The following is a 144,179-nucleotide window of genomic DNA, read 5'->3' as shown; positions in this document are numbered from 1 at the left end:
CCACCACAGGAGGCATCTTCTCTCGTAATGCTCTGAAAGAAAGAAATACCATGCATTGGAATAGTTTTTCCCAGCTAAGCAATCTCAAATCACAGTGTTGGATTATCAGATCACACATTATTGTTTCCATATCTCAGGCATGTGCTGGACAGGTAAGGCTTCATGGAGTCAGGCTTTCAGTAGGTGAGGAGCAACAGTTATAGTTTACACTGCCAGTACAAAGAAATATCATCAAACTGACTTTCTTACACATTTAAAGAAAACAGACATTTCTTCATATGATGAGCGACCAATTACTTCTGGACTCAAATTTCAGAGAATATATTTATGGCACCCTACAGTCCCAAATGAATTCTACCATTCTCCTCCACAAAACCCTGTGAACTATTGTCAATAGGATGAAATGTTGAGTTTAAGGTCCAAGAAATAAAATGAGATTTATCAGACATCATCACTTTAAATCTGTCAATCACACCACCTATTCTGCAGGTCCATGGAAGCTCAACTTGCCTTTCTCTGTTGGACTCTAAATCAGGGACAAAGTGGGTGTTTAGTTAGGAAGCAATTAAAGGAGAGGGTCTGAAATACTCCACCAACATGCTTTTTATTCTGTAGTTATGGGTTGTGAGCAAACTTGGGAAGGGGCTAAGGGATGGAGATACAGAAATAAAGAGAAGGAACTACATTGCTACATTGCTCTTATTTCTCCTGCTCACTAGGCTTCTGCAGGTAATGCCTATTTTGGTTGATGGTGGAGGAACTGTTTGCATCTGCTGGTCTTTTTTTTTCCACTTTAATTTCACTTGTCAAGGTAAAAAATTGAAAACAACAATTGCATGTGTTAAGGAGGAAAAATCTGCAGCTCCTGGAATATGTCCTTACTGCTTGATATTACAGTGCTTGGTCCAAAGCTGCTCAGTCACAAATATTAGCACAAAGCTCCAACGGAGTCAGCCCAGCAATGACACAGTGGAACATGCAGCCTGGCACAACCTTTGAGCCTTTGGATGGCAGAAAATTTCAAAGCTCAAATTCAAAAGTGTGTGGTTCCCACCACAGAAACTGAGTTCTACAGATTTTTTGCTATTTTGATTTTTTTTTAAATAAGCTGCAGATTTACTGAAATATGGAACAAAAAACCCTGAATCAAAACACAGTTTTAAAACCCATCAGAGCAGGTAGGTGGATGATTCACAAGTTAGACATTGAAAGAATAGAGATTTTCAAGGGATTTAAATGTATTTTCTCCAAAGGTTCAAATTATTATACCTCCTGGAGAAATCCAAGGCTCTGCAGATGTCTGATTAAAGCTAGTAAACAAGCATATTTTTTTTCTAGCACCATAACCACACAAGTATTACAGGAAAGACACTAACATTTTTTCCCCTTATGAAATGAGGATGGAAAAAAGTGCCTCAGCAGCTGGTGTCGTTTTTGAGCCTAGGAACCAGTTCAAAAACCCCATGGACCCACAACAGCTCAGCAGGTTTGGTGAACTGGGGGTTATGATCTCACCAGTGATGTGAGGCAGCTGCAAAAATCAACCCTGATGCCAATATCTGCAAAGTAACTGTAAACCCAGGCCACTTGTGCTGCCAAATAACTACTCTATCCCATCTGTATCAAGTGCTCCTAGGGATGAGGATCATGTATTATATTAATTTTTAAAAAGTTTCAAGAATACTATGTTGGAATTAACTTTCAGTTGGCTTAACCTAGCACAGGGATTGAAGAGCCAGAAGGGATGGAAAACTTTAGACTTCTTTACAGCACACTGTTATTTGGCTCTGACAAACCAGCCTACTAGGACAATTCTGTACAACACAGATTCTGTGGCATAACAGTGTTTCAAATTGTCCAAAATGTATTTTTTCTGGATGCTGGAATTAACCTTCCCATCTCCTTCAACAATTCCTTGCTGAACAACACATGAATTGCAACTAAGTGCTGTTTATTGGTGACATGGATATTGAAATAGGTATTTTTGGAATAGTAGTAGCAGCCATAGGAGAGGTAGTTCTGCATGTCTCCTTTAACAGCAGTACACTACTGTTTTTGATATTTTCATACGAAATGGAAGAGCAAAAAAAAAAAAACACAAATAAGCATAGTAAAAACACATTCAGATGAAATCAAGTCTGAATAGCAGGCTTTAGTCATCCACAGATCCTCAAAATTACTTCAGTGACATTATTTCTCTCCATTTAATTAGAATTTAAAGAGAAATTTTAAAAATCTATAAATGGTTAAAGAAAAATTTAAAACCCCTATTGAGTGCTGACTCTAGTCATGAGCAATCTGCACAAAATCTCATGGATGTTTTGTAGGCAGCATACCATACATACAATGAGATGGACTTGAATATGGACCTCAGAAATAATCCAATCTTTTTACTTAAAGGCTATTAAGAGTTATCCAGACAAGTGAAAAAACTCACCTCAATTTATCACAGAAAATGTTGTCTACATTCCAGAGAAAAAATCCCATTAAAAATACAGTTAAAGATGTGTATCCTAAACCTCTAAGCCATGGGTATACCCTAAAGAGAGAAATAAAGCAAAGTTTAGTTCAGAATGGTTAAAGATACAGAAATATACTAATATATACTACAATAAATACATGTAAATACAGAAATGCTGTTATATATAAATAAAATTCTTTGTCAATTTGGTTTTTCCCTCAAAAGAAAAAAAAAAAAACCTTCAAATTTCATCAGTTTAAATATTGTATTTTACTTCTTCTCTCTCCTGATCTCATATTCTCTGAGACTTTTCTTTTACTTCTACAGTTGTAAATGTTTTCCAAAATACTGCACTGAGTGAAACCAAAAAGTTGGAAAACTAAAGTTGGCTAAAAGGTACTAATTCTTCAGTCCCATGTATATTCTTTCATTACATAAAAAAAAGAAAAAAAGTACCAAGTAAGACTCTCTTTCCCAAAAGAAGAGGGTCTCTGCCAAGAAATCATATCTCTATACTAGGAAATTTGTATAAATATAGTCTTTCAAAATTACTATTTTGTCAATGTAGACCACCATGACCAACAACTAACCAAATGAATGGTATTAAACCCCAGTACTTTTTATGTTCATCTTTGAGTTGAACGCTACTGGGAATAGAAAAACATCAATTTAATTTTGGCAGAAAAAAAAAAATTCTTCAAGATATGGAAAACACACTGAAGAATCAGATGCAAGAAACTGCATCATTAATAAATTTACTTTCCCTGTGTACATTCAAGTTGGACCATGAAATTGTAAACTTCCTACATGGAAGGCTCCTTTCCCACTAATAAAACAAGTCCAAAAGCAAAACCAAATCCAACCTTGAAAGGCTGCCATTAAAGACTGTTCAAGTTATTTTTAAGCAATATGAATGCACAGTTGACATTCTGGATTAAAACACATTCTTGAGCTGCCTTTTCCTCCACTGTGTGTGTTACAGCACATTTCAGAGCTGTCAGCACTGGGAACCAAAATGTGCAAAACACAACAGGTAGCTCCAGATTCAAGCTGTACATATTTACAAATTGACTGCCAATATAAACTAGCAAAATTATTATTTGTTTGGTCTAATAAATATGTGGAGCACCAAGCAGTACATGGCAAAGACTACACTGTGATGTTACCCCCTTAGTGCTCCAGAGACATAAGCAAGACCACGACATGACAGAGCACTAAAAGGTATATTAGACATGCTGGTAATTAGGTAATTAGAGCTGGAATTATTGAGGAATAAGCAGGGGTGTTTTGTGAAGGAATCAACTGGCATCACTTATTAACAGGGAACATGCTTTGTGAATAGAGAATAACATTTGCCCAGTTGTAAACTTGGGAGGAAACAGATCTAAGAAAGAGATGAAAAGTGTAGGGGGAAGAGGCGGGAAGAGGAACAACTGCTGAGGATAGGATGAGGTAGTAGTCTGGAAGGAATAACATGCTGTTCTTTGGGATTTTCCCTCTAATCTCAGAGTGACTTCAAGGCCCACACTAAGAAATATGAGTGATAGGAAGTGAAGCAACAAAAAACAAGCAGAAATCAGGGTGAGTATGTAAGCTGGAAAAGGCTTGGCCAAGTGCTAGCACTACTGATATAAGGTAGTGGTAGAAATACAGGTATAAGTTCTAGCCATGCAGACAAAGTAAACCCAAAAGTGTGCTTGGGAATGAATTTTAGAGAAAAGAAAGGGTACCTTCAGGTTGGAAGAGCTTCTCTAGCAGAACTAATTTAAAATTAGTAGTAGTTTAGTTAAAATTTAGAAGTAGACTAAACATACTTCTCTTCCCATCCCAACTTTCTATCCAGCTTGAAGAGTAACACCAACAAGGGAAATAGTCTTTGTAGGGCACTGATTCAATGAAGTGATCTAGCTAATTAAGAATGTACATTCCAAGCCCCTAGAACTGAAGTGAAAAGTAGGCAGGACTTCAGAGACAGACATTGCCGGAGCAAAACAATCAATGATACTTTGGGAGGGAAGGTGGTGCTGTTATTGATAAAGAGAGAAGACTATGAAATGCTTCAGAAATAATAAGAATGCATAATTGTGTGGAATTTGCAGAAGTAGAAAAATAGCAGGCCCAAGAGTTTGTCTACACAGACAGAAAGAAATTTAATCTAAAAGACTAAAACTGTGTTAAATCCTTGAATAAGAACAAAATTAAAATTACTTCAATTTGATTCAATTTAGTTCCCCTTGGAGATGAATTAACGTAGTATCACTTAAGATCTCTAGGCAAGGATTAAAATTTCCAGTCCATTGGTTTAAAAAGTGCCTTTTAATTGATGATTGCTTCTGAAGCTGCAACACATTATCAGTTTTAAGTTCTTCTTGCTTAGTAAGAAAGTCTCTGCTCATTTGCACTTGGTCTGTGGGAATTTCTCAGGGAAAGCCAAACCACATGAACTGAAATGGCAACTGGAAGGTGATTCAATGAATGCACTTGATCCTTGTGGGTCTCTTCCAACTCAAAATATTTGAGGATTCTATAATACTTCAAATTCACATTTTGTTGAATTCTTCCTTGTGTTCCTGAACAGACACATGTGGAACTTGAAACAAAGTTTAACAAAAAGCACATTTAAAATGACAACAGAAATAAGTAATTTTCAGAAAAAATCCCCAAATGCATGAGAACACTAAACATTCACAGGTGATAGACAGAAATGAGCAACCAACTGAGCCCCTGAGAGCTAAAGATATGTGTTTACCTCAATACTGATTAAATTCCATTTTCTTCTCTTTTCCTTCCATTCACCTCCCTTTTACAGACCTTTTTTAGAGTTTGTGCTCCAATGCCTCTCAGTGTCTCCTAGCGCTTTTAATACCTTGTGCTACAGTTTTAATTTCAATTTCCATAGCATTATGCCTGACTTTATCCAATCAAAACTATAAGAAAAACTACCATGTGTCATTATTTTTTAAACAGTTGAGCAGAGAAGAGGAAAGGAAATTACTAAGTGATGGTTTCACTCTGCAGTCCTACTCATAGCACTCTCCCAGTATTATCATTAGAGTTTGGACACTAGCAACAGATTTCACACTACCCAGCAATAAGAAGACCAACTCCATTTCTGTTGAAATCCCAGTCTAACAGCTGAAGCCAACAGCAGAACACCTGGCAGTAAACACTGATCATAAGTGTAGAAAATCTCAGTTTAGTTTAATGTTATCCCAGTGGTTTCAAAAAAGTGCAAGGTGATGAGCCAAACCCTTTCAACCCAGGGGAGCCGAGTAGCTAACATTATGTACCTAGTTCAAGAAATTCTCCCACTGCCAATTTCACATGTTAAGCTGACAAAATAAAAAAAAACAACCTGCAAATACTATGCTGTAACTTACAATGTTGAATTAAATGGTTACTTACCATAACACTATATAAACAGATCTTAGAACTATGATGGAAACTAGTGTTCCATACATGATCTGAAAATACAAAAAGAGATAAAATTCAGCAGTTAGGTTCAAGAGACCTTATAAAATAGTCCAGGAGTAAAAATCTTTTGAAGCCTCTGTTCGTTTTTTTTTTTTTTTTTTTTTAAATTTTACATCTCAGGAAAATAGCATTCCTTCTAAATTCAGCTCCAGAAAGGCTTCTGTTAAAGTTTCAACTAAAAGTATGATTATAAAGCATGTCCTTTATACAATTACAGGAAAAGTCAGTTGTGTAAAACCAATGTTCCATTGCTCTGAATTGGAAAGCAAACACTAGATGGCACTCAGAAAGCATCCTGAAATCAAAAATGGTAACTAACCCCTATTATCTCTTCTCTCTCTGTGCATTTTAGTCCAGGATTGTGCAAGCATCAGCTAAAACTGTTTTTGAAAGCCATACCTCTTTCTGATACTTGATTAATATGTTTTCCTGAAAGCAAACACCTGAATAGACTATGTGCTATTCCCACACTGAGCATCACTATGGGAAAAACTTTCCAGGAAGCATTTCAAACAACTATTGCAGATTGTTTGGATTCAATCTAATTATATAGCAGGAAGGCTGCACAGTTTGAAAAGATCCATGAGCAAAATCTGACTCACTGTAGGCTTGATGAATTTGAATGCAATCACCTGACCTATAAAAAGTCAAAATAATAATTTATCTTTTGCCTTGTGATCTTTAAATTACTCTCTTTTATTCACAAACTTAAAATCCATGTAACACCACCCCCCAAGACATACACATTAAAGAAGAGAAAAAATGTGGCCAGTCATGCCTGAGAGTGATGCAGAAGTCACTGCAGCAGGGAGAATTTCTAGACACTGGTGACATTCAATTACTTTATCTTTTATTCTGAACACTGGTTTCCTCCTGCCAAAAGGCAGTTTGTTCCAAGCAGCTGTGCTTTGCTCTTTTTGCCTCTGTCCAGTGGCCCACAAGCCTCCCAGTATTTTTTTCTTCCTTGTTCACTGACTTAACTTTCTCATCTTGCTTCTAGCTAGCTGCTATCTAATTCTGCCTTCGTTTAACATGAAACAGAAAAATTCTAAACCTTTGCTGTCTTTTTTTAAAGGCCACTAAACCTCACAGAAAGAAGTGTGCATATAAACTGGTGTCCTTACCATGTTCTAGTGACTTCCTCATACCCCTCCTTCTTTTCCACTGTCTTTGAGACAGGGACTGCCTCTCACTCTGCTGTAACTGGGGCATTCAGATCCTACTATCCTGCAAGCACGTCCAGTGATCTCACATAAAACAGGTTACTGTAATAATGCAAAGTTAAACCTTCCTTCCAAAAGTCCATAAAGGCAAATTTGCAAACTCCTTTTAGATTTAAGGATAAGGTTAGTAGTGCACTGTATTATCAGTGCATGTATACAGAACAAGACAGACAACAGAGCCCTTATGTTTGACAACAGGTAAAAGTAAGCCCCAATACTGACTATTCAAAGTCAGTCAGCACAGCAGTTCTTCATTTGCATTCAGAACAAGATTAAAGAACTTCAGTAAATAAACTACTACTACTGTGTGTTCTGCTCTGTAGAGCTAAACAAAGCAAAACTATTTGAAAGGCTAATTGGTTCTGGCTTTTAATTTATATGAAGGTGTTAATTCCAGTCTCCTTGTTGGGGTACAGCACCTAAACCAGGAAAAAAAGAAAACCAACACAACCTGCTAGACACAGCCTGAGTATCAAGTGCTTATCAGTCCCAAGCCAAGGGAAGGAAGGGGAGTGATGTAGGAAGGGAAGCTCAGGTGTGCCAGGTGCTGGCTGCTATTACTGACATTTTGCCTAAAAAGATCCCACCACATAAATACATTACCAGCCTCATTTAAAACAGCACTTTTCATTTTTCTAATCGAATCCAGCAATTTATTCTAAGAGAGGGATGGTACAGAGGAAGATACTCATAGGAAGGCTCCTCCAGAATCCAAATTACAGTTTGATTTGCTGATCTTCTCCTTCTTAAAATTTCCATCACTAAAATGCTCCTTTGCAGTAGAGATATGGGAAAAACCTATCCATTAAGAGCAATTTCTGTCATACACATTACGGGTTGTGACCACCCTTATGCTTGTACCCAAATTGCTTTTGGATTCTTTATACAGAGAGTTCAATAGTGTCAGACTATGCCTAGAGAAACAGATCTTACAGGCAGCTCAAAGCCCAGGTAAAATGTTATCTTTTTCAGCAGCTGCTAAAAGCAGGAAAGAGCAAAAGCTAAGAAAAGCTTTCCTTGCAAAGTTTCCGGCTTGTTATTTCCTAGAGAGCTAATGGCTTGCAGAAGAGGACAGTATTAATGGAGGAAGGAAGGGGGAAAAAAAAAAGAAAGAGAACCTTGCAGTGACTGAAGAAAAATATGCCCATCGTTGACACTTCAATTTCTTTCCTTTTCTGCTTCCCCACCTAAACAAGTTGTTAGCAGTAAAACACATTTGTGTTTAAAAGCCTGTGAAAGCCTGGAACAACAACCTGTTCTGCTCTGCTCTGCATGCTCCAATCCTCCTTGCTGAAGGTGAGCACCCAGGAGGTGCTGCTGTGATATACAGAAACTGTAGCTGCTCTCCTCCCCCAGCTGTTTCTAACTAGAGGGCAACACACCAAACTGTACAACTCAGTTCAGATGTCAGGCAGCAGTGCTTACTTCATCTCTTTTACCATCCACGGCTTTACTATTTTTATCATGGTAAAACTTTGTTAGGTATTACCCATCCACCCAGAGAAGGACAAAGTAAAATATTATATAAAAAAAAGAAAAATCTGCCTTAGTCAAGTTAGCTCAAATATTTCCATTCCTTTAACTTCTTTTGTCCTTTTCTTTAACTAAGACATCATTTAAATGACAGATGACAATCCAAGCAAGTTTTCTGCTATTTTGTCTTACACTGCCATTATACTGTAAGCCAAAGAACAGCATTTTACTGCAATTGAAACAAAAGGAAAGATCAGAATCTCAATCTTCTGTTACCACTAGACAGCTCCCTCTTTGCTGTTTCAGAAGCAAATAAAGCTCTGCATATTTCAGCTTTGAAGGTATCTTTACAATTGAGGGAAAAAAACAAAGTCTGATGAAGACACAGTGGATTACTTCATAAGAAGGTGAAATATGAATAACTTCCTAATTTACAAGTGGGAAGTAAGCACTTCAGGGTTCAATGTCTGGCAGCACTTTTAATGTAGAGGCAATTAAGCATATCATACATAAAATCATTTATTTAAGTTAGAAGAAAGGTTGGTACTGCACGCTGAGGGGGCGAGCATACAAAACTGTTTCTTCATCTACCCTTCCAGTACAGAAAGCAGCAATAGCCCGGTATTTCCACTTCTCTGTTTCCTCTGCTCCTGGCTTTCTACCCCTCTTTGGTTAAAAAAGTCAATTTATCAGCTCAAATATTAGTATACACAGTGGGCACTGTACTGAGAGATTTTGCGTTCTTGGCAACCAGCTTATCTAATAGTCCAGCTATCAAAATATAGTTACATAAATACTTGAATGTGGAAGCTGTATTTGCAATTTGCAACAAAGAAAACTGAGCTCTACATGGGTTTAGATTTCTGGAGAAGAAATCTGAGCTGAGAGAAAAGGGAAGGACAACTCCAACATGACACTGAAACACCAAGTAACTGGACACAGTTACAGCTGTGTAGTACCACAGGCTGCCTTGACAGCTGTGAACTGTCATAGCTGATATGAACTAACTCAGATTCACTGGGTCTGGTCCTGTTTAGATGCACCTATGTGATAGCAAAATGACACACGAGTCACTGCTGATGTAGAGCTTCTGGGACACTGCCACAAAAAGTCAAGCTTCCCCTCCAATGACTTGTAGAGCTGAACCTTTGGAGAGTCAGAATATCCTTCCTCATTCCCTAAGCTACTGTGCAAGTAGAAGCACCAGCCAGAATGAAAGCTGTACTTGCTTGGGAAGACATCCCCAAATGAACTGTGTAAGAGTGAAATGTTACTCAAGTTAGTTTTATACATGCTCATCAGCAGGACAATGACAGAACAGAAAAACTCTGTGGTGAAGACACGCCTGAAAAGGTCATTTTGAAGAGAATACTGGGGAACCTGAATGTACAGAAAGTAAGAACACATTCCACCAAAAGGCACAATATATTAGCCACAAGCCTACAATTAACTATTGCTTCAGCAGCAGGAGGGACTCTGGAAAGCTGTAAGACATCCAGTGGGTCCACAGCGATTCCTTAAAATGGTGAATCCTGCAAGTCTGAACAGGTTGTGCCTGGACATAATATATTCTTCATGCAGTTTCAGGCTCCCTTACATACTTCCATACTTCTACACGTTTCATCTTGATTTCACCCTCTTCTTTGCACTTGTATATTTAAAACACCCCTAGATAAAAAAAAACCTATTAATTTTTTTATTAAGGCAAATGAAATGCATTTTCCTGCCATGCTTACTTTCTTCCTCTTACTCAGTCACCTGAAGAAGTAAATCCAATACTTGGATTTTACATCTATCTAAAGTAAAAAAAAAAAAAAATCCCTGGTCATGTTCTTATGCTGTAAACAGTGAACACATTCAGGCACTCCCTCCCCTCCTTTGGTGATCTGTGAACAGTTTAGAACAAGAATAGTTTGTATTTGTCCATCAGTGGATCTCTTCCATTTTGAATCAGTCCTCATCCTCAAGTTATCCCAGTTATCTCTTCATTTCCCCCCAGTACTCAGTACTAACTCTGAACTTTCTATCATCACAAATACCAGCAGTACACTCTTCTTTTTCCTGCTAGCGGTTGTTAAAAAAGAAACCAACCAAACAAGTCAATCCCACTACTGATTCCAAGAAAATTCAGGCTTTTTCAAAATCTCCTTTAGTAATTTTTCACTAGTCACTACTTTACCCTATTTGCAACTCTCCTACTGATCTGTTCCTCCAGCTGGCTTGGTTTCTCATGGGACGTCACAAGAACATTCTAGAATGCCTATTGTTTTACATCACATTTCCTAATGTAGGAGAAACAGCTATTTAATCTAATTTTCCATTAACCTTTTAATTATTTGTTTGCCTCAAACTGTCACATCAGATGATTACACAAATAAAACAGGTTTTTAGAACTATCTCCCTGTTCACATAACTTGGCCCACTATCTGAATGAGGTTTTTGATCACTCCAAGTATTCAGATATGGCATGAAGCAAATCAGGATGGAACATGTTGCTTTGCATGTGACAGCTTCCCAGGCCTCATTATATTAGGAGGAGGCTACTTGTAAGAGCTGAGTTGAAAGTTTAACTTCCAGAGTAACTACTACTACTTCCAGGGCTGTTTCTGTATGTGGATCACTTTACACTAGCAGCCATTCTTTCCCCACCCCTTTCCTTGTATACATGTGGTGAACAGGGATGAAGAACTAATCTGATTTAAAATTAATTCCGAGGAGAGTTTCAATCTGTTGAGTTCCCCAATCAAATTCAGATCAGAAAATAAATTTGTGTGCCAGATGGAAAAGAGGGGAGAGACACAGCTGTTTTCTGTGACAATGATACTGGCTTTAAAACAAGCAGGCAGCTGGACTGTTTACACCTTGAAAACTAGTGTAAAAGTGCTCTAGCCTGAGAGATTTGAACATAAGCAAGACAATATATGCCTGTATAGGCCATTAATATATTTCATTTAATTGATAAGGTGGCAAAAAATACTAGATCAGTTGTCAAACAGGAATTAGTTTTTTCCTTCTAATGATGTGCTGCCTCCACCTGCCCAAAACATGCATCTCATTCCTCCTACAGCTGAAGCACTAAAACCCTTAAAGACCTCCCTTAATATGTGGATGCAGAAAAAAGTTGGACTCTATTGCTACTGTGCTGTGGATAACAAACTGAAATCACCTTTGAGCCCTGCTGGCAGCTGGCAATTTATAAGCCTAAATTGGAAAGACAAGTAGAAAGTAATTTGGGGAAAAATGAGGCTTGGATCCTGGTTGCTAAATATAATAGGATCCTTTTTTCCATTCTTACTGGCCTCCTTCCAGAAGAAAAAAAAAAACCAAACCAAAACCACAATCCATACTGAAACAATGAACAATAAAAAGTTATCCTTGTAGTTCTTCCTCTTTTTGCAAGGCTGACAACTCGAAATGATCACAGAAAAACACGAAGAGGAACCAAATGCTGCTTTATCTCCTGATGAGACTTTCTAACCCAGTTAGAAAGATTGTGATTTAAACTATGATTGCATGAACATATTTAATTTTACTTCAAGTCAAAGTGACTTGAAAAGCAGTTTGAAAATGCTTATAAATTTTTTTTAACTTTTTCTTTTTAATGTATTCTAAAATAAAGTACAAGTATTAAGAAAATAACCCAGTTAGGCTGTGCAGTCAAGGAAATATTTCCTCAGGATTTACTACATATTTGGCAAAGACTGTGAAAAAATAAGTACAGTACTTGAACATTTGGAATTTGGCCATAACTTTATGTTCTCCATAAAAATAAATTTGCAAAGAATTGTTGTAAAAAGTCCAACGCTTTTATGGGATCTAAATACATTCTACACTGATTCCTCATGTATAAATTATAACAGGGAATTCATATTCTGAACCTAAGAGAAAGCATATGCAGAAAATTCAAGGTCTGGGACAACAGTTTAAACTTTCTCTATTTCCCTCTTTCTCAAAAAGTTGTAATATCCATTGTTTTAGTTTTTGTGACATGCAGCAACACCTATGTCAATGCATCAAACTGGACTATAGTAAATCTGTGATGTATTTATTCCAATAAATGCAGCTTGGGCAAATAATTGATTAAAGAGATCGAAGTTCATTAGAAATAGTAAATTTTGCCACTGTTGTTAACAAAACTAAGTCACTTCATTCAAAACCAGTTATGACCAGCTCAGTAAAAGCACAAGTAATTGTTACTTTCATCCCAGCCAGTATCTTTCTGCTGGAAACGTAAATAGGGGAAAAAAAGAAATTATTTAATTAATACCATGCAAGAAAACCCACACTGCAATTTTCCATTTTATCTACAGGTAGGGTAACAATTCATGTTTCTAAGGGAGATTATTTGGAGCAGCTGAAAATTTATTCTCTTGATCAGCACTTGACTAATCCACCAACAGGAGCCAGTTATCATTTTTACAAGTGCTGATGCAGCAGGCACATTTCAACAAGCAGTGGCACTACCAATTTAAAAAATTAAGGCTTTAAAGCTCTGTCCTGCAAAGAGTTCTGTGCTTTTTGCTTGGCAATTTTTCAACTGTTATCCCTAATCAAAAAATCATAAATGAGGGAAAACTACCCATGGCATACAGAAATGAGCATAATTTCTAACCTCCTGTGAAGAAGTAAGCGATGCAAGTCCTATCCCCACAGGCAGGGGATGCATATTAATACTCCTGGGCTGCTACAAAAAGAGCCTGTACCAGATATTCCATTAAGGCTGTCCAAAGCAGTCTGCTACCTAACCCTAGAAGGCATTCTGTGCTTAAACTCACCTTGAATTTCCACAAAGTAAAACTGAGTAATTAAAAAATCCAGTAAATTAATGTGTTAAAGCAGAGAGAACATGGTGCTAAGTCAATCAAGACATCTTATGATGTAAGGTCATAGTTTCAAAGCAGCTGCTAATGGAAAGCAGCAGAAAGACTCATTTAGCTGTTCTTCTCTCACACACCTTAGGGTCACCTCATTACACTTGCCACTGATGAAAACCATGGGAAATATTAGGTCACAAGCTAAAACACAACACACACTGAAGCATTCAAGTTTTTCAGGTCACTAAGTAAGAGGATGCTGACATGACAGGCAGCAACAGTGCTTAAAGAAAAAGCAAACGGCAAAGTGTGCTTCCCTTCCATCTTTCAGCAGTAAAATACTGCTACATATTCCACTAAAATAGCATAGTTGAAAACCAAAATTAGCTGCTCCAACAGAACAAGATTTACCTGATGGAATACAGGCTCTTTCAAATCTAGGTAAACCTGGAAAGATTAAAAAAGAGAAATAATTTGCAACAGAACCATCATAATATTATTCATCTAAATATTGCCAAGGCATCTTCTGTTAAAATCAAGCCATGAGTGCCTATCCATGCACCATTAAAGTTGATCAAATATTTGAAATTTCCTCTGGCAGAACCTGAGGTTTTAACTGTGGAATTATTTTAACTAAGAAGCACAAATATCAATATTAACTACTAACATAAAGCTTCTAATTTACTAGAATTGACTACATACAAAACCAATTAAGATGCTGAAGCTACCAGATGTTCTCGATATGCACTGCAAGAAGAAAACATATGCAACTCTAATTTGCTTTTCTTGTTTTTGACAATAATTTAATGTTTCAATTAATTTTACAAAAAGCTTGTAGTTCTTCCTATTTGTAATACAGTTAATTTAATTTATGTTCTTGAATAGGGAATGGCACTAGACCTCAGGCATAATGTGCCACAAGTGTAAAAAATATTAGGAGAAATAGAAGAGAAGAGGCAAGTATTTCAGCAGCTGAAGATGACTTATACTAATACTTGAATTTTAAAAGAACTATTTATCAATACAAATTTCATAGGAAATTCCATCTGTGGTTGACAGTCAGCATGAAACTGAATTTATTCATAGAAGAACACTCCACTGACAAAGGGAGTCAAGTTAGCTGTGACACAACAAAAAATTAGAAGCATTTTAACTAACAGCTAAGTTCTTCTCCTATTCTGCCTGTTTCAGAACACCAGTCTGCATCCTGGACTGGATACAAAAAATTCACTTTTTTTTGCGGGCAAACAGAATGATTCTTATTTCTACAGATGAATTAAAGTGAGAGAAGCAGGAACATAGCTTATCCAAGGTCTCATATCAAGTCAATGGCAACTGTTTTTCTCACATTCCTGTTCTAGCAACTGGATTATTGCTTTTCTTCCTTATTTATTCTATACAGTGGTTTAGATAGAAAGGTTTTAGGTTTCTCTGGCCAGCAACATAATTTTCTCAACAAAAGAATAATTTGTCTTTCTTGACTGGAAGTGACAGAGATTTAGTATTGCCTCTATAACATTTCTCCACTGCCAGAAAAACTGCCAACCTAAGGGTGAAAAAGCCATATTAGAAAAAGTTACTTACTATGCTGACTACGACGCTGTATGTTATTAACAAGAAAAGCAGTGCATAATTGACTGTATTCTTGTACTTGAAACATTCATACCTGGAAGAGAGGATAAAGGAGAGAGACAACAGTCATCACTTACCATATAATGGATGCAATTTCCAAGGTATAATATTAAAAACATTGTGAGAAAATTGATCCAAATTAGTCTTAGGCCTCTCAATAAATTCTAACTCCTTAAATAAAGACACATTATTTTAAGAAAAAAATTCATGCTCTTACCAGCAAATGTTTTTAAAAAAATCTAAGGCAAAAAATCTCTAACACAAATAAGCTCAAGCATATGCCAAAAAGTAACCCAATCGAAGAAAAGAGTTTGTGAAGCAGAAGTGTTTTCAGAAGGTGCTTACAGGGTGATAATGGATGGTGAATTAGAAATTAGTTTAAAATACAACACAGCTGTCAAAAGCATTACTGAGCAAGCAGCAGTGTAGGGAAAGGACTGCCTTACAAAACACTGAACTCAGATTTGTTAAAATGTAGATTGTTTATGGCTTCACTACAGTTGCAGGGCAGTACATTTGCGAGATTGGGTACTGGTAAAAGGGGAAGGTAAAAGCACCTGACTGCTCCCAGTATGTAAAACAAACAATTAAAATTAACAATTACCTTCACAATCTCTACACTACTCCTCAATCTCAGCTGTGATGGAAATAAACACACATGCCAGACTGTATCAACATCAGAAAAAAGGTTGAAAAAACCCCAACAAAAATGAATTTTGAGAAGCCCATTATCATCAGGGCTGGAGGAAGCTGTCTATATAATTCTAAATTATATCTGTCTAGCTCCTTTGTTTATAAACTTGGAGAAATAGACACCATCATGAATCGATAAAAGGAAATAAAATAAAAACACATCTGGGAAACAAAAAGTCTAAAGGCAGCACAATGTGCTACATTGCAAAATGGCTTGCTGAAGTAATTACACAGTTTGAGAATCAGCAAAACTGAATGATGTATAAGGGAATGTCCTGTGCACAACCACCTGCAACCTACCTTCAAGCTAACCAAAACTATTATTAAAGGCCTCCTAAACTACACATTAGCTCATTTTTTTGAGCATTTTAATTGCTACCATACATAAAAACACTAAATCTTATTGGAGTTATAAATGCAGTAACAGACTTCCATGCTTTTGAAGATAATAAACACTGCACTAAAAAAAAACGCCCTCAGATATATTTTTATAGCCACTGCTCATCCTTTTTTCCAATCACATTCAAATCAGACAAATGCAAAGGCAATTTCAAGGAGACAGGGAGCTACAGTGGAAATATTTCCACTAAAAGAGGCATTATGATTCTGGTCCTGAGTTTGTACAAATCACACTAATGTATGAGTCACAAACTGAGGGCAATTTCCATAGATAGGGGTTTAGTCCTAAGCATCCCATCTCCATTGCAAGCTACCAGTAATCTTCACCAAGACTTCACAATTTTCAACAGCTGAATATTTGATATGTTCAAAAGAAAAAAGATGAGGTTTTTTTCTCTTTTAGTCTGCAACAACACGATCTATCATTTGGATTTGCCAAGTGACAGAACAAATCATATTAAATCCAGACCTTGCAGCAACAGGCAAGAAAAAGCCAACTTAGGGTATCTTTACAGTTGTCAAATGCTACATTGCTCCCAAAATTAAATGGGAGAACATATCCTGGCATCACATCAAGCTGTCATGAATGTTCCAAGACACTCTCCCCAAAATATGCATTCAACTCCTCATAAAATCTTGTCCTTTTAATTTTCCAGATGAGTGAAAAGCAGGTTTAGCCAGAAACCTGAAATTTGCACTTCAAGCCAGACTACATCATAGAATTCCAGCTCAAATAAACTATCATGTTGCTAATTTTGTAGGCATTACAGAAGTTGATTTTATTATGTCTGCTGTTTTTATACAAGTAGCACTGAGCTCTGATTGTATACTATACTAAGTCTTTAATGAGTGTGTTTTTTCCCCTATTAAAAAAAAAAACCAAAACCAAAACACTGGTAAAATATATCTAAATTAGCAAAAACTAGGACTAAAGCCAGCCTGGTTCTCTAATATCACAATGCTGTACAACACCAAATCTCACTGAAAGCAGTAGAAGCTTTCTCTCTATATATGCTAAATTTGGCTTCGGAGACTCTACATTTCAAAAGTTAACATTTCATAAATATTCAAGGAAAAAAATTAACAAGTACTTACAGGCAGTAGACAAACACACAGCAACTGTATATCATTGGCAGTTCATCCAACAGCTACAAAAAGAAAAGACATCAAAACATGAAAGCTACTCTTAACTCACAAGCTTGTCTAAGTTAATTAAGAAGAGGGTAAGTCTTAAGTAAACAGGAGTTTTTAAGTCATTTGGATATCCATCTTCTTAACTGTACTCTAACACGTAGCACTGTCAAACCCTGTTCAGCTACTGAAGCTGCTGCATTAAAAGCTTATTACTCTGAATCTTTTGAATATTACACTTCATAAACACCCATGCCTTCAAAGAATCTTGACATTTTTGCTGCTCATATGTCTTAAAATATTTTGTAAGAATTAATTCTGTAAAGCCAGGCTGAAGAAGACCATCCCATCTATGGCCTTACTGTCAGTAGCATCTTACTTGACAGAGAAATTGAAATGTAATATTTCCATAGCATAAAATAGAATTTTAGCCTATTAGGATGGGCAATATGCTCACATGTTTATTTCCTAATTTTAAAAATTTCTTACATTGTTTTAATTCAAAACCAGGGCTTTTTGTTTGTTTGATATGGGGTTCATGTAGGCTGTTTCGTTGGGTTTCCCCAGAAATTATGGTGGCATATAATGTTTTATTATCTTAAATAGTTTTTATACTGAGGGAGAAGACTGGTGTGTTACAGCAAAAACAGTTATTTCTCCAGGAACTTGACACCTTAAGAAATGGAATTAAAATGGTTATCACAAGAGAGTTGATTTCTCAATAACAGGAAAACTCAGAATTGCCATTTATCATTAGAAAGAAAAGGAATCATAGCATCATTTTCTTGTAAAATTTCTCAGCAAAGAACTTTCATGAATTTCTGCTTATAAATATACAGTTAAACTTACCTTCTCTTAAGAAAGACTGAAAATCATGGAAATGAAAAAGTATACAAATGGATCAATGAAGATCCACAGCCTCTGATTTCTAATATGTTAAACAAACATTAATAGTTAGGGCTTTAAGAACTTTTAAAGATTGACTTCTAAGAAAAACAAGAACTTGATGCAAAAAAGATTTTGACCTTTTTTCATCATCACTCAGAGTTCTTGGGGGGTGTGCCTGTAAATAAATTGCTTTCCTACCACTGCTACAGGGTACTTATCAAGTTCATAACCGTGTTATTCTGAACAATGAAACTTGTTAAGAGCGGTAAGCAACTTACTCAAACTCTTTTATAAAGCCAGCCTGATTCTGCTTGGTTTGGGATAATTTTCTACCTGCACAGTCAAAAACTTCATTTTAGCTTTGGAATTTCCTATTGTGAGGGGAAAAAAAATCTAATTCTTTAAAGAAGGAGAGAGATGTATTATCTTGAGTGTGAAGTATTAGCTTGTTGTGATTTTGGTCATATAAAGCTCAGGAACTGTTTCACAAGAGGGCTAAACAGCTCTGCTGCCCAGCTACCACTGATAGGGCAGATGTTGCTTCTTCCCCCACACTTCCACTGCTTCTCTCCAGTGGGGACATCAGACTGGTCTGACTCACAGGGAGCCAGGTCCAGGTGCTGAGCCAGCACACAACCAACCTTGCAGAGCAAGGTTAAAATCCCAGGAGCTGTGCATTACAGGGTCAGGAACCACAGGAGACAGCACAAAGACAGTATCAGGAACACTGGTAGCAGCTGAAGCTAGCAGGCATGTTTGGTGGCACCTTGCCATCACAGTAGTTTATCTTTGCTGTGATGATTAGAAGGGACAAAATAGAGGCAATAGCTGAATTCAGCTTTATAGTAATATGTTTTACAAATTCAGAGATGTGCTTTCCCAAGTCTGATAGGAATTAGCTACAGGATTAATTCATGTGGCTGTTAAAGAGTGTGAGTCATTTAACACCTCATTAAAGAAAAAGGTGGGGGAAGAACAAGAAATACAATACAGGAAAATCTTTCAAATTTGGACAGGTGCTTACACTCTTAAGTTCATATGCTGGCAGCATCTCAGGGATATTACAGTAGCAACAAAGAGCCTCTCAAAAGATCATAACTAGGATTTGCATGCAGAAGACAATGACTTCTGTATCCTAAGAAATTAATGCTTCCAGGAATACTGTCAAAGGCATGCCTGAACAATGAAGAACCATGGAAAGAAGGGAACTCAGGGAGCTGATTTCATTGGCTAAATAAGCATTTTGTGCTTTCTTCAAGAATCCAATCAAGCAAATTCCTATAAAAATAACAGAAAAGGGGTGAACTCCTCAGAAGTATTCTAAACAACTGCTTTCAAGAACAGAAGTGTTCACATTTTTCTTAATTAAGCAAATTGAATCAATCATTTACAGTATTAAGACTGCAAAACAAATCTAAAAAAAAGTCTCCTTGAATAGCTATGCTGATTTTTAACCATTACAAGAGATAAAGTGAATGAGGAAAGTTTATTTACTGGTTGAACTGTTTCTTCCATGGTGATCAGTAAGCAAACAATTGGAATAATTATGGACCACTTGTGGATTTCATTTGGCAGCCAAAATAAATGTACTTTCCCTGCCTCACACAAAGCCTTTTACATCAGTTGACAAGATGATGCAAGACATTCCTGCTTCCTCCTCATCTGCTTCTGCCCCACTTTATTTACCACAGTTCATAGGTCCCTTAGTTGTTCTGATGCAACACCAGAAGTATTGAGCAAGTAGCAGCAAAGTGACTTGGATTAAAATAAAGCCTCTACACACACACAAAACCTCCAACAACAACTGAAAAATAACCCCAACCAAAACCAAAAAAGCACCCCAAAAAACCCCCACCTGAAACAAAACAAACAAAAACCTACAATCTCCCCCTTCATAAAAGGTTTTAAGTCTGGATCATTTTAATGACTGTGATTTCAGGGTGCCCTTGCTCACCTCTGCATCAGTGTGAGAAAGAGGATTTGAAATACTGGCCATGATAGGGACAAGCAGCTGAGGGAAGCTGCTAATATGAAAAAGGCAGAAATTCAAGGCAGCTTCACCAACAAATACAGGTAAATGGCACCCTAATTTGGGAGAGAGTGGTGAAATGGCTCTACAAACCATTTCTTTCATGCCAAAAAAAGCACCAAATATTCTTGCATGGTGACAACAGTATGCTCTGTGGAAGCTGACAGTCTCCACCATATGCCAGGGATACAAACCAGAACATTATGGAGGCAAACATCAAACAATCAGCAATATGCAGGTCCCACTGTGATCAGCAGAAATGCAGGACTCAATTCAGCTACCACAGCATAGTTGCCTAATGCCACCTGAGATGCTCTGTCACTCCCAATACACCCATCCAAGACTGGCAGATGTGACAGGAGTCTAAGTAACCTGCACCTCTGTGGGATGGAAGCCGGAGGCTTGAGAGAACACTCACAGGGTCTAAAATAATAACAAGCATCTCTGTTTAGACAAATGAATCCTGTTTGAGCAAAGACTGCCAGTGGAGTCAGGAGAATGATTCAGCCAAGCCAACTGCCTCTCTCCACTCCACTGATTAAACTGTATTTCCATTGACTGTGGGGGGAACACAGACTTCCAGCACAGACGTGTAAATGTAGGTTTCTTAATCTTGAACAACATCCCACTTCACCCTGACTTTAACTCAAAGATGCATTTCCTTATTCTTTGCAGACCTAAAAGAGGACAACAGGACAAGACTTTCTGTGTCTCTTTAGAAAACAGGAAATACCAGGACAATCCCTATGTCCTGTGACTTGTTATAGAATGCTGTCTACTTGAAAATAGAGAGAAAATTACTCAATTACCACTACTCAGAAGATACTGATTTCAGTATTAATGCTACAGGTCCATCTAGATAAACAGAAACAAAAATATGAGAAAAGTTACAATAAATAACAGTAACTCCAGTTTATAGTGCTTGCTATCATGGCAAAGCTGTGAGAATTTTAAAATAACATCTTGTGTAAAAAGATAACATGATTTCCCAAAGGATAAAGTGTCCTCTACCACCATAAGCAATTGATGATAGCTCTTATTTTAGATGCAAGTATATATTTCTGTATATAATCAGTGGAAAATACCTATTGAAAAAAGACCTGCATTACTGCCTTGTTGAGAGCAGGAGTGATGTAAAATGATACCTAAAGTAGATTAACTCATTTTATACAAGTTTCATCTAGACAAGAAATGGCAAAATGACTGTACAGCAAGATACACACAGAAAATGATTCACAGCTAGTTATCAGTACTTACCTGCATTTCATACTTCAGGGTCATGTGGAAGCACCAAGATCCCAATCCCACAGCTGAAAACAAATCAAAACTATAATCAGCATAATAGTATCCATGTAAAATTTTCAGGTACATTAACTTAAATGCATGAAATGCATGTTTAACAGTGAGAAAGAAATTAGAACATCAGCATTCTACTCCAGGGACAAACCCCCATTTCTCCACAGCCTTCTACTTTATATATTAGTCACCAATGAAATCCCTGAATTTATGGGGCTTTGGATGTGAGTGTGCTCTTTAACTTCTCTCCATTCTGTGTCCTACAAAATGGGCATAATCTCAAAGAGGAGAGGAGCAGAGGGAACCCGGAATGAATGGAATACTATATATCAATTTATGTTTTCCTTTTTTTAAAAAAAAATTAAGTGAATTAAGATTTCTCTGTTCCAACCCTTCTATAAGGCAAAGCATTATTCAATAACTAGTACTCCTGAAAACCTCTCAATATTTCTGCTCACTGTCCATTTTTAAAATATGTATTTTACCAAAAACTTTTTGTTGTCTTCACAAAACATTACTAACAACACCAAGGTCTGGGGTTTAAAACCCTCAGGGGCTGTTCATTAAAGAGCTAGACTTGATTATTGTGGCTCCCTTCCAACTCAAGACTATTCTGTGATTCAAAAGCAGAAGTGAATTGCTACTAGAACTCAGAATTAGAAATTCAAGGTAAACAAACCAACCCCACATAGGGTGGATTCATTTTGTGATATGAGATCACCATTTCCAAGCCTTCTCTATAGAAAGATGAGCTTCTAAAAAATTATTTCTATTTATTTTAAATACTTTACACATTTTGAATTTACTTCTGAAATTACTTTATGAGACATATACTTTGCCTATCCAGTTTTTTCAGTCAGGCATGAATAATGCTTGTTGGAAGTTAGATTTCTCTATTTAGAGGAAAGCTGGTACAAAATTTAATGTATCATTCATTACTTTGAAGTATTATCAGTAAAACACTTGCATCAAACACTAGCTCAGTTTTACATTGCAAGAACAAGTACAGTAATGTGATATCTTGTCTTCCTTCAAGAAATTATGCTTTACCTCAGACTGTAGTTTCAGAGAAAGCCAAGTAATTTGCACTCAAGCCTTAATCACTGAGTAGTGCTGCCATATTTTGTGGCTAGAGTATCACCTTGTCTACACACAGAGTCAAGTTTCACTGATGCATAAACAAGAATTCTATCTCTCTGCACTCTGTAAAGGATTGCCAAGACAGTCAAGAGACATGTCTGGAGATGCTTCCTTAGATGTTATTAACTAGAACTGTGATTATTACACTTACTCAAGGAAATTAAATACCTAAGCATGTAGCTTTACTGAAATACAAAACTGTAATACAGCAACATTTCAAAATGTATTACCAAACACTTCAATGTCATTATTTTTCTGTGAAAATTAAGCAGAGTTCCTACCAGAAAATAAACAACCACACGCACTTCTGTAAATTTGATTACATTGGCTTGCTTCTGAAAAATCTTTCCAAACAGCAAGCTATAACTGCTTTCACCTTCATTGAGATTCTGATGAGAAATTCTCACAGCCATTTTTCTATGTATACAGAATATATGACAACAACTGTTCATTCTGGAGGAAAAAATCCATTAAGATCATCATTAAAATAGTGCCATCCATTATCCTGGCTGTCACAGAATATAAACTCTTACAATTTGTTACAAATGTCATTTTCAAGTATGGGCAAAATCATTGCATAAGAAATTTCAACAGTTTTTTAAATTTTTTCAACAGTTTTTAAATATGTGGTTGGGGTTTTCTTGTTTGCTTTTAATATTAGTTGGGTTAATAAATCTCAACAATCAAGGAATTCCTTTCCTTCCTCCTATGCAGTAAGAAGCAATTATTTCCAGACTAATTCTTATTCAGTCTTAGAAAAAAAATCTAGAATGCTGCAGATATTAATATTTCAAGTCATGAATCCCATGACTATAGTTAGTTTTTTCAGTTAAAATTGATAGAACCCCTTTTTCTTCTGTGCAATAATCACACTCAAGTCAGAGTTTTTCTCTGATTATGAAATTTTACTATTCACTGTAGAACAATGTTTTATTTATAGGATCTATATAAAACAGATATCTGGAAGAAGAAAAGCTTACAGGGTCAGATCTTATGGTTCCAGGCTCGAGATATTTTTAAGAAATATCTACTTCACAAAAATCATCTGCAATGAGACATTCTGCCAGCTTCGTACTTTGCAAAATACGAGTGATCACGATCACTGCAATGACACAAGTTTTCAAGAGAAGCAACTCTCCCATACAGCCACTGACACACTGAACAATAAATATGCTCCTTTTAAGCAGTTTTCATATTTTAGGTGTTTCCTTTGGCAAAGGAGCCTAACTCACTAAAAGCTGCATATTGGTTGGGAAGCTTTAACACCACCTGAAGCAGTAAGTACCATTTCCTCTCTAACTACTGTAACTCATTTTTCATAAATACTACAAGTCACTTGGCATTTTTACATCAATGAACCTCCCAAGTTAGGGGGGATATATATAAATGATGTACTAGGCACAGAATATGCATGAAATCACAATATTATGAGATCAAAATTGCACTTCAGAAGATTAGAAATGCAAAATCAGGGCTGCTGCTCTATGCAGACTGACAGGGTCTTTTTCTGTCCTGCAGCAAACACCCTGTGTGCTAAATGCCAGTGGATAAAATAGTGGTGCTAGGATGATGTAAAATCAATGCACCTACAAACTTTACTTCATACACATGCTGTCAAAAAACTTATGGGCAATACCTATGGCTAGAAATAATTGAATATTACACAAAAAAATCCAGCTCTATATATGAACCCTATAAACCTCTGGGATTTGAATCCTAGAGGGATTTTTTTCAATAGCTTTAGGAAGCATCAGAAACATCATATAATCAGTGATAATTCAGTTTGATGTAACTATTCCATCAGCACTCAAAATTCTCATTATGAGCCTAAATCCTTTACAGAAAAAGCAGTTTATTAGGATTTCACAGAAATGGCTACTATACAGGCACTGTATGAAAATATTCTGAAGGAAGGATGCTGCAGATGCAAACACTATTATTTTTTAAGTATCTACACATGAACTATGTGTCAAAGCTTCCACTAGAAGAATGTCATTATTAAGAGTAATGCAGTTGGCCAAATGGGTGTTTTAGAACAAGTCAAATGATTCTCCTGGCCTTACCGATTGCACTGGCAGACAGAACCCTCTGCACAGGTAGACACATACGTTTAGGTGTTTAAATTTGGAGCTGAATTCCTTCTTTTTTTTTAACAGCAATAGCACATAATGAAAGATAACTTTTAATGATGCAGTGTGTTGTTGTTTAAAGAATGAAACAAGATGAATAAGCAGAATTAAATTAACTGCTTTTGATGGATTGTTTTGTGTTGTAATGGTTTCCCTCCACAGCATAAGAGACAGGAGAGACACTGGTTACTCCACAGGTTCAACTCTACAATTAACCTCCAGCTTGGCTGGTACTATTCCCAGACATTGCAGTACAAGTGTCTGCACTAGTGAGTTGTTGGAACAGCCTGTGGTATGACTCCAGCCTGTTCCAATGAACACTTTTCCCAGGCAGTTTCCAGGCACAACCCAGCAGCCGGCAGAGGCCGAGGGCCACGCTCAGCAGGCAATCTGTATGCGGTCACCTTGTTTTGGAGGCTAAGATGAACAGACATGGGCTGTTCCACGCTGCCTGGCTTCACCACTCAGGAATGTTCCCAGCCACAGCTGATTTAACAACACTGACATGGCCCTGGGAGCTCCTCTAGAGGTGTTAGGTAAGAGGAAGAGAATCAGCTCTGACTGAAGAGGTTCTAACAACTGTTTTCACAGACAGAGTTTCACTGGAAATTAGATTTTAGTGAGTTGCTTAAGAGTTCCTATGGCAATTCCTAATACAGAAAAATTTTTACACCTTTTTTCTTTCCTTCACTTTGGCACTGCTTGAATGACTGAGCCCTTATTAAACAGGCCAAAGAAATATGAATGAGAACAATCCTTCAAAATTTCAAGTGAAGTATCTAACAAATATTACTTCATCGAGTGCTTTCTTATTTCATTAGGTCCAGAAGTTACACTTCTTTATATATGTATTTATATACACACACACACAGTTTTTTAAAAATCAAGACCCTTCCAGAATATGAATCATTTCAGAATCACAGTTCCTCAGGATGTATAAGGAACTGGCATGTGTAGAACCTGATACAACACTCCAGAATCATAAGGAACTACTCAAAACCAACTGCTTATTCCCTGAGGTAGGAATGGTCTGATGATTTGTTCCACCTACTTCAGGTGATGCAACATACTGAAATAATGGCTTAAGATTATTCTTCATAATTTATATGCTGATTAAATGGTTCTCTACAGCTTAAAAGTCATACCCCATTCCTACTGAGTTAATTGAGAACATGCACTTTATGCTGAAAGGCAGCAGAAAAAAGGGCTGAGAACAGTGTGCTGTATCTCAAAGGCCTTGCTGAAAAGTGTAACTCAGTATTGGCACCAGTATGAACAAGAAATTTATTTGAACAATTATTTAGAAATACCCCTTGTTGTGCTGCCAAGATTTTACCATGTTTGTGAAACAAAAAGAACTTCCATACTGCAAAATGCATTTACTTCAAAAGGAAATAAATGTCAACCAAAGAGATTGTGGGTATGAAAGGCAAGAACAGAACATGGCGTGGTAAAACACAAAGAAACTGACAATCAGCTAAATGTCTGGAAGCATGCAAAAGAAGCAGCTGATTGGGATCAAAATAATGTCTAGAAACAACACCTCATGCTCTCAAATGCTAACAGATTTAATTTTAAAGCTGGCTTTGACAGCTGTCTTTTAGTATCTTCTAAAATCTCAGTAACTATTCAAAATTGCTAAAACCGAACTAAAGTACCCTCCCTTCCACCCCCATCTTCACAGCAGAGCTGTTAAAGAATTTCTCCTTTAACAAAAGAACCCTCACTTAGAAGCTCTGCTGCATGATCTTTAATGAAGCATGCTGCCTCAAGTGAAATCACAAGTTTGTGTTAAATTCACTATCTTTTCACAGATTAAGTCTACATTTATTTGTTACAAATTAAATAAATAGAGTGAAACCTGTTAGTAAATAAAATTCATACGATGGAAAGCATTCTGTCTGGTACTTCTTACAAAAAGAATTTTCTGTACACTTTATCTCCACTTCAGTATGCCTCTTGTTCAGTCACATGCACAGAGAGAATGGAAATGTTCCTGACATATTTCAACCATATTTAAAATTCTTTTTATGTTTTCATTCACTGCTTTTATTCTGTAGTAGAGCAAATGTTAAGTGGTTTGTGATTCCAAATCATCTTGTTCCTGTTTTTCACTGCAAACTATAAAGTCTTCTACATTTCTTTACATCTTTCAACTGCTGTAAAACAGGGTCACAAATATTGAAGCAGACACAAAGCAGACGGGAAACACTTTTGCTAGAGACCTTTAATGTTAGGTTCCAACATATGAGATAAAAATCAAGCCATTTATCACTTCAGACAGGAATCAAAGCCAACTCAGTCACAGATGAGCCTAGATGGATCTCAGGACTGCCTTCCAGCACTGCTGTCTAAATACAGGCTGAGCAACCCCTTCAGCAACACCAGAGAGAGGAAAAATTGAAATTCAAGCTATTTACTGTGAGCAAAGACAGTTGGGTTTGGTGGGTTTTTGTTTTTTTTTGGTTTTTTTGTTTTTGTTTTTTTTTGTTGTTTTGTTTTTGGGTTTTTTTTTTTGTTTTTTTTTTTTTCTGTTGTTGTTTGGGGGTTTTTTGTGTTTTGTTTTGGGTTTTTTTTTTAATATTTTAAACATTAAATGGGATATGAGAAATGCCCATCTGGTGTGACAGCCTGACATTCTGGTCAGATAGTGACCACACACTCTGTCCGTCATAAACTATCACTGACAGAGGTAGCCACAAATCATGGTGAGAACAGTTTTAAACTGAGTTTTAATTTAAGGGGTTCCTTTTCATAGTTTAAAAAGAATGGCAGTATGGGACACTTAGATTCAAGAAAATCCAAAGGCAACTTCAGCAAACATTTAGACACCATTTCTTACCACCTCTTTTAAAAAGTAAGCCCTGACCTTTAAGAATTCTCTCTGTTTCATACTGAGACAAAAATTAGTAATTATGTGAAACCATAGAAAGCCTACAAATGGCTTATTATAAAGTGCTCAGACAATATTAAAAGCAGTGCATTGTTGCTGCCTATCTTTCACATAGATCAGGAAAGCTAATATAACTGAAAACTGGTGAATTTGCATCTTGTGTACGCTACAGTTTAACTGGTATCGAGAATACATTTAGCACACGGATATGCTTTTTTCAACAAGGTCCATCTAAATACATAAACATGCCAATCTTAAAAGTAACATTTATCAATCCCTTACCACTCCAAAGACTGGGAAAATCTCCATAAAGACAGGAGCTATAGCAAATACAGAAATCCTGTGAAACACAGAAATTCTATGAAATCTAGTTTTGAGACCCAACTACCAAATCTGAACCATCTTCAAACGTCTTTTCTCATAAGGAACAACACTTCTAGTCACACAATTAACATTTAAAAGAAAGTTGGTTATTTTCTGAATTTTGTCATTTTAGAATGGACAGACTTCCCTTGAGTTGATCTAAACATGAATATCACGTTGTTCTTCCATTCTTGCAAAACTTCCCAGACATGATGGCTGGGTGATATATGCCAAAGAGGAACTGGAAACAAATTTGAAGTCATGAAAGAATGCTTTTCCAGTTCCCTCTACATCTTGGCCACTTCTTGTATTACTCTCCCATACAAATGTCACAAAAATACTAATATCGTGTGAAACGGCTTATAAGTAGAATACACAAAACACCTTGTGTAAATCATCAGAAAAGTACAGAAAGTGAGCTAAGATGAACTGAGCAGGACCCAAAACCAGAAAAGGATCACTTTAAAATCTGATCATATTATGTAGTGAATTTTAATTTCATGTTCCTCCAACAGATACAAATTTCTGTAAACATTAACAAGCGTAGCAAATTGAGGTCTAATTTTCACACACATAGTATTTGTATTTAACTACTGGGTTTATTAATATCTAGATATATTTTCCATTGCATATCTGAACTCTCTTTATAATGAAAGAGCAAATTAAGTTTTACACATACCTGTAAGACACAAATATGCAGCTAAATATCGTTTTTCAAGGCCATCTTTATAGGTCTGAATCGCACCATAGATTGGAGGTAGAATGAAAATCAGGTTACTCACTGTGTTCCCTGTAGGACAGAAACACAAAGCAGAGATTTAGAACTGGGTACTATGCACTTTAACTAAATCTAACAAAATTACATTCACTCATTAGAGACAGATTCAACAGTTTTCACCCAGCAGGACACCACTGCTCTCCATCCCTGGCCTAGTGGAGTCATCTAGCTGGAATCATCTAGTTCCAAGCCCCTTGCTGTTCCCTGCCCACAGCAAGGGGCTTGGAACTAGATGATCTTGAAGATCCCTTCCAACCCAAACCTTTCTAGGACTCTATCCTACATTCTACCCAGTGCAAAAAAATGACACGTGCTGCAGAGACCAGAGAAAGCAATAAAAGCCAAGAGCCCAGCTCTTGTACACTGATTTAGATTTGGCTTGTTTTTATTTTCCCAACTGAGCTGACCTAAGCAAAAGAGCAATGAAATCCTGCAAAGTTTAAGTGAAACAAAAGGAAATGGTGCATCTCTCAACAGAAGGGATGCAGATTCAGCTTTTTCACTTAAACACAAATCATAATTTTGAGAACAGAGGTTATGTTATGGGAGTTAAATGCCATACAATTTGTGAAAATGAGCAAATCTGTTAAAAAAAAGACTTATACTAAATAAACTGCACATTTTCACACACCATCAGTTAAATATATATAAAACTGAAATCTAATTTGCAAATATCCCAATGAAATATACAATTTATGAGGCTATGAAGACACCAGCCTCCCCCCAATTTCTGTATTTTTTTATTCAGCAGAAAATCCCAAAAGCATTTCACATTCTAGAACAAGGAACAAGAGTGAGCACGTTCTTTCTGAATCACACTCCTAATTCAAGCATCTATTTTTCAGGAGTCCTACTTGCCAAGATCTATCCAAAAGAAAAGCAAAACATACCAAAATATGTTCATATAACCCTAAGGTATTGCAGCACCTCTAAAACTAAAAATCCATACTTCGCAATTTTAAAGACAATTCTTACTCAGATGGAAAAAAGGTTATTTCAGAACACATGTAGCAGAAGTGTACCTAGCTCCCTTGAACAAAGTAGCTCTTCTATATTCTCACAAAGTACATACAAATCACACTTTGAGACAGCCTTCTCAACCAGCTAAAAATCTCACCTGATTTTTATCAGAACTTTTTTAAATCACTTCCATACTGATTTAACATCATATCCTGCCCAACAAATTTCACCAAGTTATAACAAGTCAAATCAGATGTGCCAGAGATCTCACTCTTTTAGTCAGCTCTGAAGTAAGTTCCTCCATGTAAAAGAGGCCCAGCTGAAAACAAAAACCTTCTGTAAGGATATAGAAGTGTATACCAATATAAAAAGCCCTTTTTGTGCTTAAATTCTTCATGGAATCATTACTCTTCTACCACATTCCCACAGTGTTGCAATGGGTAGTGATTCACTTTCAACAGAGACCACATTTGGAAGAAATTCACCCAAAAATGCTGTTGTGTGACACAATGACCATTGCCATGTCCTCCTGTAAATTATGCAAACATGTCATTGAGGCTTGAAAAGTAGAATAAAGGTTACACAGTCTGGACAGCGAAACTTCTGCTTTCTAAAGCAGTGCTCAACTACACCCATTTTGAAGAGAAGTCAGTAGACATTACATAAATGTCACTGTTCAAGGTCACTTAGTTATGAAACTGTCAAAAGCCTGGCAAAAGTTCAAAAATGAAAATGCCGAATAAAAGAAATACCATGATGTTTATCCACAATTGGGAAGGCACATGACTGTGGAAGAGAGCTGCAGTAGGATAACAAACTTCAGATGGGTGTAAGAATGCAGAAAACAGATTCTCCTCTAGGAAAGGGAAGGTTTCAACACTTCCTGTAAAGCTATAATTACATTAAATTATTGAAAATTTATGAGCATTTAATCTGGGAACATCTTGCTGAGAGAGGAAATACCATAGACCTAATCTAGCTGTACATTCCTGCCACTCCTCTGCACTTTTTGGCCCATATTATTCAGAACATTTGCAGCATGGATTAGGCAAGCCTATCTGCAAACACACTTATTGAAAGTTGCGTACATTTTTTTAAAAGGGGAAATGGGGGCAGGGGAACAATAAAGTCCTCTGGCATGCTGCTAGCAAAATTACTTTTTTCAAGAACAAAAACTCCAAGGCCTCTTTCAGACCCAGGTCCCCAGGAATGCATATTTCATAAAAGTCTAGCTAGTCTTTACAGGATTATCCTCACACAGAATAGCTTATAAATTCATTAAAAGTGATTTTTACTAATTCCACCAAAAAATGGCAGTGCGATATGCACAGAGATTAGCAAAGAATACCAAGAAAGAAGAAAAAGGTGACACAATGCAGACCCATAACTCTACAGTTATTTAACAAACAAGGAGGTTGAAAATGGGAAAACAGTTCAAACTGTCAAAAAGAAATTGATCTTTTTCACTAAATTTCCTTTTCTTAAAATAGGGGAAACATAATGCGGCAGAGCTCCAAGGGAAAACCAGTGAATGGAGAAACTGCAACTAAGGCACGAGGCAAAAGATATGTAAAATAACTAAAGAAGAAATTATTGGTTGTGCCTATAAGAAATTTGACAAATGCACATGGATAGACCTGAGTTTAACTCTGTACAGCATTCTTATATTTCACTACTGGATTCCTTGAATACTGGTGCAGGGAGTGACCTAACTTTTCTTTAGTGACCAAAGACTGCTTCTCAACATTTTATCTTCAACATGTTCATCAAAAGAAAGGCAAACCACATCATCTGGGGGAGAAATGAATGGAGTTGCAGACTGAAATGGCAAGAACGAGATTAAATATGATGGATATGATCACACCTTTCAATGTGAACATGAATCCTTATTCCATATGTAGAATTAATCAATTTGAAGAGGCAGAAAAGTGAATTTAGACTGTATAGTAACTGACCATACACCATCAGTGTACTCACCAAACCCCTTACGTTTATTTCCAATAGAGGCAATGAAAATAGTTATGTCTTCATGCAAGTCAACAGTGAAACACACTGTTCTCTAGTTATTGATAAAAGAAAAGGGAAAGCTCATCAGGTGCAAAGAAGTTCCACTCAGATGGGAGGGATGAATGGGAGCCTATAATTTCATAAGGGACAAGAATTGCTCAGGTCACTGAACAAAACAAGACTGGATGGAACAAGACTGTGCTCTGTAAAGACATCGCTTGTCAATGCCATTGACAAAAGGGAGCTGTTTGAACTGAAAGATAATACTGACAATGACTAAATAGATATAAACTAACTGTAAATAAATGCAGGCTAGAATAAAGAGGAAAGCTTTCCATTAGAGAGGAAATATTTACAACTGCTTCCCAACAGAAATGAGCAGCGCTTTCAGAGTGGAGCTCAGGAAGCTGCACAATCAGATGACATGATGCAGTAGCCTACCAGAGTACTAAACCAGACCATGTCCAAAAAATTTATACATGGTACTAGGCACAGGGCTAAATGAAGGTCTAATCATGATAATGTGACTGACTGCACAAATTTCCATAGAAGTCATTCAAGACTGTTTTAATGCAAATCATTGTTTCAAAGTAATGTTTTATTCATTGAGAGAATGCCATAAGGTACCAGAACAAAATCAAATTTATGCAAAACATCTTTGCAACAAGCTTCTGTCTGTAGGAAGAAGAACAGTGAGTGTTAAACAACATCTGCTTCCCATTCTACAAATACAGCAGCTAAACCTGATAAGTCTTTTTCTAATACATGTACATTCACAGTCATCTTCAGGCCCTAAGAAATATGTGTGCTATCACTAACACACAAAGATCCATACAAAGACTGACCACAAATACAAACAAAAATAACTTAAAAAGGGAAATAGTTTCTACCGGCAGACCCAGGTACAATATACAGCTTACTGTTGCACAGACATTGCAAATACAGTTAGGAAGGACACAACTTTGAAGTACCTTTCATAACATTTCCATTTTTCCAAATATGTAGTTAATTCCACACTAGAAAGTAAGTGCTACAATAAATTTGGATGAAGAGTCAAAAGAGGAAAAAAAAGTGAAGTTGTAAATAAGTTGTAAAAGAATATGGTCATAAAGGAATAATAAACAGGATGCAAAAAGATAAGGAAAAATGCTGGGAGTTAGAATAAAGATGCTGGTTTTGGTGAGGGAGGAAAAGTGCTATCATAAAAAAGAAGCAAAAATTATCATATTCAGCTTTTGACAAGGTGATCAGTGTGACTTATCCTGTGTTAAGAGATCCTTTCTCCTATGTTTGTATACAGAATGACAGCAAGATTCACCAAGCACAAGGATCTTTTAAAATTTTAAAATGTTCTTGCTCTCTCTGTCAAACAAATTAAGACTTTTCACTCTCTTATGGTTTTTAAAAGACTCAAACCAATGAAAATAAATCTTACCCTCAGTAAGAAAAGAAGAAAACATTTGCTGTTTAAAAAGTTGAATATACATAAAGCATAAAGAGCTCATTTAATATGAGGACTATCAAAAAAAACATTCACCACAGTAAGACTTTTCATTATAGTAGGATTTTTGCATCCCACTGTGAAACAGGAGAAAGATATATTTTAGAAAATAGCAGCCACTTTCCTAAGTTGTAATGGAGTCAAAGTATCCCTTTAAGTAAACACACAAGCAAACAAACAAAGTTTTGGGGCTAAAAACATCAATTTCATTGTCTGGATATCATGGCACTCTGCACAGTCAATTCCTGGATCATGTAGCTTTAACTTTTTACATCACTGCAAGAAGAAATTAGAAATAATTCTAAAAAACAAAGCCTCTCAGATGGCATCATGTAGAACTTGATTCATCCTTCTATCTGCTTTCAGATATAAGGAATTCTATTTCATGGTTTTGTTTCTGGAATCACCTCACGCAGTTCTGGTGCAAACTACAGCTCATTATTAGAGAGTTTACCAAGTTTCAAGAAATTGTAAAACAATGCAATTCAGGTACATTTGAGAGCATAACCATCTACCATTAGGTATGCTCTCTGCTCAGAAGAACCAACTACCCAGAATCACCTGGTTTGGCCACTCACTTCAACCTTGCGCTGTTTTCGCTTACGGCTTATCACCAGGAGGGCAGAGCAGCAATTAGATTTTCACTTCCACAAGCCAGTTTTAATATATTCCACTTCAAAGTCCACAATAACTGCACTTCAGAGTGTTAGGAAATGAAAACTCCTGTTTCCATTTGATATTTCAGAAGGACCTCAAGGGGAGAAAACCAAGTCATCCCAACAGGAATTCTGCCAATTTGTAATTACTGGACTCCCTATTTGCTAATGTGCATGATGGATCAATATAAACTTCCTGTCACTTACTGAAATACAACACAGTGTTGCTGCAGGCTGGAACAGAGGACCAATGCTGACTTAAAAAAAAAATTATAAAATAAATTTAAAAATGGGAGCATGGGGTATTTGTTTTTAAGCTACAAGATCAATTTCTTACATTGTATAATCTTCTTTCCCCAATACTAAACTAACCTTGATTTTGTTTACTGGGACATTAATTGAAGTTACAACTTCAGCAATTCAGCGGCCACTTGTACTGGCCACCACATTTCTAAAAACAAAACGGGAAGAATACTGAAGGAAACAAATACTGAAGGAACTAGTGAACTGTATAAGCTGTGCATGAAAGCTTCCTGAGGAACTTTAAAAATGAGTACACATAAATAGCAACACAAATCAATGGATCTTTACTGAGACTACTAGATCTTCCTCGGTGTTTAAAATAATATCAGAACTCTATGGAGCAAGTTCACATAGATCATAAGAATCATAAAATTAAAAGACATATAAAACAGCACAGAAAAATGTAATGAAGTACATTACAAAGGAATGCTGCATTAATCTAGCTCTGTATAGAAATTGTCATACTATTATGAGAAAAACTATAAGGCACAAATGAGAGGGAGGGAGTAGATACAACAATTAGGAGTACCACACAGGAAAAGGAAGACCTGAAAAGGGAAAGAACAGCTACCAAAATCTCAGCCAGACAGAAGCTATAAGAAAGCGACGTGGAATCCAAAGGGTTTACATGGGGAAGGAGTGAAAAGAAATATTATTTGCATTACTAAAGAAGAGCATTCTCATGAGTATTAACAGGATGAACCAAGGGAAAGGGAAGTTTCAGTAGGACATCTAGAAATCTAGCATCTGGCAGTGGCAACATCTCCCAAAAGAAACCATAAATCCTGGAAGAGTTTCAAACAGAATGGATAACACAGTGCAAGACACATGAAGGAAACAATGCACCATGGGTGAAGAGTGGTGGCAGACAAGGTAGGAACACAGGCTCCTTCCAAGGCCAGCACCAACTCAGATGCATACCACTGGTGTGAGCACACCACGTTCCAGCTGCACGTGTCTCAGCCCCAGCAGAGCTGCTTCCAGTAAGTCCAAGAGCTGGGACAAGGCCAAAAACACTGAAGGCAACATTGCTGCTGAAGAGCTGGTGGCCAGCTGGAAGGTTTAAGTGTTTGAAGTCGGAATGCAGGGCAGCGCTTCTAGACTTTCTAGGCTGCTTCTCCCTCGCTGGGCCCCCATTTCTCCAGGACAGCACAGCACAGATATGCAAGTTTATATCCTTCTGAAGAGGTAAACCATTCCAGTGATAGATTGGATTGGGGAGGGGTAAAGAGGAAATTTTAGGAAAATAATTAATTATTAACAAGGCAATTTGATTTTTCTTTCCAGTGCACATTTATAAGTGGTTCCAACATGCTGTGTCAAGTGATACATTTCGATTTATGGTTTTACACGCTTTATATCCCAGCTGCAGAATTCATTCCCTTGGCATTCATCATACTAGTCCAGTTAATATTTTCAGATGGTTTTAGTCTGATTACACTATTTCATGTTCTTCAAAACAAACAAAAAGTATTTAGAAGAGAAAGCTCTTGACACTGCTGACTAACAAAACACACACAAGTAAGCTCAGCTCAAACCTTTAAAGTGTGGGTGTATTTTCTGATGCACAAGCCTCTTTGGAATGCACATCCTACAGAAGTCCTTATTATAAACTGCTTCTGAATGGCCCTAGGTTACAATTAAGCTATCTTTTTCCTTACCCTCATCTCTGCAAACTGCTTTGCTACTGTATAGTAAAGGCATTCGAAAACTACAACCTAACAGAAGACTATATAACACTGACTTTGCTTCTTATGTAAATTATGCTAAAAATAAATGAGAGAAAGCTAATACTTAAATTCATATTTTAAAGCTCCACTTATTTCATCATAAGAAACCAATATCCTTGAAGATACCCTTGCAATCCCAGAAATACAACAGTTGTGTTTATAGTGCAAATTTAAATTTAGCCAGCGAAACATTTATTGCAGGGGTAAATAAATTTTTGCTCTTTCCTCTCAAATCTAAAACACACTGGTCATCTATTTAGTCTCCTTTACTGCAGGGTCTAAGCAACCCCAGTCTTCTGTCTCAATATCCCTGCAGGACAGGCTGGAGAAAGCTGCCTGAATCACAAAGAAACCTGCATAAAACTGAAGTCAGGACCTTCAAACACCAAAGTGTTCCTCTAGCCACTTGACCAACCTTAGCTGTCACAATAAAAATGAATGAGTTCACAACACCACTTCTCGTAAGTAAAGCTTCCAAGTAGAAAATGCAGTCACAGTAAGAGCTGGGTACTTTCCAGAAACAATGTTTTTGTTACCAATTCTCATGTTTAGCATAATGAACTTCTCCTCCTGGAATTCTTAAAGGCTATCACAAGTGAAGAAAAAGTGCCTAAAGCCCCAAAACTTGTACTGATTTTTTTTTTTTTTTGAGGAAGGGTGGCTTCTGATTTTTTCCAAGGGATCTGTCTCAAAACTTTTTATGAATGAAGTCTGAGATCAGCATGAACTGCTCTTCCCCAGAAGAACATTAAAAGGGCAGCTTAAAATGTGGAGGACCAGCTGTGAAGTTTAACAGATAATTATGAAAGCAATTGCAATGAAAATATTCTGAGGTGATAGGCCAGAATAAGGATAGCTACAACACCTAAATTAAAAAGCCAGGTACTGTCTTGTCTTTTGAAGTCTATTATCTTACTGTAGTTGTATGTTTATCACACCAATGCCTGTCATAAGTGCAGGGCATCGTAGAACATTAATAATTGGTTTTTGCATTTTAAATGTACCATTACCTGAAAAATAACAGTATTTAGAAATGCAATAATAGAGATGCAAGAATCTATTCATGACCATTTTTTTGAGATTTCAGGAAGCAGCTTGGACAAATATGATAGTAGACACCTTCTTTACAGGACATTTTATTCTTAATCCAAGAAATTCACAATTACCCAGATTGCAAGGAATAAACTTACATTACAGCCAGCTGCTATTCCATCCTGTCGTATTTTAAAACTGCTTTCCTAGGGTATGAGAAACCACATGGAAAAGAAAGCATAATTTTTCCAATAAACATGAATCTAAGATGATAGCAAGCACACCAATTACTTTGAAGTACACCTGGAAGGATTTTGAAAGCAAATTTAAAGTAAAAACAGTTGACATAGGCAGATAATTTGAAATACCAATCTAGAAAGCTCGCTAAAAGCAAGTGCTTACATCTGGAAAATGCAATCAAAGTCTAAAGAGATTAGGCTGAGATGATGTAAAGTTAGAATATTACATGCAATAAGCTTGTTGCTGAAGGGCAGATTTGCTTCTTTTATATCCTTTACTGGAAAACAAAATAAAACCTGTTTTAAATGTTATTTTAAGGCAGGTTGATGATGTCAGACTGGAAGGAAATAACAGACATGGAGATTACTGTTCAGCCCCTGCTTAAACTAAGCAGTGACCAACATATTACACTGATCATCCATGTAATTTTCATCATTCTTAACTCCTTCCAGCCATTCTTCTCCTACGGTGGCGTCAGCATCCTGCCTTCCTGTTCAGTGTCTGCACCAACTCCTTTAAGTCTAAGGGTCTGTCCAGAGGAGAAAGCACAGATTTTAGCAGCTGACAGCTTTGAGCTACCAAGTACATCCAACCCAGCATCTGCCAGTCCGCACTACACTGGAAAAACCAACTTGAGGCATGGAAGCTGTGGGTATCAGCCCAGAGGCTCTGGTAGGACTGTGCCAGGCACTATGCAGTGACAGAGGAGAGCTGAGCCTTAGGGGAGCCCAACATGGACATTATTCTCTGCTGCTCACTGGACGGTGAGCAGTAGAGAATAATGTGCACCAGTGCTTCTGTTCGGGTATTTGTGGCTTTAGCTTGGGCAGTCCATCCTCAAAATCCAAATCCTCTTGCTTTCTATTTCTGCCCTTTCTTACTATCAATATGGATTTCTCCTGGGTGTCCAGAACAATTAAAGCCTCTTCTACTAATGACTCATGTCATTCTTTTGCCCTATTTGGATGGCAGAAAATTAAAAGGTGAAATACTACATAACAACTGTAGGAGAACCCATGAGGATACGGAAACTGGTCAGCAACCACAGCCTGATTCAGACACACCGCGTCCACTCAAATACTGATAGTGACATTCACCCTCTTATCATCAGTGGTAATAAAAATTCCTTCTGCAAATAAGCTTTTTTTTTCCTCCCAGGGCTGCCTTAAATGAAAAACCCTAAGGCTACCTGAAACCTGTGATGACAGGCAACTGATCACAGAAATGACCCGGAATCATAATCATCATTCCTAAATATCTTACTTTATCTGTTTTACATAGGTGCTTCATTTCTCAAAAGTCTTCATAACCTTTTCCAGTTAATATAACAACCTCCAGCAAAAACTTTCAACAGTACCCAATTAATTCAATAATGCAAGAACCAAAGGTCGTCACTCCTAGTCTACAACTAACTCCAACTGTATTCTTTAGTCACTGTCCAATTGTCATTTCAAGACAACCTTCTTGTTCATGCTTGAAAAATGAAAAGAAAAAGATTAGCAATCATCTATCATCCACAAATTTTGGCAAAAGCTATTCATCTGGAGGGAAAATTAAGCTTCTCCACAGAGACAGTAAGATCAAAGTCCGTATCTTAAGTATCTCAGTCTGAACCAAATAAAGAGATATAAAATACATTGAAGGTTCAAACTTTAAACATTATCTTTTTGTTATAAATATAAATTAATATAGTACCTACACAATAATAGTTCATAAGATGGGCGGCAGGAATTTGGGCAGAAATCTGTTTTACTGAGTAAGATACAAAGTAGTTGAAAACCATATACAAATTAACTGTGTTCCCAACACAAGTGTGGCCCAAAGGCTGGCAGAGGAAATCTTCCAGAGGACATGCCTGAGACAATTGTGGGGAAAAAAAAATAATACAAGAGTCAAGTGGAAATCAGCATGGAAGAGCTTGGAAGGAAATGCATTTAAGAAATGGAAATTGCTTTACAGTATTTCTCTGAATCCCAGAATAGAGGGGGATAAAGGACATGTAACATTAAATTGGGACTCAACAGTTTCAGCATTTCAGTACTGCACTGATGTTATGCATTGTGCAGAAGAATGTATCTGAGGAGCCTTGCAGGATTATAAAACTTGGGCCTTGAAAGATTTAACAGTCATCAATACTTTGAGTGAAAAGCAACTGTGGTATCACAGATCACAAAGGCATAGCAGTTTGTTCAAGTGAATGAAAACAACATCTGCTGTATGATTTCACTACCACAGTGTATTTCTCTGCTGCTTTCCAAGGCCTTGACACAATTCAATTGAACTGATTCTTAGAGAGACACTGTGCTCACCAGTAGCACAAACCAGCAATGATTCTCTGGTTTTTGCTCTGCTACATCAAAAGAAAGCTCTGAACTTCCACACTGCTACTGCTAGCAGCAGCTTATGGAGATAGCATTAAACTGGTATGAACAGAAGTGCATTGCCAACATTTTTTCTACATTTTTGCTACTAAATTGAAAAAAAAAAAGCAAAAAGTTTTGTTTCTCTGATTTTCCAGGCAGTTTACTTATACACTGGGTATATATTGTATACACATTGTGTATAGTTTATTCTTTCTGCTTGTACAGCTCATTTTCACAACTGTGAAAAAGACTTGGAAAAAAAGAAAAGAAAAAAAAGACAAAAACATCCATTTTCAATCATGAACAAAATATTACCTGGAGCAACTCTGAGTTTATATATTTGTGGGTTTTTTTCTTAAGTCTATAAGACTCAGACTCTAAAAAAAATAAATAATGTCTGTATCCCATGGAAGGAATACAGGCATTGCACCTGCATGCAATAACCCCCAGGGCAGCTTGGCTGCTGCAGTCTGGGGTCAGCACCAGACTTGGAAGTCTCTGGCAGGAGAGCAGCACTACAAACTCCCTCCAAGAACAATCAAATCTGTAATGAGACTCACACAAACATGATAAGGTTTGCTGTGCAAGAATGGTAAGTACTTGTAGAAGAAAAATACACCCATTTTACCTAGAAAGTAATGTAAACTCCTCTCTGTGACAACAAAATGAGTTCATCAGTTCTGTTGGTCATTTCAGCTTCCTGTTGCAGATAACCCATTTGATTTCAGTGCAAGCTAGATCTGCAAAGCCTCTTTCTCAAAGATATACAAATAATTTTTCAGTTATCCCGGGGTTTCCCCAATGAAGCTTAAAATACCCATTTGAAGGGATCACAATAGCATGTTTTTCAGTCAGGAAGCGGGTCTCTGCTTGAACAAACAAATGGTGTTGATCAGGCAGGATGAAGAAAGAGATGTCATTTGCTCATCAGGTTAACACAGAAATACCTCTGTCCCAAGACTGAAAGGATCCAGACTAATTTTAATGCTCAGTCCTCTCTAAAGGACTTTTTTGGGTTGATACAGTATCTGTTTCCCAGGTGCTGATTCTTGTTCAAATGAAAATCCTTATCCAACAGGAATTAGCAATAGTTTTTAGTTTTTTTTAGTTATTTAGCATTAACTAAAAATCCAGCCTACAGAGCAGTGGCATCATGAGCTTATTGGAAATAATGAGCGCATTAAAGCATTGTATAAATCAAGAGCTTCTAGGGTCATGTCTTATGACTATTAAGTTGATACCTTGAAATCTTACCAGTTGGAATACATACAAAATTCATACAAAACATACAGATGTTCAGGTCACCCCTAACAACACATCTTTCCCTAATTCTGCTTGTCTGCTTTCCTGCCTGAAGAAGTCTAAATCTTGCCTTCTCAAATATAAAACTTACATCCTGAACCTTGCCCAGCTTAATCAGGCCACACTCTTGTCCCCTCCCCCAGTACCTCTGTTTAGAGAGGGGAATTGCAGTATTACCTGGACTTGGCTAATGGAAGATACCTTCCTGTTCACAAAACCAGCCAGAGATTCTTGAAGAGACACACACTCTGCACATACCATTTCAGGGTCAGTCCAAGGACACTGCATTCACAAAATATGTCCAAAGGAATCAAGGAACAATGTAAAACCAAATAGAAGAAACTAAAGCCCCAGGACACAGCTGGGAATAATCTGAAATAAAGTTTGAAATTTCCTTCAGCAAAGTGCTGCAATGTGCAGGGCAGGTTGAGTCACCAGTTGGTGGAGAGGCAAAGAACTGAAGAAGAATCTTGCAAGGCTGAGGAAGGGACACAAAGGGTGCAGTCTCTCCACTGAGATTGACAGGGAGAACAGCTTCTGCCTCCCGAACTCCAGGCACACTGAAGTACCTACTCTGACAGAGGATGATGGACCTGACTGCAAAGGAGATAAGGATCCTGGAGATGCTGACTGCAGAGATCATTTAGAAATATCAGATTTTCAGTCACTGGTCACAGTGCACATGCAGCATATTTCTTCAAGGAAATTAATTTTTAGAAACAGAAAAAAAAATGTCATGGTTAGACACTTCATTTTTTTTGAGCTAGCACAAAAACTCTGAAAATTTCTAATTGCATTTTCAAGTACAGAGAAGGGTTTGTGCCTGAAACCTTAAATCTAAACAGTACCCAGCAAAACCACTGAGCCTCTACACTGAGCTTGCCTATATGGGCATATTCAGATCAATTAATGGTAAATGATTGACACTAAAGCAGTGTTGCTCTGGGGTTTTTTTTATTGCAACATTCTCTACAATTTCTCTCTTTCTGACACATTCTTTTGCTTTTTGTAGTACTTCCACAAAGACAGAATAACCAAGCACCTTTAATTCATGAAGCAGCTCAGCTTCTCTGCTAATGGATGGAAGAACGAGTGCAATTAATGAGGCAGGTACAAAGAGCCTCCTAGCTAGAAAGCAATCTAAGGTAGGTAGCTTTGCCCTGATAACCACTTGCAAATGGGTTCTCTTCCAGCATTGTAATGTCATGTTTAGACACACACTTTGAATTAAAAGAGCTCTTTGCATTTTATAACCTTTCATGAGCCACAAACCTTTCCATGATCCTCTTGAGGTAGTCAGAGAAACAGCCAAGTGTGCGAGCACTGGCACATGTTGCAGGACAACGCAACCATACACTGCTGAGCTGTTGGGACTGGAGACAATTCCTAGACTTCCTTTGAATATTTTTGCATTGATAAGTAAGTCTTTCTTCTTGAAAGGAAAAAAAAATCTTTCCACTTATCTGTGAAAGTCACCAGCAAATACAGAAAATGCATTACATAAATAGCAGTTTCACACACACAAGACACAGCAAACCCCAGACTGAAGACTTGTCTTTCAATTATGACAAAAATTTTTAATCTGTGACTTAAAGCTCATTAAAAGTAACTTCAAAGTCGTCAGCATTCCTTTACAATCATTAATTTTACATTAATCTTCCTATTTCTAGTGACAAATATATATTCTGCACATTAATGCAGTTCATAAACCTGTCTGCCTCAGTTTGCACATAAGAAAAATTAAATTGTACAAATGTCACTTCTCTGTTACCATTTGGAGTGGCAGATGTCCAACTGCCAGCTGTACAAGTACTGAATATGAAGCACTGATTATAGAGTAATCAAATGCTTTGTTAAACCATATTTAAGATTTTTATTGTTGCTTAATAACTATACATATATTAGTAGATAAACACACATGTGGTCCATTAGCACAGCATCTGCCAGGTTTTAAGCATATCCATAATGTGATGGATAAATAAAAACTGATGATTGGAGAAATCACACTTTCCAAGAGCACAAACTTTCCAAGAGACTTTGACCCCATCTTTCAATGAAGGCTGGTGGGAAAACTGAAAATTTAGCTGTCATGAGATTAAAGGAAGAGTTGCATCATGGATGAAAGGTAAAAAAGCAAGGAATAATTAAAAATAATATATAAACCATTAGTGGTGTCAAAATGTATCAAAACTGTGTGACAAGACTATCTTCAGGCTTAAGCTAAGAATGTACTTTTACAGCCTAGGAAAAGAAATAAGTTAATGCAACAATATTTGCTACTGATTCAAAACCAAACAGAAAGAAAAAAAAAGTGACAGCAGAGACCATCTGCTTATGGTTATGACTTTGCTTCTGCTATATTATTTTTTGAAGAAAAGAACCCCTCTTTCAAATTCTTTTTGTCTGCAGCACAAAAAGAAAGCTAGAAGCATTCACCCAAAAATGTACTGCACAGCTGAGCACTGTTCTGCACACTCCACTTGACTTTACACTCACCATCAATTAGTTAAATGCTTCCTTTACCCTTTTGCTTGCAGTGCCTCCTCAGTTCAGGGAGCTCCCTCAAGAAGCCAAATAAATTTCGAGAGGAAAGTTGTGATGTCGTTTCCTCCAATGAGCTCATTAAATTTACACACTCAAATCCCTTTCAGTCTTAAAGTCTACAGGTCTGTGACATTGTCTTCTATTAAAGCACTCTTTAGAACTCATCTGTGTCATGTACATCTTTAAATCGCTCTATCTCAGCCAGGCAGTTGGGCTGATCACACCCAATTAAACTTGATGATGTTTCCTTCATCTGCCACTTTATCACTGAAAGAACAGGAAGAGTTCTTGAAGGCAGACAGTTGGCTTTATTTTAGTTTTCTTACTCTCACTTAAGAGAGTACCTAGCCCGAAAGTCTCTGGCTGCTTTCCAAAGCCTCTGGCAAAAAAGGCAAAAATGCAACAGGACACCCACAAGGAACAAATGACAACCCATACGTGGCAGTACAAATTCAACATTAATGACATTATTCTAAGTTTAAGTAAATTTTGCAGTTTTTATGTTTTAAATTGGAAAACAGAGATCTGTGCATCTTTGGCAGCTGTATTCTCTGAGCAGTGCCTAAAAGGAAACAACAATATTTTTGTGTCACTGGTCACAGTGTCGAGAATGCTTGGACAGTCCTCTATGCCATCCACGATGTGAGATAAAGAGATATCTCACACTGAAGAACACAAGTCTCTGTAATCTTGTCTCAATCTCTTGTCTGAGGCAAAAATCAGAAGCTTGAAGGAAGCGGAACAAAAATAGCTAGAAACACGGGCAGATTCTCATGACATGGGTGCTTTTTTTTCCTAAATAAGAGTCCCATAAGGAAATCCCAGTTACAAGAAGTCACTTACCAGATCTCTAATAAAAACAAAAACTGATGGATTTAACTGGTAATAATAATAATAATAAAAAAAATTCTTATACGAAGATATCAGAACATACTTAGACAAGACCAGAAGCCAAGAAAGAAACAATTTCACCAGTTCCTTGAGAAGTCTGAAGCAATGTTCTAGATGCTTGCTGCTCTAAAAGCCAGCATAAGGATATATTATCTCTAAAACTGTCAAGTTGTAGATGATGCATATTACTCATGGACAATGATAGCTCAAAGCAACATAACTGGAAACATGACTCAAGTTTGATCCAAACTGGAACACAGCATTCTGTTGATAACAACAACAAATTCGCCCCCATGATTCTCCTGACTGAGATTTATAAGCCCTCATGTACCACCACACAGGGCTCTTTTGAATCTAAAATCTTTTTTTGAATTGGTACTACTCTACATGCTTCCAGCAAAGGGAGTATGTGAAGATTAGTTACATTCACTCATCATATTCTACAAGAGAAACTCTTCTTACAGGGATGACTGAATGCAAGAAGGGTAAGGCTCCTGTCATAGACATTCTCATCAAAACAGACCCCCAAAACTCAATGCTATGGGGGCTAAACTGGCCTGAAACATCAACCCTCCTAAAATAAGGAGTAAGCTGTAGCATTTGAGTGATAAGTGCTAAAACCCAGAAATTATATTTGCCCTTTTTCTATTTGCTTATGTGGGAGGATGGTGGATTTATCCTTTACTATTTTTTCTTAATCATGTGTACAAAAGTTTGGACAATTCAGCTTTCAAGAACCAGGAGCTGGAAAGGTTTAGGTTTAAAGAAGGAAAAAACCCCCATGTCTACTACTTGCCCTCCAGCACACAGGAGTCAATCAGTGAGAAACCCTGAAAAAGGAATTACTACACCATACAATAGGTTCAATCAGTGGGGGATATAAGACCTATTTTAAGGCTTAATATATTGAGTAAAGCTTGCAAAACAATTCTTTTTACTGGTTTTCCATTTCAATTGGTTTAATATTATACAGATGGATGTAGAGCAGTTAGTCATCCACCTCCACAGGGGAGAAAAACTGACTAGGTGCAGACTCAGAAAGGCAAGAAAAAGCATTTTTCATTATTAAAAAAATGAGCTTTTGAATACATGCCACTGTGTTTGGGATACATCAAGGGAATTCAAGTATGAAGTGCTACACCACCACCCTACCTAACTTCCACATCTCTTCACTACATACAATTGATAAACTGCTATCATTTACACTAGTTCTTTAAGGAGTAAAGAGCAAGGAACTGCATGTGGGCTTTTGGAACACAATGTAGCAATTCTGCACTAAAAGTAGCATGTCAAAACCAAATTGCTAAATGGCACAAAAATGTAATTTGCACAAGCTTTCTGTTTGGTTCTTTAGCCTGCAACCTATTTGGTTTGGACCTGACAGTATTCTTCAATCTTTGGGCCTCCATAGTTTCTTGTAAATTATTAGTAACAAATACTTAATGCAAAAATTTTTACAGATAATCAGCTGTACCTGAGTGGTACCAAGTCAGAAATGGATTTTCACTCTTCTGAAAGGTAAAACTTCAACTAATATCCCCAGAACACTTACTGCCTGGACTGAAATTAGCTGCTGTTAAGCTAACCCTACACCACAGCAGGCTTACTTACTGTTTTGCATTTTAAACTTAGACCATTTAAATGCTTTACATTACAACATAGGCCTTATATACAGCTTTTTCAGTGCAACTGACAGACCAAAAAACTGTGGTCCCAAACACCAAAAACATAAGGAGGGACCAGACCTTGTATAGCTACTCATTTTTTCTTCAGAACACAAGCCTTTCTGCCTCCCATTACTCTAATCCTCATCTTCCTTCTTCTGAATAATCCAAAAGCAGACAAAAAGTATCAGTTAACAAGGCAAACAATGCAGGAATTACTTAAAAAATTTACATGCTAGTCAAATTCATTTCTACATTAGTGAAGAAACAGAACTTCCTCTTTCCTATGAGAATTATCTCATAAATTATCCTTGACAAAAAGGAAAACACATATATGCATACTCTGCAAAAGTCACATTCTATTTAGACTTCTAAGTTTGTCCCTTTTTAAGAGTATTTAATTTTGTTTCCTTTTCAGCCAGCCTGCCTCTTCTCAGCCATAAATCTGCACACTAACTTCCTTTTTCCTCTGAGCTTCTAAGCTGCTTATGCTGCTGTTGTTCATTTCAGATCCTCTTCTTCCTATTCCTACACCCTGAACAATTATTCACTTTGGATCCTCACCCATGTCAGTGTTTGCAATCAGGAGTCACAGCTTGGCATAGAAACCCAGAACCTTCCATCTTCTGCATGCCAAGCTCTTCCAAACCACTGCTGAAGCATCCCAGCTATGTGAAAGGCCTCTGCAGATTGCCCACTTCAAGCACTTCAGGGTAGGTGAGCCTGGTCACTTGAGTACCCAGGGCCCTAACACTTCAAAGGCAGCTACCTACCTTATGCGTGCGAAAGTTTTTTGTAGTACAGGGCGTATGCCAGGCAGCAGCACATAATTATAACTACTACACCCTTTAACGTTGCTGTCCAGGACACAAAAATATTTAGTTTTTCAACAAAACCTCAGTGACACAGGGCTTGATCTTTTACCACTTGCAAGACACTCCTTTCTCAATCACCTGATGGATGATCCTGTAGTTGAAGCCCCTTCTTTCTTTCCCTAAAACATGCCAAATCCTGCCTGTTTCTGAATAAAGAGTTTCGAGGTCAAACCGATGGCCTGCTCTCTTGCCAGTGCTCTGAGCTATCCTGAAAGAAAATCACAGGAAACAGAGCGATCCTTCAAGCCTCGCTCAACCCCCACCACCTGCAGCAGAGACACCTGATTGACGACGGTCATCAGGGAGCACCAAAGACCAACTCGGGGAGGGTGTCATCTCTGGATGAAGCCGTATCTTGCACAGGAGGATACCTTTTCTCTCCCTGAGCAGTTTCACTTGTTTTGACAGCCCGGGCTGCTCCGATGGTTCCACCTCAAGGGGAGCAGAGCAGCAGACCCGTGCGGCGGGCACGGCGTGACACGCCAAGCACGACTCCAGCGAGAGCCCCTCTCTTCACCCGTGCCTGCGGGGCCACACAGCCAGCCCAGCTCCCGTGACAAAGCCCAGGACACAGCTCACGGGCCACCCCATCCCAGCCACCGCCGCAGGCCCCCGGCACCCCCGCTCCAGCCCTGCCATCCCTATGGACACAGGCCGAAAGGACACGCTTGGGATGGGGGCCCAAACAACACGCTGGGGAGAGAGGGGCTACACCATCCCGTGCTTCCGACACGGATTTGGGGGGGAAGGCGGTAAAAAACACCCATTTCCACCCACCAGGGTTGGCTGAGGGGCAGAGGCACCGTCACCCCGCAGGAGAGAGGGGCCAAGGAGGAGGAGGGATTCCCCCGGCACGGGGAGAGAGCACGAAGAGCTGCGGAGAGGGAGAAGGAGGCGGCGGTGGGACACGGCCCCCGGGGCCGGAGCAGGACCCGGGGCCGGAGCGGCCACTCACAGAACTCGGCGATGTAGTAGGAGACGGCGTAGTTCTCCTCGCACCACTCCAGGGTGGAGGTCGGCGGACCCCAATAACCCTCCCGGTCGGCGGCCGGAGCCATCGCGGTGCCCGCTCCAGGCTAGAGCGGAGCCAGGGCACGGGGGCAGCGGAGAGAGAAGGGCGCCGGGCCGGAGCGCGTCGGCGGCGGCGGCGGCGGCGGGAGAGCGGGCGGGGCCGGCGCTGGGCCCGCCCGCGGGGCGGAGCTACGGTCGCCATGGGAACGGGCTGCGGCCTGTCGGACGGAGCAAATCGGGGCGGAGAAGGACATTGTGGTGAAAACGTGGATGTGGGGAGAGTCTGTGGGGAAACGCCGGTGCCGGGCGTTTTTGGCTCTCAGGGAACCCGCGCGATGCCCCTGTGAGGATGAGGCGGGACGTGCAACATCACGGCGCTCTCCTCACCCCCTTTTCAAGCCGGTCTGGGGCCAGTGAGGAGGTTTCCCCCCTCAGCTTTCCACTCCGGGTTTCCTTATAGAGGGGAACAAGCCCCCTTCATGGAGGGGTTTATAAGGCGAGCGGGGCAGCCTGCTGCCTTTATGTTGTTGAAACACAGCTTCACAGCTTCGTAGAATGATTTGGGTTGGAGGGGACCTTGAGGACCATCCCGTTCCCATCCCCTGCCATGGGCAGGGTCTCCTTGCGCTAGACCAGGCTGCTCACAGCCCCATCCAGCCCGGCCTTGAACACTCCCAGGGATGGGGCATCCACAGCTTCGCTGGGCAACCTATGCCAGTGCCTCACCACCTTTGCATTGAAGAATTTTTTCCTGAAAGCAATGAAGAGGCAAGTGTTCCTCATACTCGTGGGCTGGAAGAAGGAAGGAGTATTTTTATAGCACTGCCTACTAAATGGGGGTTTTCCTCTCCTCTGATGCCTTATTTAGTTTCCTCAGTGCTTACTACACGTACTATACTTACATCCATAATATGCAAACTGCTTCTCAAGCAGAGTTGGTATCCAGAGGCAAGTGCAATCTAAAAATGGAAAGACTTCAGACATAAGGGAAAAGAATAAAGTGTACTAGTAAAGGCCTGATAATGCTGTGCATGTTTTGTGTTTCAGAAGGCGATCCAAAGACTTGAGGGGAAGCTTCGTGCAGACCTTGGGGGCTCTACACAGTGCTTACACCCTGCTGGCCAGCAGAATTTATTATACCTGCATGTAAACACACAGACTTCTTTTTCCACATCTTATTTCTTCTCACTTTTCCTTCTGTAAGCTAAGAAATGCCAGTCTAAACACAGACCTTTCCTACTGTAAATACATGGCAGAATGTATACATCTGTCTTGAAGACCATCTTGCCTTCTGAAGTTCAGTTTGTGTATAATTGCTTCCAGCATCAGGTAGAGATGTATTTAACATGTGTCACTACTTTTCATCATGCTATAAAGCACCAAAATAAAATTTATTTTAGTGATGGCAATGACAATACACCTAGATTGTCAAAACATCATCAAAATCCCTGTGGATTTTTATATGCAGACCTGTCTCCCTATATTTTCAGAGCTACATTACTTCCACAGATTTCAAGATTGGGATCTGGAAGCGTACCGGTCCATAAAACTGGCTGAAAACAATGAGGAAGATTCTGGTGTGCTTGATGTACTTTAGCTTTTCAGACTTTTTAAGGTTCAGTTAGAAGTTCTTGACAAACAATTAAAAAATTTGAAATTGCAGTTGTTCAGAAACTAAGGAGAGACCTATGAAGTATTTTAAGTATTAACTAATAGTTAAATATTAAAAAATAAATATTTACTCACCAGGAGCAATAATGGCAAACCCATGGAAAAAATGTAGGCAATTTTTATAATATTGAATTACAGTTGGCTTTAAATAAATAATTAAAATTTTGATGTTTGTTTCTTTTCTCATCACGTGCATGCTGGCCATGAGAAGATTTGCTGCCGTGCTAGAAAAAGAAGTCAGATATGAAACTAACTTTAAAACGGGGCAAGGTAAACTAATGAAGAGTTTTATGTTGTAGATACCAATAATGTAGGTTGTCATCCATTCTGATTTCCTCAGAAATACAAGAAAAAATTCATAGCTAGGCCTTGATTTCAATCAGTAGGGAACTTTTATTTATTTGGCACTTTTCTGAAGTATTCTCTATCACAAAATGCATTTACTTCTGTCTTGTTCTGTGTCTTGGTTCTCTGCTTTTGAGCTCTGACAAACCTTTTGGTCACTGCACTCAGAAGGATAGTATTGAAGAGGCAACCCCAAACTATTATAATAGATGCTTTTTTTTCCCCTGAAAATATTTTGTAGCGGTTAACTTGACTTCCAAAAAACCAACTTTGACTGCTTCAGCTACAAGAATACATATTAAAATCAGAACTTCTCCTCTGTAACCTTGAGCTATGCCTTGTTCTGTCCATTAGTGCGCTGGATATAATGTGACAGCCTGAAGCTCTTTGCATCTAAATGTGATCTGTCTGATTAAAGGACCAAACCTACCCCTGCCCAGGCGTTGGGTTTTCTTTGTCTGATCTGTACAACCTAAGGAAGGAATGTCTTGTTTCTGAAATAGCGAAAATCAAACAGAGTTACCGAAATACTTTTTTTCAGTATTACTAAAAATGTGCTTGTCATGCCGATGGAGTAGATTCCTGTGGCTTTAGGTTGCCTGTGGCAAAGGATCCTCTTTCCATACAGTTTAATGTTGCCCTGAAACCTTATGTCTTAACTGATCAGTGGGTAATTGAATCATGTCAGTTTACACCACTAGAGGGATACGTCCTGTCACTTTAGTGTGTGGGTGCATAATATTTTGCTTGGCAATAGGAAAGGACTGCTGCTCAAGAATGGCATATGTTCAGCTCCTTGTGATCAGGTAAATTCAGGGAATGACTCCTGAGGAACTCTTTTATCTCTCTCTGCTCTGTGCAAACACTTTATCATGGCTTGTGCTGCTGGTTATTTTATTTCTGCATAAAATCAGACCTAATAAGCAGATTGTTTAGAATTCATTATGGAGACATATATTGGGAAAGATTGTACTTATTCCCTCTCATCAGTGTATGTGTGCAAAGGGGAAGATAAAATTGGTATAAAATCTTGAAGATGTTTTCACTACTTGGTTCTCATGATGTTAAAATAAAGTTATCAGTCACAAAAATAAAACTGAATTTTGTTCTACCTATTGCCTGCTCAAATTTTACAGAAAATTATCCCAGAGTAGTTTGGGCTGGAAAGGATCTTAAGTATCCTCTAGCTCCAAACCCCCACCCCCACTGTATGCAGGGAGACCTTCTAAAAAATAAGTCGCTCAAAGCCTCGAACAATTCCAGGGATGGACATACACAGTTTAATTGGACAACCTGTTCCACTGCCTCACCACCTTTACATAAAGGAATTTCTTCCTAGTATCTAATTTGAGTCTACCTTCTGCCAGTTCAAAACTATTTCACCTTGTCCAAAGACTCCATGCCCTTGTCAAAAGGCCTTCTCCATCTCACTTGGAGCCCCTCTAGGTACTGGAAGGAGCAATAAAGTCTCCCTGGAGCCTTCTCCAAGCTGAGCAATCCCAACTCTCACAACCTGTGTCCACAGAAGAGGTGCTCCAGCCCTCTAAGCATCTTTTGAACTTGTCCCTCTTGTAAGGCCTTTTTTTAATTGGATCCTAGCATTTCCATCATCTTAGGTGTGGAATCCTGAGTCGTGACTCTCAGCTCTAAAGTCTTACTTTCCATAATAAGGTTGGTTTCTAAATTCTGCGTTATTGGCAGCTTTCTGAATTACCTAGTCTATACTAGTTACAGGAAAAGGGCATCAACACCTACCTCTAGATTCTGCAGGTCCAATCCTGTGTAACACGTAATTTATCCCACTGATTTATATGCAAATATCATGAGTAAGGTGCTAAAAATAGGATTATAAGAGGTTGAATCAGACTCTTCGTAATGTGCCCTGAAGTTTGAGGGCTCTTTATGAGCACTGGTGCTGAGATGATGATAATTACACCTGGGGTAATATCTTGGTAAGTTATTGGCACCTGAATGAGTGAAAAAGAGAAGTTGTTTCCTGACATGAAGGAGGATCTGATCCAAGAAACTCTAATAGAATTTAACAGATCTGATTGCCTGCTCTTTCCTGGGTAAAGCAGAAATGCCTGTGCTGGAGTTAAATGGTGTCAGGCATTTGTAAATTATCATCAAGGGGACTCATATCCTAGAGCCATATAAATATTCATAATTTCCCCAGTGTAATATGGCTGTTCTTAGTCATATTCTCAAGGCTATTGTTGCATTTTGGCATCTGATTGCGGTGGTGAATGACAGAATCACGGATTGCAGCTCTGTGGATGCTGTGAGCACCCAGCATTGATGGGCTCAGATATGAATACAACCATCTGAAGAATGTTATAAAGGATTGATGGAAACAGGGGCTCCTGACTGCAGATATTTAGGGAAGGAGGTGTGACTTGTCAGCGACAGAACAGTCCCTCACACAGAGGATGGTTCAGTCCTAGAACTGATCCTCAAAGCAGCTTTGAGGGAGGTCTTCTTCTCCTCTCCACCCTTTTCCAGCCAAAGCCTGTCTGCTCAGGTCTATCAAGATATATCACAAACCCAAAAGCTGAGGTAGGTGATACCATGCACAGCAGACCCTATTTTACCAAAATGAGGATGTTTGCTTTCTTGTAGCAGTGGATTAAGCTGAAGCTTTTCTGCACCTGGTGGTTACTGCTCTGCAAGCACACAGCCTGTGTGTCTCCAAGCACCTGCAGCTTTCAACCCATTTTGCTAGTATGAAGTAAAATTTATGTCACTTTGCACTAATTTTAAGGGTTGAAATTGGTAAGGGAGGAGAGAAACCTTCTGTTAATCCATTCCCAAGGGAGAAGCAGTTGACACAGGGAGAATTGTGGAAGGAGAGCTCTTCTCCACTTAGCAGAGCTTAATTCACCCTTATATGTGAATCAGAGCCCTTACCAGCTGTAAAATGTCTATGGTACACTGGTTTACACTGAAACATCAAATGAAAATCTGTCAAGGGCACAAATGGCATGTGCCTCAATCTCATTGACTCTCAAAGGAGTCTGGGAATTGGCTTGCCTTTGTGCTTCGGAATTCTTCTAGTGCTTTAAAACAGCAAAAGCAAATGCCATGACAGTTCATTATTTACAGTTGTAAACAGTTTTCTTTTTAGGAAAAAGCATAGCAAGCTGCCTTTTTCTGCCTGCTAATTTACATACATAGATCTCAAAATGAAGAGACTCACACAAAGTTTGTAACAATATTCAAGTGTGTTTATTTCTGTTTGCTTTACAGGCTCATTTCACTTTCAGAAATGCTGGCATCTTGTGTCATTGTAGATTTTTTGAGAGCAACAACTGAAGGCCAGGCAGGATGCCCTGGGATCACTGGAACTTCTCTACATCCAGTGTCGTGTCCTGTATGGTGCTCAGGTGCTTTGTCTCCAAGGTCACTAAACATCTCTGATTTTATGAACTGAATTAAGCTTACATGCCTGGCTGCTGAGGTTAGGTAAGGTCATGAATCCCAGGTCCTTACTCTCTTCTGAAAAAGGACTCTGCTTTGGCTTGAGATCAGTGAAGCTCCTGTTAGGTTTTCTGTACTCCCAGCATCCATGTAAGGTGCATACCTAATAGGCTCTTGGACTTGCTTTGACCTCAGCTGGCTGGAATTGAGGCATTTAAAGGAAGAAATCTCACTTAGAATCACAGAATCATGGAATCATTAAGGTTAGGAAAAAACCTCTAAGATTGCTGAGTCAAGCTGTTAATCTACCACCACCATGCTCACCACTAATTCATGTCCCCCTGTGCCACATCTGCAGGTTTTTTAACACTTCCCTGGCCAGCCTGTTGCTTCTGTATATTATACCATTCATTGGAGTCACTTGTCCTTAAGACAAATTATAAATTCCCTATTTTAAATCTGGGAGGAGAGATCCTGGAGGACAAGAGCCTTGAAACACAGGCTCTCTGCAGTGCTTAACAGGCAGCATTGAGCCATTTGGGATAAAAGATAACAGTAGCACTTTTTGGATGGTGAGAACAGGAGCAGCACTCCTCTCTTTTTATTCCTATCCTAACTCACTTGCCATGAATGGAGACAAGAAGGAGTGTGGAAGAGACCACATCACTAGTTCTCTCTTGCAGTCAGCTCCTTCTGGGGAAGAAAAGGGAGGGCACCAGCAGCTTCCAGTTAAGGTAGGAATCTATACACACTATCATGATATTGCTGTGGCACAGAGGTAAGAGAGTTGTTTTCCAACAAACGTGTTTTCAACCCTGAAGGAAATACTTTGGAACATTCACGTTTTATGTGACTTGACAGTGTTCAAAACCATTGGGTGGATTGGGCAGGAATTTTCTGGTGATAGTGGCTACCTTGTGCAGGCAGGTGGCTATCAGCAGCAAGCGTTGGGGTGTCAACATAATTTTGCTAACCTGTCCTGCCAAGGCTCTTCAAGCTGAGGCCTTCTCCCATCTACATTCATACTGCTAAAGTTTCTGGTATCACTGATTTCAAGTGTGAATTCCTGGTGTGTATCTGTCCTTCCTAGCCAAATTGAGCATATGATCACAGAATCATAGAATGGTTATGGTTGGAAGGACCTTAAAGTTACCATCTCATTCCAACATCCCTGCCATGGGAGACAGGGTCAGCTTCCACTACACCAGGTTTCTCAAAGCCTCTTCCACACTGGCCCTAATGACTTCCAGGGATTTGGCATCTACAGCTTCTCTGGGGAACCTGTTCCAGTGCCTCACCAGCATCACATTAAAGAATTTTTTCTTACTATGCATTTAATCCTACCCTCTTCCAGTTTAAAACTATCTCCCATTGTCCTATCACTGCATGCGCCTGTAAAAAGTCCCTGCCCAGCTGTCTTGTGATCAATTGGAGATTGATCAAGGACAGCTCAGTGGCTACCTACTGCAGAAATGGAAGTCCCAATGATATAAGGGCTACTTAAGGCAGATTTTGAAGGAAAAATATTGTCAAGAAGCAAGAAAGTAGCTGGAAGACAGGCTAATCTGTGAGGAAGAAGGGCTGAAACTTTTTTTATCTGAAAGCAGCAATAGGAATGCGTTGCCATCTTACTGCAGGGTTCCATACTGTTGTCTCCTTATCAAAAGTTTCATACATTCTTGGTGTTTCTTGTGGGCAGCTCCTCCAAGCACTAACTCTTTCTTCTTCACAAAGTAGTCAACTGACTCCAGTTCCCTTCTCAACTTGCCAACCCACTCTTTTACAGCACTCTTCTTCTCATTGGTTCCGGCTGTGGCCTGTTAAAGTCAGGCCTGTTCCTAATCTTTGATAATTGGCCCAGCTGCAACTCCTTAGGGGTAAGATTACTTTCTACACTATTTTCTTATATTCTATCCCCCTACAGGAATGGATTTGGAATAATTAGCTGTTGCCAGTGTTTCTGCTTTTCTTATAACTTTCATTTTAAGGAAGAAAGCAACCATAAACCATTCATCACCTGTATTTTGTGTAATGAATTAGTTAGTGTCTGAACATGGAAGGTGATTTATCATACTCTATAAACCCTGTCTACCCAATTGTATACTGCTTGTCACTTGGTCTCATGGACAGCAAAAGCAATTTCCTTATATTGCTGTTCTCAAAAAAATCTCTAGAACAAAAGGAGAAAACCACTAGGAACAAAGTCTCAGTGGTAAGCAGATGCACATATATTAAAATGTCAGATGTTAAAAATAAATTTAAAAATTGAATATCTTCAGTTGTACTGCACCAGCAATGGGGAAGGCAACTGCTAATCTGTCCCTTGATCTCTAGGAAAATGGCATATTTACCTCAAGTGTATGCAAATTTTTCTATTTAGCCTAGAAATGAAGTGCATTCTGCTTATGTAATTTCATTTACTGCAGGAAGGAGGAGGAAAGGAAAGACCAAGTTATTATTTACTTGACAAAATCCTTTGTTACTTTTCTGGGTATCAGTTAATTACCAGTGAGCTAATCAACTTGCACCTCAGCCAAACCCTTTTCTTTACCAAGTTGTTAATAAAAGAGGCTGCTCAGACAATTCAAATTGACTTTATTAGCATAGCTCGGGTATTTCAGCCCTATGAACTAAAGGGGATAAAAGGAAACACAAAGAAATACAATAATGTGTTTCCACTTCCCACTTTCTTCTGGGGTGACTTGTCTCCCTCCATTTCCACAGTAAATTGTTGATGGGCTGCCTCTGTAGGACAGCTCATTACTGGAGAGAAGGACATTTTCTGGAGCTTTTCTACCAAGGACCCTACTTTATTGTGGCATTAGCTATCAAGAAATGGAGCTGATGTCACAGAAGTGAATCACAGAATTACAGAATGATTTAGGAAAGAAAAGACCTATTCAGATCACCAAGCCCAACCACTAACCCAGTACTTCCAAGCCCACCAATAAACCATGTCCCTAAGTGCCACACCTATATGTCTCTTAAATCCTTCCAGGGATGGTTACTCCATCACTTCCCTGGGATGAAACAGGGTAGCCTGTTCCAAAGCTTGACAATCATTTTGGTGAAGAAATTTTTCCTAATATCTAATCTAAACTGGGGAAGAAGACCAGCCTGACTGAACAGGAAGCTTTCACTCGATCTCTGGTAGAAAAAAGAGAGTTTATGACCTTTGGAAGAAGGCAGGCTACTCAGGAAGAATACCAGAATGCCATAAGGTCATGTAGAAAGAAAATTAGAAAAGCAAAAGCTCAGCTAGAATTCAATCTGGCCACTGCTGTGAAAGATAATAAAAAGTGTTTTTATAAACACATTCACAACAAAAGGAGGGCCAAGGAAAATGTCCATTCTTTAGTGGATGCAGGGAGGGACATTGTCACCAAGAATGAGGATAACAGTGAGGTACCTAATACCTTCTTCACCTCAGTCTTTAAGAGTAAGACCAATTATCTTTGGGACAACTGGCCTTCTAACCTGGTAGATAGGGACAAGGAGCAGAAGAGACCCCCAGTAACCCAGGAGAAAGGGCTGGGGAGAGTCCTGTTTAAAACCTTTATTGATGTTCTGGATGAGGGGAATCAAGGACATATATCTTCAGTAAGTTCAGAGATGAAACCAGCCTGGGTGGGAGTGTGGATCTGCTGGAGGGCAGGAGGGTTCTGCAGAGGGATCTGGATGGGCTGGATCCATGGATCCAGGCCAAGTGCTGAGTCCTGCCCTTGGATCACAACAACCCCTAGCAGGGCTACAGGTTGGGGCTGAGTGGCTGAAAAACTGCCCAGTGAAAAAGGAACTTGTGCATGCTGTTTGACAACCAGCTGGCTTAACATGAGCCAGCGTGTGCCCAGGTGACCAAGAAGACCAGTGGCATTTTGGACAGTGTCAGAAATAGCATGGCCAGCAGGACCAGTGCAGTGATTGTCCCCATGAACTTGTGCGCCCCTCGGATCCTGTGTTCAGTCCTGAAACCCTCAGAACAAGACATTGAGATGCTGGAATGTGTCCAGGGAAGGGCAATGAATCTTTGGTCTAGAGAGTGACTCGTGATGAGTGGCTAAGGGATGTGGAGAAAAGAAGGTCCAGGGAAGACTTTATGCTCTCTACAACTACCTTAAAGAGGTTGTAGCCAGGTCGGGTTAGCCACTTCTCCCAGGCAACTAGTGACAGGATTAGAGGGCATAGCCTTAAGCTGTGCCAGAGGAGTTCATTTTGGACATCAGGAATAATTTCTTCACTGAAAGGGTGGTCAAGCATTGGAATGGGCTGCCCTCGGTATGTAGTTGAGTCACCATCTGTGGAAGTGTTCAAGAAACCACAGGATGTGGCACATAGTGCTATGGTTTAGTGGATGTAGTGATGTTTGGTCAAAGGTTGGACTTGATGATCTTGGAGGTCTTTTCCAACCTAAATGATTTTTTGATTCTATGACACACCAAAATTCATAGGTGTGTCACATCAAAACTTCAGGCCATCATGAAACACTTTTCTGAAAAGTTTAATCCAGAAATGTGAGGTAATTATTTCATTATGATGTGAATTCCCTGATTATACCATTTGAAGTTATATCATGGGCATGAATCATATACTGAATTCCGCCTGTGTTAAAGCATTATGACCACAATGGTAAGTCAATATGTATAATACTGGATTCCTGTCTTGGGCAACTTCTCCTTGCACTGACGGCTGAGCATGGCAGCTGTGGACAGTCTGGATCACTCAGTGATTGAGTTCAAATGCCAAAGTAGGTGTCACCTAAATGTTAGGCAATGCTTATGTATAGTTTAAATTTGACCCAATATGCTTAACAAAAACTGTAGGACACCCTGCATAAACACTGTGTGCTTTCTGTGATCTATATTAATACAGCTTTGTAGCATTTTGGTAGAACCTTGAGTGTGACTGTCTCAGGGAAATGGATGCAGTGATGTTTTTGCAGGCTAGACTTCAAAAGTCAAGTCTAGTCTCATCACCTGTAAAGTAAGAAAAGCACACACAGAATAAGCCCTGCTGGTTCTAGGACTGTCTTTTCTCTGGGACCATTGCTGAACAAGGGTGGGAGCTGAATTGTCTGCATCAGTTTTTTTAACCAAACCTGGTGCCCTGCTCACACAGAGGTGCGACTGTCATAGGTCAGAGTAGTGCTGATGCTTGAATGAAAGAGGAATAAAATTAAGTGAGACTCCAGCACATATTTGCTGGTCTTTCATGCCCTTATTCCTAAAGAAAGCTGCAGTGCACTGTCGTGCATCAGCCCATTTGGTCAAAGGCTAAGCAGTGCTTCTGGAAGAATTTCACTGTGGTTGTTTTTTTGGTTTTTTTTAATGCTGTCAAATCAAAGATGCTCTCTACTACCCAGATCTCCTTAAGTACCAGAGCCAACCAGAAACAGCTGAGCACCTTTCTCCTTGTACTTCTTACTCCTGTACTTAAAAGGAGCATTTCTACCCACTGCTTCCATTGTCAGGGACTGTGCTATTCACATGACCGTCTCCAGTTTTGAAGGCAATGCTCTCTGAAGGTTTTGGAGGCCAGTCTGCTAATCCCTTGACAGGCAAATGTATTTCTTGACAGTGTGATTGGTGTTGGCCTGTGGCCCTTAATGGCTTGGCCCTCTGACAGCTGGCAGTGATTTTCTGATGGCTGGAGCCCCATCACATGCCCCCTGACAGCAGCAGAATAATATTCTCATGCCTGAGATAATGGCAAATGTGCTTGGAAAGCTCATGAATAAAATTCCCTTCTCTGTCTCTTTTTATAACTCTGATGTGCTTTTCTCTTGCCCAGTTTCTCCTTGTATTTTTTTTTAACCCTCACTCCACACTTATTTCTCCCTCTCTGTTATTATTCCTCATGTTATTGGTGTGGTCAGGACAGACACCTCTAATTTCTTCACAAGAATCAATGCTCATTCTTTTGGTCATTGAGCAATATTCCCAGATATTGTTGGGCGGAGGCTGAGTCCTGTGTGAAACTGCCATGCAGAGCCCCTCTTAGTTTGCTCCTACCAGCTTCTAACAATGCTGGTTCCGTCTTCCATCACCCTTGCCTGCCAGCTTTGCTATTTATTTTCAAAACATGCCTTTGACTCTGGTGTTTTTTCTCAGGAAAATTTGGGCTTGGTTCCACAAGCCTGACATACCTCCTGATTGGAAAGTGCAGAGTATTTGCTCCTTGGGTACAGGGAGGCAGGGGAAAGATGAAACCGTGCCGTAAAACCTGGTTTTAATTTTTGCCTCAGCTCATGGACAGTAGGGTTTGCCCTCAACTGAGCAGGTGGAGGCTGGGACTTAGAGCTCATCTATCTGACGAAGTAGAACTCAAGGAAGCAGAGTCTGGGGATTTTCTTAGTGGGATTGACTTATTATCCCAGAGAGACTGGTCATGAGAGGGAGGGAAGAAGGAGATAGCTGCCAGCAGGCAGGAAACCTCCTTTTCAGCAATCTGGGATGCAAGATTTATTCTCTAGGAGTTCTGGGAACATAAGAAAATAGATTATCTTGCAGTTTGCAATGGCCCCTTCAAAAAGATAATGTGCTCCTTAATCATAGACTGGCAGAATAGCTTGAGTTGGAATTGACCTTAAAGATCATATTCCAACCCTACAGCCATGGACAGGAACACCTTCCATTAGACCAGGTTGGTCAGAGCCCCAGATGAAGAGACCTGCTTCTTTTTCAAAGGTGGGACAGCACTGCACAAACCAAAGAAGTACCATTGTGCATCACACCCCAACCTGGCTCCCTTCTATTTCATACTTGTCTTATGATTGCATTCATTTTAGCAGCGCTGAGTGGTGCTCAACAGGTCTGGCTCCAAGGCTGAAGCAGTTTCTAAGCTGTGCTTGCTGTCTGAAAAGAGGTCTCAAATCACAGAACCATAGAAACATTTAGGTTGTGAAAGACCTTTAAGGTCATCAATTCCAGCTGCTAATCCAGCACTGCCAGTTCCATCTGCTCATCTGTGTCATTGTGCTTCTTTGCAGGGGCACTAGTTCCTACATAAAGTTCTTCAAAGTCTAGTTAGGACAAGTTTCTGTTCTGTGCTACGCGAGTGTCTAAACTTAAGAACAATGCCCTGCAATTTCCTCCTTTTGCTGCACATGCTGTTGCTAACAAGGAGCTGCCACAGGGGATCTTTATTTACATAGAAACATTAAGGTTGGAAAATACCTCTAAGATCATCAAGTCCAACTGTTAACCCAGCACTAAACAATGTGTCCAAATGCCACATCCACACATCTTTTAAATTCCTCCAGGGGTGCTAACTCCACCACATCCCAGGGCAGCCTGTTCTAATGCTTGACAACCCTTCACTGAAGAAATTATTCCTTATGTCAAATCTAAACCTCTTCTGGTACAATTTGAGGCCATTTGCTCATGTCCTATTGCTTGGTACCTGAGACAATTGGTTCCTATTGTATGGGGCTTTTGTTTCAATGGAATTCCAAGTGTCTTATCCATATTGCAGGAGGATCCTGTAGCATGTATATGTTAGAGTAGGGCTGGTTCATCTCAGACATCAGGTTTTGAATCCTGGCATCTTCTGCATCTAAGGACATCTTTGACATCCTGAGATATCTTCTGCATCTCTAGAGCTTTCTTTTCCTGGGTGCTTCAGCATCAAAGTTGGACTCCAAACATCCCTTCCAACCTCAGCCACTTTTTGTGATTTTGTGATTCTCTGATGAGGCCATGGTTTCCACCCTGCATTTCTTCTGCTGTTCATTATCCCTTTCTGGTTTAGAGCCAATAAACTATTTGGAACTTTTCATCCTTTTTCTTTTCCCTGAAGGAGATATTTCAGGTTCTCAAAGTTCTTAATTTTTTTTCTCCCCAAGCTAAGACAGTTAGAAATGTGCTTAAAACTTTAGTCTAAGAATTCCCTGTGTTGAACAATAATCCCAAGAGCTGGGACTCACCCAATTCCAGCACCACTTCCTAACCTTTCCACAATGTTAGATTCACGGTAGCACAGAGATAACTGAAAACAGTGAAAGGCTCAATAGAGGATGATTTGGGGACTTGCATTTGATGAATGCCTCACAGCCAGCTCTCCATGGGACTGCAGGCATTTAACCCCTTCAGCCTGCTTTGTGTCTTAGTCCAAGAGACTATGGTCCCATCTTCTGCTTTGTGGCAGCAACGCTTCCAGTGCCAAATGCTGCACTTTGTTAATCCAAGCATTTCCAGAGACAACCGCCTTTTGCTATTTGCAGCACATAAAAATCAATATGCTGCTTACATATCTCTGACTGTCATTTCAGTCACTTCTGCTCTGCTATTATGTGCAGATAGTTTACCTCCTTCCAGCAAAACACTATTTTCTGCATGAATATGAGAAATGCTCCAACATTGTGTCCCTGTCTAAATTATTGGTGCAAGGAAAGGATTTATGAAAGAAAAGATAGTACTGGTCCCCATGGACAAAGATATCCTTTCAGGTTCCACAGATCTCTTCTCTCTGGTGACCAATGATGGGATCAGAGGGAATGGCATCAAGCTGAGCCAGGGGAAGTTTAGGTTGGATATTAGGAAAAAGTTCTTTATCTAGAGGGTATTGGGGCACTGAAACAGGCTCCCCAGGGAGGTGGTCACAGCACGAAGCCTGACAGAGTTTGAGAAACACTTGGTTAATGCTCTCAGGCACATGCTGTGATCTTGGGGTTGTCCTGCATAGGGCCAAGGGTTGGACTTGATGATCCTTGTGGCTTCCTTTCAACTCAGGATATTTCATGGTTCTATGATTCTGTGATTTTACAGAGAATCAAATTTTGACTGTACAGCTCACCTCTAAGGTGTTGCTGGACCTCTGTCCTGGAGGTGTGGTAGAACAGGTGAGATCCACAACTGGGGACAAGATGGGATCCAGCAGCCTAGAATCCCTTATACAGTTCTCTCCTATCTGATCTGCCCCAAAGGAGACTATTTCAGGACTTTAGAGCCAAGCTGCTGTTCAAGGCCACTATGGCCAGTGGGGTTGTGATTTTAAAAATAGAATACAGGTGAAATATGCATGGAAAGGCAACAAAGGAGCAAAAAGATGGTTGAGGTAATGACTGAGAATGCCCTATGGAGAATGAGCTGATGTGAAGCACCTAAAGGCAAACGCAGCACATGTAGACGCCTAATTAGACATCTAAATCTTGGAATCCCTTGTTCCATTCCCTCATGGAGGCTCAAAGGAGAACTTGGGGTTCCTTCAGCAGCCTTTTTCTGCTCCCAGGCCTGGCCATGGTGAAATCTCCGATCCCGCCCCAGCTCCTTCTTGGGGAATGTGCCAGCAGGTGGTGCTCAAAGACCCCAAATTTACCTTTTCTGCCCTATATCCCAGAGCAAGGGCACCTTGGCACAAGCACCCAGTTAGTCAGGGCTTTTCTACTCCAGGCATTGCACCTTGAATCTTCTGTAGAGCCAAATGCTCTAGACAAAATTTCAATGTTAGTTGTTCTCTTTGACTCTTTCACCTCCATCCCCCCATCCCTCCATCCTCCAGGACCTTTTGTATCAGCAGAATTTTTCCTTGACAGGGGGATGTCCAAGCTAAGACAAACATATTAACTTCTTTCATCAGAGCTGTTCTGGGGAAGGTCAATTAGTTCTTTCCTTTAACTTACTCATAAAAAACTGTGGCTCACATCATATTGGAATAAAAATTCTTGTACTGCCTTGACCTGAGCACAGTGCTTTGATGAGACTCTGTTCCAGCTCAGAGATGTACCCAGCAATCCTCAGGATGGGCAAAGCCACTTTCTTTGACTCAAAAAGATGAATTTCAAGGCAAAAAAATGAAAGCACTTCAGCTGATTACAATATACCCTGGACTCAGGCAAAAACCAGCAGTGCTGGGTAGAGTGAGTTATAGCTGCGCTCTGTAGTTTATGTGAGAAGTAAGGTCTGTGTTTACAAAGCAAGGAAAAGAGTAAGATAGTGCTTTTAAGCTGTCAGCTATTTATGTCCCTTGCTTGTTTAATTATGGACTAAATATAAAGGTGGTAGAAACCAGAGCATGCAAGTACTTGATAGCTTGGCACCAAAGCAGTGTAGAATCTTTAAATCTGTGCTGCATTACTATTTGCTTCATGGTGATGGTTTGTGAGGAAGTGACAGCAAGAGGTGAAGGTTTGCCTGCAGTGCCTGGGGCATGTTTCTTCGGTCAGACATCAATAATTGTGACCTTGAAGCTTAGAATCATAAGTTCATCGAGTGGTTTGGTCTGGAAGGGACCTTAATATTGTCTAGTTTCAACCCCCCTTCCATTGGCCATCCTGCCAACTAGACTTCAGAGTGCCATCTAACCTCACCTTGAGCACTCCCAGGGATGGAGCATCCACAAACTTCTCTGGACAACCTGTGCCAGTGCACCACCACCCTCACAGTAAAGAATTTCTTCTAATATCCAATTTAAATCTACCCACTTTCAGCTTCTCTTCAGTTACTAGGAATACCTGAATTATTTGTTGTTCCAAGCTCCCATTTCAGTAACAACTCTTCCTTGCTGGAAACCTCAGGTGATGATCACCTGAGAAAAACAGGCATTATGGTGTTTGCTCCAAAACTCACAAAAGGTTTTGATGGCCAGATCTACAGAAATCAACTTCCCCATCAAAATGCATCTTTCTCTGAGAAAAACCACTGCAGAGTATTAGCAAGAAAACTCATGTCCTGCTGAAACTGTAAAAGGGACTTTGGGTTAGCAGGATATAATTACCCAAGCTGGAGTTTGGCTTTGTGACTAGACCTAGACCTGATATCCTTTCACTTCAGAAAATTGCTGTGAAAGATTTCAGGTTAATATAAGTCTCATTCCTGAGTCCCATCCTGGAGATGACAGCTCCCGCGACAGCTGTGGTGTCCATCGTGGGAGGAAGAAGATGCTGAAAATGGTGTTTAGGAAGTCCTGCAATCCTGCACCTTTGCTTTTGGGAAGAGCCTGGGGGAAAGAAACAAGCAATTTGATTGAAAAGGGAGAAAAGGCTAGTAATGAGATAGTTGTCAACACTCCCTGTGGATAACCTCACGGCAGCAGAATTATTTATAGACAGAAGTGTCTGAGAACTTATTTTCTGTGACACTGTGGTCATGGCAGAGAATTATAGCTCTACAGGGTGGGTTTTCAAAACCACTCAATTAGGAGCAATGAGGTGCAAAATTACATGTGCAAAGAGACGGAAACATAGATGTTTGAGATGAAAAGGGCCTTGCTGGCCTGCCAGCACCACGTGACTCCAAACAGGTCAGAAAGAAAGCTCTTTTCTAAGATGGAAAATTGTTCTTTTTTATGGATATCTTTCAACACATGACTGTGATGTGTGGTGCCTGAAACCTAGAGATGCTCAGGTTATTGTTTGTTGCTTTGGATGTCTCTGTGTATATAAATCACTGCCTACACAAAGAATTTGGTTTTCCTCTCTCCAGAGTAAGGAAGTTAGAAAGAACTTGATTTAAAGTGGAGTTTCTGTTCTGATTCATTCCTTGGAGTAAGTGAAAAAGTAGTTTTTTCCAAAAGGGCATATCCATCTGAAGAGGTCATCAGACAGAGAGCTGATCAGAAACTTTTCACTATAAGTGCAGCCACCGAGTTCTCCCTATTTTCACTCTTCTTTGCCATTACGTATAACCCCCCAAAAACCCCCCAAAAATGCCCCCCCCAAAAAAAAATCCCACTAAAAAATGTACCACTAGATTGAAAGTGAGTGGTTCTTTCCTTGGATAGGGAACATTTTCTCAGGGAAGATTTTATTTTACTACTAAAGATATCTTTGTTAGAATGGACTGGCATTTACTGACCCTTGGGTTTGTGAAGGATCCAGTCTTTCAGATCACACTCAGTCCCTGGTTAAAAATGACCGTCCAGTTTTGCTTTTTCTGAGTATGATGAACTTTGGTACTGAGAGGAGAGTACAGTTCACTGCTTATTTCAGTTGTCCTCAAGGCTTGTGAAGGTTTTTATTTGGGATGTCTCTTGCTGAATTAAATTCAGGAGAAAGAAGGGAGGAAAATGGTACCCAGTAAACCAGTTCTCAATAGAGACGTTTCCTTCTGTGCTGCAGCAGAAGGTGACACTATTCATAAAATAAAGGAGCAACCACTGATTAAGGGTCATAAAGGTGCCTTGGTTGTTGTTAAGACTGAATTTCAGATGCAACGATTTGAATGGCGAAGGGCTCCAAAAACGATCCATTGGGTCACCTAGAACATGGGCTTTGCTTCTTTCTTCTTTCCTGCTTCTTCCTCTGCTTTCTTGACACAATCTCCATCATTTTCTGTGATGTATACAAGAGACTCCTTTACCTGCATCCTGGTGCAACTATATGCAAGCCTCATCCACCACCGAGTGGGATTAACTTAATTTTCCTTCCCACACCTAAGTGCAAACATCCCCCCCTCCATTTGATCGAGCTATCATCAGCTCCCGTTTTTAGTCACAGAAAAGAAATGGCCGCCGCTAACGTAATTTCCCAACCCATTTTAGGTGCCTGCCTTAGGATAAGTCAGATGATGTATCGTGGCTCTAAATAAAATGAGACAACCCCTCACTGACTTGGATTGCCTATGCCAGTTTTAAAGGATTGAGATACAGCCCCTCTAAAACTTGACCAAGCCTCATGTGTTGAAGCAGCAAGAGGATTTTCTCCCAAGTGTTTAAGAATGTAGAAAAAAATAAGTTTGGCACAACAATGAATCCCAGAGGTGTTTGGGCAGTGTTTTGGTTCTCTCTGCATGTCACACCCCTGTGGTATACTAGGAGAATAATTTACTCCTCTGGTCTACTGATGTTTGTGAATCCACGGGACCTCCCCAAAGAGGTGGTGGAGAGCAGAAACAACAGGCTTAGCCATCTCAACTGTTGTACATGAGTCTGTAGCTCCACAAAGGAATTTGTCTGGTACAGGATGAACACCTCTGTCAGAGGTGTCCCATTCTGGGCTGTCCTGACATATGCATCAAAGTCAGTAGATGAGAGCAAACCCTATCCTCCTTAGGATTCAGATTCCATTATATCAGTTCTCCCTGTCATTGCAGGTGTGTACCCAGGGCACACTGATTTGTCCATTTGGGAGAAGCATGTGTGGGGTGGGGTTGCATCCTCCCCTGTGTCTGTTGCTCAAATGTGCTGTGGATCATGTGCCATCCCTGACACAGGGGCCCAGACTCACAGCATGATGGGAGATATCTGATCTAGGGAAAAGCTCTGTCTGAGACCAGTGGCCATAAAATGGTAGCCAAGACCTCACTGAAGACAATTCCCAATTTAATCCCAAGTTTTCCCCTTTCCTTAGTTTGCCATTATTGCCTGATTCCCAGAGGAGAATACGGGAAGGGCTTAGGGGCAGTGAGTAGGAAATGCCATCCCTTCAGGGATTCCCCAAGCTCCATCCTCTGGGGTTGCACAGGTGTTGGTCCATGTACAGGTTGTGTGCCCATGGTCCTGCCTCCTCTCCACACCACTGCTCCCATAAAATGAGCCTTGTTCAGCCATTATGGATGCGGAATATGTTGGCATGAAGGGAGAGCCATTCATCAGGGGGCTCTAGTCTCTACTCACTGTGTGCTGGCTACAGTGAATCAACATTAATGAGGCAAGTTTTGGTCATTTCTACTTTGTATGCAGAATAATTATTTTCCAACCTCCAACCTTGCAAAATATTACCTAATTAAACTGATGTATTTCAGCAAAGTCTTGCAAGACCAAATCCTGTTCCTCTTTAATAGGGGCAGCGTGGCCTGTGAAATCCATTGTGGCTGAGCTCTGCAAGGCACAACAGCATGTTCAAATGTCTCCCTTTGGTGGATTTAATAGGCTGAACAAATGGAGACCTGTGGTGAAATCTGAGATAAAGAAATATAAAGAAAATAATGTGGATTACAAAAACCAAGCACCCAACCTAGTTCCTTTTAAATGCCCTAGGACAGTGGAATATCAAGTATGCAGGAGAACTATATGAAACTCATTAATTCACTTCAGTCAGGAATGCCTGCTCAGGAAAATGCAAACAGGAATCTGCTGGTTTTATGGTCTGAATTAAACTAGAGGTGACATTTCCACGTGTTTACCCCCTGCTTTGTAAACATCCCTGCTACAGAGTCCTATTTCTTCTCAGGGGTAGCTGTTGAACCAAATGGAGGTCAAGAGCCTATTGCTTCCAGCCTTAAAGGCAGTGGTGCTCTTCAAGGAGCCTTTGCTTTCAAGCTAAATGGTCTCGCTGCCAAGCTGTAACTGCTGTCCTTGGAGCAAGCTGTCACAGCAGCCTCGGAAATGGTCGGTGCTTCTTGCATGAGCAGATTACAACAAATGAGCTGAGCCACAGCAATTTCTTGGATGTAAACTCATCGCCAGGCAAAAGCACTATTATTGGTCTCAGTTTAGCTCACGAGTGGAGAGGATGAGCCTAAACTAGATTACCTCTCATTATCTGCAGGCTGCTGATGAGCAGTATCTCAAGACAGTGTAATGTGACCTTGTGCTTGTGTCTTCAGGCATTAGAAACATGACATCTGTGCTGCTTGTTTATTTGGGTGTTGAAAGCTGTAGCAAAGAAGGAGTCTAAGTCTTCATGTAGATAGTCCTAGCTCATGTGCTCTGAGACCAATAACTGCTTTGTGGGAACCTTCAGAGTAAACAGATACAGCAGAAAATTGGGGTGATCTCCTCACACCATGTAGGAGCTCATCCTCTTATGCCTGGACATTTTTTCTGCTCCTAGGGGAAGTATTATTCATGCAAACACTGACAAGACAGAAGAACTCAAAGCTGAAATGTGCAGGGCTCAATCAATACCATCAATAATGATATAAAATGCCTCTCCACCCCAAGGGAAGAGTCATGGTAGGTTGAGACCTTAAAACTGGGACAGGATTGGGATAGGAAGTAAATGCTGTGACTGTGAAATTAATACACAGTCAAACTAATGCCAATTGCAGACCACTGCTGCCTCTCCCTCAGCCTGTCTACAGGGACCATACCATGTACCTTTCCTTCTCTACATCTTCATTTCTGACATCCCACCTTTTAGCCTGATTTTCTTTTTTTATCCTTTTTATTTGATGTGCCACCAAAGGAGTAAAAAACAGAGAGAGAAGTTGAGTGAGACCTTAAGAGATATGCTAGCAAAATTGTGCTCACAGCAGAAATACATCAGTTTGGATATGGAGCATTGCTTTCTTTTTATCACTCTGCGTATGAGCTATACAGAATTTGATCTTAAGAAGAAAAATAAATCAAAACAAGCCTAAAGGAACTGTGAGAGATAGGGGAAAAATGTTTGCTTAAGTTATTTCTCATCATGAAATGCTTTTAGCTCCAGTTCTTAGGTAGGGAGCCAGCTACTCATCTTACTTTCCAGTAATTAAAAGGAAAAAAAAAAAGCCAACCCAAAAAACCCCTGGCAGTTTTCCAGACATTCTTTACACATAGAATTATTATCTTTCTATCTTCCAGAGATAATACATTGAGCTGGAGGAGTCAGATCAGAACATGAATATCTTTGTTGTAATTCCAACTCAAAGGAACATTTTTTTTTTTCTGTAATAAAACCTGACAGTATTAAGTGGCCTTGATTTTCCATTGCTGTATTGTGGCTTGCTGCCTCATGTAGCATCATATGGCTGGATCTGCACATGGGGTAAGTTGGTTGATTTACCACTAAGGTAAAAGCTACAGCTATTGGTTTAACTGGGGCTCTTGCTCTCATTAAACAAAGAATCTAGCCCATTGTTTTCAGTAAAGTTATCTTGAGGTGATGCAGCACATCATCAGTGTTAGAATCAAATTGCCTGACACAGGAGACAATTAGTGCAATAAACAATGTAGAGGTGCTGGGGGAAAAAAAAGTAGCCCAAGGAAAAACAACCAGATTCCTCAGATTCAGGGAGCCAAACAGAAATTCAGTGGTGCTCCTAGAAAAGGTGGCATTGAACAGAGTCAGTCTTTACACTAAAAATGTGGCAACCCTGCATCTCCTGCCTGAGACCAACTCCTAGACAGCAGCCTGGAAGAGACAAAACAACCTTCTGCCTCCCTCAGAAGTTCTTTCCTTTGATTATTGTTTACTTGGTTTCATATCAAACACTCTACTTGGGTGTCTTCTGTCTTGGTTATCACCATCACCAAGGAATGAGCTTCAAGTCTACCTTCTTGGAAGCTGGCTTCTCAGGAAACCTTCTTCAATAACAGGTTTTTCATGTCTTAAAATGCCTTTCAGAAGCATCAAAGCACCCACTAATCATGTTCTCTGCCTCACAAATACCTGGATTTGTGTGGCTGCATGTGGATCATCTCAGATTTGTTGACTCTAAAATATTTCATTATTTCACTCTCAGACAGACTATCAGGAGTCAGAAAACTCTTGCTATAGTCAAGCGACTTTGACTGAATTGAGCCACTGAACATTCCCTCCCACCTTGTGGTTTTTGTGTTTTTCCAAGGTCTTATTATTGTAATTCCGGTCTCCAGGTAATTCCTGAGAGATTCCCACAGCTCTCATCTCCTTGTACCATTGTAGATGAGCTCAAGGAATCACCCACTCACATCCTAGAGGGGTGGAACCCCACAGTTTGATGCCTATGTCTTGATGAGATCAGTTGCTGCTTTACCAGATGAAATCTGGATTCTGATGCCAAATTGCTCTGAGTGTTTGCTCAAAAAGAAAGGAAAAACCCCCACAGTTTCTCCAGGGATTCTGGATTCCAAGACTAGATATCTGTAATGACCCCATATGCCATAGCATCAAGCTGTTTCCCTCAGTGATGAGAGCAGAGATGGACACAGAGAAGAAACAAGCACGTTTAATCAAGCTTCAGCTGCACTTTCTCATACTTAAAGCTGTGCTGTAAATCCCCAGGCCAAGGATGTCACACAAATCATCCAAGTGCCCACCTGGCAGGATGGCTTGGAGATGAAGCCTGTGAGCCAGGAGAGCAGCTCATGGCCCTTGTGCCCAGCCCCTCCACAAAGAGGACCTTGCAAGCAGAGAGGAATCAGAGCAGGTGGAATGTTTGCTGTACAAAAGACACTTGTTAAATTAATCACAGAGACATGAGTGCTGATTAACTGCTCCTGCTAATGAGAATGTCGGATTTTGGCAATGCATACTCTTTTTTTGATTAGAGAGAGTTGTGGATTCTGATGTGGAGGATGTTCCTGAGAGAGTTACAGGGGCTTCACATTGTGACTACAAAAAATTATTTTTAAAGTTTTTATATTAAAAAGGGAATTAGATTCTAACAAGAGAATAACAAGCTGAGATCTCAGCTGTCTTGCTGCCACACAGAGCAATGTGTATGGTTGTGAGTGTGTGTGTGTGTTCCTGGTTATTTATCTGTGAATTTACAGCAGTTTTACATCAATCACACTGATTCAACCTTTGATGCACTATGGAATATCAAATTCCCAGTGGTCACCCAGGCCCATATTCATCACCTGAAGATACACAGAAGTTTCCCAGTTCTTTGATTTTCCTAAGGGGTGTATGTGTCTTCAGAGGGATAATTTAAATCCTACCAATAAACAACATTGGTTAGTGAGATTCCTCTCTCATTCTCACAAGCCTCATTGTTTCAGAGATCTTCTGAAGGACAAGCTAATCAAAAATCTGCTCCCACTTTTCCATGTTAATCAACTAACTAGTGCCAGACCTTTCTCTGGGGCCTGGGCCACCATTAAATTTTCTGTTGCTGTGTTACCAGCTTGGGCTGTGGCTTGGCTCACATCTCTACTCAGTTTCTGAGTAGGTTTCAAGAGATAACACGGAGCAGGAACCATTCCCAATAGGCAGATGAGGGCAGTAATATTCAACCTTTCATTTGCTGACCATTAGGGAGCACCAGCAGACATACAGGGGCTGTAGGACAGTGTCTGTTTATCTGTCTGTCATGCTGGACAGCTCTTCCTAGGCCAGCCTTTTCCTATTTTCCTGGTGCTCCGAGCTGTCACCAGGATATGGTTAGCACAGCACTGGGCCCTGGTACAACTCCGTGCAGGGGATAGGTACAGGAACACAACTGCACTCCTTGAGGCCTTGGAGCATGGATGGAGAAGATCTGCCTCAAAATCCTTTCCCAAAGTTGGTAGGGAGATAGAAACATCTGCCCAGTGACTATCAACAAAGTGTAGGTAATACCTTTAGATTTTTGTTCCACATCTAAGTAGATTTATCATTTAATAATAACCACCTACTCTATGAAAGAGTGCTCTGATGGACTGTGTGAGCTGGTCTCATGTTCCTAGAAGAGGGCTGATGATGCTTTCTTGTAGAGGAGACCCAGTTTTCCAGACATTTCTGCCTGCTCTGCTCTGGCAGCCTGCTGCCTCAGCAATGTGGCATCAGGGAGTCCTCAGCCCATTGGGACAGGAGACAGCCAGACCCAACCAGTGCACAACTGGGGTATCCATGTCCCTCTTCCCTCCTGCACCTCCAGAGCTCTGGCTGTTTTGTCCATCTCTTGGCGTGTGTCAGTCCCATGTAGGGGTTTGGCCCTGATGCAGTGATCATTGTCAGATAAAATTAATGGAGGTCATCTCATTCACACAGAGGCTGGTCAGCAGAGCAGAGCAGCGTGACAAGCTTTAATTAGATCGACAATGATTGCCCTCCCTGTGGGAGTTGTTTGGTGGCTTGCTGAACAAATTCAGTGTAAGTGGCTGGTTGCTGCTACATCCTGAAAGGCAGCCCCCTTCTAACAAGCGTGGGGAAAAATTTGTGTGAAGCAAATTGGGATGGGGTTTGAGGATTGCTTTCTTTCAAACACATGCTTCTATGTTGTTCCTTCCCAAGCCATGTGTTTGCTCTCACTCTTCTCTTCCACATACACCATTCCCACCTACCATGCACAAATCACACACCTATTTCTGCTTTGCACACCCTTTTTCTGCTCTTCTCTTACACCTCTTGAGCCTCTGTTCTCGTGCTCACAGCCTGGCCTCCCACCAGTTTGCCTCCATCACATATTTGGGCTCTTGTCCTGTTAGGACAAAGTCTGATCATTGAAATGCTTGCAAACAAGGAGGTTTGTGGGAAAATTTCCCTTGTTCCAAGCTCTGCTGCAAGAGACCTCTGGAGGGGAGGGTTGCAGGCTGGTGTGACCAGCCAGATGCAGCAGTAGGTAAGTGAAGATGGGTGAGAGCCAGAGGACCTTCAGGGGAGTCCAAAAAATGCCTTCTGCTATCAGTTGCAATTGTGTTAACAGTCAATTAAATTACCTTGGGCTACGGCCAAGCTCAGCAAAGCCATTCTTTAGAACATGTCCAACCCAGAAGGAAGGAGGCTGCTCAGTATGAATGAGCTGGTTGTGTGCTTTCAGTTCTCTCTTCTTCAGGCTCCTACACTTTAGCTAATCACAGTTGTTCTGCCCCCTCTTTCTTCTGTAGACCTCTCAGAGATCATATTTTGGACAAAGACCTGAGCACAGCCTTACTGGGTCTTCAGTGTTCAATATTTTGACAGCTGGCAGCGGGGATCTTCCCACAGCAAGATCTCTGAGCTGTGGATGGTGTGAATGAAAAACAGAAAAGTGGCAAGCTCACATTCCCACAAATCTAAGTCTTCTCTTCCACCTACACTGCAGAGCAGCAGATCCTTATCCCATCAAACCTACAATCTCCTTCACAAGCTTCAAATGGCATCGTTTTGTTTAACCTTCCCTTTCCAGTTCTTAAACAACTTCCTTTGGGCTTTATTTATACCAAGCAGTGGGTCCCACTAGGATGTTGCCAGCAAGGAATTAATTTGTTTGGATGGAGCTATGAGGGGTCAGCAGGCAAATTTAGAGAAAGCTCAAATGTTGGGTGGACCATCATAGCATCTGTCTGTACCAGACCGAACTGGATTTTTCTCTAGGAAGTTTCTGGCATAAATGGGGCAACCTGGAGGAAATAAATGTCAGAAGAGCAAGAATCTACTTCTTCTCACATACTTTTAACAGCAGATTTTCTTATAGCTCAAGTGTATCTGGCATTCAAGCTTGTGCATGACCCTGCTCTACTGTCTCATAGCAGATACTGTTTCCATCAGAGCCTCAGCCTTTTACCAAGTGACCTTACTGCTGCCAAACTATTCCAACTCACTTGGATGCTATTTTAATGAGCAGAGGTGACAGATGATGCTGATGTGTGTCTCCTTTTCCAGGTGATAGGGGAAAGAGCAGAACTCAATGTGACAAGCTGCAAATCAGCTCTTATGGAGGAGAATTTCAGTCCTAACCTTTAAGACACCTCTGACAGCACCTGTCCAGAGCATCAGTCTCCGAAACAGTCCATCATACAGTGAGATTCTGAACAGTTTCCCTTCAATCCTTAAATTGTTCTTTCTTCAGTCTGCCACCTTCGGCAGCTGTTGGCAAAGAGACCAATTAGAGACAGAACAGATTGGCTTTGTTCATAGCTTTGATCCTGTTACCATCTTTTCCTGTGCCTTTTCTGCACAGGGAAAACCAGGTAGAACAGTGAAAAGTCTGGAAACTATTTGGAAATCAGAAGGACAATGGGAGTAATTTCTTGTTGCACTTGGTCTGAAAGAAATTGTTTCTCTGAACAGCCCCATGGTGGGACTTGATTCATCTCTCTGGATCATTATGCAGCTGGTCATCATGACTTTCCTTAATAGTCAGTGGAGGGAAAAAATACTTCTCTGATATGATCCTCCCTCTTCAGATCTTCAACCCTGGGTGAACTAATTCACACACAGCAGTCCCCTCCCTTGAATCCAGGCTGCCTGTTTGAATGGGGATATCCACATAGGATAAAACAAATCCCCACCTTCTGCCATTGCTTCTTGTCCCAGCTCCTGAGCTGTCTCTATTTTTGGTCCAACATGCTCAGCTCTCTCATGATAGAGAGACCCTCAACAGTTATAGCAGGATGTCTTCTCAAATAACTCAGAATGGCTTTAAATCAGAAACATTTCTGCTCAGTGTAACTCAGCTTTGGGATTACGTGAGGCATCGGATCAGGCTCAGAGGTGAGCCTTGGAGGACCTCTCTACTTTGCTCCATTGGGAAAATACAGAAGGTTGCTTTCTAGGACCATCTTGGTTTGAGGGCTTAACTCCTGTGGCTCTGAGTTGTGCAGTTCTCACAAAGGCCCACTGGCTTCTGAATAAAATTCTGGGTGCAAAGACAGCTCAGATCCCTACCTCCAATCCAATGCATTTGCCTTCACAAAAAAGAATGGTATTCAAACCCAAGGGCCCTAACCTATCCATAAAATAAAAGACAAGGAAAACCAGGCACAAGAACACTTTCCTGACAGAGTTCAGGAAGCATTTGGACAATGCTCTCAGGCCCATGGTGTGATTCTTGGGGTGTCCTTGATGATCCCTGTGGGTCCCTTCCAACTCAGCATATTTTATGACTCTTATGTTTCACTTAGGTGGTAGCAAATGAGTCAGACAGCATAGCAAATGCCTCATTTCATTTTAATATACCTGTTTAGCTATTGACTGTGTTAGTCTTCAGTAACTTCACCCCTTGCTTAGCAAGAACTGAGGCAATCCTTCATATCTTCTTTCCTCTGTCTCAGGGGGAATAATGTGATCTTCAAGGTCAACGTAATTACCTCTTCCTTCTCATTATAGGAATTGACAGAGTATCCATTTAAAATTGTTAGCCTCCCCACCCCTTTCATTGCAAATGATTTATGAGGAAGTTAATGCCTTCTCTTTTCTCTTGAACACATTTCTGATTAAGAGTGGCATATTGAGATCCATCCTGGATAAGGCTGGATTCCTATATAGTCTAAAAGGGGGAGTATGGCAAGCTGGAAAATAAGGCACACAGCTGTTGGTTTTAAAGGAATAAAATCCTTCTCTTGGCTCAAAGAGGAGAAACAGCTCCTGCTCCAAGTCGTCTGCTTATAGACCTTAGGACAGAGCAAAAATAATCTGTATATAGAAGAATTTAATAGAGACTGGCTCATCTCTTGTGCATGCGGGTGAAAGACAATGGAGTGAGTTCCTTAATCTGCTAGTTCCCCACCAAAAGTAAGTAATTTTGGCTCATTTAATCCCTCTGGAGCTGAGTGTGGCTGTCTTCCCTCTGGTAAGGCTGCATGTTTTCCCTGGCAACAAAAACCAAGAAATCACACTTGGCCCCTGGCTATTTCAAGCCAGCAGAAGAGTCATGCTTTGCCAAGCTATTAAAAAAACACTCCGTAGAGCCCCATTAAATGGGAAAATTTGGAAATTTCAGCCCTGTCTGATGATGCTGGATGCTGCCAGAAGTGACAATAGCCTTTAGTTTCATGTGTTTGGAAACTACAGTGCTAATGTGACAATGCAATTAGCTGCAAGGTTCTTTTACGCTTTTTTAATGGTGTTTCCTCAGACCACAGCTACACACCATCTGAAGTCAGCTGCCAGTACTCAGCAGACCCCTTAGCCAGCAATGTCATTCATTTAGACCTAATAATGTGTATCTTGTTACTACAAGCCCCCCAGCTGCGGGAACCACCTAATTCCTTTTCTGCCTATCCTAGGAAAATCTTTGTGGTAAGAGGGATGAAGAAGTAGCTTCAGGGTCCTATGGATTTTATCTGGTGTTGTGATCATGGTGTGAGGATCTCAGGGACTGCACATATAGCTAAGCAGCATAATTTGTACTGTAATGACCTTGCCAAGCTGTTAGCAATTAGGTCCAGATGATGGAAGGATGAGCAGGGAAGTTTTGGATTTAGGGGATGGTGCTTGCATACTGCTGCCCAAATCATCACAAATACCTGCAGAATTAAAGTCAAACACATGCAGGGTAAATGTAGCTGTAATAAAAAGGAAGAGGAAGGTGCCCAGAGAAGCTGTGGAAGCCCCATCCTTGGAAGTGTTCAAGGCGAGGCTGAATGAGGCCCTGAGTGACCTGGTCTAGTGGAAGGTGTCCCTGCACATGGCAGAGGTGTTGGAACAAGATGATCTTTAGGGTCCCTTCCAACCCAAACCATTCTGTGATTCAGTGATTGTATGATACAGGGACTGGATAAAAAAACAGGATAGAAGGGGTCAAGTGCTGCTCACACATCACTGTTGGGCTCCTGTTCCACAGGTATGAAAAGAGCAATTTCTAAAATCTCCCTGACTGTGGCTGAGCAGAAGCTCTTGGTGTAAGTATAGCTATTAGCATGAAATCTTTTAAAACTGAAAGAGTTAATTAAAATTAAAAGAGCTGTGTTTCTCTTCTTGGTCTCAGAAACCTTGCTGAGAAACCCAAGACCTGCCATTCCCTCTGAGTGTTTGTATTCTGTCTGCAAGGGAATCAAAGCTGCCATGATTTACTCACCTCCAACATCTTCCCATTGCTGACCCTCATAATTACAGGGCTGGTCCTGCAAGGTGTCCATTGTGAATGAACAGGCAGGATCTTATTCCTGCTGCTATTTGGTGTAGTGGGAAGTCTTATTGGTGCATGATGATCCTAGCTCTGAGCTTTCTGCCTTTATTTCCCCAGTGGGGAAAGGAAGATACTGGCTTTGGAAAACATGGCATATCAAGCCCCTGGGGATAAGAGCTTTAGTGAATTCCCTGGTCATGCTGGGTTTTCTCAGCCTCCCTGAGTGCTCTTCACTTGAGCTCTTGTCCTGCACCAGAAACAAAGCCTGTGGCCAAAAGAAGAGGGAAATCAGCTTTCCTAGTAGTGCTTTTCTTGGAATCAAACCACAGAAGGATGCTCAGACAGAAGGTGAGTTTATAATCACCTCCTGAGCCTCCCTTACAGCCCTGCTCCATTTCTGAGGCTTTCTCCCAGCCCTCCCTGTCCCTCTGTCCTTTCCCCACCTAGCTGCTGGAGATGGTTGGATGTTTCAGATATGCTTCTCCCATATCTCGGACATGGAAATACTTCTGTACTTACTAATTCCATGTGAAGTGTCAATTACAGGTGGATTTTTGGCACGGGGTGTGGAGGGGAATTTATCTCACTGTGGGAGCTGTACCTTGAAGGAAAGGGGACATGAAGCCCCATCATGAGGTGGTCTTCCTTTCAGCACCACCCAGTCTTTGGGGAGTGGAGGTGGCACCCTTGATAAGTTTGTGCAGTGCACAGCATGACACAGTTCTCCTGGAGGATCAGCCATGGTCCTCCAGCCACAGACCCATCTGGAGGCTGAGGGGCCACCCCTGACCCCATGTCCTTGGTGAGCCGTGTGCCCTGGCCTGGCTTGGCACCCTGGGCAGGGAACAGACAGCCAGGTCTCTGCCCTCCATTCCTGGTTTGAGCCTGACAGGCATGAGTGGTTTGGGTCTGAGCTCCCCGGCGCCACGAGGAATGTTTTGATGAACAGACGTGCTTGTTCAACACTGCCTCAGCTCTCTGCTAATTAAATCCAAAGGGTAATCATTATTTCATTGAGTTTCCTCCAGCACTGTAATTCCATCTCTGCTATGGCAGAAAGCCCTGGACAGAGAGAGAGTGACAGGGGCTTTCTTTTTCTTTTCTTTCTTCTTTCTTTCTTTCTTCTTTCTTTCTGTCTTTCTTTCTTTCTTTCGTTCTTTCTTTCTTTCTTTCTTTCTTTCTTTCTTTCTTTCTTTCTTTCTTTCTTTCTTTCTTCTTCTTTCTTTCTTTCTTCTTCTTTCTTTCTTTCTTCTTTCTTTCTTTCTTTCTTTCTTTTCTTTCTTTCTTTCTTTCTTCTTTCTTTCTTCTCTCTTCTTCCCTCTTTCCCTCTTTCCCTCTTTCCCTCTTTCCCTCTTTCCCTCTTTCTTTCCCTCTTTCCCTCTTTCTTTCCTCTTTCTTTCTCTCTTCTCTCTTTCTCTCTCTCTTTCTCTCTCTCTTTCTCTCTTTCTTTCTTTCTCTCTTTCTCTCTCTCTTGCTTTCTTTCTCTCTCTCCCTTCTTCCTTCCTCCCTCCCTCCTTCTCCCATCCCTTCATTACTTCTCTCTCTCTCATACACAGGTGTTTCTTCATGCAATGAGTAATTCCTTGCTGAAGAACCGTGGCAATGTAACAAAGTCACACAAATTCCATGGGAAACTGGTCAGAATCCAGGAGTGTATCTGGAGTCAAGAAATCACTCTGGGAAACAGCACTTACCCTCTTCTGGGGCATTTCTGGGTGGGCAGGGGAGACTCTGATCTGGCCCATACGTGTTTGTATTTGTCCTTTGCTCCTGCTTGCCCCACCCTGGGGGTCTGTCACGGTCAGCCCTTGACAATTGCAGGGTCCCTTTTGTGCTGTCACTGCAGAGCTGGGTCAGGCCCCACTGGCAGCAGGGTCAGCTTGCAGCCCGTGGGAGAAAGATCTGTGTGGTATCATGCAGGAGAGCGTTAAAAGAATCCTGTTCCCATTGGGAGCAGGGACGTGAGACAGCAGTAGAGGAGGGAAAGGTTGAAGTCCTGTCTGATTTGCCCCTTGCAAACCCCCTCCTGCAGTGTGTAAGAGGGTGTGTGCTCACTAGGATGGCTCCATCCCCTCTCTGCTCCTGCTTGCACAGGGCTGTCTAGTGAAGAGGGGCCTCTGCACCACCAGTGCCCAGGGCTGTCTGGGGGACCTGAACTGAAATTGGATTTTGTGCTTCACTGACTGATATCAGAAAGATTAAAAAAAAAAAAATCCCTTCTGTTTGAAGCAAGAGGGGTCTTCTAAGGGGGTTTTGGTGATATGATTTAAAAAATCTAGCAAATAATAGAAACCAATGAAAGTGACTTCATTGTGGCTTAATGTATTCACTTAGTATTCACTTTCTGTCCATAATGAAACACTTTGGCTTTAATTTGCATTGTTTAGCCTGTCTTATCTTTACCTTTCTCCCTGTTTATTTTTTTTTTAAATTTTCCTCTCTGAGATATATCATTAAAAGAAACAACAAAAAGGGAAAAACACCTTTTTCTGGACTTCTGGTTACCACACTTCATTTGTGACTGCTGAATTGGGATTTTTTTAGCATCCTTTCCAGTCAATGTAGAAGACTACAAAGCAACTTGGTTTGGCAGGCAGTTTCAGCCTCTCTGAAGTTTCCTTTGCCTCAGAAAAACATCTGTCTCCTGTGACTGCTTCAGTCTGAGCCTCCTCTGGCTCTTTGGAGTTCATCTCACCTGACCTCCAAGTTCTGACATGTTAGTGTCACCCTCTGTGACAGCCACCCCTGACTCCCTGTGGACTGTGTTTTGATGCTGTCCCTGCCAAGAGGCAGGTGAGTCCTTTTTTGCTCATATCCTCAGCAAGATTTTACTTTTTTTTGAGGTAAGGACCCTTTCCAGCTTTTATCAGTTCAGCACAGTCAGACTGCATCTCTTTGTTGCTGTTGCAATATATGTACCAGGCAAAACCAACCCCTCCTAAGCAGTTCTGCAATTCGTAGGAGGTTTGAAGAAATGTGGAGGCTTATCTGTCTTCCAGTAGGCTAATGGGAAAAGAGCCAGGAATTTCTGAGCTCTCTCCCCAGCCCTGGCTGTATGCTCTTGGCTTCATGAGCTGGGATCTCAGCCTGTGTTATGTATTTCCACTTGACTGGCCTGACACGTCACGTACCAGATGAAGATGGCTCCTTACACAGGGGAATTTATGCTTCCTGAATTCACAGACTGCACTTTCAATAGGCACCACAAGGATCATCTTATCTGACCTTATGTATACAGAAAATAGACTTTTCTCAGAAATTGGATTAGAGCATCTCCTTTTGTAGATATCTAATCTTTATTTCAACATAGGAAGCCCTGGTGACTTGGCAGCCTCCCTGATAAGCCTTTCCAATATTTAATTACCTTCATAGCAGTGAGTTGGTGTCCACTTCAAAGCGTGAATTAATCTTGTTCCATGTTCCACCTATCATGTCTTGTTCCCATTATCAGCATAGCTGAAGAACCTCCCCTTCTCTGCCTCACTATCAGACAGCTTTTCCCTAAGTAAATACCCATATGTAGTGATCCCTTTCAGCCTTCTCTTTGATGAATAAGGTTATGTTCCTAAACCTGTTTGTTGACATGTGTGCAGCTAGTCTCTGGCCTTCTGTAAGTTCCCCAGCCCCTGGTGTATGGCCAGCAGAACTGAAATCTCATCTCCATCACCTCCCAGCAGCCCTTGCCTGCTGTCTACTAAAGCAAGAAGGAGTTCTTTCTGTGAGACCTTTCTCTGTTTTGGATGCCCCGAGATCTTTGTCAGCCTCTTCTGGCCCATCAGCTTGGCTGGCACTCATCCATCCCCAGCTCGCTGCAGTTCAAGGCAGCCTCTCACCCTTTAGGGGTGAAGTAGCCTCTGTCAGGGTATTTGTCTCCTAGACTGATCTTCTATTGACTCTCTCTCCTTCCCAGATGTACTTATGTATCAGCCCAGTACATTTCCCATCCCTCTAATCCTCCATTCCTGGGCTTGCTTCTGTCAGCTTCTCCATGGCTGTCCACACTCAGCCTTCTCTGTTAAGAAAAGGTTTACAACCCCATCCCTTTACAGACACATCTCAAGATGTGTCAAGAGGCCAGTTCTGACACCATTTAATGCATGTTTTGTTAATCTCATCTAATGCAGTTTAGAAGAGAAAAGCAGAATGCCTCGGAGGACCAGCAAGGTATGATATTGCCACAGCTGCCTTTATCAGCAGAGGCTCAGGGGCTGAAGTGTGGTGAATGCTGATGAAGGTTTCCTGCTCTGCCATCTGACTGTTTACAGACATATGTCCAGACTGCAAACTCGCTGATGAAATCCCAAATTACCTGCTCTGTTGTTTGGCTAAGAGCTGATGGTGCTCACCCTTCTGGTTGTCACCTTCTACTCTGCCAATATTGCCATGATCTAAGTGCTGCGCCAGCCCATTCCTTTTCCCTGTGGTTCCCCAAGGCTTGTTAGAATTCATGTTGATGGCTCTTTGGGTCATCTTTTGATGGCTCCTGGCTCTGAGTTATCCAGGCCTACTGATCTGACAGATGCCATTACAGCAGACAATTCCCCTTGCTGCAGATTGTTAGCTCTCAGCTCCATCCACCTTGTCATGCTGCCTTCTTCCAAACAGGGCTTGAGAGCTCTGTCAGGGATTTCTGAGTGACTGCCTGTGATCCTGCTGGGCACATCCAGTGATCAGCCTAATCCTGACCTTATGCTCCCTTTGTATGCATGAAATGTTTGAAAAGATGCCTCTGAAGCTCAGGCCTGGAGCTTTCAGAGCCTGAGCCAGATTGCCTTGCCCCATCAAGGATCCACTGGATGAGCTTGGTTTTAAAGCAATTTACACCCATGCTCACCTAAACTTTTCTGCCAGAAAGAAGTTAACCTGAGGCAAATGTTGAATCTTAATTACAACTCACTCACCATCCCCAGCAAAATCAGTCCTCCTTGGGCAAGAAAGATCAGAAGGAAAGAGCTTTTTCCTGTTGTTGGGGTGGAAAGAATGTGGATGATTCCTTCATTTCCCAGTACCATTGCCTTTAACTCTGATAGATATGTTTGTCTCTGGTGCAGTGCCATGTCTTTGCATGGATGAATGTGGTGGCTGTGCTGCTTGTCTGGAGGTCTGGCTGGCTCATGTCAATATAGATATTACAGGAAATTGACAGGCACTGCCTGGCCAAGTGATATGCAGATGCTCATAGGAGATCTCCAGGCTTTTGCTTTGGGAATTCCCAGAGGCTTGCCATGCTCTGTATTTTGCAATGACTTGCATCCCTGGTGATGCTAACACTGCACCTGGCAGCAAAGTGGCACCCACCACCATGGGGAGGTGCAGTGTCATGGTTTCCTTACAAAGTCATCTCAAGGATAGAAGAAGTCACACTATTTATGGAAAGAAGTGATATCTAATAATTTCTTTCCCCCCCGAATGCATGCAACTTCTGAACAAGCAGTGACAACCTGTTTCACCCTGACATCCCTCTTAGCAGTTCAGTGTGTGGCAGCATGACTTCTGCTTCCATGGCTGTGATGGGGATCGATCCAGAGGCTGTCACCCTAGCCAGACCCTAATTCCCTCCAGAATCTCACTTCTGCCTGTCCCAGTAGAGGGAGATCAGCAGAAGCTCTCTCTCTTGCCAGCACTATTTACCTGGTGATGGGGCAACTTGTTACCAAGATCACCATCATGGGGCAATTTCTGTCATCAATTCCCAAGAGAGCATCCCCTTCATTTTCTGTGCATGCTGTCTGCTCCCTGTTTTACCTGCAGCATGTGGCAGGTGCATGGGAGAAGGGCAGATGCCCCAGTTCATTTCTGCAAAGCTGATAAAAACACTATCTGCAGCATCCCAGGCTGTGCCTGGGGCTGGAAGGTGCTTAATGAGGGAACCAGCCTTCAGCAGGGGCTCAGCAGGTCACACATAGCTGAAGCTCAGCATCATTCCTTGTCACTCATTAATGTCATGGCCTCGTTACCCCCTCATTACCATCTGTGGGGGTGAAGATGAGGAGTCCCTTGCTCAGGCTGAGGCTAGATTCAGGTTAGAGGCTGGGGAGTATATTTAGATTAAACACAAGGAAACTTTTTTTTTTTTGCATAATCATGCTGAGGCAGTAACACAAGGCACCCAGAGAAGCTGTGGATGCCCAATCCCTGGAAATGTTCAGGGCCAGGCTGGATGGGGCTCTGAGCAACCTGGTCTAGTGGGAGGTGTCCCTGCCGATGGTAGGGGGGGTGGAACAAGATGATCTCTAAAGTCTATTCCAAACCATTCTATCATTCTGTGATTAAATTCTGAGTGTAGAGTTTCACAATCATCAGGGAAGATCTAGTATGTAGGGGATCTGCAGAGCCTGTCAGCTTCAGGGATTTTGTCCTCTCTTCCAACTGCTTCTAAGATTAGCTCAGTCCCTGGGAAGAGTTATACAGCTTTTGTTTAGGCTTTCAAACATATATTGAGTGTTTGAAGGAGGGAAGATAAGTGATAATAGCAAACACAACAAATTCATCCCTGCTTATGCCCAACACAGCCTTTGTAAGATGGAAGGAAAATCTCTGTTCTTGGAAAAGCAAGTATTTTGCTCTGCAGTGTTTGAACCTCAGGGATCCTTGGATATACGAGAGGTTTGGAGTCTGAACAGCCCCTCTAATCCCATATCTGTAGCCATCCCTATGCTCAGGTGGTCAGGCACAAAATCTTCACTTCCCAAACTGAATCAAGAGCGTAGGGAGGTGTGATGAGGAGAGACCCAAGCTTGTGGGACAGAAGCCAGGCGGGTCCAGCTGCAGCCAGAATGCCTTGGCTGGGTGTCAGAGGAGCTCAGTGCCAAAGCTAATAAGCCTGCCAGGAGCCAGGACTTCCTTGCTTGACTGAAAAACTAGGCTAATGGTGCTTGGCTGGCTCCAGAGCTCTGCTGGAAACTGCATAGCTGCTCTGCCATGTGAAGCTGCTGCTTCAGACTGGGCTACTAACTTTTTTTCTGCAGCAGATAATGCAGGGATCTGTGGCACTGAAATAGACACAAGGACACAAGGATTGTCCTGGGAACTTTCTCCTCTGCTGTGGATTGCAGAGAGAAAAGAAAGGAATTGCCACCTCATTTCCATTCTGCTGCTGGGGCTGTTGCTGTCATTTCAGTATCCCTTTGGTGACACTAGGATGGGATCCCTGCCAGCTGTGGGGCTTCCACTCTGCTTTGGGATACAGGAAAAACGCATTCTTTATAGCTCTGACTTTTAACTTCAGGAAAGGGGAGGAAGTAAGGGTGTAAGGCACTGGCACAGGTTGCCCTGAGAAGTTGTTGACATCTCATCCTTGGAAATGTTCAAAACCAGGCTGGATGGGGCTCTGAGTACCCTGGTGTAATGCAAGTTGTCCCTGCCCATAGCAGGGGAGTTGCAATTAATTGATCTTTAAGGCCCCTTCCAACTCTAATCATTCTTTGATTTTATGACTCTACCACTGCTTTTCTGGGGTGCTGAAACCCCTCAAACTGGATTTGCAGAGTCACCTCAGAAAAGCACTGTTTTTCCCACAAAACAATGATCTCCAAACCCATTGAGAGCCTGGTACTGTTCTTTCCCAGAACAGCACCTCTGTCCCTGGCATGACCAAGCACCCTCACTATTTCTATGGAGCAGGGATTTGGGTGTGAATGTAGATTTCTACATGCTGAGGAGCTGAGGAGCAGAAGCAGAGACAAGAATATTCCTATGGGGAATGTTTTAGGCTGAAAAGGTGTCTCACTGGGGAAATCAAACCCAGCTGGGAAATAAATTCCAAAGTCAGAAGCCCACTGGACTTGTCAAAAAGCTTGGCACACCATTAGGGCAGTCTTGGGGCAAGTGGATATGGACTTGATGGAGTCTTTGTGAGTGCCTAAAATTACCAAGGGAAAAAGTACAACACTGTGATGAGTTTTGGGGAAAACTAACTGAAACACAGTATTAATCATCTCATATTTTCTGTGACAATATCCTGTTTGGATATGGTTTACAAGACCCCTGGGGCAGGATCATTTCCAATTTAGACATGGTGTAGCATTTGCCTTAGGAGGTTGAGGATGCTGCCACAGGTCATTTAACAAACTGTGGTAAAAATAGCAGTGTGACATGATTGCCACCATGGATTATCCAGGCATTTCTCATGGGATATCATAGGTATATGTTCCATGCCCTGCCCCTTTCCTGTTTATTTAAGAGGATTTTCACCTCTGCAATCTCAGGCATGCAGGTCCCAGATGGCACTCTGATGAACAGAGGCTGTTGGGCAGGGGGGTTTTAGAAGGCAAACAATCACTTCATTAAAAATTTAAATGAGAAAAATTCCACGAATTAATACTTCTGGGGGAAAGGAAGAAGTTTTACACTAGTGATTAGGATTAGGAGAAAAATAGGGGAAAGCCTTGCCCCTTGTTTTCCTGCAAAGGAGGCTGCATGTAAGGATCAAACCAGAAGCTGCTTCTTGCAGTGAATCTCACAGGAAAAGCTATGCCCTCTTCAAAAAGTTTCTCACCTTTGACACAGACAGCAGATTAACAGATCTGAGAATTACCACAGGCCTGAGGATGACCCCCATGTCAGACCAGGTGACAGGTCTGGTGATGCAGAGCTTGTCTTTCAGGATAATTTCTAACCTAACAGACCAGCCAGGGCCAAGTTTTAACTTATTGGTAGGCAAGATGCTGAGAGGTACTTGAGAGCCCTCAGAACATCTGTTTTGAACCTAAAGTGGATGCAGCCATCACTCCTAGAGTTCAGTTGCTATTGGGAAGAGGGACTTGGAGTGCTCATTTTGTAGACAACCATCCTCTTCTAGCTGTGCATTCTTTTTAGCGACTGCATGGGATGGTTTAGCTCACTAATCTGCCTGAAAACTGGTGATCTTTGATCTTTTTTTGATATTTTTAGGAGCTACACAAATTCCAGCTTTCGTGTAATGTAGAGGAAGGTCAGGACAATCTCTCTCTACTGCCCTACAGTCACAGGCTAACTTGAACCACCCATTCAAACACATCTCATAAAAATTGTCATTTGTGTATCCAAGTCCATCCAGAAAGTCCAGCATGGTAGAGGGGTTTGAACCCAGTTTCTGGGTGAGCAACCCATAACCTATGGCCCTTTCTAGGTTCTCCATTGGCTGAACACCCCCCCCCCCCCATATCATGTCAGGACAGTAATGTCACATACTTCTGCCAGTCCCTTGCTTAACTCTAGACCATTTATTTGTGTTTAATCACCTCTAAATTTAAGGGGCAGCTTGACTGCCCCAAAATGCATCATCATATGCCACTTGGCAGCACCATGCTACCAAAAAAACCCACGAGCTCTGATGTGCCATGCTCCCATCAAAAGAGGCTCTGGGAGGAAGAAGCTGTGTGTTTCCTTTAACCTACAACAAAGCAAAGCAGTTCAAAGAGCTGAGAAAGGAGGTTAACAATCTCTTTGAAATGTAGGTTCAAATTCCCAGCACGGCCCCAGTCAATTATCAGCAAGTGCTGTGACACTTCTACTACTAACGAGGAAGAGGAGGGAGGGGAGCATGTGGCACAGAGGTCCAGACGGGCAGCAGCAGGGGTTAAAGGACAACACCAGGGTGGTGGTGGGAAAGTTACCAGGATATTTTTCAGGCTGATTAACCTTTCTGCAGTGCACCCAAAGCAGAGGCCAGACCACTGGAATGGGTGGAGCTGGGCAGGGTGGCAGCCCATTCCCCTGCCCAAAGCCCTTTGTGTCTGGCAGGGCTTTTTTCGGGGGATGCACAGTGCCTGGCACAGCGGGCTGCTGCTGCTGCTTTCTCCAGGGTGTTCCTCTGTGGCAGCATGAGCACTTTTATTTTAATCCCATTAATGAAAAGCAGTGAGTGCAGGGGTGGGGATGGGGCAGGAGGGGGTGGGTTTGTTTTGGCGGTGAGGATGGGTGCACACAGGCATACAAATGCTGAGAGACAAAGGCTGTGATTAAGGGCCAGTACTCCAACTCCCTGCTTATTGCAGGGAAGGATTTATCTGATGGCCTAGTTTCAGCTCCAATTTTCCACCTTCTAATCAGGTTCCCAGGTCTCCTTGTCCACTCGGAAAGGAAGAGGAAATCTCAGGGTGATGAAGCAGGAGTAATACTCTATAAACATGCATGGGTCAGAAGGTTTTGCTGCCCCAAAACTTTCCTAGGAGTCAGATCCCAGGACAGGCAGAAGGATTATGCCCAGCCATGCAGCATTTGTTTCTGGCACGGCAAGAGTTCATCTGTGCTTTCCCGCCTGACCAAGCCAGGGTTGTGTGAAACAAATGTGCTGGAAATAAAAACCTTCTGCAAAATGGAAAATCTACAGAGGAGCAGCTATTTTTAAAAGGGACAGCACCTACTGCTGTTATGAAGTCAGCCACATAATCAGTCAGCAAGGGACTTCTGTGGGCTGACAACTGACTGCCAGGAGAAATGGTTCCAGCAGACTGATGAGAAGAAAATGAGAGTTTTTGGGTACTGAGAGGTGCATGTTCTCTAATAAAGAAAAGAATGTCTGTCCTGTGCTGCCCTGGGCACAAGGCAGATGGGGGGAAGTGACCCTCATTGTCTTTCCCCGTGTGCTGGAAAGGAGGGATGAGATACTGATAACTCTCCAGCAGACAGAACACCACAAGCAAATGCAAGCTCACACACTTCTTCTTCTTCCTCCCTTACCCAGCCTAGCCTTATTGCTGAGCCTCTGCTGAGGTTTTCCTGCTTCTAAAAATGTTGAGCCTATAATTAAAACACCCATCTTGCTTGCCAGGGCAAACATATCCGGCCACAGAGCTGGGCTGGTTGTGGAGACAGCCAAAGCTTGCAGCTAACCAACCTGGCTGGCCTTCCTGGCATGGATGGCCTTCCTGGCATGGATGGCCTTCCAGGCAAAGGTGGCTTTCCTGGCAAGGATGGCTTTCCTGGCAGGGGTGGCTTTCCTGGCAGGGGTGGCTTTTCTGGCACGGGTGGTAGAGGCCTGACACCAGGTCCATCACGCCGTGTTATCAAGCTGGCAGGAAGCTTGAAGGAGGGCTCCTCAACTCATCCAAGCCCTGATGTGCCCTTCCTCCTCTGTGGAGACATCAGTGCTGTTTCACCAGTTCGTGCCCCGCTGGTGCCGAGGGGACATACATGGATGATGGGAGGCTCACGTTTCTGGTAGAGGCTTGCCTGTTCCCATTCAGAGGATTTTGGAAAGGCTCTTTAAATAAATATCAATCAAAACAATATTTTAATTAACAATAATCAAAATAATGAATTAAGTAACTAATTAAATAATGGCTAAAAAGTAGTTGAAAATTAGATGTTACGGCAAGGGGGCAAAGGAGTATTGGGAGGGACAAGGTCTAACACAGTGCTGGAGCATCACGTATGTGGGGCATTCACATGGAGGTGGGAGAATGCAGCTTCAGGTCCTTGGGTCCCAGGATATTGTCCTTCCCCAGGAGAGGAAGACATTCTCCACCTCTTTGAGCCCACACCCCTGGGCAGAAGTGATTCCACCCCAAAGGGGTGTGGTGGTGCAGCCTCATGGTCATAAACTTGAGGTGGACACCAGAGGAATGGTCATCTCTAATGGTTGGTGGTGGTGGCTTTTCCCCGACAGTCCATAATTGTCTTATGAGCAAGATTTGGCCTTCCCTGGTGATCTCACACCCCAGGCTATCATATGACTACCTTGTATGCCATCTGGGAGGATGGGGCATTTTGGGGAAACAGGTAAAGAACCAACAGCCTCTTCCAGGCTGCCTGCAAGTCTGCCTGCCTGGGTGGAAGATGCAGTTGTTCCTTCAGGCTTGGGAGGAACAGGAACATTGAAACTTCCTATAGGCAGTTTCCTCAGCGAGTCTCTGATTGCATCACTTTTATAGACAGCACCAAGAAGCCTTTAAAATTAAATTTGCTACTTAAGAGCAAAGGAAGACCACTCTGGAGAGGCTTCTGTTTATTCTTCATGTGCAAAGGCTCTGAATGTGCAGCAGCCCCAGCTCTGCAGAGGAGGGTGCTGAGACTGGACTGTGTGTGTCTCACTGCCAGAAGCTCTGTGGTCTGGCAATGTTCAGCTTTCTGTGCTGTGGCATCACTTCTGCACCCCTTTACTCCCTTCCACCCCCACAGAATCACAGAATCTTTAGGGATGGAAAAGACCTGTAAGATCATCAAGTTCAACCCTTAACATTGGCAGCATTGGCAAGTCCACCCTTAAACAGTCTCCCTAAGCACCACATCTACATGTTCTTAAACACTTCCATGGTCTTTGGTGTCTCCCCATATCACCCTGCCTGCAGCAAGTCCAGCCTTTCAACACTAACAATGTCCCAGATTGGTCAAATCCACAAAGAAATCTCCAGCTGCTCCACAAGCTTTGGAGCACGTCCTGGAGCAGGGAATTTGCACCGCATGCTCTCTGCTGCTTCACAGCCGTGTGTTCCTAATTTCCTTCAAGTCAACCAGAGAAGCTCTCAAGTCTTTCCATCACTGAAGAGCACAGTGAGCCAAGCACTGTGGGACAAATCCTGCCCCCATTCTGGAGATGCAACAGTCATGGGGGCAGTGGGGATGAGCAGATAAGGAGAGAAGCCGAGTTGCACTTCAGACCCAGTGACAGCTGCCACCCGCTCAGCATTGAAGCAATAAATCTGGGGGGTCAGGGTTTATTCTCCTCTAAATCACTTTATTATATTGTGGGTAATCACAAAGCCTTACAAAGCTGCAGGTTCTTTAAAAAAACAGACTAACACAGCGACAGTATTTGCCAGCTTTTGCTAAGACTAGTTTAGCTAGCAGCTAGTGTGAGATTACACAAGGAAATCTTGCAGTCTTCAACTGGATTGTCACATTGGGTTTTAAATTTACCACAGTGCTGCAAAGACAGTAACTTTGACTGTAGGTGATAGCCGTAATGTTTCATCTATGTACAGGCTTAAAAAAGTAAACAGCTTTCTTTAAAAAATTACATTTTCTGCCAGCAGAAAATAATTCTCTTAAAAAGGCAAAATCCAGTAAAACTCCCACATCCTTCCTCACAAACTGCCCCTGTCCTGCACTGCAGTTTGTTTCTGTTCCCCTCCAGATCTCTGCCCATAGGCAGCCCCACTGCCTTTTTAAGAAAATCAGTATTTCATGTGATTGTGAAGGCTGGTCAAACATTGCAAAGGCTCAGTAGAGGGGGAAAAATCCCCAAACTGAAGAAAGGGGTGAAAATCCCACCCTATGCTACCCAAACAAATTATTGAAATTGAGATAGATGGAAATGTGGGAGTATTTCAGTACCAAATTTCAGTATCCAAAGTTAGGTGTTGACTAACTTTTCTGACTTTTATGGAGACAGTGGGTTTGGGCAACAGGGTTTCCACTTTCCAAGACTTTTGGGGTTATGAGGATAAAACCTGAGCTTCTTCCAACACTCCCAAGGACAGTTATGAGATGAGTTTATATATCTGCGTCACCCTTACATGGATCTCCATAAATCAAACATTGAAAGTGGCCCTGATGCAGGGATTAGAGATCAAACTGCAGATCAGCTTGGGCATGACCCCCATCCACAACATCCCATCCCCCTGGACAGAGCATGCCAGATGTGGACCAGACCTCGGCAGTCACCTCCACTGCTCCTGTAAGCAAATTGGAGGCTTCACACGTGGCATTGAGTCATGTTGTGCTGCCTTCTCCCACTTCCTCCTAGACTGGAGAAAAAGAGGGTCCAGAGGGGTTTCCCTTTGTCAGTATTTCAGCAATGGAGAAAAAAAAAATCAGCAAAACTTTGAGGACCAGGCTTTTTATCAGATTTCAGTTTATCAGATTCACATGGCAACCAAGGAGCTGTGTGAGAGAAAGAAAAGCCACAACTCTGGGAAAAAACCCAAAGATCTTTTCTCCGATAAGCAAAGTGCTCCAGGGCCACAAGCATCAGTGTTAATTCTTCCCCTGGCATGTTCTCAGAAGTGTTTTGGCACTGCAAGTTGCCTCACATATGCCCAGATGAGCTGCAGATGTTCTGCTCAGATGGGGAACGTCAGCCTGGAAACAACTTACTCTCATATCCTCTAGGACTGCATCTTGGTTTGATAAGATCATCAAGAAAGAATCCCTGTCAAAGTTTCCTTCCAAGCTTCCCCAGAAAGGGAGGAGGGATTCTTTTCAATTTTTTTTTTTTCTGAGCTAGGCTACATGATCTCTTCCCTTTGCAGCCTCCTTCACCAAAGGCTAGCTCCTGGATGAGATGTGGCTGTTAGCTGACCTCTCTGCTTCCCTTCCTCTGCCGTACATCATCTCTGACCAATGGCTTATTGAGGTTAAAAAGACAGGAGGTTGCCAAAGCTGGACCTAAGTTAATTAGACATGAAAAGGATCAAGGTGGGAAAACAAGGAGAAATTGGTGGGAAAATGTGAAAATGTCTCAACTTACTCAATGTTCATTGCACACTTATGAAAATAACATGGAAAACCCAGCACATTAGGTGCACCCTGTATTCAGGTTTGTCTGGAAATGTTTCTTCAAGACTGAAAGTGCATGACAGAAAACAGGGTGCTGCTAATGAAGGCAAAATCCAGAAGGCACATTTTGGGAAATAATAATTAAAAGAAGGATGATGCACGGGTTTGTAAGCAAGCAGCTGCAGAGCTGGTACATTTTGGTGTGTGCTCTGCAGAGGTGTAGCTTTGCTCCTACAAACGTGTCTGAGGCATGAAGGGTTTGCTCCAGACTGAGTGTTCTGCCCTGGGACCTGCAGAGCAACTTGTCCCCGCATGGTCCAGCATCACCACTCCTGAACCAACAGCACAAGTGAGGATCTCAATGCTCCGGCTAAAATCCAGAGCCTACGGATAACGCGGACCGAGATTTGAGAGTTTATAAAATCCACAAACAATCAGCTATTGGCAAATACAAATATATAAATTATTGACAGTTTTACAAAAGGCACACTGCAAGCCATCTCAGTCCGACACCTGTACAGGTCCCCTGTCCCCCACCCTCCCTGCCCCACCCCTTCTTCCCCCCAGTTTTCATCACAAAACATAAGGTGATGCTGCTACGGATCCATGGCTGTCATAGCAGCTGAGGACTTCTTTTTTGGTCAGCCCAATTTGTCGGTGGTACTGTCCTTCTTTGATGGTCTTAAGACACTGTATGTCCTTCCCTAAGGTGATGCTTTTGATGGAAGGCAGGTATTTCAGCAAGGTCTTTGGCAAGGATGATATGCCTGTCCCAGAGAGGTTGAGCTCTTGTAGGGAGTTCAGGCCAAAGATAACTTCAGCAGACAGTGACTTCAAGTTGGGATTGTTGGATAAATCCAGAACCTGGAGGGCTTGGAGATCCCCGAAGCTCTGAGGAGATAACTCCCTAAAGCCATGCAGGCCACTGAGGGATAAATGAATCAAGTCTTTCAGCCCCGTGAAGTCTCCTTTCTCAACCTTAACCAGGGGGTTTCCATCAAGATTTAAATATCGGAGAGGAATGCCTTGAAGGTTTGGTACAAATGTTAGCCTGTTTCCAGAAAGATTTAAGTTCTGTATGTTGGGAATGCTCTTTTCATGGTGTTTTGTAATTGTGCTGAGCATATTATTGGATAGATCCACATTCAGGGATTTGCCTTGTCCCTTTGAAGCAAAAATGTCCATAGCTATATCCAAAAGTTTGTTATTGCTCAAATCTATGTCACTGAGAGGAGAGCTGGAGAAACAGTCCTCCGGAAGGACTTCCAGAGAGTTATGACTCAGATCCAAGGACTCCAGGTACCGAAGCCTGGAGAATGTCGTGGAAGAAATCTTGGCAATTTTGTTGTAGCTCAGGTCGAGACTCACCAGGGTGGTGTATCCAGGGCCAGTAAGCATCGATTCGTTTATTGTTTCCAGTTTGTTTGATGATAGATCCAAGTAGGTGGTGTCCAGAGGGATTGGGACAGGAACAATGTGGGAGCCTATTCCACTGCAGTCCACCTTGGTCAGGCTAAAGCTGTCAAAGAGACCAAAGGTTTCCACCTCACAGTGGCAGCCAGGGAAGCAGGTTTTTGTGGTACCAAAGCAAGGAAGGAGAAGCAGCAAATTGATCCAGGCCAGGAAATGCATTGTTCTCCTAGACGATGAGACAATAGAAAAGCAAATTTAGTTGCTGTAGAAATTACTTTATGAAGGATGTGTAACTGTTTGACTTATGCAGTCTTGTCCTTTCTCTTTACAAAGGGAGAGATTAAGCATACCCTTAAATAGCATGGGTATCCCAAAGACTTTTTCTCTCATGTTATGAATTCCAGTGTGAACTTAATGGAGAAAAAAAATTGGGTCAGCAGACTTTACACACATAACCAAACGGAGGCGAAATTGGAAATGAGCTGTAAGAACAGTGGGCTGCCTTAAAGCATGATCTATCAAACATATACACTTTTGACTGGACCATGGAAGAGAAGGCCAGCTCCTTACTGCACAAATGGACATGCCATCTCCCTTCCTTGGACCTGAGATGCAGATTTTAGAAGTCTGGATTTGTATTATGTGGCTGAAAACAAGCCTCCTTGGCCTGGTGGCAGCTTCTACCAGAGCAGAGGAACCGAGGCTTGTTCACAGCCTTTGCTGTGCTGGGGCCAGCCCCCTGCACAGTGGAGATTGCTTCATATGGAGTCTTTGGGGAGCCTCTGCTAACTGCATGAAGTATTCTCTCTGATTAGCAGCACCAGTAAGCAAGGAGTTCTCTCCACTACTTTGGTTTTGACCCATCTCCCTCCAAGACATTTCTGTCTCTCCATCATCTCACACAAGAGAGGCAGAGAGCTGATGTGCATGCTCCAGCTTTGCTGAACCTCTTCAGGTGGCATCCTAACAACTAGCCCACACAACAGTGGGCAACAACAGCTGCATGATTTCAAAAGACAGACAAAACAATCTTTAGCTCTGCGTCTCTGGAGAGGATACACAGGAGCATGTCAGCATCCTGCAGGTCAGCAGAGGCAGCAAGGACTGTCCTAGCTGGTTCCTATTGCAGTCATGGGTAATGACGCCTCATGCCTTACAAAGGAGGTCTCCAGAAGGCTGGAAACAAAAAATCTCACCAAGCCAGACAAGCAGATCCATCAGCACTGGTCCTTGGCTATGCTGCTGGCCATAAACAAACACTCATGTGCCAACTGCTCATTTAGCAAGAGAAAAGTAGAAGAAATCCCTTTAAATGAATGTTCCCTTCCACACTTCGGCCTCCCTGGTCTCTTACCTTTCCCAGCACTGTTTGAAAGCACTTCATTAACTTCCTTGCAGTATCGTGTTTCCCACACACCCTTTGATCTGGCTGAGATTCCTCCCTCGCAGCCCTTGCACCTTCCCAAGACCATTTCCTAGAAATTCACACTTCATCTCCCCTCACCCACCCCCTTTTCAGCATGGTCTTGGCCCTGCTCTCATTCCCAGGAGACTGACTAGGGACTATTTGCCAATGTGCAAAAAAAAGCACAAGGGGGGAAAAATGTTGCAAAAATACTGTCTTGATCACAGATATGAGTTGTATGGCAGTGTCTCCAAAACCTCCTGCAAATAGAGAGCAGAGATTGGGACTCTGGCCAACTTGTCTGAAACTAAACCATTGCTAAAGGCCCCTTTGGGGTCCATTATTCTATAGAAACGACAGAAAATTGGTAAGATGAGCCCTAGCCTCAGCCCATCTCAACTGTTTCTTGAGAAAACACATATGAGTGCAAAGAGGACCTGGGGGTAGGGCTCTTCTCTGCAGACACTTTTCCAGATATCCCTTTCCTAATGACATCAAGGCTGATCCCCTCTGGTTCTGTGCAGACAGACATAACTTGCTGCCTTCTGCAGTCCCTCCTAAAATAAATACTACTATTTTAATTTTTTCATGAAGCTGCATTTGGATTGCACTGAAACATTTTATTACCAGGGGAAGTTACAGCAGTGGGGAGTTCCTTGTAAACTAAAACTGCAAAACCTCAGATGTTAAATATCTCACATTCAGGGAAGTACCTACACTGGTATCAGCCCAGTCTACTGGTATTTCTTCTCCCAAATTCTACCCAGTGGCTATTCCTACTTGATGTCTCCATATGGAAAGGGCTTCCCAACTTCTCCTTCAAAAGTGCAGCTCATTTCCTCACAGAATTGTTTTAGCTCTGGTGGGAGCTGAATCATACACCAGGAAGGCCAAAGACGCACCAGTGTGAAATTTTACTTTCTGAGCACTGCTAAAATCTTCATTGGCTTCTTAGGGAGCATCTGAACAAAAATAAGAGGACAAAATCCAAAGCCCTAATTTAACAGGGAACAGACTTTTAATAGGGCCTTTAGTAGTAGGACAAGGGTCAATGATTTTAAATTAAAACAGGGATAATTCAGACTAGATCTAAGGAAGTAGTTCTCTATGATGAAGGTGGTAAAACACTAGCAGGTTGCCCAGAGAGGTGGTAGATGCCCCATCCTTGAAAACATTGAAGTCCAGGTTGCATGGGGCTCTGAGCAATCTGGACTAGTTGAAGATGTTCCTGATTATTGTGGGGAGTTGGACTGGGTGGCCTTTAAAGGGTCTATTTCAATCCAAACTATTCTATGATTCTGTGAACTGAGAGAAGATTGAAAACTGATGCTGGGCTTTGACATGCACCTGCTCAAACCCTTTTGACATGGGAATCTCCCTCCTGATCAGCCTCAAAAATGATTGCCACAAATGGGCAGACACAGTGACTCTCACTGCAACGTCCATCACTTCAGCCAGCAGTAAAGACAAAACATGACACAGCTAAAATGCAGTACACAAAGCTCAGCTGAAGTATTTGCACAGCATCTATTGCCTCTTCCCTCCTCACAGCACTGCCACAAATTCTCCTTACTGGCTCTGCAATTGCTTTGCAGATGGGATACAATCCATTAGTACCAGTTGGAAACTCCCTTATGGAGCAGCATGGAGCATCATAGGCAAACATGCCACTTGGTTAACAGCTCTGATAAAAGATAGGAGAAATAGAGTTACTGGTCATCTTCCAGTCCAAGAAAGAGACTCCTGCATTTCCAGATAACTGGCAAAGAGCTTAGTCAGGTACAGGCATGTTTTATTATTGTGTGGAACAACCAATAGCTCTCTTTGAAATGGGGAAAGAAACAGACTGCAGGCATTTACAGTTCAGTGTACAGTGTGTATTTGAAACTGCACCAAAATGCCTTTGGATGGCTGCTCACGAGCTGCTTTGTTGATAAAGGCAGGAAGCCAAGGTATCCCCTTGTAAAAGGAAGAGGAGTTATTCTCTTGCAACACTGGGGAGTTTCACCTAGGTAAACACCATGGACAAGAAACTACTGGCACCATCACCCAGGACAGTGAGAAGAAAGTCAGTGGGAGAAAGCAGCCCACCCTGGGGATGGCTTAGCCATGTCCTCTTCATTTCTGTGGCTATTGAGGTATGGAGAAATCCCAGTGATGTGTTTTGGCTATCTGGAAGCTCTAGGTGTCTTTTTATACCTCCTGATTGCAGTAGGAGCTGCTGGGGGTGCAATATCTTCCCCCACATTTCAGGTGCTTGCAGTGACTGCAGGGCTCTGGTCTTTGTATTTTGCTCATCCTTTCTGCAGGGCAAATATTCTAAGACAACCATAAGGAGAGCCTGAGGTGGTTAATGGAGCAGTGTTGGACCAAGCATCTGGCAGGATGCCAGCCTTCTCCTCAGATCCCACATCTCCCCTTTAGCCTGCAGATGCCCTTGTGCCTTCTCCCTGCTGTGCTCATGCATTGCAATGCTGTGTGGCAGGACTCAGACAGAAAACTCACACTGAAATTTCCCAGACAAAAAGCCCCCAACATTAAATCAGATTGCAGAGGCATGCCAGGCCTCAGATGATGGTCAGGGAGTGAGATGGGAGAGAAGAAAGCTTTGTTATGGTGTTGTTGCAAATTCACACTTCTCAATGCATTTGATTTCTTCCTCCTCCTCTCCCTGAAAGACTTTTCTCATTAGGGAGATCAGCTGACACTTCCCTCCCTGGATGAAAGCCCATTGCTTGGGGACTGGTCTCCCTCTTTGGGAATGCAGATATTAAGAGGATGCTACCTAGGCTACCTCCAGTTGCCCAGGCAACCACCAAGCTGGAATTCCCCATAGCAAAAAATCAATTACTAATTAAAGAAATAATACAAGGGGAGCTCTTTTAGATTTTTCTGTTTGATGGAGTCAGGAAACAGCTGCCCCATTCTTCATTCCCTCAGCCTCCCTCAACATGCCTCTGAACAAAGCATCATCCGAAATGCAGCTGGGGTTGGGGCTAAAGGCCCAAATTCACCCAATGAAGCTTGAGGTATATGGGTAAGAAGTGCAAAAAAACCCCAAAACACCAGGTGTCTCCACGGTGGGGTGAAGAGAATGAAATTGCTCCAGAAGGGGATGAAACCAACCTAAGACCATACACATCCCTGGAGATGTCCCTCTCTCCCTTGTCCATGACGGAGTAGGATGCCCAGTCTCCCTGGTTACTGCTTCCACCCCTTTCTTGGATGCATCTTCCAAATCCTAGTCCGTCCCAGTAACCAGGTGCACTTGGATAAACCAGTTTGGGCCACTGATCCAAGAAAAACCCCTCTGATCTTTCTCTTTCCCCTTTGCTGGGTAAGTTTTCCAGCAAACTCTGGTGACCATCCATAGGGTTACCAGCTCTCACACAGGAGTGGACAACACAGGATCTTTTCCATAGCATCCCACAACTAGACCAGATCAGATATGAATCTGTAAGGCATGGTGGACAGATCCTGGTAATTTCTACATTTCTTGCCAATATTAATTCTGGATTAGCAGCAGATAGACCAAATTTCAAAGAAAAAAGGCAGAAAGGAAGAGCTGAAGTCCACCTGTCTCAAATAGAGCTGTTGCCCTAGCAAAGGACAAAATAGTTGTATTAGCAACAATATTTCAGGAGGAAAATTTTGGGACTGTCTTCTGCCTCTTGTATCAGCCAAGTAAAGAAATAAACAAAGTCTTCACAGCAAAGCTCACCAGCCCCACTTGGCTGCCAGCACTAATTGGGGTCAGGGGAAAAGGAACGTTATTGGAAAGTGAAACAAGTGCATAGGTTATGATAGAGGCCATAAATCCTCCAGACTGAAGGAAAAAAAAAGTTGGGTCTGGCTCTTTCTCTTTTTAAATATCTTGGAGGCTAAGTGGCAGCTGGGACAGCAGCTCCAGAGCACCAGAATGCTCCAGAGTTTCTTCTCGGCAACAAAATTGCATAAGAGACCTTTCCCCCCCTTCTCCACCCATTAATTATTCTGTAAAATTAGAATAATTACCGACCAAAGTGCTGCACTAGCAGCAGCTACACTTTTCCAGTGTGGACTCTCCCGGCTGAGCCCAAATGACGCCACAGATGCAATCGCGGTCGGGTCTCCAGATCCCATATGCCAATTTGAGCAGGCAGCAAAACTGGCTCAAACCAGCCTACAGCCAGAGACCATTAAACCCTTGCTGCAGACACACACCCCTCCCATAATAAAGAGACTGCTGCTGACAAGGTTACTCTTTTTTTTTTTGTTGTTTTTTTTTTCGTGTGAATCTATTGAAAGTAAAGGTCATTCAGGCTTTTGCTTCGCCTGCTTCAGACCAGCTCTTCCTGCAGAAGGTTTCCCCACATAAATGATGCAAAGAGCTCTTGATAAATATTATCAAACCTCACCAAAAAATGTTGGTGCAAATGAGAGCAGTGTTTTCTGACCCGTTTGTTATGTTTTGTTGTTTGCTGGTTTGGAAGACACTTTGCAAACAGTCCTGGTTTTAGACTCAGTGTTTGAGACTTCTGGGGTTTAGGGAGAGGAGAGCTAAGGGGAATCCAAGAAGTATGTGGTTTTTACACTTAATCCTGCCTTTGTTAGATGGGTTTGAGAGAGTTCAGTGGAGTTACTCTTGGTGTAACTCTTTCTGAAAGAAATCAGAAGGATTCTGCTCTTTCAGCAGGATCAGAATCAGTCCCTTGGCTCTTCTAAATTGCACTTGATTTCATGGAGGCCTCCATCAGGAGACATTGCACAAGTCACTTTTAGGGGATAAGTTATCACCCTTCACTTCACTCTGATGGTTTTGTCTGTGGGACTTGCAAAACTGCTTAGAGCAGCAGAGGCATCCCAAATTTTCTAATAGGATATAAATGCAGGGATTTGCAACCCTATTTCCCTCATGGTGTTTGCTAGTGTTAGATGAAGGAAAGCTCAGCCAGGGGGGTGGCGACTTTAGCCCTTATGGTTTAATGTAAAGAGACACCACGGCCTGAGCAGGAGTGAAAAGCCATCCTGCAGGTGCCTGAATCCTGCTGTTTGCTCCATGTTCCTGCTCCCTGGGAAAAATCAGAATGAAATGCAAGGAATGCAAAAAGAAAAAAAAAAAAAAAAAAAAGATTTTGCTACGAATTCCTTTGTGCTTTAATTATTTTGCCTGGCAAGATCATGGAGCAGATCCTCATGGAAACTTTGCTAAGGCACACAGAAAATAAGGAGGTGGTTGGTGACAGCCAACATGACTTCACTAAGGACACATCCTTCTGGACAAATTTCATGGCTTTCTATGACACAGTTACAGTGTTGGGGGATGAGGGAAGAGTGACTGACATTATCTACCTGTGCAAAGCATTTGACACTGATCCACACAACATCTTAATCTCTATGGAGAAAACGTGGATTTGATGGTTGGATGACTCAGTGGATAAGGAATTGGCTGGACAGTCACAGTCAAAGAGTTAAAGTCAACAGCTTGATGTTCAAGTGGAAACCAGTGAGGAGTAGAGAAAGTGCATAAACAGAGACAAGATGCTGCTTCCTGATCTGGACAAGAACCCCACTGCTCTGCATCAAGTCTGTGTTTGCAAGACTTGAATCTCACCAAACCCCATGGAATAAAGGTTGTGGACAGCCAGAAGGGGCAAAGAACAAAAAACAATATACCATTTCACATTTTTCAGTCTTGGTTATTTCCATTTGCTTTTCTCCTCTCTGGACAGAAATTGCTGAGCCAAAACTGCAATGACTTTCCAGCATCCAAACATGCTCTCCATCCTTCAGGGAGATTTTGTAGATGTTACAGGGGATGGGATAGATAAGATTAGCAAAGGCAAAGTTAAATTAAGAATTAAAAACATCAAAACCATTTCACAACCCAAAAGGCAAAGCCAAGCAGCCCCTTAAGCCACCACAGGGGCTGCAGAGTAGATGTGTGTGATTGACCTAGAGGGAACCCAGCACCTCCAAACCCTACAGCTCCACACTATGGATCTGTGTTCAAATATAGAATCATTTAAGTTGGGAAAGACCTTGAATATCATTGAATCCAGCTGTTAACACAGCACTGCCAAACCTACCACTAAACCCTGTCCTCAAGTGACACATCTGCACATCCTTTAAATACCTCCAGGGATGGTGACTCAAACACTTCCCTGGGCAGCCTGTTCCAATGCTTGACAACCCTTTTGGTGAAGAAATTTTCCCTAACTTGCAATATAAACAGCCCCTAGTGCAACTTGAAGATGTTTCCTCTTGTCCTATTGCTTGTTACTTGGGAAAAGACACTGAAGTGCTTGCTTGGCTGAAAGTCTCTGCTCTGTTTTTTATTTATGTAAAAAGAAAATCCTTTATTTAATAAAGAAATGGAAAGACTTATTAAAATAAACTTTGTTACAACTGTTAATGTCACAATTCCCATCTGCTTTGCAGGAGGCCACGGATAATTTATCATCCTAGTGCCTAAACAGCTAGTAGTTTATTCCACTTGTGCAATCTTCCCACTCAGGCATCCCTCATTCTCCCTGGAGGAGGAAATCAAGGTGCAGGCGGTGTATTTTGGGATCTGACAAAAGGAAAACGTGTGCAGGCAGGTCTGCCAGCCCATACAGTAACTTCCAGCTCATTTACATCCATGGCTGAAATACAATTTCTGCCACACTAAAAGCTTTATGCCTTGAAAAGATGCATTTTGTGAGGGAAGATCAGCCCAGCTCCTGGGAATTTTACTTCAAGTGGGAAAATGCTGGTGCCACAACCAGCACAGGAAAATGAGGAATTAAATCACTGTGGCATCAGGATTTGCACAACATTCCCACTTCTCTGCTCAGCCCAGAAAACTGTCAGCTTAATAGCAGTTTATTTCCAGGTGGAGGAATTAGTCTCCTGTGGCTTTTGAAAGCAATTTTGCTTTCCAGCCTCAAGTCAAGCTGTGCTTGTGCCCAGAGGGGGCATTCCCAAAAGGAAATTGTTTGCCAGGCCTCCTGAGTAGCTGGGGGCAGGGGAAGGCAGGTGTTGGAGTGGTGCAGCACCAGGAGGGATTCACAGGGTTCTATGGGAGCAGACAGGATGTGAGCATCCCAGCCCCACCATTGCCTCCTGGCTATTCCAGCTGCAGAACCACTCCAACTGGGACCTTTGGCAGCTGCAAGTGGTTCCCAGCAGCCTGGGGTGCATGGAATCAGTCAAACAGGTGCCAGCAAGGGATAGAAAAGCTCAGAACTTTCTCCTGCTCCAGAATCACTCCGAGCATGGCCACCCTGAACACTTTTACCTCTGACAACTCCTGTTTCTTGTCCTCCCTGCTCTGCTTGTTAGCTGTGAGCATTTCCAAGAGCAGGAGGCCTCACTATGCTGGCACTCACTGAGTATAAGAGAGACTTCATCTCTGCCAGGAACACAAATATTTTCTTAACCATCTCAAACTCAGCCTGAATAGAATTTTTATCATAGCGACATGTCCCAGAATGGGAGGCCTCCGTTATTTTGGCACAAGCTCGGGAACAGACCAGCCCTTCAGCATGGTGCTTCATAGCCAAAGGAGAGGTTTACACTGAGTTTTGTGCCAGTCCTAGAGCACTTTGCTGTAGAATGACCTGGTGAAGCTACCTGTCCCATCACCTCCAGCGCCCAAGAACCCACTGTGAGGCACGAAGGGAGCCTGTGAGTGCCCAGGCTTTACCCAAATCACAGCAGTAACCTTGAGAGGATTAAACCCTCCTCCTTTCTTAACTAGTCAATTGTTGAAAGCGAAAATGATGCCAGCAAGCTTCTCCTGGAGCCTCAGCCCTTGGCGCCGCACACCTGACAGCCAACCCCAGACAGCTCCTGCTCTGCCTCCTGCTATGATGATACTTTTTCACTGCACTCCAGCTCCCAGAGACATGATATAATTCCAGAGGAATGCACTCCAGGATGAACACCATATGCCAGCGAGGAACGTTAAGAGGTGCAGCACGGGGAGAGGAAACCTCCTACCCACACCGGGTACTTCTTGGTTTTAGCTGTTGGAAGAGCTGATCAGCCATGCCACTGTGCCCAGCTGGGAAATGCCACATGCCATGCACATCCCTGGGAGGGCAGCCATCATGATCTCTGTCAGGGAGGTGCAGGTTGCCAGGACCCACCAGAAGCTCTCTGATCAATGAGGGAAAGGCGTGATGCCTATGGATGTACTCCACATCCCTGATCTGGTGATTGGATTGCTTCCAATCACCCCAGAGGGCTGGCCTGAGCTGCAGAGAGACCATGCTGCATGAGCAGACATGGATGGGTTCCCCCCAGAGAAGACGAGCTGGGCAGGGGGAAGGAAGCAAGAGAGAGAAGGGAGGAGAAGGTGAGACATCCCAGGGTGATGCCTCTGCTCTTCCTGGTGAGACACATGCCACCAAGAGCAAACAACTCATCACAGCCTCATCATCCTCTATCTCCAATGGCTTTCCAGCTCTTTTACCTTGAATCATGGAATCATTAAGGTTAAAAAAGACCTCAAAGAGAATTGAATCCAATTGAATCCATTACTACAGAGGTGGCTGCAGATCAGGTTTAAGTACAGCCTCCAACAGCATGCCTTCGTCATGGTGCAGCCAGCACTGGAAAAAATAGTGAGAAATCAGTGGGGAAAGAAATTCAGGCTGGCTGGACAGCACCTTCAGCCCTGGCAGAAGGTTTTAAGAGGACCCCATGCAGCTTTATCTCTCTGAAAGGCAGAAGCTGCCAATCTCCCTTCTCCTAACAGCCCTGAGGGGCTGCTGACTTCAGTGAGAAAGGGCAAAATGAGGAGACTGGGAGTTAAGCTGGGTGCCTGATGGCACTGCTCCAGCTGGCCCAGGGATCCTTTGTGGGCTTTTTATTTATTTTTGTGGTTGGATTTTTTTCCATGCACAATAATCTTTGGGCCCCTCTGCTGTCTGTGGCTCTCAGCATGCAGCTGCAGACCCTCCAGTGAGGAGATAATAAACACAATCCTGGCCATTATTGTTGCAAACAGCACAGCTGGAGGCTCCCATCTCATTCCCCTCATGGCTTTTCTTTGCCCCTCCTCTCCAATAATTTTTGCATTGTGATGCTGCAAACAATGAATGCCAGTGAAACTGCTTGGTGGAGCACCAGCTGGGGCTTCAGGAGCTGCTCTCACCCCACTGAAGCATGTGAGACATTTACTAAACCCAGTGGATCTCCTACAAGGTTTGGGAAGGGGGGATTTGGGGAGGGGAAGGGTTGTAGATAGAGCTGATAAAGGGTTTACCTGTAGTGTGTCATTCCCACCACGATTCCCACTGCAGATGATGCTTCATTGCCCCCATGATGTGCAGTATTTCCTCAGCTATTTCCCTCCCCTCCTTGGCCTGGGATTCTCCAGTCCCTCTTGGCTGGCAGAGGATCTTGGAGAAAGATCATCTGAAGTGGGTTGGGAGAGCCAATTCCCCAGCAGGACTAATTTCTCACCACTGATGCCACCCTGAGTCCCCATTTAAGTGCCTCAGTTTCCCTCCTGACACTTTAAGGATGACTAGTACTAGGTCTGAGAGGTGTTCTCTCATTCCCATCCCCAGGTTTAATTCCCACCAGTTTAACTGGGAAGGGAGCAAAAGGCCTGTGGTTCTCACCCCACACAGAAGTCCCCAGCCAACACTGCCACTGCTGTAACTGGCCCAGACAAATTTCACCACAGTCCCTGGGCACCATGATCAGCTCCTGCCTTCCTGGACACTCTAGGGACAGCATCCCTGCTTTTCCCTCTGCAGAATAGGCAGCCAGACCAGGGGAGAGGGAAGGGGATGGATGAGACTGGCCAGGTTCAGTTACCCTATGATCCAATTATTCTTTGAATTGGAGATCACTTGCAAGAAGTTGCAATGCTGTGGTCCTGGACAGATACAAACTGAACTTTTGCAGTGGGATTAAAGTGCTCTGGAGAAAGGATCTCCCCAGTCCTGCTCTGTGAAGTTTGGCCTCACCATGCCAACTGCTACAGACATATCCTTCTCAAGGATGGGAGGAAAACAGGCACTTTTGGGGTCAGGGATATGTCCTGCCCCACCTGGAGACAGGTGACACAAGCCCCATGCACATATGTCACCTCTGACACAACGGGGTTGAGGAATCACATCTGGTTTGACCCATCAGTCACAACAGGAGTTTGAGTCTCAATTTTTTCTGAGGAGGATTATCGTATTCAAAGTAAAAAAAAAAAAAAATTAAAAAATTCCTTAAATCCTAGAAAATACAGTCCCTATCCCTGAAAGTGTTCAAGGCCAGATTGGATGGGGCTTTGAATAAGCTGGTCTAGTGGAAAGTGTCCCTGCCCATAGCCAGGGTGTTGAAACTGGATGATCTTTAGGGTCCAACCCAAACCATTACGTGATTTCTCTCCCCACCCCTGGGTTTGAGCTGCTGGCAAGAATCAGGGGAAAAAGAGAGGAATCACCATCACAGAGACAGAGACTGCAAAAAAGAATGGGGAAGGGAGAAAGGGGAAGGAAAAGAAACCCTGCAGACACCGGCACTCAGACATTACACACAGCACGTGGCCCTCTGTCTGCTATGCTGAAGATAAAGTGCTTTTTTCCAGTTTGCCACTGCTCTGACAGGAGATTTCCAGCCTGGTTAATGCAACTCAGGAATGTCCCATGCTAAGACAGCCAGGATGGTTTAATCTCGTGCAGTGTCTGCAAGCAGACGGGAAGGCTGGGGCGATTCTCAGAGCACATATTTCCTTCCCCCTCTGCTGCACACCATGAACACAATAGAAACTCCCAGGAAATTACACACTCCTCCCCCCCAAAAAAAAATTGCAATAAAAATTTAAATATCAAGATTTCCTTGTAATGAATGGCTGAGCCATTCATTCATTTGCCTCGATAGGTCCAGGTGCCAAGTCTTAAGACAAGAAACAGCTTGCTCAAGCCAGCCTTTATCTCTTCCCAGCCCTCAACATCTCCGTGTTTGGAAGTTTCTTTTGATAGCCTGCCAAGGCAGCCAGTGCTGCAGCTACCGTGCAGAGCCTGGGGGTGCCAGGGGTCAGGAGGGCTGCCGGACAAGGATGCCTTGTCTCATCCCACCCTCCAGACTCTGCTTCTCCCCACCAACCAGCTAACAAAAGAGGAGAAGGAGGAGGAGGAAGGAGGAGAGACTGAAAGAGGGTAAAAAAAAGCAGTTAGGGATGGAGGGAAAACTCTAAACCTCTGGAAGACGGTGGCTCACCTTTTATTCCCAGCTCAGTCTTGCACAGGGGTGACACTGCTGCTCACTGTGTGGCTGTCTGAGGGAGGACAGGATGCTTTTCCCTATATTAAAAAAAAAAAATCCACAAAATCCCTAAAAACTTCTGCATTTTTTTTCCTCTTTTTCCAATTTCCTCTCATCCATTCAATGCTGGTTTGTTCCTTGCACTTAGTTGTAAAGAATAGGGGTGCAGGAGACCCTAATCCCAACCCTGCAGCCCTTCCTGCCAGTCCAGCCTGTCATCAGAAATTAATGTCCCCTGGGATGTCTGTCACGTCCTCGCTCCCTCCAGGCATTCTGTTATTGCTCCCCACTGCCTCTGACAGCAGCTGCTCAAATTCATTCACAAATCAGCAACGTCTGCCCTGCTCCAGGACGCCGCAAGGCAAAGCCCGTCCGAGCGCTGCCCCCCAGCCTCCTGCCTGCCCCGGCGTCAGGCTCCGCTCACCCCGCGCACCCGCCGCCTCTGGAGCAGGGAAGTGGCAGCTCCCCCTCGGGCCATTTATAACCCGCATGTGAGCAGGCACCTCCCCGTCCTCTCCGGGCCAGGGGCTGGGAGTGCCTCCATCGGGTCACGCTGGGACCAGAGCCAGGCCCCGCTTTGCCAGGGCGATGGCACGCACTGACCCGCTGTGCTGGGAGCGCCTGGCTGCCCACAGCGAGCCCCCGGCCAAGTTCAGTCTGCAAATCCTCCCAGGGACGTGCCAGCTTCCTCCGCTCCTTTCAGCATCTAACACATCCAGCGTGCTTCTTGCTCCCGGAGAGATCGGCGAGATGGTCGAGCCCTGCCTTTCCCCGGCTCCGGTGTTCTTCTCCCTGCTCCTCGCCGCTGCAATAGCCCGGTGCTGCCGGCCGAGCTTCGGAGCGGCAATCAATGCGATATTTCAGCGCAACGCCAGCGATCGGCCCCGGCTGCTCTCCGCAGAGCAATGGCACAGTGTCCAGCCAGACAAGTTTCCTACTGTAACTTCAGTGAATGCTGTTATTCAGGCGGACGGCGGCTGATTTATCACGGCAGGCACACGGGGAAAGCTTTCCGTTCGGGAGACCGGGGCACTGCTCGTCCCACTGCCGCGACGAGCACCGTGAGCTCAGCAGGGTTCGCTGTGCTTTCCTTGCAGCCGTGCTCCAATGCCTCCGCTGCCACGGAATTGCATTCGCGAACCGGGCTGGCGAGCGTCGGCTAGCGGAGGCGATGCCACTTCCCCGCGACAAAAGCCACCAGCTCCATCCGCACCGCTCTCCTCGCAGGCTCCCCAAATCCCAAGCCAGCGGAATGAAGTTGACAGACCCTTTTGTTTCCAGAGAGCTTGGCACGTGTTGTGGTTTACTGAGCTAATGAATCTGCCGTGGGCTGCGCCTTTTAATGACTGCAGCATTAATAATAAGTTTCCTGGGAGCTGCTTGAAAGTTTACAGGGTGTGTGCACTATCAGGGGAGCCCCGTGCTTTCCGACCTCCGCTTCAGCAGTCACACCCAGCAGCTCCTTTCATTCTTTCTTTCTTTCTTCCTTCCTTTTTTTTTTTTTTCCCTTCAATGAGAGAATGAATAAATCTTGCTCTGCTTCATCTCTCCCCTTCCCAAACACACCTTCCCCGTCAGCTTAATCCACTCACAGATGAGAAATTCCCAGAAAGGAATGCCTTTGCCATGCCTTTATCAATACAATCCGGGGAGAAAGGACCCCCCCTCTGCGCCTTCCAGCTTCTACATCCCATCCAGCCGACCCCTCTAAGCTTTCCTTTCCTTCTCCTTTCTCTCCTTACCTTGAATAAGCTCCAGACCCTGCGAGCCTCCCAGCACCAGAAACCCACCAAAAAGCTTCTCTTCGCTCCCGAGAGTTGAGGGGAGGGCCCGGAGAGGAGGAGGAGGAGGAGGGAGAGGAGGGGAGACAGGGAGCCCTGTGTGAAATCAAAGCCCCGAAGCCGGGCAGGGGAGGCAGTGCGGAGCCTCCAGCTGCTGCTCGGATTACTCTGCAGCCGTGGCGATCCCGAGACCTCTAGAAACCACCATTCCACTGGGGGAAGGAGAAGTGAAGGGATTCCAGCTGGAGACGCTTCATCCCGGGAGGGCAGCCGGGCTGGGGGCTTGTACGCGCCCACTGCACGGCAAAGCTCCCCCTCTGGAAAAACCAGAGGTGGGGAAAAAAGTAGTTTGCTTCCACCCGAGACCTCTGTCCTTCCCCCTACCCTGCACCCCCGGCCTCTGGACCCCCTCGCGAGGAAAATCTCATCACACCGAAAAAAGTTTCCGCACTCCGAGGCTGGGGAGGGCTCCGCAGCAGGGACCCCCGGGGCTGGCCCTGCGCATCCCCGGGGAGGCGGCAGGGAGGGCTCAGCCCATCGCGGTACAGCTTCCCCCCGCCCAAAAATGAGCCCCGCGCTTCTGCACACGCGGGGAAGTTTGGAAGGGGGTGCAGAGAAGTGTGCAGGGGCCAGGGAGGGGATGGAGGGCGCAAGGAAGGAGTGGGGTCAGGGAGGGGATGCGGGCTCAGGGAGGGGGTGGGGGCAGAGGGGGGCACTCACCGGGGCCGGGGTCGGTTCCCAGCTCCGGGCCGGTTCCCACGGCGGGAGCGGGCGCCGCCGGGAGCCGGCAGCAGCAGGGCTCGGGGCCGGCTGTCCCCTTCTGCTCTCCTCCTTCTCCCTCCTCCTTCCCTTGCAAGGCGTGCAGCTGGCCGGGCAAGCTGGCTGCCCCCTTCCCCGCAGGAGGAGGGAGGAGGGAGCTCAACAGATGGCTGCACACAAGGGAACATCTGGGAGGAGGAGGAGGAGGAGAAGGAGGAGGAGGAAGGAGGCAGGAGGCAGGACTTGTGCTAGACTGTGCCACTCCTGAGCTGGCAGACCCCCCTTAACAGGGGAAGAGGCGAGGGGAGGTGTCGAGACAGCTCTGCACACGCACACAGTCCCCCTTCCTGCTGCCTTGCATCCCCCTTGGCTAAAATTCCTTGCCGTTCCTTTGCTTTCTTGGGGATCACACCGGAGTTGCCCTTTCAGCACAATCGTGTTTCCAGCTCTGACCTCTGCAGGTCTGTATTTGCATACGTGAGTTTGACTTCTATTCCTGGGCACTGCCTTCATTCAGTTTTCCAGCCTTTAGTGCCAAAGTCAGCTCTGGCACCCCAGGGTGCAGGCAGGACAAGGCAGCACCAACTGAGCAACCAAGTTTGAGCGATGACAGCAGGCAGGAGACTGGGGCTTGCAAATTGTATGGTACAACCCTTGAAATAAATAAAGAAAAACAACAACAACAACAAAACCAAACCAGAACAAAACAAAAACCCCACAACCCTCTCCCCCCCCAAAAAACCCCAAAACCAGCTATTAATCCACAGTGTGGGGAACAGAGAGTCTGAACCCCATCACTGGAGGATAAGCAGTGCCTGGGGCTATGAATGAGCAGCCCTGCATCAGAATTTTTTGGCTATTAGATGCAGCGGCCCAGTGGTGGCTTTAGTCATGATGGTCATACTGGAAAGAGAATCAGAAGTCACAGATTAATAGAATATTCTGAGTTGGAAGGAGCTCACAAGGATCAAGTCCAGCTCTGGGGGGAATAGCCCATACAGGGATTGAACCCACAACCTTGGCATTTTTAGCACCAGGCTCAAACTGACTGAGCTTATTGCAGGGTGTTGAGTGCCTCATGTCATGGTGCCATGACGCTGGAAAAGGCAAAAGGGACTGCAAGGGTCCATGGGTCACAGAGGACATATCCTGTGGCTGGCTGCAGCTTCTCATATTCAGCATCTTGCACCCTTTGCCTATTACTGGCCTGTGCCAGGTCTCAAGATGTGTGATCCCTTGTTTCTTAAAAAGTTTAAGTTAAGAAAATCAGGATTCCTGTTGTTTGCTTTTAGTAGCACCAAAATACCCCACTTGCCCCATATTGATGATCAGGGTTTGCTCAGACCACAACCTTCAAGCAAGCCTGGTGCTGAGATTTGTGTTTAGCTTCTCTTTGTGATGAAAAAGCGGTGAGAAGGGTTTGGTTTGGTTGGTTTAGTTTGGTTTGGTTTGGTTTGGTTTGGTTTGGTTTGGTTTGGTTTGGTTTGGTTTGGTTTGGTTTGGTTTGGTTTGGTTTGGTTTGGTTTGGTTTGGTTTGGTTTGGTCTGGTTTGGTTTGGTTTTGCTCCGCTCAGCTGCTCTCTCCAAGAGCATCACTGCATGAAGGTTTGCTGGGTGACCTCCCTGTCCAGCCAGCACAGCTCTGGTCAGGGGGGCTGAGGCTCGAGGCAGGAGGTACTGGGGGCATCAGGAAGATGTCACAGTTGTTCCTCTCCACCCTCCACATTTCCGAGTGTGGCTTTTCCAGGATATGTGCTCATTCTGCCCATCTCAGGATCTGCTTTTCGGGAATCACCATCAGACTGTGAGAGCTCTGCCAAGGAGCAGCCCCAGGGAGCCAGAGAGAGGAAATGTGCACTCAGGACTCAGCTGGGCCGGATGCTTTTTGGGGAAAACCATGGGAAAACACCCCAGTCTGGGCTGTGATTTTCCATGTAAATGTCACAGTCATATCTCCAGACATGAACAGCCTCTTGTAAGGATCCATTCAGCAGGGTCTTTACTCTGTGCAGTTTTTATAGCTCTGGGTAGGGGAAGTTGTTGAGCTGGAAACTTTTGTTTAATTTTCCATTTTGTTCATTTTTTTCCATGCCTCATTCTAGGCCTTTGCCATGTCAAAGTTGGCCTCAGTAAAGCAAAATGCTAGTTCAAAGCTGAAGAAATTGGGAATGAAATCCTTTGGCTGAGATCCAGCTAATATATAATATCTATATATTATATATGTGTAGATATAATACAGGCCCAGTTTGATAGAGTTGGTCAAAGTCACAACAAGGACAGGGCTGGCAGTTCTGGGTGATCTGGGCATGGGGATTAGACCTGGTGTCATGCCAACATCAAGTTACTTATGCATCCATCTGATTCTTAGCTACTTCAAACAACAACTGTACCAGTGTCTCACCACCCTCACAATTTCTTCCAAAATTCTAACCTAAACCTCCCCCCATCAGACAGTTGGAAGCCATTCCCCCTTGTTCTATTACTACAAGTCCTTGTCAAAAGTCCCTCTCCAGCTCTCTTGTAGCCCCTTTAGGCACTGGAAGGTGCTCCAAAGTCTCCTTGGAGTCTTCTCTTCTCCAGATTTAGCAAGCCCAGCTCCCTCAGCCTGTCTCCACAGCAGCTCTGACTCTCTGAGCAACTTTGCAGCCCTCCAGCACCCTCCAGCAGACCATTTCTAGAGGACATTTAGTCTTAAGATCCTGTTTCCCACCATCACTATTTCTATTTCTTTCCCACATGAGAGTATATTTTTGTAAAGATAAAACAGGATTTCCCCAGAATTGTGTAGTGCCATGGACTGAACATTCCCAGGCAAAACCAGCCGTTCTGTCTTTGGACAAATATCCCCATCTGTCTTGAACAGTTCAGTGCCTGGGACACCAGGGGAGGGTGAAAGATGGAAAGAGAACTTCAGTTTTGTCTCTCCAAAGAGCCCTCCTGCACAGCTGGTGCAGAGACCCTAGCAGGTCTGGGGACCATAGGACATTTTCTCCCTGTTGGGTTCTTCCAGGACCATGCTGAGCTTTCCTCAAATCTTCTGTTCCCAGAAGGCACCAGCTCAGTTCTCTGTTTCTCAATGTCTGATAACCTCATGGCTGGTTGGGCTTGTTAAATCCAGAGAATTCTTACACTAAAGGAAAGATGTCTGAGTCACTCTGACTTTCTCCTGAATGAGCCCTAATAGACCTGTCAGGGAAAAGAAGTTACAGTGAGAACGAGGATGACATAAATTGGATTAGTAAGAAGAGCTAGAGTTGGAGTTTTGCCTCATGATCTCTGAGTCCCGCCCTGAGATCTCATTTCCCTTCCTGTAATTATGCAATCCCAGGAAAAGAGGTTTTTCATGCACCAAACTGTTGGGAAAAGCCACAAAGCCAGATCAGTGGCTGGCAATCCCCTACTCTGATCTTGTCCCCCACATGAAAGTACTCCTGCAGAGGGGAAAGCCTTCCCTGGCTGCTGTGCGAGGGATTGCTCATGAACTCCCTGCTTTGTGGTGGAGATGGAAAAGATGGCTTAGGAAGCTGTCCAAGCTCGATTGCCATTGATGTGATTTCTCAGAAGGAAGAACCCACAGCAGCAGCCAGCAGGATTACTTGTGAAAGAGTTCAGTTATTGCAAGAGGTTTAAACAAAACACTGTTGACATCAGCAGCAAACAACATCATCAGTTCCCAGCGGGAAAAGATGAAACAGGGAGGTCTACCTGTCTGCCCTGGGAATGTTTCCTGTCCTTGTGGGAGTCCTGTAGTAACTCAGAATTAGAAGCAAAGACTTTTTAAACTCCTGTGACAAGTAAGAATTAAACAACAACCACTTGCAGCTGTGGTTTTTATTTCATTCAGAGGAGCGTGGCAGTTTTGGACACACTTTGCGCTCTAATTGTAGAGCCTTGGTCAAAATTACAGGTTTTTCTGTAGGTCCATCCTCCCCCTTTGTCAATGGACCATGTCCCGTGGATGTGAGCTCCTCACCAGTAATTAACTCTAGTCAAATTGCTTGGTCTGTATTGACCAATGGACTGGTATGGAAAATTGTCACCTCTTTGCTCCAACAGATATAATGTTGATTATATCTGTATTGATTAAGAGCCAGTAGGAAAAATACACATATTTGGGAAAAGAGGCAGAAGCCAGCTCCTCTTGGTAGAAGCTTCATGGCTGTTGGAAAGGATCAAGGTTCCTCTTACTCATTCTTCCTGCCTGGCCTCTTGAATTGTGCTGCCCTTAGTGCCTGGTGTCTCAGCTTGACCAAGAGGCACAGTAGAGACCCTCTTCCTCCCTGTTTATCCACTTGCTTTTCCCTCACCCCCGCTGCTCCATAGCCTGGTGGATTTGACACTGTTTTGGCTACTGGGGTCCATGGATTTTAACTCCCTTGAGCTGAGGGACTTTCTTTTGTGCATTTTGATTAAAATTCAGCATCAGAAAGTCAGGCCAGCCCTCTCCATCTCCTTGAACATTTTCAGGCATGGGACAGTCAAGCTTCTTGGGGCAAACTGTGCCTGTTCCTCACCACAGTAAAGAATTTCTTCCTAATATTTATTCTAAACCTACCCTCTTTCAGCTTAAAGCCATCCCCTCTTGTTCTGTCACTGCATGCCTAGATTTCTAAACTTGTGCACTAGATTTCTCTCTCCATGGACTGTGGAGGAGGCTTGGGCACTTATGATAGTTTTATTCCCACACTGTGCCCAAGCATCTTCTTTTCAGGTATTGTGGAGCCTAAATAGTCCACCCAAGAGAAGTCTGGGCTTTTGTCCTTCTGCTTGTATTAGCTGCTCTTGGAAGTGGGTGGTTGTTTCCCAGCAAGCTGCTCACTAGAACTCTTGTTTCTTTTTTATAAATGTTGAGACTCCCCTCGCAGATATTTACTTCACTTTGACATGAAGTCAATATTTAGCTCTTCAATTAATAAATATTTAGGTTTGCTTGGTTCAAATCAATGTATTCTGAGATTTTTCTGCTGTGATCCATGGTTAAGCTCTGGGGCCAACAAGTGGAAAAACCCTGTCATGCTTTCAAGACCTGTTTCTGTAAAGGTATTGGTAGATTGAGTTCATTCTGCTACTGAAAGGTCACATCCTCAGCTGTGTCGAATGCTACCTGGAGTCATGAAGGTTCATAAGGTCACATAAGGAAGGAAAGAAAGAAAGAAAGCACAGGGATTTTTATATTGGTTTTTCTTCTCAGTTTTTTGTAATTGCTTCAATTTGATATCAAGAAATCAAATTCTGACTGTAAATTTAAGGGCTGTTTGCATCTCTCTAACACCCTCTTGGGATTTTTATTCAGTTCCATGTCTTTAGATCCTAAATACTCAGAGGTTTCTTTGTCTCTATTTCCCATATAAAATGGATAGAATCAAAATCCCTTTGAGAAGGTGGAAATCTTTGAAGTCAAATCCAGACTGCCTGGCCCTATTTAATCCACCAATCCACGATGAAGGAGTCTGAGTGGTGCATTCAGGGAATTTGCACCCTACTTGATGCTGCAAGATGCTTTGGACATCTCATCCCCAAAGATGATATTGCTGCATGGGTTGAGGTCCTTTATCCAGAAAAAAACAGAGACTTGAAAATTCCCTAGAATTCTGGTCTATAAAATAGAGTTAATTTACATTGGCAAGGTGAGAACCAAGGAGAATAGGTAAGAGCTGTGTACTGTGCATACAGACTATAGACACACACAGATCTCAAGATCCAAACTTAAAGAAAACTTTGGGCTGGAAGAGACCTTTGAAGTTCTTTGCTTCAAGTCTCCAAAGTCCAGCTTTCATCCCAGAAAGCTCTTAAACCCACATAATATTTTGAATTTGTTATAGCTCCATTGACCTCACATCTAGAGGATCTTGGGTTTCACGAAACACCCATGGCCTTTGTTAAATGTGTGGGTGCAAGTCCATTGCTGGAACAAGCCCTGCAGCAACACGTGTTGTGGGGGAAAAAAGGAAACTATATATGAGATTTAGATGACTATTTTTTAAATGCTGTTGTTGGAGAAAGCTGCTGACGTATTTGTCTTGCTGCACGAGCAATGAAACTTGGTTTCCTGGTCCCATGAACATTTGTATCCTGCAGTTTTCCCAGTGTCCCCCACAGTTTTGGTCAGGGAAGAGCAACCTACAGCCATGCTAGTAGGGCCCTGAGTATTGGCTGGTGGACCAGTAGGTGTTTTCTGGCTGATTAGTTGGCTGCTGCCTTGCAGGATGAATAGGAAATTGACTTTCCATTAAGGGACTCATCAAGATAGATTAATTTGAATTTAATTCTCCTTTAATTTGCCTTGAATTCTCCTTTTCCCTAGTTGATGATATTAATGAAACTTGTAGGAACTTCCTACCCCCAGAGAGTGAAAATGACCATTTTTTGAAAGTGGATGATAATGGCCAACATGCTTAAAAATATTGATGTTTAGACACTAGGCAACAGACCACATAGGCATAATTTCATTCACAAACCAGGCTAAAGGACAAAAATAACTACAGTCCCAATAAAAGGCAGCATTTTTTCTATTCTTTTACTTTTCTCTAGTCTCAGCTAAAATGATTATGAATTTTTTTCTTTTTATTTGAAAGGAATAATTCACCTGTGCACTGAAGCCTTCGAAGCAAGTTTTTAGCCCAAAGCACAAGATCATTACTCGGTGAAGTTAGCCTTTGAACAGCCAAATTTCAAAAGAAAATATTGATTTGGCACGCTTCAGCTTGTCAATTGAGAAGATTAAGCACTATAGAATGGGAAATAGAGACAACAGGAGGCCAGATACTGTGAAAATCTTTCATCTGGTGGAATTGCCTGCTGAGGGAAACAAGGGATGCCCTTGTCGCTCATACTTTTAAAGTTAGATTAGGACAAGAGTGCCAACACCTACTGTCTAATATCAAGATCCTGCTTCCTGTAATCTTAATGAAAATACTCTGAGAGGGCACAGCACAGTCTTCCCCCTCTTCTGTCCACTAATCACTCTTCCCCTCCCTTGAAGCTTCCTATAATGTCCATTGCCATGGTAACCGAGCATGGTATGTATCTCAGACAAGATGACATATGCATCTTTCCCTGCTTTAATAGATACTCTGTTTAGGCTGCAGTCTCCTCCGATTGTCCCGTTCCCCAAAGGACACACAAATGCTGACTCCACGAGTTGGCATCTCCATGCAGGAAGAAGCTGCTGCAGGAAACTGTCATTCAAACCTCAGACCTTAAATCTGTGATGTGTTCCTCTGAGGTTTAATTACAGGTACTTTTAACTGAGTGGCAAGGAAATGCTTTTAAAGAACAACCTTCATTGAGTTTACAGTGTAATTACCCGATAGCTAAACTTTCCTAGAGAAAGGGGAGTTATTGCATTCTTGGCTTTGCCAGGCAGGTCAATCATTAAAGTTTAACAAATGAAGCCCGTATTTCATCTCAGCAAGTTTGTCCCAGAGAACATTGATCCATTGGCTGTTTGTTCATGCTCCAAAATGTATGCTCATCAATACCAGAAACCTTGTGAACCCAAGGATGGGGTTGTAATGAAACAAGCAGACAGTTGTCAGCAATGCTTAGAAGATTTACATCATCCTTAAACTGAACGAGGATGAGTTTAGATTAGATATTCGTTACATAAGAAATTTGTTACGGTGAGGGAGGTGAGGCACTGACAAAGGCTGCCCAGAGAAGATGTGGATGCCCCATCCCCTGAAAGTGTTTAAGGCCAAGATGCCATGGGAATTGAAGCAACCCCATTCAGTGGAAGGTGTCCCCACATGGCAGGGGGGGACAGGATGATCTTAAAGGTGCAAGATGATCTTAAAGGTGCCTTTCAACCCACCCCCTGCTATGATCCTATGAGCTTCAGAGAAAACCCAAGATTTAATGATAAATTCAGAAGCTGCTCTTTCTCACAGAAGGAAGGCATTAGGGGTGGCACTGATGGTGTGGGGTGGCATTAGGTGCTACCAGAGCCTGTCTCCAGCCTTGCAGTCCCTCATCAACAAATAGACTTTATTTTGCTGCAAGAGACAAGAGCAGCAGAAGCCCCCACTGACATGATAGCTGGATTAAGAAGCAATGGTGCCTTCTGTGAAGAGCAGGAACAGGCACACACATCTTTGGATGGGAAGAGGATGTAGAGGGAAAGGGCTTGCTGAAGCCCCTGACATCAACCTGACTTAACATCAATCCTGACAAGGGTGACCTGAGGAAGTCCAGCTGTGAGAAGCTGGTTTCATGGTGCAGCAAACAATGGTCCTCTTGTTTTCCCTCCAGAGCACTGAGCTTGGTGTGTTGCCTTCCTTTTATTCATCCACTCCACCTCAAGAGGTAGATGTGTAGGTCAAAGGTGTGAGTCTTGACTTTTCTTGCCAAAGAGAAAAGCTGAATGAAGACAGAGTTGCTCTGCCAAAATGTGTGGGGATGTAAACACTGGCCACGGAAGGATGAAAGCTACCTCTGTAACAAAAGATGAAGTTACACACAACTGGATATGATGGGTCAGAAAAGTTTTACAGCTGGAAATGTGATGTTTTCTGTCTCAAATTGTGGGATAAAGCAAGCAAGGCATAGATATAATGGCCCAGAAGATTTTGCTGATTTTTTGAGGATTACCATATTTCGTATCTGTGAGCAAAACCCTACCTATTTGGTCAGTTTCATCTCCTTTTACTCTCTCTCTGCCCTCCTGCCTGCAGCAAAGCTCCCCAGGAGCACTCTCTACCCAAATCCCAAATTCCAAATCCTAAGCCCCCTGTTTTCCTCTGCAGCATACTGATGACTCAGAGTGTTCCAGGGAGCTGCACAGCAAAGAGTGGACTCCACAGGAGAGAAAAGCTGCATTTCCCTTCTGGCAGTAGTGGAAGTGTCTGAATTATCCCAAGATAAAAGCCGAGGAATATAAGGCAGCTCTGTTTTACTGGGAGGCCCGTTTCCAGGAAGCAGCACTGTGAATGACATGTAGACACCTGAAGTGCCACTTTGCTGTGCTGGTGGGGCTTGTGATTGTTATTCCTGCTAATCTAAAACCCTGTTTGTCTGTGCCGGCTGTGACAAGGCTGTATTGCCATCAAAGCTGGATGTCTTGACAGATTATCTTTTCCCTGGAATAATACAGTGATTTTCTGTTGGGTCTGCCTATAGCCTTCTCCCACTGAGTGCTTTGGTGAGGCTACTGGACTCTGTTGTTCAAATGGTTAATTTTTTAGGCATTATTTGGATGAATGAGTAGTTAGATGGGACCAGGGTTTTTTAAAGCTGTTCCAAATTTCTCTTTGGTCCTTCTCTTCTTTTGACCTGAGTCCTCTCCATTTTTTTCTTTATTAATCTTAAAATGGCTCTGCATCTGCTTTTGCCCAAAGACATCCACAGTTCCCTCTGTTTGATACATGCTTCTCCGAGGGCCGGTGATCCAGCTGCCCAGGGCAGTGCTGTAGGCATCTCAGGCTGCTACACCTCCATGAAGACACCTTAGTCTCTGAGCCTGTGATTTTCTGCATAGCAAAGGAATGTGCCTTTAAAAGCCTCTTCTGGAGGGAGATCTCAGGTGAGCATGTCCTGCCTCAGAAATACAAATTAATCTTTTAGTTACCTTCTTGCATTTTTCTCTCTCCAACTGCTGCCTTAACTCCTGCAGCAGCCACTTCAGCAATTATTGCAAGCTTGTGTAATTGCTTGGTGTCATTTGCATAAGATAAAGATCTTAATGGCATAACACCCATTGTCATGAGATTCATCTCAGTTTGGGTTGTTGCTACACAATGTGGGAAGATGAGGAAACCTTAGCAGCCTTCTTGAGGCCATTACTTAACTTCCTCCCTACTCTTACTGCTCCACAGAGCAACTGTAGTTACAACGCTTATAGCTAGAAAATGTCTGATTTCTGATTTTCTTTCTTTCCATGGTGAGTCTCGCAAAATAAAGATTGCCAAAAGCACCTTTAATCACCATCCTTATTCATTTTGTACTCGTAGTCAGAGCATGGATATTTAATCTAATCCTTTCCCACACTTCAGCATTTTTCACTGCTTGCTTCCTATGAAATTTGCTTTAACCATTCCTCAATTGCTTCCATTGGACTTTCCCCACTGTGCTTTAATATATGCCTTTGCACTTTCACTGGTGGCAGCAACATGCAGCAGTTTTGAACTCTTTCCTTTTCCTTAGTTGTAGGGTGATCTTTAACAGCTCTGTGGCAACGTATGTTGCCAAAAGGATGGAAGGGCTGCTGTACAGCCCTTTCTATATCATCAGCTCAGAACTGATGCCTTTTCTTTTCTTACAAGCCAAACTCCCAGTCTTGGTCTGGGATAATTGTATCCAGGCAGATCATAGAATCCTTTAGTTGGAAAAGACCTCTAAAAGACCTCTAAGGTGATGGAGGCCATTTAAACCCAACACTGCCAAGCTCAGTGAACCATATCACTAAAAGCCACATCTACACATCTTTTAAATCCCTCCAGGGATGGTGATAAGAGTGTTCAGCCAATTGCTCTTTCCATGGCTCCACCTCCTCTCTTAATTTTCTCCCAGGCCATGAGGATTCCTCTTGGTGCTCTTAGCACAGGCACACTGTTGTTCCCATTGGACACAGTCTTCTTCCATTTCAATTTTGCACCTTGTTTTCCTGGTGCTTCTCTATAACCTAAAGGGGTTTACTCGCCTTTGGAAATTTTCCTCTGCTTTGTTTTGTGCTTTTGTTTCCACTCTCCCATAATCCTTGGCTCTGTTTGCATTTTCCCTCTAATGCTTTTGTTTTGATGTTTGTCCAGCTCCTCCTTGTTTGCTTAGGCCTCCCAATAAGTTCCCTACTGTGTTCTCTATTGCTTCCTTAAATATTTCCCATCTGGTCTCTGCTGAGAATTCTTTATCGCTCCGCAGTAATGGCCTGAAATGCTCCCCAAGCATTACCTCCTCTGTCTCTCTCAATGACTTGCCTTTTAACTTTGCAGGATCATATTTAACTCCAGTGTCACCCGTCTTTCCCTCGGGCTTTAATGCATCCGTCATCTTTTCAATAAGTAATTCATGATGGCTGCTGCCCTTCAGCATCGCTATAGACTTTCACATCCAGCAGTGGCTCTGTTGTGCCTGTTCCAGATAATCATGTGGTCCATCTGTTTCACTGTGTAACCAGCTTGTGACCCTGTGCAAATCCATGAGGGACCCAAATGCCACCAGTGACCAGACTATGCACTCCACATCAACAACCTCAACTTCTTACCTGTCCAGCTCCTCCCATATGGCCAAGCATGTTCTTTTGCTTATTTCTGTTTTCCTCCTCTATGTTTCCAACTTTCACCTTCACAACTGCTACATGAGCTGAGGCCTCGTTTCAGACACCATATTGATAAAATTTATATTTTCGCTTCTCTGCAACTTGTTTTGGTGCAAAACAGCAAATCACAGCCAGGCAGAGATCACTGCAGGCTGCAGAAAATATTGCTGTGATCATACTGTCAGGCATGAGTTTCCTGTTGTTTGCAGAAATCCTCACGCTTTTTGCTCACAGAAGCAATATTGCTCATCTGGAAAAAACAAACAAACAAACAAACAAACAAACAAACAAACAAACAAACAAACAAACAGAAAAACAAGCAAAGAAAACCAGAAATAAGTATGATATCCAAATTACCTGTGTTTCCAGGGTGTCTGGTTCGGCAGCTGTGGATGTAATGCTTAGCTGTGGTGCTCACTGGTCTGGGGTTAGAGGGGGGTCCAGGTGCCCATCTCTTCCTGCAACAAGTTATGGATACCTGGTTATGCCTCTCTAGTATATGCGAAAGCCTCACAATCCTTTGCAGGACTTGTTGGCATGAGTATCAATGCCACCTTCATATCTTACCTTCAACAAATGAAGTTTTGATTGTTTTGACTTAAAAATCTGATGTTTCCTCTACTTACATGCACTATTCAGATATGTTGAAGTGAATTGCTTTAGCAGATGATACAACTGTTTTGATTTGATTTGTTTTGTTTTTGTTAAGTTTGGGGGTTTTTTTTTTGTTTTTTTTTGTTTTTTTTTTTTTTGCTTAAACAAATATATTACATTTTATTTAGTAATATTTGATGTGAAAATTTTGGGTCATCGCCATCCATCACCTAAATGTGAAGACACTAAGCATCTGTATTCTAGCACAGGAGCAACCTGTCTTCTTCTCACTTTTGAAGATATGTGGCAAAATGTTTATTAAAATATCCTGAGGTAGAAAACAGTGAACAAAAAGGCTATAAAATGATTGGATTGAGTTTGAAGTCGAGGTACCTACTACATTTATGTTGTCTGCATTAGGTGTTTGCATGTGAGATGTACATCTGAGCTTCCAAAGCAGGGAACAGAAATGCAGTTGCTGCCCAGGTACAACCATCCAGTGCTATGTGAGGTGCTGGCCGGGCTTTCCTGCTGTCCTACAGCTGCCACTCCCTTAGTGCACAGGAGTTACAGGTCTTGTATCATGTCACCCAGCACCACACTGATGTGTCAGGCACCCGATACCTCCTCAAAAGGCTGTTGCGGTTTTCATTTGCACTAGCTCAGCCCCTAAGCAACCCCACCAGTGTAGTCCACATCCAGCTAACCAAACAAAGGTGCTGGATTTTAGAGGCAACTGAATCCCTCTGCAGCCCTGTTGACTGTGCAGACCAAACCTCCTCAGGTTGTGATGCACCCTCATGTGCCCACAAAGACATTTATGTGCCTCACCAAGGAGCAGCAGGGAGGTCACTTGCCTCAAAGAATGATGTCATTGGTTTAAATCAACCTTCTCCTGTTACCATCCCAAAACATCAAGAGTTTTGATTAAATATCGACACTCAATAAAAATTTGTAGTAGTTCATTGCAGAATTCTCCCAGAAACGACCAAACCCAAATCACCATTGCATTACTTCTAGTTTTGTCATTTAAACCACTGCAAAGCCATATGAGATGAAGCCAGCATGGTGGTCTTTGGTACTCCTTTTGTGTGGTGCAAATGAATAAGTTCAGGGCAATTCCCTCATCCATGGAAATGTTTAAGTCCAGGCAGGATGGGGCTCTGAGCAACCTGTGCTAGTGGTGGGGGGTTGGAACTAGGTGATTTTCAAGGTTTGTTTCCATGTCAAACCATTTTATGATTTTATTAATTCCCAAAGAATTTCACAGGGAATTTTCTACTAGCCCCAACTGGTATCCCGGCAAGCAGATACTCCTTGGGATCCCAGACTGTAGGGTTCAATGTGCACAGCAAACCACAAAGACCAGTAATCCCTGATGGCATTTCTGAACAACTGAAGCCCACCTGAAAGCACTGTATGGAGGAAAGAGTTGAACTGTGACAAGGAGAGCATCTTTGTCCATCTTTCATCACATTCAGTGTGGAAAAATCAATGTGCAACTGGTGTTTCTCAAGAGAAGTACATCAAAAGTGAGCAGTGTGAATGTAGATCAGCTGTGATTTTTCTGTGATTAGAGTTAGCTCTCTTTTGTGAACTGCTAATGCCAATGTGTACATTGATTGAAAATCTCTTTCCCTCCTTAACAGCTAAAATATTCCTGCCCCGGACCTAATCAGGGCTGAAGTAGGACAACAAAGGATGAAACAATCCGCAGCTAATATTTTTTCTTAACCAACCATAGCCCAAGTTCCAATGATTCGGAGATCCCAGAGCTGAAAGGACCTACCACGATCATTTAAATTTACCTGCTGCATCATTAAAGCAATAAAACTTCACTCATTATGAAGTTCACAAATATGACACTGACTATAGCAGAGCATTTTTTCTAAGGCACTTCCACTCCTGACTCACAGCCTCTTACAGTAACAGTCAATACTGCAGTGTTAGTCAATAGTTATGAGAGAAACTGATAGACTGTTCTCAAAGATACATTGCTTGGAGTCTGCATTTAGGAAAATCAATGACATTTATAAAATGCCAAAGTGGCTCTACAGGACATTCCAATCAGTAAAACCATGGTCAGACTAGGGAAATGCCAATGCAGTTTCCTCTTCCAGTGGTTTTCTTGTGTTCTTTTCTGCTTATAACGTGGAGGGACTTGTGCTTCTGAGCCATGTCCTGCAAAGCCAAGATACAGATTTTGTTTTGGCTTGGACTACAAGATGGAACAGACCATGGATTGCTTAGACTAGCTCTTGCCCAGGCCAAGTCTTCTCTGACAAAACTGAGTTTTTCTCCTAGATGGATTTACATCTTGTGTCAGTGTTCTAAACAGACACGTCCATTTTCCTGAGCTGCAGTTCACAGATGCTAAAACTGAGCCATCCCAACAGATGCAGGGAGAACTGAAAGCCCTAAGGGCATCCTGACCATTTGGACTCCCATATTCAAAGCACTGGTAGCTCAGCACTTGATGCTGATGTGTGATGTCTGGGATGGTGGGTAGAGGAAGGTTCGTGCATTCCACAGGAAGTGACTTCAGTGGCACTTTTCTGTTTTCCTTCAAAATACATTAAAAGTGATAAAGCCTAACATCAAAAGTAGAAGGTTTCAAAGAGGTATCTGGCTTGTTTCCTAGTTAAACAGATGTTGACATACAAATTCCAAGGCTTGGAAAATTCCAGCTCTTTGCAGAGATGCAAAGTCCAAAAATTTCTTTCCCTGAGATTTGAGTATTTAACTCTCCTATCTCCATCTCAGAACCCCATCCATCTCAGACTGATGCAAATTTTTAATTTTCTAAAATTTTTATATCAAACCATGGGACAAGCTTTATGCAAGCTCAGCACATTACAGCTTGGAAATTCACTAGCAGTTAGGAGACTAAAATTAGCTGAATCCTGGGCAGCATCAAAAGAAGTGTGGCCAGCAGGTTGAGGGAGATGATTTTCCCCCTCTACTCTGCTCTGGAGTGCTGCATCCTGCTGTGGGTCCCCCAGTATAAGAAGGACGTGGACCTGCTGGAGCAAGTCCAAAGGATGCCATGAAGGTGTTCAGAGGGCTGGAGCACTTCTCCCGGGGGAGTCAGACTGAGAAAGTTGCTAGCCTGGAAAAGAGATGGCTGTGGGGAGACTTTAGAGGCCCTTCCAGAACCTAAAGGTGGTAAAAGAGAGCTGGAGAGTGACTTCTGACAAGGGGGAAAGGCTTTAACCTCACACAGAGCAGGTTTATATTAGATATTAGAAAGAAATTCTTCCCTCTGAGAGGGGTGAGGCCCTGGCACAGGTTTCTCAGAGAAGCTGTGGCTGCCCCATCTCTGGAAGTGTTTAGGGCCAACTTAGATGGAGCTCTGGTGTAGTGGAAGGTGTCCCTGCCGGCAACAAGATGAACTTGAAGGTGCCTTCCAACCCAAATAGTTCTGGGATTCAATGGAATAACTATGAAGACATGTAATGGAGATGCTCTTCCCATGCTATGCTGTTCTCAGTACACCACCAGTCTGACTGTGTGGTGCCACCCCCAATTGCAACACAAAGAGGGGCTCCAGGTGGTGTGATGTGAGAGAAGAAGCCTATGGCATGAACAGACTGAAAGACCAGAACTTGCTTTCTGTTTAAATTTATTGCAGCCAGAGTTTTTGATCTGCAAACTGCAGCCCCTGCTCCAATTCCCTCCAGCCTTAGGGGTAGAAGTGGGACGAGGAAGATGGTGTACAGTTTTAGAAACGGCGTGCCATCTTTCATGTAGTCACAGATTTTAACACTGAAGAACATTAACTATGGCCTTTATTGTCTTCCCTCAAGGCCCAGAAATCCCCTGCTCTGAGGTGAGCTCGCTACCAGCGCCTAGGATGTTGTTGCATTCCTGAGTAAGTAGACACGGCAATGAAATAAGCATAAAACCTCAGTGGCAACTGAACAACAACTTTTTTCATCTCCCAACCTCCTCCCAAATGCTTATACAATTGAAAATGGAATTGCACCTCTGGGCTGAGCTGCAGCCATTCTCCTCAGAGGCCCCTTCAATACAATTGGCAAGGAATGGGCTCTGCTGGCAAGCCTTTCTCAGCTCATGTTTGCAAAACGCTTTGGAAACAAAAACTGCTGCGCAGCACTGAGTCATGCAGTTGTGACTGTGGAAAAGTGGAGTGTGTGGAGCTTAGGAATGCATCTGGATGCCTTGTGGAGAACAACTGGGGCCTGTGGGTTAAGTGTAGAGTTCATATTAGCAACCATTACCAGGACTGAGCACTGGGGACTTCAACACTGTAGACTGCTCTTGGAAAAGTGAAGTTTTGGGTGGTTCTGTCAGCAGAGCAGCCTGTTTGGGGCTGACAGGCATTGTGCTTTGGACATATATTCTGCTCCCCAGGCCAATGGCAGAAGTCTGGCTGTGCCCTGTGAAGGGAAGCACTGCTGCTCTGGATTAATGCTAACCTCACCCAGAGAAGGAAATTAATCTGACCACAGTAATGTTTCCATATCCAGGACAGTTCTCATCTCCCATGTTGCCTGACTGCCAAAATAACTGGTGCCCTTCCTATCTCCCCTGCCCACTGCTTTGTTGGTTATGAATCCCATCTGATGGGTGAGAAATTGGGGCAAAAGGGCCATTTTCAGGCCTCCTTTTCTGATGCTTCAGCTCAATAAGTGAGGAGCCAATCAGCCATTTCAGGACTCACAACAACCCATGAATGGGTGGGTAAATGGATGCTGTAGGTACCTCCTTTGTGTGTCTTCTCCATTTCTTCCAAAGGAGCTAACCCAAATATGCTATAAGACACTGGGTTTGAATCTGCACTTTAGGGAACCTGATAGTCTGTCTTCATGCTGCCTTTCTTCCCGTTATATAGTCCTGCACTTATGTTTCTTTTTATTTTTTTTTTCAAGGTGGTGGAGGTGGAGGGGAGAGAGAGAGAGGAGAAAGGCCAACCAGGGGGAAAAAAAGGTAGGTGCTTCTGTTAAAACCCCTTTTCTTTCTCTTTGGTATTGTGAGCTGCTCCAAGCAAACTTCCATCTGCAATATCAATTTGGGTTGATCCTTCCCTCTGTCTGCAGGGAGAGGTCTCTGTTAGCCAAACGATTATTCTTGGAATAATAAAAACTTGCAGCTGGAACCAGGAGCCTGGCTGATGCAGACAATAAATCCAAGGAAGGCATACAGAAAGAAGAGGCTGCTTTGTCTTGCCATGCTCAGAAATCTCCCTGGCTGCGTGGCTGTGTGCTTTCACCCCCGTGCAGATCAAACCCTTCAAAATTAACCCAGCTGCTGACATGGAACAAAGCAAGAGCGTATAGAAGGAAAGCTTTACCTGAAAGAACAGTGGTGCCTTCAGCAAGAGAGGAAGGTAGGCAGCCTGCAGCTGGCAGCCCTGTGTAACAACTTGTGTAAAGACTGAAGAATTGAAACAGAAACCAAAACAAAAATCCCATCCTGTAGTACTCTGCAGATATGGGGATCTCCTACATTTTGGCCTGACTAATGCAGAGAACAATATCCCAGCAGATGCTGTTATAGCAAAACAGCATAAAACCAGCAAGCTGGGATGCCTTCAGAAAGCATTAAAGCCTAGAATTCCCTTAAATGTGGGCTTAAATCCATTCCATGCTCAGCAAACTGGTACGTACAATGTGTACTATTGCCTGATCCCCAAATCCTTTTTATTATTTTATTATGAAGCATCTCAAGACCTTTGGGAGCATTAAGGTGACAAAAGATGGCACATCAATACATGTACAAAGTACAATACAACATCTATCAGAATCTCTGTCTGTCTGATCCCTTCAGCTTTGGAGCACTAGGATGGGGCCAGGAAAGCCTGGCTGGGCTCCAGAAAATGATGGGTGAGCCTAAGAGAATTAGGAATCCGATGTGTTTGAGCTGAGGCTCTGACCTGCATTAGGAGAGCAGAGAGTCTTCTCTTAAATTTAATGATGCCTAAAGTCAGAATATATGCTGGTTAAGATTTTGATCCAAAGGTGCTGTGAATCCTCATCATTAAAGGGTCCAACTCACCAGGAAAATGCTTTTTTCAAATCCACTACTCAGTGTTTTTCAAACTGGCCAGGGCAAGCTGCCCCTTCCCTCTCCTCACTCCATTTGGAGCCAGATGCCCCTGGATGGTTAAACGTTTAGAGCACCAGGGATGCTCGCTGCCGTGCTGTGTGTCTGAGGCAGCCAGTCTGCTTCAGGGCCTGGCAGAGGAGCCAAATTCCTTGGCCTGGCCCTCAGCCACAAGTTCATCTTCACATACTAGGAGCAGGAACACTGCTCCCAGCTTTTCACAGAGCCAGAGCTGCCACTAGACACCAAATCAAGAATAAATGACAAACAGTCACACATATTTTGTTTTCGAGGCCAATGCAAACAAAGGCATTTTGCTTTCACAACCACAAAATTCTGCTGTTTGCAAAGAATTCCTTGCATCTCCTCTAACACTCACTGTTCTCTTCTCTTCTTACCCCCCTCCTGTGCTTCATGTTCTTCCTGACCTTCCCTAATCACATCCCAGAGAAAAAAGCAGGAACAAAGCATATCCATACAAAATCCCTGGCACCCTGGAGGCAAGTCAGATGTGTGTGTTGGTATTTCGGGGACATGGATTAAGAAAAGCCCAGATATGCAGGGGTTATATCTGATTCAATCTGGACACTCCTGTCAAGCCCAGAACTAGAAGGGAAAAAGAGCTTTAGCTGTTCAAGATTCCTCCCTCCCTACTGCATCCCAACACTGACACTATTCCCACAAATGTCCTCCTCTGCCTTCTCACCCCTTTGCTCATATTTAGTAAGATCTGAAATGAGAAGATCTGCAGTGCCAAAAGGACAGCAATAGAGGGGAGATTAGCTGGAATAGGAAGGCAGCTGTTAAAAGGTCTCTCTGTTGGTTCCCATCCCTTCTTGCAGCCCTAAGGGAGAACTGGATCCCACTCTAAAACAAATTCCAGAGCCAAGCACTGGTTACCAACAAAGACCAGCCAGAGCCCATCTCCACCAGACTTGGGCATCTCAGAGCCTCCTCAGCTCTATTTCCAAGTTTGGTGCAACTCTCTGCACACACATTTTAGGTCACATCACCTCTCACTGATTCCTTCAAGTGCTATTTCTCGGTGAGAGAAAGAAAAACAAACTGATGTTCATCTTTCCTTACTAGACCCTGCCCTGACACCTCTTATACACCAGTCCTTGTTGTTTCCAATACTCAAACATTGTGTGTTTTTTACCCAGGCACCTCTGTGTAAACTTATACCAATCCCAGAAAGCTCTTTCTCTTGTTAAGGGGTTTAGTTTGCCAAACTGAAATTTGAGAAATTCAGACCAGAAGGAAATAGGAAGAGCAGTGGAAATTCCCCAGGGAATAGGATCAAAGAGAACAGTGGGAGGTCCTCAAACACAAGAGTGGGGGGATTTCCCACCAGACACAGTTTCATCTGACCAGCAGCAAGGAGTTTGGTTCAGGATCTTGGATAAAATCCTCCTGGAATCTGTATGAATACTCTGTAGGCTGATTTTAGGAAAAAAACTATCAAGAAATGAACACAATTAACAAACAAGCTCTGAACATGACCACAGGAGGTATTTTAATCCTATCAATCCTTCCAATAACTCCAGGACACTCACTGGGAACGTGTCCATTGCCACTGAATTTATAGGAAATTATTTAGTTACTGCCAGAACAGCACAAGTGATAGGTAGATGCAGAGGTAGATGGATGAAGGCAGGGAGGGAGGAAAAGAGAGAGAGCACAAGCAGTTGTGATTTTATAACTTCTGACTGCATCCCCCAGACTCTGAGTAAAACAAGATCAACATCTGTAGAAGTGTTAAGACAAACACTGGAAAATTCCTCCACCAGGGTATCTTGCTTTTCTTTATAGAAAATATTTGCAGATCTTAGGTTCATAAATCTGAGAAGAGCCATGGCTGGTCCCTTCCATTCCAAAAGGAAAGCTGCCTTTTTTGGGGGTCAAACAGACTCAAGTACCCAAGCTGAAAACATACACCACAAAATGCTAGAGCAGATGTAGGGTTCCCAGCCCACAGTGTCTGTCTGAAATAAGGAGATAAATAGGTTAAATATGCCTCTTTGGTAAAATATTGCATAGAAAGTATAGAGTTTTCACTTGCTTCCTGTATTTTGATTGCTTTTTACTTTTCTCTGTCAAGTCATGAAATCATAGAGTTTTCAACATTTGGTGAAACAAGGAGAGGCATCAATAAAACTTCCATGCTGGACTTCTAGAGGGCAGACTTTGAGCTCTTCAAGAGACTTATTTGGAGAATATCTTGGGAAGCAGCCCTGAAAAACAAAGCAGTCCAGGGAGGATGGTGTGCTTCAAAACAGAAATCTTGAAGGCACAGAAATAGACTGTCCCTATGTGCTGAAAGACAAGCTGTCAAGGAAAACCACTGGCCTGGATGGGCAAGAAGCTTTTGAAGGAACTAAGGATAAAAAAGAGGATGTATCACCTTTGGAAAGAGGGTCAGGTGTCTGAGGAAATGTTTAATGGAGTTGCTAGGTCATGTAAAAAAAATAGATAGGAAAAAAATTAGGCAAAAGCCCAGTTAGAACTCAATCTGACCACTTCTGTAAGGACAATAAAAAATATTTTTATAAATACATTAATGGAAAAAGGAAGGGCAAAGACAACCTGCATTGTCTATTAGATGTGGGAGGGAATTTAGTAACTAAAGATGAGGACAAGGCAGAGGTACTTAAAACCTTCTTTGCATCAAGTTTCAACAGAAAAAGAGGTTGTCCTCAGGACAGCTGTCCTCCTGGGTTGGTAGATGGTGTCAGGGAGCAGAATGGTCCCCTTGTTATCCAGGAGGAGACAGTTAAAGAACTGCTGAGCAGCTTGGATGTTCATCATCTATGGGCCCAGACGGGATCCATCCCAGGGTGATGGGAGAGCTGGCAGATGAGCTTGTGAAGCCACTCTCCATCATTTACCAACAGTCCTGGCTGACTGGTGAGGTTCCAGATGGCTGGAAGCTGGCCAATGTGACACTCATTCACAAAAAGGGTGGGAAGGTGGATCCTGGTAACTATAGGCCAGTGAGCCTGACCCCAGCACCTGGCAAAATAATGGAACAGTTTATACTGAGTGTCATCACAGAGCACTCTCAGGATGGCCAGGGTATCAGACCCAGCCAGCAGGAGTTTAGGAGGGATAGGCTGTGTTTGACCAACCTGGTGTCCTTTTATGAACAGCTGACGTGCCTGCTGGATGCAGGAAAGGCTGTGGATGTTGTCTGTTTGGATTTCAGCAGGGCCTTTGACACTGTCTCCTACAGCACACTCCTGGAAAAGCTGACAGCCCACAGCTTGGACAGGAGCACTCTGTGCTGGGTTCAGAACTGGCTGGATGGCCCAGAGGCTGGTGGTGAACAGTGCTGCATCCAGCTGGGGCCAGTCACCAGTGGTGTCCTCAGGGGTCTGTGCTGGGGCCAGCTCTGTTCAATATCTTCATTGACAACATGGATGAGGGGATGGAGTGCACTATCAGGAAATGTGCAGATGACATCAGGTCAAAGCCTGCCTGTTCTCAGGCCCTGGGATACTGGCTTTGAAGCCAAAGATGGGAAACATGCTCACCTTTGGATAGTTGGGGTGACAGTAGGTCAATGTGAGCTCTTGTGTCATAGAACCATAGAACCATATAACTATAGAACTATAGAATAGTAGAATGGCCTGAGTTGGAAGGGACCTTCAAGATCATTTAGTTCTGAAACCCCTGCCATTGCCAGAGACAGATTCCAATAGATCAGATTGCTCAAAGTCCTGTCCATCTGAGCACTATTTGGAGTCAAACCACTCTGTTGGGTGGGTAGGTCCCTCCTTCAGCTACAGCAGTCTCCATGTGTCATAAACACCTGTGGAAGTTTTGGGGCTCTCCAGACCATAGCAAGCACCTCACCAGGGGTGACCAGGCTGTTCTGAATTAGTAAATAGATGCCTCTCCTTCTGCTGGGGAGACAACCATGGCTCTGAGTTCACTGAGCAAAGACAAAATGCACAGAATAGGAAAATATTCAGATTGTTGGTTTTGGCTCAAGCAGAGAGCATTTTTCTTATGCCAGTTGCCCTTCAGAGCTGACTTCAGCAGGTACCTCCTGACTGTACCTTAACAGGAACTGCAGCTCAGGGAAAAAGCTCTCTAGAGTAATGAAGAAAGCATTCATCCCCACCAGCAGCTGGTAATTGTGAACTTGGGTGACTAATTCAGTTTTGAGAATCTTTACATCTCCTTTTTGTGCTTCTTTGAACAGGGGAGAACTGGCTATATGCTGACCACACTGGATGTACTGCAAAGCTCTTCTCAAAATAACACCCCTTCTGCCTTTCCTCGTATTATATCCTTGCAGGAGAGCTTTTACTTGGATCAGAGAAGAGCAGAACAAGTTCAGTCCAGGCTAAGAGTGAAGGTCAGAAAAAATGCTGCTTTTTCACAAGACTGACATTCTCTCATTACTCTCTCTGCCCCTTCCCACCTTTCATAGGACAATTCAATATCACAGCTTCCTGTTAATTATTCATCCCAGCCTGTATTTGCTTAGGTAAAGTTCACATCATGAATTGCCTGAACCTGCCTGATCTGGTCTCCCTGGGTTGTACATTGGCAAGGGCTGAGACAGTGGTGACGAACGATGACACAGTGAACAGGCAGTTCTTACTTTCTTATATAAGCAGTTTCAGGATGTTTTGCAATGGTTTCAAGCATGCATGAACTTTGCTTCCCATTTTTGCTCTTCACTGTGCCTGGCCGTGACATCCCCATGTTCCAGAGGAGTTTATTAGGTCTAGACTTAAATTATGGGTGTCATTTGAGTGAAATGAAACACAAGTTCATGGGCTAATGATTAAAGAACAATCTCAGGTCCTGCAGGTCCCTTTTTTTCTTGTAGGTTGATGAGCTGTGTGGTGAGATGGGGCATGGGAGAAATGAAGGATGCATGGAAAGGGGCCGACTGGAGAGGTCCCTTGGACCTTTCACCTTTCATGCAGCCCCTCTCCTGGGTACACCAGACTGGGAATGGCAGAGTCACAGGAAAGAGGTACCAGGGCATGGAAATGAGGTTCAGTGTGGGCTGTGAGCTCCAATTATCCTGGTACTTCACACTGGGCTGTTCAACCTGATTTAACTTCATAGGAGTCACATAAACCTTACTTGTTTGAACACTTTAAAGAGGAGTAACATCACTGGTTTGAAGAGATGCACATCAACAGAAAGCCAGCACAAACAAAATGAATTAATCTAGTCCCTGAAGCATCTGGGACTAATGCACTGGAGTGGGAAACATCTGCTTTACATGAAGAAGGTCAAAAGGGGCAACTAGCCAGGAAAGGAATTTGTGATCATGGTGAAAATATCCCTGAAATGTCTGAACAGGCCTTAGTTAGGAGCAGAAGAGACAGCAGAGATGAAGCTGGATTTCATTCTGAGGGCAACACTGCACATTAGATGCTTGGTGCTAACTGCTCTAAATAGTGCTCTGTCCTGCTTGGAGGAGCAATTTGACATCCCAGGCACTTTGGTGGGATTGCACCACAGGCAATGACAGGAATTCTTCATCATTCTCTGAGCTTGAAGGAAGAAGGTAATGGAGTGTCAGGACTGTGGGAAACAGCATCTTCTGGAATTAGACGTGGTCAACATGCTGTTGCTGCAGTAGCCAGCCCTGCTGGGGGGAAGGGAGATTAGATTTCCATAAGCTTCACCTCCCTGGAGGAAGGTTGTAGCCAGGCATCTTGGTGTCTCCTCCTAAGTACCAAGTAACAGGACCAAGAAGTGGCTTCAAGTTGTACTGGGGCAGCTTACATTGGATATTAGGAAAAATTTCTTCCCCAAGATGTCGTCAGGCATTGGAACAGGTTACCCAGAGAAGTGGGGGAGTGACCATCTCTGAGAGTGTTCAAATGCATGTGGATGTGGTAGCTGGGGATAGGGTTTAGTGGTGGGCTTGGCAGTGCTGGTAAATGGCTGAGCTTGATTGTCTTGTAGGTCTTTTCCTTCCTAAGTGATTCTAAGATTCTAACCTGAAGGTTGCCCAGTTGCAGCTCTAGACTACAGGTTGAATAATACCCATGTGCAAACCTTGGGATGGTACTGTACAGGAGATGAAGGGTTTCCTGACTCCTGGACACTCAGCATCCTTTATCCTGTTTGCTCAGCTCTGGCTTTTTCCACTCAGGAGGAATTTTCCTAAACAGAAAAGTGATGGTGGTGATTGATGGTGGTGGGCAATAGTTGCCTCTCTCCCCTCCATAAAAAGGGTCACGTCTATTTAATGAGGCAGGTAAATAAATTGAGGTGTTTATTACCAATATAGTGGGCAAATATGCTGTTATTAAGCATCTCTGGACAACACAGCATTTTGATTAAGTGGCCTAATTTCCAGGGTGAAATACCTGACAACTTACTGCATTAAGTAAATGGCTGGCAGATAAAACCCAGGACTGACAGTGAGCATTGCTCTGCTTCCATCTTTTGGGGTGTATGGATGGGTGTCCTATACATTCCTGCTCTCCTCTGTCTCACAGAGCCAGTTTTTGAGCTGGGATAACCTCTGACTGGATTATATCAGGGTATGATCCAGGAATGCTCCCATGAGAGAGGAGCTGTTGAAGGGGAGGAGGGCTTGTTCCCCTCCTGGGACTTCTCAGGGACATGTGAGAATGAGCTTAGCCCCAGGGTTAGGTTACCTAGTGTGGTATCCAGATGGATTCCATGGGTACCCCAAGAGCATCACTCTGTGCTTCTACTTTCAGCCCAAAATTACTTGCTTGCTCCTTTCCCCACTTTGCCTTTTGCTTCCAGCCTTCAGCCATGGTACAGGGCCACATGTGGGGTACCATCTTCTGCTGAAATGAAGCCTTGTCTGTCAGTGGGACAGGGTCCTCCTCCCATCTCCTCACCCTAATTTCAGGGGAAGGAGTTATATTGTCATAGCTGAGGAAAATATATTTTGGAAAGGACTCAGCTTCTTCCTCCTTCTGAGAGATACTAAAGGAGTCCAGAATTTAAGTGTTCTGCTCTCAGCCCTGTGACTATTTCAAAAATCTGCCTCCTTTTTCTGGAAGCTGTCCCAGCTCCAGACTCAGCAAAAACTCAACATGTGTCAGTGAAAAGAGAAAAAAACCAACATGAACCAACAAGTGCAGAAACATCCAAGCCCCATATGAAACAAAAGGGGGCTTTATAAAGCTTAACAAAGGATCATGCTCCCTTACAAAAGTTACTATTTAGATTTTTTTTTTTTGCTTCAACTTTTATTTCTTAACCTCCTCAGACATTCTCTGGGCTTTGATGGCAGGTGGGGTTGATGCATTGCTCCCTGTTGCTCTCTGCCCTGACAAAAGAGCCAGCTCTGGTCCTGCAGTCCCTGTCCCAGTAAAGTCCCTGTTGTCTCAAGAGCTCTTCAGGGAAAGTTTGCTGCAACTGCTTGGCTGGGCACAGGGCCAGCAAAGCCAGCCCCTCTGGGCTCATCAGGAGAGACCTTGTACTACATTTTCCACTATACTTATCTAATCTTGGCTTGAGTCCATCTAGTGTTTGTGCAGTAATTACCTCACTAGGCAAAACAGTTCCACTGCCTAATTGTCTTCACTCTCAGGAAATTGTTCCTAATAGCCAGCTAAATTTAATCTCCCCTTCCTTGCTCAATCTGCTGTGGCTAAACCTGCACAGCCCTTCTCCCTCTGCTCACAGTCCCATACATGAAGTGATTGTATGGTGTTATCTGCTCTTATTTCTTTAGGCTAAACAAGCAAAATCATTTTCTAGAATTCATGTGACTCATAACCATTGTTCTTAACTCATTTTCCTCGGCTGGTTCGAATTTCTTTCTGCAGTCTTGCAGGCTACATCCAAAACTGAAGTGTGTTCAGCTCCCAAGTGCATTGAGCTCATGGATCAGGTTACCACAAAACAGCTTTTCCTTACAAAAACAGGAATGTGAAAAAAATACAGTATTTTTTTAAGCTTCACCAAGATCTTGAATCCTAGAATCATGTCATTGGTCAGGTTAGAATAGCCCTCTAAGGTAACTGAGTTCAACTACCAACCCAGCACTGCCAAGCCCACCACTAAACCACGTCCCCAAGTGCCACACCTACAGCTCCAGCCATGGTGATTCCATCAACACCTCTGGTGCTTGGCAACTCTTCTGGGGAAGAATTTTTTCCTAGAAACCAATCTAAACCTCCCCTTGTGCAACTTAAGGCCTTTTCCTCTTATTCTATCACTTGAAACTTGGAAAAAAAGACTGACCCCCACCTGGCTACACCCTCCTTTCAGGCAGTTGTAGAGAGCAATAAGGCTCCCCTGAGCCTCCTTTTCTCCAGGCTAAACACTCCCAACTTCCTCAGCTTTTCCTCATCAGACTTGTCTTTCCGACCCTTCCTCAGCTTTGTTGCCCTTCTCTGGACGCACATCAACACCTCAATGTCTTTCTTGTCAAAAGGGGCCTCAAGAGTTTTCTTTAAATTACTTGTCAGTGGCTTTCAATGGTTGATATATCCTTCTTGTTCCTAGTGTAAGGTAAATGTTTGCAGATGATCAAGAAAATGGATCTTTAAACAAAATTTAGTTTACTGAATGAGTTGGCACTTCAGATTCCCACCAGCTTGAAGTTACAAATATTTTTGGGGAGGTGTAGTACATGTCAGCGGCACTTGCATGGAGCTTCTCAACTTGAAGGTTTTCCCAAGAGCCTTGAAAACAACAGCAGAGAAAATCCTAAATCACTAAGTGAATTTGGGCTGAAGAAGTTAATGATATTTTAGGTCTGTGTGCTGGAGGTCAATGTTAGAGAGGAGCGAAGCTCCTGGCCGAGGGCCAGGTGAAGCAAGGATCAAATGGGTTCTCCTGTGGTGTGTGCTGTGTAGGGATTAAAAGGTGTGCATTGAGGGAAGTTATCTGGGACATCAGGGAGATTCATATTTGACAGCCATCGAATGAGGAGAGAATGGTGCATGGACCTTGCTGGAGAACTGCCACATGAGAAAGGACAGAACCTCTTTTCCCAGACCCTGTCCCCTGAGAGAGAAGATGGCCTTTCCTTGCAGCCCTTTGCCAGTACAGAGGACAAAGGAACCCCATCCTGAATTGTATCCATCCTCTACTCAATAGAGCAACAGCAGAGTCAGGGTCAGGGTCAGCCAAGTATCCCAGTGGGGCTGCTTGGGAGGCAAGTTTCTGTTGCCTGTCCATCCTCTCTGCTCTGGTGTGACCTCCCAGATGTGTCCTTTGCCACAGCTCCGTGATGTAGAATCCACACACCAACACATACACAGGCAGCCTGCTTCATAGAAGCTCTGTGTACCTGCATTGATTCCTCCACCAGCTCTTTTTCCAGAAGTTTCTAATTGCTATTTTCCAGTTCACAGACATATGCAACTGTCCCAGTGGAGCCTCATGGTGGGAGCAGGTGGGAGGAAAAAGGGTAGTGTGTGAACTAAGGGGATTGCACCACCCTGGTAGAACCCGTTTCCCCAAAGAGCAGCATCCCCCAGGGCTGTTAACACCTCTGTGCTGGCACCTTCCCACGTCTCTCATATCTCTGCTGTCCCCAAACCCCATTGGAAAGGGCTTTTTTCTTCTCCCTGGGAGAGCTGTAGCTGATGGGGAAGCTGGGATCTCCCCATGCACCTTCTCCTGCTTGGGGCCTCAGAAGTGGCAAGTCTGCTTTAGCAATGCACAGGCTTCCATGGAGAACTTAAGCCTGACCCTTATCACCAAGGACTGCTTGGAGTGCAGGCACAGCTGGCGTGAGCTGACAGCTAAGCCACAAGCTAAGTAAGGAGTGTTTGCCCCCACTCTGCCTTTAGGTCTCCAAGCATTTGGCTTAGGGATTTCACCCCTATTTCTGCAGGACCCAGCGCAACAACTTCAGTTTGTGCTGGGAACTCATGCATTCCCTCATTAAAGGTACTCCAAAGCAGTAAAGAAGGGGATCAAGGCCATGAAGGGGTTGTTACCACCAGCCTACAATGCTGAAGTGTTTTTAGAGATGATTGTAGATGAAAAGGGAAAGTGCCTGTGTTAACTCCTCCAACTCACAATGAGTCTTTGGTCTCCACAGCTGATGGAAAGACCATTCACCCTCGTGGGAGCCAACAATGTGTATGTCATATTGAAACCAGGGGAGGCAGGAAACACAGAGCCCCATGGTGCTGTCGTTGAATAAAGCCATTTTTCAGAGGCAGGACTGGGCTTTAAAACAGAGCTCTGGCTTGTGGAAAAAAAAAACCTGACTCCGTGTGTGCTGAGATCTGTAGGGTCCCAGGGAGGAAGCCAGCTCTGGGAGGAGTTTTTGTTTTGGTAGGAACCTCTAGTTAGTTTTCTGTAGCTAAACCATTCACAATGATGGACATGCACAGACACACACACACACACACACACACACACACACACACACACAGAGGCACATACTCACAAACACAAATCCTCATGACTTTTCCCTTATGGGAAGAAATTTAGTGATCAACATTTTGGCTCTTTTAAAACCCCTTTGAAGTCAGAAGCCGAGGTTTGATAGTTGTTTTTTCAAAAGCTCTCTGTAAGTGTTGACATATGCTGCACATATGGTTTTAATGTGATTAGACTTCCGATCTGGGTTATTTTTCCTTTCAGACTTGACAAAGTACCTACTTACCAGCCACATATCCACGAGGAAGGGACTTTAAGTCAGTTTCCCACAAAGAAATGTACTTCTGCAGATTCATTAAGCAAATATTAATCTCTCCTTTTGATTTCTTTTTCCTCCCTTTGAAATATGTGGGAATTTGCCGAAAGCGGTGAAACTTTAGGTGGGACCATGCTTTCCTTCCCTGAATGCCCTCAAGAAAAATTACTCAGGGGTGATTACACATCTTTGCAGGTGCACTGGGAACTTGCACACCACTTGGTCTAGTAAGACAGCCTGCATCTGCAAGCTGAGTTATTATTTGTAGCATGGAAAATGTCTAGAGGCCTTGGTGGCAAATAAGATGCCCATGGGCAAGATGAGACTTGTGGCAGGTCTGGGAATTCAGCCCCATCTTCCAAAGAAAATGTGTGGTCCACTGCAATCATGGAGATGAATGCAGATAGTACAGATCCCCCTCTCTGGGTTTCCTCTTAAATACCATTTTTGGGGTTAGGGGTATGTTTGAACACCTTCAAGGTAGCAATGACAGGTCAGGATCTTCACATCCTGGAGATTACTGGGATCTGCATGAATCAATTGCCACAAGTAAAGATCCTCCTCACCCTTTGGCTATTCAGAAGTTCTAACACTCATTTGAAGAGTGTTGCCAGAACAGCTTCCCCAGAGGACAGATCCTGCAGCACAGAGGCTGCCACTGGTGCACAAAGTGCATCAACAGCTATGGTGCTTATGAAATTTTGGCCATCTGATTTTTTTTCTGCACACCACTGATCTCACACTTTCATACAATCATGGAATGGTTTGGTGCCTCACCACCCTTATAGAAAAAAATTTGTTCCTAATATATAATCTAAATCTCTCATCTTTCACTTTGAAACCATTCCGGTATCATTTCATTTTGCCCTATTAAAATCTTGTAGCTCTGTCATTTCTCATTCCCCTTAAAATGCCTAATCCTACACTGAACTCTGCTAGTCTCACCCATGTAGTAGTTATTCTTGAGTGATTCCTGTGGCTATGAATCCTATAGGCTATGAATCCTACCCTGTGTCATTAGGGTAAAATCAGGGTAAAATCAGAAGAGGGTGAAATCAGAAGAGCAGGTGTGAAAATGCTTCCTACCCTTTCCATCCCCCTCTGTAGCCAAGCAGTCCTGAAGGAACCTGTTTCAGGGGCCTTGTTTTATTGTACAGGCTCTAGTTCAGTGCTAGGTTGTTGTTTTTTTTTTTTTTTTTCTAGTAGTGAACTTTGTATTTACCCACATGGATAAAAATGGTTGTGAACTTTCCTGACCCGTGGCCCGTAGATTGTGGAGTTCGTGAGATAAACGATTAACCCCGGGCCGCGAAGTTTCTAGACTGAAGTCAGCTGATAAAAGCAGAATGTGAAATCACTGCTGGGCTCACTCTGCCAAGATAAAATTTTACTATCAGTGAGTTTGTAAGCGCTTGCAAAGTACTTACGTAAGAGAAGAATAAAGGTCAGGCAAATACCTGGGTAGTCATGAGGGAAGGGAAAAAAAACATAGGTGCAGAGATATACAGAATATTTTGACTAGTTAATAAAACTCTTTGATAAGCAAGTGCATGGCTCTCTGGCAGACAAGAAGTTTGTTATGTCAGAAATAAAGTAATGAGAAGCAAGATTTACTCTTGAGATTTCCACTGAAAATGTGCCTTGTACCATCATGCTACTTTATGCAACACCAGCTACTCTACCAGTCCAACAGGCATTTTTAAATGGACTTGCCAGCACAATCTCAGCTTTACTCTCCATGTACCCTTTCTATCTCTTGCCTTTTCCCCTTCATTAATTTCACCTCTACCGTACAGGTGCCTACAGGTAGGAGGTAGTCTGATTTGTACAGTCTGATTAAATGCAAAACACTTTTCCTCAGAGTTTGCTGCTCTCACTTTAGCCTTAAAAAAGGTGGTGCACTCAATATCAGTGTCAGCCATATCAGCTGAGTAATAAAGTAATGCTCAGGTTGCAAACCCGTTCCAACTCAGCTGATTTGGTGTTTCATGTCGTTTGCGTGCCTCAAACTCTGTTAGGACAACCTAGGTTAACCTCTGTCAATCTTCAGCCCTTGCCTTTGTGACCTCAATTGTCAAGATGCCAAGTGGGATTTAGATGACAAGTCACCAAAGTGTCTTATTCTGCATAAAGAGAGCAAAGAGATAGGCTTTAAAACATGATCTGTGGCACAGTGGGGCTTGATGGGATTCTGGGAGTCCTGTCCTGTGAAGAGGGGGTTGGGGTTATTTAGCCTGGAGAAGGGAAATCTCAAAGAACACATTCTAGAACCTTCCAGTACCTAATGGGGACATGGGTAAAAGATGCAGAGTGACTTCTACATGTCCAGAAAGTGATTGGAGAAGGGGGAATGGTTTTAAATGGAAAGAGGCGAGACTTGGATTAGGTGTTAAGAGGAAATTCTTCAGTGTGGGGGTGGTGAGGCACTGGCACAGATTGCCCAGCTAGCTTGTGGCTGCCCCAAGGGGTCAAGGTCGGGTTGGAGGGGTCCTGGTCAGCCTGATCTAGTGGGTGGCAGCCCTGCCCATGGCAGGGGTATTAGAACTAGATGGTGCCTTCCAACCCAAACCATTCTACCGTTCTATGACTCTATGATTTCCAAGTATTCCCTTCCAGTTCCAGGTTGGGTGGCCTGGCTTGGGGCACACAGGCTCTCACTGACATTCCCATTCATTTTTCATGACTCTTGGGGGCATCTAGGCACATTGTGCCTTGGTTTAAAGGTCAATTTGCGATAGTCTCACCGGGCGGCTGCCCGTTCCTTAGCTGAGAAGAGGTCAAGAAACAGAGGGTTTTGGGTAATCAAAGGAGTTATCTCTGAACTAATAGCAAAATTCAGTTTTATCAGCTGCCTGTCACGTACAGCAGCCAGTTCCCTTTGCTGAGAGCCACCCATTACTTTCTACTGACTACAGAGTAATAAATGCCAGGTCAATGACATCTCTGAGCATCAAACAATTGTATTGCAGAGATTCAGATGACAATTAAGTGGTTGTAAATATAGCATTTTGCTCAAGGCTGCAAAACTCCAAGTGGTCTGAGCATGCTGGGTTTTTTCTGCTAGGCAGCTCTGCTGATAAAGTGGTGGGACAAGGACTTTTTCCTCTGCAAAGGTCATTCTGGGAAGTCCTTTTTGTTTAACCATCAGTTGCCCTGTCAGGACAGTTCACCAAAAGTGTGTCACCAGTGTTCTGCTTCTTTGGAAAGCCAAGGGGAAATTCAGACAAAACTTCAATTTAAAAATTATCAGCACATTTTCAATTCTTGATGACAACATAGAGAGCTCTTGAACCACCAGGAATGAGCTTGTGGACCTACAGAGTATCTTCAGCTGTAAAACACTTGTGTTTTTTGTAGGAAAATGAGACATATCAGAAGGAATATTTTACAAAACAACTGCATCCTGTTTTGAAAATATTTAAACCAAGATTTATCAAAAAGGTAACCTAAATGAAACATCAGGTAATGTCCCCACATGTTTGATGCTTCAGGAGTCCACATCTGTGGACTCAGCAGCCTGAGGAGCGCAGAAGGGATTTGCCTTCATGTCTGTGCAACGCTGAGGTACAGTACAGGACCCAAACTCCCTTGGGGGCCATGAGGAGCTGTCATCTCATGCCTTTCTGTAGCCACCAGCAGCAATATGCTCCTGTGCAGGTTTGCTGCCTCTCTGTATAAGGCTGATACTGGATGACACCCTTTCTTGTGTCTTCAGGACATGCCTAAATCCAGCTGTGGGAAGGGGAGAAATTCAGCTTGAGGGTCTCACCTTTCTTGTATTATAGGAAAATTTGAGCTACAAGGAACCTGAGGAGGTGCCAGTCCAACCTGATGCTGCAGGTAGGGGTGAATACAAGCCTGTGGAAATACACTATGAATGCCTTTTCAGGTGTTTGTGGTAGGTATTAACTTCACCCCAGCTGGCAGACAGAGATAGTCTGGTCTGAATCATCCTTGGCTGTCAAGAATATTCAGTTTCCAAAATGTGTGTCCTGAATATGGCCCCAATGCATTCATGCCCTCAGGTCTTAAATCTCCTCAGCTTCCAGTTAAGAGTTAGTGGGAATGTACCCACAGGCATCTTTCCCTTTTCTTGAGCATCAGTCACACAGCAGACAGGCTGCCCATGGCACTGTGCAATGTGGAGATCCCAACCTGATTTATTACCAGGGAACTGCTCATTAAAGATGCATACTTTCCAGAAGTCCTCATGCAAACAAAGAACAGCTTCCACTGGCTCTTAGAGGAAAAATCATAATTTCCACAGTCCATGCAGTATTTCTCTGACAATATGCTCACAGTGTCTTTCAGCCCAGCAGCCAAGGTTACAGCAAATGCCTTATTTCAGCCTTGCAAACTAACACCCCTGGTTTAACATTGCTTTAATGAAATCCCAGTGAAGACTCAGAAAAAAATAAATGAAAAGGGACAAATATACACTATCTGTCTGACGAAGTTGTTAATTTTACACTGACGACAGCAAAGCCCTGAGGTGTCAGAGTGCTCTTTGCTGATGGTTGACAGAGACTTCATTCACAGCATTAAAATTGTGGCCCCCTAGCAGCATTCAAGGTCCCTTGGTCTTCCTATGTAGAAATGCCCTTGATGGCAGCATTTGCTTTCCCATGCATTTGGCAGGTCAGGGACTGAGGCATCAAAAATTCCCGGGACACACGTCATCAAGACCAGGGAGGTCAAAGGATTCATTGTGTGTGAAAGCTCTGGTTAGAGAAGGATTTTCAAAATCCAACCCTGACTGACTGTGAATTGTGCTGGCTCAGAGCAGCCACATCCCTGGGATATGAGAGAGTTTCTTGTTGCAAGTACAGTGGGAAGAACGGAGGTGTGTTAGGTTTTAACCCTGATGGCTGCTTGGCATGGTCAGATGCAATTTATGTTAAAGGACTGACAACTTAACTGCCTTTTTTTCTAAAATGAAGCAAAACAAAAACCACAAACAAACAAACAAAAACAAACCCAAAACCCACCAACATGGATCCTGTATTATCTGCAAGAAAGAACTGACTGTGATGCTCCTTTTATCCTCATAATCATCTTCACTCATGATCATCTAGATCCATTCCCATCCTCTGGCAGCTCCCATTTTTTGGGTGAGTGAGATGTGGCACGTCCATAGTTCTTTGTTGTGAAACAAAGGAAAAAGAAAAGGAAAAAGAAAAGCAAAAAAGGAAAAAGAAAGCAAACTCTGGTTTCTTACCTGTTCATGGAAACACAGAACCATTAATGTTGGAAAATACTTCTATGAACATGGATTCCAGCCATTAACTGAGCACTGCTAAGCCCACCACTAAACCATCCCCAAGTGTCACATCTTTATGCCTTTTAAATGCTTTTTGAGGAATAGTGACTCCACCACTGTCCTGGGCTGCCTGTTCCAGGGCTGTTCATCTCAGAGGAACTCCTTAGGCAATGGTATATGTCCTGCCTTACTTATGAACTTAGCCCAGGAAATTGTAATTGGCCTAAGCAGACTTTCAGAGAAAATATCAGCTTTAAATTTCCAAAAGAAAAAGTTCATGTGTTCCAACTGTTAACCACTTCTTTGTTATTTCTGTCTCTACCTTCAGGTTAGTGCATCCATTCCTGTTAGATCAGCAAACCCTACTTGTGCACTCATATGTCCTTTTCGAATACAACTTCCAAGGATATGTCCTTAAGGAAGAACGGTAGCCCAGTGCATCTGGAGATGCTGGATGGGCAACATAACACCTTTGCCTCCCTTGCTTTACAGCCAAGTGCCTGCTCACTAGGGTTCACTAGACTTCACTAGTATTTCAGCTTGAGTCTCACACCTCTGATTTCCCGGAAAAACTCTGCTGTTGTTCCAGAATCACACTCCGAGGGACCTTTCCTAACTGCTCTGCCTCTGTTCAAGTCATTACCTGGAAACTTGGACTGAAACGTGTGACCCTCCCTGCCATTGATTGCTACCCTCCAAGTGAGAGATTCAAAAATATGAAAAGGAGAACGTGACTGTGAAAACATTTTGGGAATGGTGGGAGTTCAGGAAGTGCTATATTCCTGTAAAGAAAAGCCTACACTCATGGGGAAAACTGAGCACAAAAATGCATGGCCCAGTTTCAGAAAGGTCTTGATAAACCATCAGAAAACCTTCTTTTTCATGCTAAACCCTTCCTTGTTGGTTTTAACAAACACTGATAAAAAAAACAAAACAAAGCAAAACAAATTCTCTTCTTTAGTAAGAGGGGTCTTCTAATTGTACAGCCTCTTCATGCCTTTAAACAAAGAGCTCCTTTGACATATTCCTGCTGGCAGTGAGCACTTTCCTGCCATGTGAATGGCTCTTATTTCCCTTCCTTTTCCTCAGCCTCACTTGTACCATCACTTCATGCACAATATTTAACCCAGCCAACCTCCTTTTGGTACATCTATTTCCCATTTTCAGAAAATTCCCATTCTTTCTGAGGGCCCAGAGTTCTTTGACTTGGGTTGCTTTTAGAACCAGTCTGTGGAATGGGACAGGGGGACGAAGGGAAGAGTTCCTCCAAATCAGCAATGTTGGCACAACTGTCCCTGAAAAACGTCTGATAAAAACACTGTGGTGAGGGAATGGGCTGATGCAGCCTGAATGATTGGGATGGGAAAAGTCCCAATTTGCTTGGCTCAGCACAATATTTTGGACCAGTGCCCTGTATGATTATTACTGCAATATCCTTCCAGATCAAGCCCAGATATCATCAGGAGCCCATGTTCCTGTTTACTGTGCAGCTGAACAAGGCATGGAAGCAATATGCAAGTATCTAAGGCATTTTGAAGCATTTAAGGAATTTCATGAATGCCAGCTACAGTGGCAAAAGGCTTCCTCTCCTGTGATACAGCGTAGTTGCACAAGGATACTGCTGTAGGACATGTATTGTCTAAGGAGTCAGGGCTGACTGAATCAGGTTGTTGTGTCCTAATCTCCCGGAGCTCCACAGAGTAGCTTCCCTCCTGCAGAGGGAAGTGGTGAAATCACCATCTCTGGAAGGGCTCAAAAATAGTGGTGGATGTGCTTGGGGAAATGGCTTAGTGGTGACATTGGTGGTCTTAGATAATTAGCTGGAGTCAGTGATTTCGAGGTCTTTTCCAGCCAAAGTGATTCTGTGATTCTTGGCATTCTCTCGGTAGGTAAGGTTGTTGAGAAATTTGTTGGTGATAAATGAAGTGCTTGGCTAGCAGTGACATGTCTGGCTTTCCAGGATCCCACCAGACATACTGGAAACAGAACCAAAGAGTTTTGGGTGCACTGGGCACATTGCTGCCCAAGGAGCTGCACCAACCACTCTACACCAAAGGCACTGAGAGCTCTAGATCATCGTGTCCTGCCTCCAGCCTAGAGACCATCAGGTAGCTTGAGGGACATCACAGCTGTCTGGGGAGGAACCAGCCACATAGAGGTGTGTCCTTATTCTTTTGGGCTTTGACACCAATGTCTGAAAGTCCCACTGGGTGGCTGGAATGGCTGATCTGATCATGTCCCTTTCACCTTAAGCACCATGGGCTCTCTCCAACCAGCAACTCATGCAGTCCTTTCTGCCAAACAATTTTTTTGCATAAACACACATGGATCAATCAGCATGAAGGGAATTCATGGATTATCCTGAATCCCACCCATAACATTTAGCAGCAGCTGTTGCTTTTCACAGGTATTGACTGCTTCAAATCCCCAGATTCCATAGTTTTCTCTTGAAAACTATATTGCACTGGAACCCAGACCTGCACTCTGGAATTCATTTCAGAACTTACAGAACATGAAAGTGTGGATGCAAATATAACTGACCCCCCCCAAGCTTTCAGGATGAGTCCCTCCTGGAGTGCCTTTTGGGATTTGTGCCTCTCAAAGGAGAGGGAAAAACAGATGTTGCGATTTCCTCCCATTCTTAATACCCTACACTTCAAGCATGCTATACTACTCTGTGGCTACTCTGTCCCTGGAAGTGTTCAAGACCATGTTGGGTGGGACTTTA

The 144,179-nt window shown here is 42.7% G+C and overlaps 2 protein-coding genes across 6 annotated transcripts in view; both read right to left on the bottom strand.

The window, feature by feature from the left end:
- The window catches only part of ACER3 (alkaline ceramidase 3), a 56,389-nt gene extending 8,365 nt beyond the window's left edge, over positions 1–48,024 (bottom strand). The window contains exons 1-9 of the mRNA XM_009102696.4: positions 47,840–48,024; positions 28,718–28,828; positions 21,475–21,527; positions 17,265–17,317; positions 15,030–15,111; positions 13,857–13,892; positions 5,867–5,925; positions 2,438–2,539; positions 1–32 (exon numbers count right to left, since the gene is read on the bottom strand). The exon at positions 1–32 is cut by the window's left edge and continues 73 nt beyond it. Of these exons, the coding sequence (XP_009100944.1) occupies positions 1–32; positions 2,438–2,539; positions 5,867–5,925; positions 13,857–13,892; positions 15,030–15,111; positions 17,265–17,317; positions 21,475–21,527; positions 28,718–28,828; positions 47,840–47,942 (631 nt within the window). The 5' untranslated portion in view covers positions 47,943–48,024. The remainder of the gene's footprint in view (positions 33–2,437; positions 2,540–5,866; positions 5,926–13,856; positions 13,893–15,029; positions 15,112–17,264; positions 17,318–21,474; positions 21,528–28,717; positions 28,829–47,839) is intronic.
- A 41,253-nt stretch (positions 48,025–89,277) lies between these two features.
- Positions 89,278–118,877, bottom strand: TSKU (tsukushi, small leucine rich proteoglycan). Of its 5 annotated transcripts, none has more exons than XM_050974267.1 (3): positions 118,854–118,877; positions 105,073–105,155; positions 89,278–92,700 (listed from the first exon to the last, which is right to left on the bottom strand). In XM_050974267.1, the coding sequence occupies exon 3, from the start codon at positions 92,691–92,693 to the stop codon at positions 91,635–91,637; it is 1,059 nt and encodes a 352-aa protein (XP_050830224.1). In that variant the 5' UTR covers positions 92,694–92,700; positions 105,073–105,155; positions 118,854–118,877; the 3' UTR covers positions 89,278–91,634. The 5 variants fall into 5 exon arrangements, with proteins under 5 accessions (XP_050830224.1, XP_018763877.2, XP_009100943.2 ...); XM_018908332.3 differs by lacking the exon at positions 118,854–118,877 and adding an exon at positions 107,619–108,266; XM_009102695.4 differs by lacking the exon at positions 118,854–118,877 and adding an exon at positions 106,860–107,277.
- Between the last annotated feature and the right edge of the window lie 25,302 nt (positions 118,878–144,179).

This window comes from Serinus canaria, chromosome 1 (genome assembly GCF_022539315.1).
Source record: "Serinus canaria isolate serCan28SL12 chromosome 1, serCan2020, whole genome shotgun sequence".
Taxonomy (NCBI): domain Eukaryota; kingdom Metazoa; phylum Chordata; class Aves; order Passeriformes; family Fringillidae; genus Serinus; species Serinus canaria.
This window is presented reverse-complemented; position numbering and strand designations above follow the sequence as displayed.

Excerpts from the sequence above, each read along its gene's own strand:
- TSKU (XM_050974267.1), bottom strand. The coding sequence starts at position 92,693 with ATGCATTTCCTGGCCTGGATCAATTTGCTGCTTCTCCTTCCTTGCTTT.